General features: G+C 45.3%; 2 protein-coding genes across 2 annotated transcripts; both read left to right on the top strand.

The window, feature by feature from the left end:
• The first annotated feature begins 14,972 nt into the window (after positions 1–14,972).
• LOC137427415 (uncharacterized) lies at positions 14,973–38,920 on the top strand. The gene is made up of 4 exons (XM_078778228.1): positions 14,973–15,270; positions 29,815–29,877; positions 29,976–30,116; positions 36,147–38,920. The coding sequence occupies exons 1-4, from the start codon at positions 15,120–15,122 to the stop codon at positions 38,228–38,230; spliced, it is 2,439 nt and encodes an 812-aa protein (XP_078634354.1). The 5' UTR covers positions 14,973–15,119; the 3' UTR covers positions 38,231–38,920.
• Positions 38,921–41,190: 2,270 nt separating this feature from the next.
• Positions 41,191–66,314, top strand: LOC137427413 (uncharacterized). Its single transcript, XM_068116893.2, has 5 exons — positions 41,191–41,418; positions 56,052–56,198; positions 56,353–56,415; positions 56,507–56,647; positions 63,406–66,314. Exons 1-5 carry the CDS (start codon positions 41,268–41,270, stop codon positions 65,646–65,648), a joined length of 2,745 nt encoding a protein of 914 aa, XP_067972994.2. The 5' UTR covers positions 41,191–41,267; the 3' UTR covers positions 65,649–66,314.
• The last annotated feature ends 55,161 nt before the right edge of the window (positions 66,315–121,475 follow it).

Consider the following 121,475-nt stretch of genomic DNA (forward strand, 5'->3'; position numbering starts at 1 on the left):
GCGCGTCCACTAATGGAACGCCTCTCGCTTCCCAGATCGAGGGCCACGTGGTCAGGAGAACCTCGTCCCTTCTGGTTGCCCTGCCGTCCCACCGGGAGCGCTGGCAGGGTGTACTTCAAACTAAGCTTAAGTGTCAAGTGTTAAGTTCTTCCTTGCCCTCGCAAGGGAAAGGCTAGGGTCAAGCTCTTCCAAATTTCCAAACACTAGAAATCGGACGTCTCAAATAAATTAACTAATTTGTTAATACATCTCAGTCGCCCGCGACCTCTCTAGCGCGGGCGTCGAACCAGTTCATTTCCGGGCGACCGGGCCGAGTATCGGCTCGGCCGTGGCCGAAGCCGTTGATTCCGCCGTAGCACGCTAACGCGTAGGCTCGCGCGTCCCTGGTCCGCCGGGGCTCCGCAGGTGTCCTACCGTGCCCACGTCGCCATGCTCCCTGAATAAGAGAGTCAGACGTGGTGCCCGGGGATGGAGTTCGCTGTCTAAACATGGTAGCGCTAGGCCAGTGGGACCGCCGGGACCGAGGTGCACTCACAAGTTGTTCTGCGCGTGGGCGGCAGTATCAGACCGGGGCGCCCAAACGCTCCCCGGCTAAAGTTCATCCTGAAAGCGCCCACATTGTGCGGACAAACCAAGTCAAGGGCCACGTGGTCAGGAGAACCTCGTCCCTTCCGGTCACACTTTGCCTATCGGCCGGCCTCGAAGACCGAAATTGTGACGGTGTCACCCGAATCGAGGGCCACGTGGTCAGGAGAACCTCGTCCCTTCTGGTTGCCCTGCCATCCCGCCGTGGGCGCTGGCAGGGTGTACTTCAAACTAAGCTTAAGGGTCAAGTGTTAAGTTCCTCCTTGCCCTCGCAACGGAAAGGCTAGGGTCAAGCTCTTCCAAATTTCCAAACACTAGAAATCGGACGTCTCAAATTAATTAATTATTTGTTAATACATCTCAGTCGCCCGCGACCTCTCTAGCGCGGGTGTCTAACCAGTTCATTTCCGGGCGACTGGGCCGAGTATCGGCCCGGCCGTGGCCGAAGCCGTTGATTCCGCCGTAGCACGCTAACGCGTAGGCTCGCGCATCCCCGGTCCGCCGGGGCTCCGCGGGTGTCCTACCGTGCCCGGCACTGCTGATCTCTCAAACTTCCGGGAGTAGGTGCCGGTGCCCGGGGACGGAGTTCGCTGTCTAAACATGGTAGCGCTAGGCCAGTGGGACCGCCGGGACCCACGTGCACTCACAAGTTGTTCTGCGCGTGGGCGGCAGTATCAGACCGAGGTGCCCAAACGCTCCCCGGCTAAAGTTCATCCTGAAAGCGCCCACATTGTGCGGACAAACCAAGTCAAGGGCCACGTGGTCAGGAGAACCTCGTCCCTTCCGGTCACGCTTTGCCTATCGGCCGGCCTCGAAGACCGAAATTGTGACGGTGTCACCCGAAAAACTTCTATAGGGTTGGTTTTCTAAGGCTTATATCAAAATATTAACTTATATCAAATGTCTTTTAAGATGAAAGCGCGATGACGTCACCACGTCACGCGGCACGAATGCGCGCCTGTGTCGTCGGAGGTATTGACTTCTATAGGGTTGGTTTTCTAAGGCTTATATCAAAATATTAACTTATATCAAATAAGTCTTTTAAGGTGGAAACGCGATGACGTCACCGCGTCACGCGGCACGAATGATTCCATTGTGCACGCTTTCGTTTTATTTCCACATTAAAATCTGTTTTCACTTTTGCTGTAAAAATGACATCAGTGCAGCGAGTGTGGTATCTTATTTGGTGAAATTCGGTCGATTTGAAGTGGTGAAAATAAAATGTGATCGTGGAAAATCGTAGCGAGGGGCCATTTTGAATCGGTTTTCGATTATTGCACCGGATTATTGCACCCTCCCATTACCCTCTCCCATCATTCTCCCATCACCCTCCCATCACCCTCCCATCACCCTGCCCCATCACCCTGCGCCATCACCCTCCCCCATCACCCTCCCCCATCACCCTGCCATCACCCTCCCATCACCCTGCCATCACCCTCCCATCACCCTGCCATCACCCTCCCATCACCCTCCCATCACCCTCCCATCACCCTCCCATCACCCTTTATTGGACCATTTGACTTCTATAGGGTTGGTTTTCTAAGGCTTATATCAAGATATTAACTTATATCAAATAAGTCTTTTAAGGTGAAAGCGCGATGACGTCAACACGTCACGCAGCACGAATGCGTGCCTGTGTCGTTGGAGGTATTGACTTATATAGGGTTGGTTTTCTAAGGCTGTAGGCCGCACCTCATTTTGTCGAATAAAGTGGTATTCGGGTGGTTCCGGTATTTGGGACCGCAGGGACGGAAAGTGCAGGTACGGGGTGCTTGGCACTCCGCAGACGGCCCGCTCTGAAGGTTCGGATCGGGACACCGGGATTCATTCTGGTCGCCCGGTCGGCCCGGAGGTGGGGGTGCGGGGCCTGTCACGGAATGTCAAAACAAACGGCCTGCCGGGGCCGCCCAAAAGTCGGGCGTGAGGGGCGCATCCACTAATGGAACGCCTCTCGCTTCCCAGATCGAGGGCCACGTGGTCAGGAGAAACTCGTCCCTTCTGGTTGCCCTGCCGTCCCACCGGGAGCGCTGGCAGGGTGTACTTCAAACTAAGCTTAAGTGTCATGTGTTAAGTTCCTCCTTGCCCTCGCAAGGGAAAGGCTAGGGTCAAGCTCTTCCAAATTTCCAAACACTAGAAATCGGACGTCTCAAATTAATTAACTAGTTTGTTAATACATCTCAGTCGCCCGCGACCTCTCTAGCGCGGGCGTCGAACCAGTTCATTTCCGGGCGACCGGGCCGAGTATCGGCTCGGCCGTGGCCGAAGCCGTTGATTCCGCTGTAGCACGCTAACGCGTAGGCTCACGCGTCCCTGGTCCGCCGGGGCTCCGCGGGTGTCCTACCGTGCCCACGTCGCCATGCTCCCTGAATAAGAGAGTCAGACGTGGTGCCCGGGGACGGAGTTCGCTGTCTAAACATGGTAGCGCTAGGCCAGTGGGACCGCCGGGACCCACGTGCACTCAGAAGTTGTTATGTGCGTGGGCGGCAGTATCACATCGGGGCGCCCAAACGCTCCCCGGCTAAAGTTCATCCTGGAAGCGCCCGCATTGTGCGGACAAACCAAGTCAAGGGCCACGTGGTCAGGAGAACCTCGTCCCTTCCGGTCACACTGTGCCTATCGGCCGGCCTCGAAGACCGAAATTGTGACGGTGTCACCCGAATGATGGGAGGGTGATGGGAGGGTGATGGGGGAGGGTGATGGGAGGGCGATGGGAGGGTGCAATAATCCGGTGCAATAATCGAAAACCGATTCAAAATGGCCCCTTGCTACGATTTTCCACGATCACATTTTATTTTCACCACTTCAAATCGACCGAATTTCACCAAATAAGATACCACACTCGCTGCACTGATGTCATTTTTACGGCAAAAGTGAAAACAGATTTTAATTTGGAAATAAAACGAAAGCGTGCACAATGGAATCATTCGTGCCGCGTGACGCGGTGACGTCATCGCGTTTCCACCTTAAAAGACTTATTTGATATAAGTTAATATTTTGATATAAGCCTTAGAAAACCAACCCTATAGAAGTCAATACCTCCGACGACACAGGCGCGCATTCGTGCCGCGTGACGTGGTGACGTCATCACGCTTTCACCTTAAAAGATTTATTTGATATAAGTAAATATTTTGATATAAGCCTTAGAAAACCAACCCTATAGAAGTCAATACCTCCGACGACACAGGCATGCATTCGTGCCGCGTGACGTGGTGACGTCATCGCGCTTTCACCTTAAAAGATTTATTTGATATAAGTTAATATTTTGATATGAGCCTTGGAAAACCAACCCTATAGAAGTCAATACCTCCAACGACACAGGCGCGCATTCGTGCCGCGTGATGTGGTGATGTCATCGCGCTTTCACCTTAAAAGATTTATTTGATATAAATTAATATTTTGATATAAGCCTTAGAAAACCAACCCTATATAAGTCAATACCTCCAATGACACAGGCGCGCATTCGTGCCGCGTGACGTAGTGACGTCATCGCGCTTTCACCTTAAAAGATTTATTTGATATAAATTAATATTTTGATATAAGCCTTAGAAAACCAACCCTATATAAGTCAATACCTCCAACGACACAGGCGCGCATTCGTGCCGCGTGACGTGGTGACGTCATCGCGCTTTCACCTTAAAAGATTTATTTGATATAAATTGATATTTTGATATAAGCCTTAGAAAACCAACCCTATACAAGTCAATACCTCCAGCGACATTTTTTCGGGTGACACCGTCACAATTTCGGTCTTTGAGGCCGGCCGATAGGCACAGTGTGACTGGAAGGGACGAGGTTCTCCTGACCACGTGGCCCTCGACTTGGTTTGTCCCCACAATGTGGGCGCTTCCAGGATGAACTTTAGCCGGGGAGCGTTTGGGCGCCCCGGTCTGATACTGCCGCCCACGCGCAGAACAACTTGTGAGTGCACGTGGGTCCCGGCGGTCCCACTGGCCTAGCGCTACCATGTTTAGACAGCGAACTCCGTCCCCGGGCACCACGTCTGACTCTCTTATTCAGTGAGCCATGGCGACGTGGGCACGGTAGGACACCCGCGGAGCCCCGGCGGACCAGGGACGCACGAGCCTACGTGTTAGCGTGCTACGGCGGAATCAACGGCTTCGGCCATGGCCAGGCCGATACTCGGCCCGGTCGCACCGGAAATGAACTGGTTCGACGCCCGCGCTAGAGAGGTCGCGGGCGACTGAGATGTATTAACCAATTGATTAATTAATTTGAGACGTCCGATTTCTAGTGTTTGGAAATTTGGAAGAGCTTGACCCTAGCCTTTCCCTTGCGAAGGCAAGGAGGAACTTAACACTTGACACTTAAGCCTAGTTTGAAGTACACCCTGCCAGCGCCCACGGCGGGACGGCAAGGCAACCAGAAGGGACGAGGTTCTCCTGACCAAGTGACCCTCGATCTGGGAAGCGAGAGGCGTTCCATTAGTGGACGCGCCCCTCACGCCCGACTTTTGGGCGGCCCCGGCAGGCCGTTTGTTTTGATGTTCCGTGACAGCGCACCCCCACCTCCGGGCCGACCGGGCGACCGGAATGAATCCCGGTGTCCCGATCCGAACCTTCAGAGCGGGCCGGCTGGGGAGTGATTGGCACCCCGTACCTGCACTTTCTGTCCCTGCGGTCCCAAATACCAGAACCACCCGAATACCACTTTATTCGACAAAATGAGGTGCGGCCTACAGCCTTAGAAAACCAACCCTATATAAGTCAATACCTTCAACGACATAGGCGCGCATTCGTGCCGTGTGACGTGGTGACGTCATCGCGCTTTCACCTTAAAAGACTTATTTGATATAAGTTAATATCTTGATATAAGCCTTAGAAAACCAACCCTATAGAAGTCAAATGGTCCAATAAAGGGTGATGGGAGGGTGATGGGAGGGTGATGGCAGGGTGGTGGGAGGGTGATGGGAGGGTGATGGGAGGGTGATGGGAGGGTGATGGCAGGGTGATGGGAGGGTGATGGCAGGGTGATGGGGGAGGGTGATGGGGCAGGGTGATGGAGCAGGGTGATGGGAGGGTGATGGGAGGGTGATGGGAGGGTGATGGGAGGGTGATGGGGGAGGGTGATGGGAGGGTGATGGGAGGGTGCAATAATCCGGTGCAATAATCGAAAACCGATTCAAAATGGCCCCTCGCTACGATTTTCCACGATCACATTTTATTTTCACCACTTCAAATCGACCGAATTTCACCAAATAAGATACCACACTCGATGCACTGATGTCATTTTTACGGCAAAAGTGAAAACAGATTTTAATTTGGAAATAAAACGAAAGCGTGCACAATGGAACCATTCGTGCCGCGTGACGCGGTGACGTCATTGCGCTTCCACCTTAAAAGACTTATTTGATATAAGTTAATATTTTGATATAAGCCTTAGAAAACCAACCCTATAGAAGTCAATACCTCCAACGACACAGGTGCGCATTCGTGCCGCGTGACGTGGTGACGTCATCGCGCTTTCATCTTAAAAGACATTTCATATTCGTTAATATTTTGATATAAGCCTTAGAAAACCAACCCTATAGAAGTCAGTACCTCCAACGACACAGGCGCGCATTCGTGCCGCGTGACGTGGTGACGTCATCACACTTTCACCTCAAAAGACCCATTTGATATAAGTTAATATTTTGATATAAGCCTTAGAAAACCAACCCTATAGAAGTCAATACCTCCAACGATACAGGTTCGCATTCGTGCCGCGTGACGTGGTGACGTCATCGCGCTTTCACCTCAAAAGATTTATTTGATATAAGTTAATATTTTGAATAACTCGGTCAATACCAGTCCGAATTTCGCCAAATAAAGGTTCCCGTTATCCACAGATACCCCTGTATCCTCCTAGAGGCGAATTCAGGATGAATTTCGCAAAAAAGAAAGTCCTTCGGCAACGAAAATTTAGCATGGGGTTTTCCTATGTAAATTTACCCTGAAGTAATTTTACCGAAAATCCTGGAAATTTCGCGGGGCCAGTTTCTGTCGAGTGTTAAGACGTACTAGCGACTGCGAAATCCGGAATCAGAATTAAAATCCGAGCCTCCGTTAGCTCTAAGGGCCCCCCAAAACAAATCGCATATATTCCTAATGAAAAAACTTCGAAGCTCCTAAATCCCGAATCTCAGACCATCCGATGTCAATCCATATATCCACACCTCGCTACGAACGTTATGCATCTAACGATAAGCATAAGAACCATCAAAAAATATTTTTAAACCACTTTATTGGACAAAATGAGGTGCGGCCTAGCTGTGTAGCGGTTACCGCTGGACGCACACAATCGCCTTGCACCGGCCAGAACACGGCCAGACGCGCCTCTCCCGGGCATGCCCGGACTCACTGTTCCCGGGCACGCCCGAACCTCCCGGGCACGCCCGGTCTCGTCTTTCCCGGGCATGCCCACTCTCGCCTTTCCAGGGCTCGCGCAGAGCGTCCGGGCATGCCCGCTATCGCCTTTTCAGGGCTCGCCCAGAGCGTCCGGGCATGCCCGCTATCGCCTTTCCAGGGCTCACCCAGAGCGTCCGGGCATGCCCGCTATCGCCTTTCCAGGGCTCGTCCAGAGCGCCCGGGCACGCCCAGCCTCGACTTGCCAGGCCGCAGCCAAACACGCCCGGGCAGGTTCAGACTCGCCTTTCCAAGGCTCGCCCTTGACACCTGGGCATGCCCGGTATAGCTTTTGCCGGGCAAACTTCCCGACATAAATGTGTATATATATTGCTGCCCGATAAACGGGCTTGTCAGAATACCTGAGGTGTTTTGTTTCAATAAAGCAACTCGGACGAATTCCGTCTTTGGTCGCGTCAATTCTTTCGACTCGCGTTGGAGCGCAGTTCCTTCATTGGTGACCTACCGACATGGATACGGCAGTGACGCTTAAACTGCCTACATTCTGGGAGGCTCACGCGGCTGTTTGGTTCACTCAGGCGGACTCTCAGTTCGCCCTGCGAGGCATCACCGCGGACGACACCCGCTTCCACCATGTTGTGGCGGCGCTCGGTTCCGCCACCGCGGCCCGCGCCTTGAGCCTCGTCGAGCACCCGCCGGCTGCTGACAAATACGACGTGCTGAAGACACTCCTCGTCGACGCTTTCGCCCTCTCACCGGCAGCACGCGCACGGCGCCTGCTCGCTCTGCCCGAGCTCCGTGACATGCGCCCGTCCGAGCGCATGGACTATATGCTCTCGTTGCTCGGTGAGCACTCTCCGGATTTTCTGTTCCGTGAGCTGTTCCTTCACCAGCTGCCTCACCCGGTACGCCTCGCCCTGGCTGGCACATTGATCACGGATTCCCGCGCCCTCGCCAGGGAAGCCGATAAGATCTCCTCGGCGGGCCAGCACATCGGCGCGGTTACCTGGAGCCCGCCGCCGTCCGAGGCGACGCCCACGACACCCGAGCACCCTGCGCGGTTGGAGGCCGAACTGCCGGTGCAACTGGCGGCCGCCACGCCGCACCGCCCACTTCCGACACGACGGCCGGGGCCTCCACCTGACCGGGCGTGGTGTTATTACCACGCCAGGTTCGGACACAAGGCTCGGACGTGCCGGCCCCCGTGCACTTTCGGCAGGTCGGGAAACGGCCGGGCCGGCGTTCATTCCCAGCCATGAGCACCGGCCACTCGGGCAACTTGCTGTTTATTCGGGACAAAGCGTCTGGGCGGCGTTTCCTGTGTGACACCGGCGCCCAACTGAGCGTCATACCCGCCTCCGAGCAGGACAGGCGGGACGCCGTTTGCGGCCCCTCTTTGGTCGCTGCTAATGGCTCGGCCATACGCACTTTCGGCCCATGCGTCGTCACCCTCTGCTTCGGCAGCCAGCGTTTTCAATGGACTTTTGTGACCGCCTGCGTCCCCATTGCTTTGCTGGGCGCCGACTTCCTCTGCGCGCATGGGCTGCTGGTCGACGTCAAACGTCGTCGCCTTGTCAACGCCGAGACCTTCAGCTCCCTGGCGTGCACGATGAGCAGCTCCGCGCCGACCGAACTGGCGTGCGCCATCCCGGCAGCGAACGAGCTTGCTCGCCTGCTCGCGGAATTCCCGGCCCTCACGCGGCCGACGTTTTCGGCCGTTGCGGTGCGGCACGGGATCGAGCACCACATACCCACTACGGGCCCGCCGGTCTACGCCAAGGCCCGCCGCCTCGACCCGGCCAAGCTCGCCGTGGCGAAGGCCGAGTTCGACGCATTGGAGCACCTCGGCATCGTGCGGCGCTCCGATAGCGCGTGGGCCTCGCCACTGCACATCGTGCCAAAGCCGGGGGGTGGATGGCGCCCGTGTGGCGACTACCGCCGTCTCAACGACGCTACCACCCCCGACAGGTACCCGATCCCGCATATTCAGGACTTTTCCGCCCGTTTGGCGGGACGGGTCATCTTTTCGAAAATTGACCTGATACGGGGCTACCACCAGGTACCTGTCCGGGCGGTCGACGTCCCGAAGATGGCCGTCATCACGCCGTTCGGCCTGTTCGAATTTTTGCGGATGCCATTTGGCCTCAGGAATGCGGCCCAGGCGTTCCAGCGCTTGATGGACGGCGTGCTGCGCGACCTGCCGTTTCTTTTCGTCTATCTGGACGATATCCTCGTCGCCAGCACGTCCCGCGCCGAGCACCTCCTCCACCTCCGAACACTGTTCGGTCGCCTCAGCGAGCACGGCTTAATTGTCAACCCGGTCAAATGCCACTTCGGCGCGACGACCGTTGATTTTTGGGCCACCGCATCACCAAGACCGGGGCCGTGCCGCTGCCGACCAAGGTCGAGGCCATCACCACGTTCCCGCGTCCCCGTTCCATCAAGGCCCTCCAAGAGTTCCTCGGCATGGTGAATTTTTATCACCGATTCGTGCCCCGCGCTGCTCAGCTCATGCGGCCCCTTTACGAGGCCCTCCGGGGCAAGCCGGCCAAGCATGACATTGTTTGGTCCGCGGCCATGGACGCGGCCTTCGCCAGCGCCAAACGGGTCCTCGCCGACGCAACGCTGCTGGCTCACCCGGTGCTCAACGCGCCCATCGCCCTCACTACGGACGCCTCCAACTACGCGGTGGGCGCCGTCCATGAGCAATGGGTGGACGGGGTTTGGCAGCCACTCGCTTTTTTCAGCCGGCAACTCCGGCCGAACGAGTTAAACGACAGCACGTTCGACCACGAGCTGCTCTGGCTATTCCTGGCCGTTCGCCATTTCCGACACCTCCTGGAGGGCCGCCCGTTCACGGCTTTCGTCGACCACAAGCCGTTGGTCTACGCAATGGCTAAGGTCACGGAGCCGTGGTCGGCCCGCCAGCAGCGCCACTTCTCCGCCGTGTCGGAGTTCACCACGGACATCCGGCACGTCGCCGGCAAAGACAACGCCGTGGCCGACTGTCTTTCTCGGGCCAGCGCGAACGCGGTCCACCTCGGCGTGGACTTCGCGCTCATGGCGGCTGACCAGACCACCGACGCCTCGGTGCAGGCACTCCGTGCGGCGGACACGGGCCTCCGCCTGGCCGACATTCCCTTCGCGGGCACCGTCCTGCTCTGCGACGTCTCCCAGGGCCAGCCTCGCCCCATCGTGCCCGTTTCCTGGCAGCGCCACATCTTCGCCTCCATCCACGGCCTTTCTCACCCGGGCCGGAAAGCTTCTCAGAAGCTGGTGTCGGCGCGTTTCGTCTGGCACGGCCTTCGACGAAACATCCGCGACTGGGCCAATGCCTGCACGGCCTGCCAGCGGGTCAAGGTCCACCGCCACACCCAGGCCCCGCTGGCACCTTTCGCCGTGCCTGAACGGCGTTTCGACCACGTCCACGTGGACCTGGTGGGTCCCCTGCCCCCCTCGCGGGGGTTCACCCACCTGCTCACCATGGTGGACAGGACCACCAGGTGGCCGGAGGCCGTGCCCCTCGCCTCCACCACCACCGCCGACGTGGCGCAGGCGTTCATCGCCACCTGGGTCGCGCGCTTTGGCGCACCAGCAGACATCTCGTCCGACCGCGGCCCACAGTTCACGTCTGAGCTTTGGGGCACGGTCGCCCGTTCGTTGGGGGTCACGCTGCACCGCACCACGGCCTACCACCCCCAAGCCAATGGGTTGTGCGAGCGGTTTCACCGCTCCATGAAGGCCGCACTCATGGCCGGCCTTCAGGACGACGGTTGGGCCGAACGGCTGCCGTGGGTCCTTTTGGGCCTTCGCACGACCCCCAAGGAAGACCTCCAGGCGTCCGCCGCCGAGCTCGTCTATGGCCAGCCGCTCCGCGTCCCGGGCGAATTCGTGCCCGACGCTACCAGTGCCTGGTCCGCCGCTCGCCAGCGCTCGGACCTCCAGGAGGCCGCCCGACGATTTGCCCCTGTGCCGACGTCCCGCCACGGTGGCCCCCAGTCCTACGTCCCCCCGGCGCTTCGCACAGCGGAGTACGTCTTTGTGCGTCATGACGCGCACCGGGGGCCACTCCGGCCGCCGTACGACGGGCCCTTCCGGGTCCTGCGACGGGGCGACAAGTCTTTCATCGTCGACTTCGGCGGCCGGCCGGACCGGATTTCTGTGGACCGCCTCAAACCGGCGCACATGGACGTCGACCGACCACCACGTTTGGCCCTCCCTCCGCGGCGAGGCAGCCCCCCGTCCACAGTTCCCCCCGCTCGACCACCCACCACCACGTCGGACCCCTCCCCACGACCCTCCAGGGGTCTCTTCGGCCAGGTCATCCGGACCCCCCTTAAATTGACCCTGCCGGTGCAGGTCGATTCTGGAGGGGAGTGTGTAGCGGTTACCGCTGGATGCACACAATCGCCTTGCACCGGCCAGAACACGGCCAGACGCGCCTCTCCCGGGCATGCCTGGACTCACTGTTCCCGGGCACGCCCGAACCTCCCGGGCACGCCCGGTCTCGTCTTTCCCGGGCTCGCCCAGAGCGTCCGGGCATGCCCGCTATCGCCTTTTCAGGGCTCGCCCAGAGCGTCCGGGCTTGCCCGCTATCGCCTTTCCAGGGCTCGCCCAGAGCGTCCGGGCATGCCCGCTATCGCCTTTCCAGGGCTCGTCCAGAGCGCCCGGGCACGCCCAGCCTCGACTTGCCAGGCCGCAGCCAAACACGCCCGGGCAGGTCCAGACTCGCCTTTCCAAGGCTCGCCCTTGACACCCGGGCATGCCCGGTATAGCTTTTGCCGGGCAAACTTCCCGACATAAATGTGTATATATATTGCTGCCCGATAAACGGGCTTGTCAGAATACCTGAGCTGTTTTGTTTCAATAAAGCAACTCGGATGAATTCCGTCTTTGGTCGCGTCAATTCTTTCGACTCGCGTTGGAGCGCAGTTCCTTCAGATAGATAGATAGATAGATAGATAGATAGATAGATAGATGAAAGGGCCGGTCCATGGGGCTAATCAGCACTCAGACCGTAACTGTGCTGCTCTGACGAATCCAGGCAGCAGAGAAGAATAGGGGAGGATTTGGGCCCCGACTTGTGTTGCGGAGAGGGTGTACAACCACCAAGAGGCATTTGATGGTTGCTGAGATAACCTGTGAAATAAGGTGGTGTAATAGCCGCTGCATCAACGGCAGTAAACTTCTGGAATTTTTTCCGACCTTTAAAATCCTGGAAAAGCCACGTTTCCAAGCTGGCCTCCAAATCTAGTCGCCGACTGGGCATCCTCTGTCGTGCAAAATCTTTCCTTGGCATACCCAAGCTTCTCACCACATACAAAGCTTTCATCCAAAGCTTGATGGAGTACTGCTCTCCCCTCTGGGCTGGTGCTCCTGCCTCACATCTAGCTCGGCTTCACGCTGTAGAAAATGTTAAGAATTTTAGAATAAATTTTTCGCTTTCAATTGAATTTAATATTTTAATTTTAATCAATTTTACATTTTTGGCTTAGGCATTATGTTTTCGGGTTGTCCGTCCTTCCGTCCCTACGGGCTAAACCTCGTTTTTCTCAGCAACCATATGTCCGATTGAGATGAAACTTTCAGGGTAGGAGTGACACCCATGCAGAACGTTTTTATGATAATTGTGACGTCATAGGTCACGTGGTAGGGCAGCCATCTTGCATTTAAAGCAAATAATGAAAAAAAAATTCTCAGAAACCGCTGAATGGAAAAATGTGAAACTTGGCACATTGTCAAGTTCTCCCAATGGGGAACAAAAGCATGATAATGACGACATCATCGGTGAAGTGGTATACCAGCCAAAAATGTTTTAATTGAATTCCTTATCCTACAAATCCGAATTTGCATGCACATGATCTATGACCCATTTGTATTGAAATATTAAATTTATGACATCATAGCTCACATGGTTTGGCAGCCATATTGGATTGAAGGAAAATATTAAATAATTATATCGCTGAAACCGCTCACCCTAACGATGCGAAATTTTACAAATATCATCTAACAGCACTGTTGCATATAGTTTGAAAATGATGATGTCATAGGTCACGTGGTTTGGCAGCCATCTTGGATAGAAAAACGAACCTTTTCCGATCAATATGAAACTTCACAAACGTGATCCCCTACCCATACATATGCAGAGTGATGGCTCCATTGACAGACTATGTGGAGGCATATTGGCGACACAGTCACATTGTTCCAGTTTTTTGGGGCTTTTAGCATCAATGATATCTCCCACGATGAAGCTGACTCTGAGGGCCTTTCACTCTTTCACTGCAGGCAGGGTGGCTGTCTTTCTGTCTTCTACCGACTCCTCTTGCACCTCCTGCCCTGTCTGTGCTCTGCCCACAAATATTCCTGCAGGACGCACAAGATCTGTCAGCAACCCTCTTCTGGTGAAACTGCCAAAATCAATCAAGAGGCAGGGACAATGTGTAAATGCAGTGGTAGTGTCCATCTTGTTTATCCCGTGTACCCCACCCCAGCCCTCTCCCTTCCACAGATCTCCCAATGTCCCTGTTCTCTACTCTTGTTGTAATTCCCTCTCTCTCTCCCCCTCTTGTCTCCTGCTCCCTTGATTATATGTTCCATGTGTTAGCTCTTACATGAGCCTTGACTTGGTAAACAAAAAAGAGGTTCATCAGTGAGTGGGAGTGTTTTCGACAATAATATTTGAAAATTTTGAAAGAAAATGTTTTTTGGGGGATTAAAAAGAATGCCTCCCGTGTTCTCCATTCAATGTACAATGTGCGCTGAGTGGATTCATCAAAAATGTAGTGGTCTGAGAAGGTCATTAACCAGTGTGGCAGCTACATTCAAGTGTAAGGTGTGCACAGAGGGAGCTGCAGATGGTGGAAATGTTGAGTTGGATCTTGGAGACGGCGTGAAGCAGGGAGGTGTGAACACATTTTGCTACCTCGGAGACATGCTGAATGGATAAGGTGGATCAGACTCGGCAACGGTTGCTGGAGTGAGATGTGCATGGAAGAAGTTTCGGGATCTGAGTGGCGTGCTGATGAGGAGGAGAGTGTCGTTGAAGCTGAAGGGAAAGGTGTATGCTGCATGTGTGAGAAGTGTTATGATTTATGGGAGCGAGACATGGGTAATGAACGTAGAGCAGCAACGAAGGCTTGAAAGGGTGGAAATGCGAATGGTTCAATGGATGTGCGGAGTGTCGTTGAGAGAGAGGAAGACAAATGATTAATTGCGAAAGATGATGGGAATAGAGCCTGTGATTGATGCTGTGAAGAGAAACAGGTTGAGATGGTTTGGTCATGTGTTGAGGAAGGATGAAAGTGACTGGTTGAGAAGAGTGATGGAAATGAATGTAGAAGGAAGTAGAGGATGGGGAAGACCGAGAAAGACTTGGCTAAAGATGGTGGAAGAAGAAATGCGGGCAAGGGGCTTAACAAGGGTAGATGCAGAAAATAGGGCAAAATGGAGAAGATTGTCATGGGGACCGCAAGGCTAACCCCCGCTCTTGCAGGGAAAATGGCCTTATAATGCCTGTTGTTGTTGTTGCTCCATATACTGCCAAAGTCTTTGTAACGATGTGAAGGGGAATATTAAATGATCTCCAATTTTTTAGCCTCCACAAAAAATATATATCTTCAAAATTCCAATGGGATGAGAATATAGCAACTCAACACTGGTTACTCGTGCTAGTACGTAATAAATAAATGTCTTTTGGTTCAGGAACCTTGACATTTTACACAACATAGAACACATTGATCTTTCATTGATCATTGTAGAACATGCGGAAATCTCTTATTGTCCAATTTTAGCGTTCAAGATTAAAATACGAGTTGTGATTTCTCGATCAGGAATTATTGTTCGTTTTTAAAACAAAACCCGAAAATTTGTAACGAAATCCTCGATCTGTGGCGAATCTGCAGATTGTAATTAAACAACACCCGAAAATTTGTAATGAATCGCGAATCTGCGGGTTGAAATTGATGAATTAACTATTTTCAGGGATCGTTTGAGTGAACTCACGTCTCACTGTCTTCACTCACACGTTGTTGTCTGCACTGTACTGTACTGTACAGTACTGTGCTAGTCTGTAGCACACCACACCACACCACACCACACTACACCACACTACACCACACTACACCACACTACACCACACTACACCACACTGTACAATTCACTTCTCTGTTCGCCATGAATGGAGATCTCTCAGGTGAGGATAACAGGTTGAACCCTCCGGGATCCTCGAGTTTCTCCGATGGAAGGAACTTGGTCGGTCCTGAAGATTCTCACTCGGACTGCAGGTTCAGGATCGCTCGACCTGAGGAGAACAAGTCCGGACACGGTACGTGATGTTTGCTGTTTAAATACATTTACATGGGGAATCACACCATGTACGGGGAGGGTTCACACGTACAAGATCGTGTCGATGTCCTGATCGGGTTCACTCTTACAAGATCGTGTCGATGTCCTGCTCGAGTTCCCTCGTACAAGATCGTGTCGATGTCCTGCTCGAGTTCCCTCGTACAAGATCGTGTCGATGTCCTGCTCGAGTTCCCTCGTACAAGATCGTGTCGATGTCCTGCTCGAGTTCCCTCGTACAAGATCGTGTCGATGTCCTGCTCGAGTTCCCTCGTACAAGATCGTGTCGATGTCCTGATCGGGTTCACTCGTACAAGATTGTGTCGATGTCCTGCTCGAGTTCCCTCGTACAAGATCGTGTCGATGTCCTGGTCGAGTTCCCTCGTACAAGATCGTGTCGATGTCCTGCTCGAGTTCCCTCGTACAAGATCGTGTCGATGTCCTGGTCGAGTTCCCTCGTACATGATATTGTCGATGTCCTGCTCGAGTTCCCTCGTACAAGATCGTGTCGATGTCCTGACCAGTAGAATCGATTCCGCTCGTTGTTATCGGAGCTCGAACGGAGATTTCGATTCCTGGGAGCAGATTCGTTAATCGACGATTTTGAGGAGAAGTTCGATCGTTTCCTCTTCTTCCCTCGGATTCTATTCAAAATAAAACTACTCCCTCCTTTATCTTTGTTATCATCACCCCTACACCTTCGGATCTGCAGGTGTAGGTGAAAGTTGTAAAGGTGAAGACGGTGGGAGTTTCAGATGGGATGTATATCGTGTGGTGAGTGGATGTATGTGTGGAAGTGAGTGGTTTGAAGGTTAAATGGTCCTTCGGTTCTACTTGTGTTATAAAGAAATCGATCCTGGTACATTTATTTGTAAACTACAACAGCACCAGGTGGAGAGCACACCTCCACCAAGGTTAAAGTTGACATTTTGTATCCACCGATAGGTCAGATCTGGAGCCAGGCCTGAACTAAAATCGAATCGGCTTGTTCTTGTCACCGACCTAACTCATCCACCAAGTGTTACCATAATCCATCCACAACTTTTTTGAAACGCCATGTTGTATATTGTTTGCGGCCCGATCTCTTCAAAAATTAAAAACAATTCTCCCATGCGGATCCAGATCTTCACCAAAATTGAATCGGTTTGTCTGTGTCACAAACCCAACCTGTCCACCAAATTTTGTCTGAATCTGTCCGCAACATTGAGATATCCTGTTAACAGACAAACAAACAAAAACAAAGATGTTTTGCACAGCACAATATTTGCAAAAATGCAAACAAACATTAGTTGCCATGGAAACAGAATCTGATCGGCTTGTTCTTGTCACCTAACCAACTCATCCCCAAGTTTTGTCATAAATCGTCCACAACTTTTTTTCAATATCATTTTTATATATCGCTTTTCGTCCGATCTCTCAATGGTGAAGAATCACTTTAAAATTAAATAAATCTCATATCTGAATCCATATTCAGATCCTCACAAAAATGGAATCGATTCTTCCTGGTCTCACACACCCAACCGGTGCACCAATTTCGTCAAAATCCATCCTCACCTTTTCGAGATATCCTGCTATGTATCGTTTTTGGCCCTATCTCCCAATGGTGAAGAATCACTTTAAAAATTATACTAGCCGGACCCGAATCTTCACCAAAATCTAATCATTTGGTCCTTATCACATACACTACCTCTCCACCAAATTTCGTCCGAATCTGTCCACCATTTTCCTGAGACGTCCTGCCCACAGATAGACAGACAGACTAACAAACAGCCAGACAGAGGGTCCAGCTTGGATTTGAATCTTAAGCCCATTCCAACCTGTCATCCTGATATTTCCCAGGCAGGGCGACTCAATAATGTGTGAGCCATCCCTCGGACAGACGTTAAACACAATAATTCTGCCGGAATTGGTCGGTGGTCGTTAAAGATCCCAAGGTTTTCCTGGCAGGCGAGCTATCGCCGGCACCCTTGGTCTTAAGCTGAAAGGGGCACTGCATGGGCGGCACAGCTGCACCTTGTCGTCTGAACCTCCACGCATCTAATTAACAGTCAACATTCTATACCCCACTGATCTTTGTCCGAGTTGATTTGCATCTCTGCCTCATGTGACCGTTTATTAACTTGTTAAAACACACCTGTCTCGCACATTCGCTCCAAAGTGTTCGTTTCACCAATCACAAGTGCTGTTCAACCACTCTTCACAAGACAGACGTGACATGTCTGCACATCATCATGACACATCATCATTATCATCATCATCATGACACAGATGTCATTTTATGTATGTGCTCGTGCATATAAAAATATAACGTGTATATAACGTGCGTGCGCTAACGTGTATATAAAAATCAGCAACGCTTCATGCACCTTGGACACAATTCCATTTAAGAGCTTACTAAATGGGACAGATCTCCGTGTACAGCTTCCCCATGGCCTTATATTCACAATTCGAGGCGTGTGTGTGTGTGTGTGTGTGTGTGTGTGTGTGTGTGTGTGTGTGTGTGTGTGTGTGTGTGTGTGTGTGTGTGTGTGTGTGTGTGTGTGTGTGTGTGTGTGTGTGTGTGTGTGTGTGTGTATGCATATATATATGCATTTGCGCATTCATGTTACATCGCACAATTCCAAATGGTCCATCAAGACGCACCATATACTCAGAGCACCTTTGAGCACCAACATACACTCAGAGCACATACGGTCACCTGGATGGTGACCACACAAATCAAAAATAAGTTGAACACACGTACCGGTTACCCAAAAGTTCACAGGGTCGTCCTGATCTCATATAAGCCATACATTCATACAATGATCATATACATGTAAATAAGGTATATTATATGAAACTGAAACAAGAGGCTGACATGGGCAATTGTACATCTCACAACAACAACAGCAACATGCATTTTAAGGCATGCATTCCCCCTCCCCCTCCCACGCCTCCTGCCCCCAAGCCCTCTCCCTCCCACACTTCTCCCTGCTCTCAAATGTTGTGGTTGTGTGCTTCCCCTTCTCTCCCCATCTTGTCTTCCGCTCGCTCTTTTTGTATATTTTGTTTGTCTGGTTGATTTGTTTGTGAAATAAATGTTAGCTCTTTCACGAGCCTCGATTCAGTATAAAAAAGAAAGACAAAAAAAAAGGCCATTTTCCCTGCTAGAGCGGGGATTAGCCTTGCGGTCCCCATGACGATCTTCTCCATTTTGCCCTATTTTCTGCATCTCTCCTTGTTACCCCCTTGCCCACATTTCTTCTTCCACCATCTTTAGCCAAGTCTTTCTCGGTCTTCCCCGTCCTCTACTTCTTTCTACATTCATTTCCTTCACTCTTCTCAACCAGTCACTTTCATCCTTCCTCAACACATGACCAAACCATCTCAAACTGTTCCTCTTCACAGCATCAATCACAGGCTCTATTCCCATCATCTTTCGCAATTCATCATTTGTCTTCCTGTCTCTCAACGATACTCCGCACATCCACCGAACCATTCGCATTTCCACCCTTTCCAGCCTTCGTTGCTGCTCTGCGTTCATTACTCATGTCTAGCTCCCATAAATCCAAACACTTCTCACACATGCAGCATACACCTTTCCCTTCAGCTTCAACGACACTCCCTTCCTCATCAGCACGCCACTCAGTTCCCTAAACTTCTTCCATGCACATCTCACTCGAGCAACCGTTGCCGAGTCTGATCCACCTTCTCCATTCAGCATGTCTCTGAGGTAGCAAAATGTTTTCACACCTTCCAGCTTCACGCTGTCTCCAAGATCCAACTCAACATTGCCTCCATCTGCAGCTCCCTCTGTGCACACCTTACATTTGAATGTAGCTGCCACACTGGTTAATGACCCTCTCAGACCACTACATTTTTGATGAACCCACTCAGCGCACATTGTACATTGAATGGAGTTCACGCCGACACCCTTCCTGCACACAGCACACGGCCACTTCCCAGTTCTTTCCACCTCACCACATGCTTTACCACTTGCCATCACCTTTGTCTTTCCGATATTCACCTTCAGACCTTTTGTCTCCATACATTCCTTCCACTTGTTCATCTTTTCCTTCAGTCCATCCATACTTTCCGCAATCAACACCAGATCATCTGCATACAACAACTCCCACAGTAAACCCTCCTTTACATTCTGATCCAGCACCTCCATCACAGCTACAAATAGTAGTTGACTTGGTACCGACCCCTGATGCACTCCCACCTTCACCTCAAACTCACCACTGTTCCCGTTCTTCGTCCTTACAGCTGTGCGCGCTCTTTTGTGCATTGCCATCACTACTCTGATCACCCATTCCTCCACTCCTAACTTCCTCAATGCCCATGTCAATACTTTGCATGGAACCCTATCGAATGCTTTCTCCAGATAAACAAACCCAAGAAACAACGTCTTCCTCTTCTCCATGTACTTCTCCTGCAACTGCCTCACAATAAAGAACACGTCTGTCGTTCCTCTTCCTGGCATAAATCCAAACTGCATTTCGTCGATCTTCACCTTCTTCCTTATCCTCCTCTCCAACACCCTTTCCAATACCTTCATTCCATGCTCCAATAACTTTATCGCTCGGTACGAGCCACACTCCAGAGGGTCATCTTTCTTTCCCCTTGTATCGAGGGACAAGGGTACGCAGTTCCCAATCCACTGGAATGCGGCCTTCTTTCACCACCAGATTACAGATCTCTGTCATTCTCTTAACACACCAACTTCCTGCTGCCTTCAACATATCTCCCACAACTCCCGTCGGCCCTCCCGCTTTTCTACTCTTCATTGCTTTTATCGCTTCCTCAACTTCCTTCTCAGTTATCTTCTCTGCCGGTCCTAAAACTCAGTTACTCCCTATGTTGCCATCCCATTCATTCTCTGTATTCAACAGCATTTCCATATATCTTTTCCATCTTCCTTTAATTCCATCTGGGTCCACAACGATTTGTCCCACTTCATCCTTCAAGCAACTCACCCCCATCACATCACACCTCTCTTTCGCTATCTGCCTTGCAATCCTGAATACCGCTCTCTGACCCTCTCCCGAATCCAAGTGTTCTCTGAACATTTTCCTACATGCCTCCTGGGCCTTTGCTACCTCTTTCTTTGCAGCCTTCTTGGCTGCCTTATAACTTTCATGCTCTGCCTTTTCTGCTCCCGTACCCTTCGCCTTCTGCCACTCCTTGAACTTCTTCCTCTTCTCGTCAATCCTCTTTCCAACTTCATCATCCCACCACCATGTTTCCGAGTGCCTCGGTGGTCCTTTTGTCCATCCACATACCTCACCAACGGCTCCCAACAGACTATCTTTCATTGACATCCAACCACTTTCAAGCTCAACCACATCATCCTCTGCCCTACTCAGCCTCTCTTTTAAAGCCTCCCTTACTGTCACCTCTTTCAACCTCCACACCTTCATTCTCGGTTGGTACTTCACCCGCCGAGCTCTCCTCGCACCTTTCACCCTTATGTCGCAGACAGCCAAGTGGTGCTGTGAAACAGCCTCCTCCCCCGGGAACACCTTTGTGTCCCGGAGGTGCCCCCTATGTCGCCTACGCACCATCAGGTAGTCAACGGTTGTCGTCAACCCACCTGACGTGTATGTAACAAGCTTATTATCCTCTTTCTGGAACTGAGTGTTACAAATCAACAAATCAGCTCCATCAGCAAACTCCAAAATCCTTTCACCTTCTCCATTTCTCACACCATATCAGTAACCCCCATGAACTCCCTCGAAACCGTCCATACTCCTTCCCACATGGCCATTTGGGTCTCCTCCTACCACAACAACTTCCTCATCTTTCACGTTTTCCATCAACTTCTCTATCGCACACCAGAACTTGTCCTTCTCTTCATCGCTCCGACCAACCTGCGGAGCATATCCCGAGATGACGTTCACAAAGAGCTTTCCAATCATCATTTTCACCATCATCAACCTATCACTCTCTCTCGTCACACTCACCACACTGTCCACAAACTCCTCATAAAACAGGACACCAACACCATTCACGCCCTCCGGGCACCCTTGCCACACAAATTTGTATTTCTGTCCCTGCCTACCCTTCACCATTCTCACACCACTTCCCTTCCATCTCGTCTCTTGCACACAACATATGTCCACTCTTCTTCTGACCAATACTTCCACCACTTCTCCTGATCTCCCTGTCATTGTCCCTACATTCCATGTCCCAAACCTCGGAAACCGATCTCCACTTCGGGCTGTACCCTGCCCATATGTAGTTGTAATTGTCATGGTTCTCCTTTTGAGGCAATGTTTTTATGGCCGGATGCCCTTCCTGACGCCAATCCTCTTAGTCACCTCTTACGACACGCAGGAATACGGTGTACCTATTCTAAACCAGGGTACACTCCGGGAACATGTATGTACATCTCACAGGAAGACTAAATCTATCAAGCACAAATGTTTACTCGTCGTCACCTGTAAACATCAGCTGGATCGAAGAATCAACTTCTGTGGCTGGAAATATGTACATGTATACCCTTTTTTGTGTGACATGACACAATATCTATTCATTCAAATATATCTTCCATACATTCACTGGTCGTTCGTTGTCACACTGCACATCATACACAACTCCGCACTCATTTACACCACCACCTTCACACATGAGTACACACGAAGGACCACAAAATACAAGGAAAACCACTGTCGAACATCATGTACCCAAAACTTTATTTCCAATTCAAGAACAACAAATTTCAATATTTTTCAAGCTTTTGCTGAGTAATTTAGACCTGAAGTAATTGATGAATCAATAATTCAATGTCCAAACTTTTGTCAGAAGAAGGATTGGCAAATTTTAATTCCCGAGGAGGATCTCACTTTTGTTTACAAGAATTTACACAGTAAGAAACAATAAACCCTTTCCAAAACAAGAAGAACACACTGCAAATCAAGAAGAGCACACTGCAAGATACACAACAAAATCCTAAGTCAAAATCCTAAAGTGAAAAGCTAAAGCTCTGCAGTCCAGAGTATCCTTTTTATACTTGTGAAGAAGAGAGAAATTGGGCTGGGGGCTGAGGGGGACAGGGAGGAGATAAATGTGATTGGTTGCATGAAGAAAAGGGGGAGGAGAGCGGTGGGGATTGGTATGGGTAGGAGGGATTGGGCTGCTGAAATGCTGGGCTGAGTGGGGAGAGATTAGGACTGCATATCAAATCTATCTATAATTCCAGTAATCTCTGTGTGTATGTGTGTGTGTCTGTGTGTGTGTGTGTGTGTGTTTGTCTGTGACCGCTGTTTCTCGACAACTACCGGTCCGATATACTTGAAACTTGCCAGGTATATTGCTGGGGACCCGAGGATGTGCCTTTTCAAGGTTTGAAATTAATCGGACAAGTGGTTCCCAAGGTATGGTCACCGTACTTGCAAGCCGTTCGCTTTGGCTTTGCGAATGGACCAAACCATTTCATGTAAATAGAGGGGGGGGGGGTTCTGTGGTCGTTACTGCCACGTGCAAGCCGTTCGCTTTGGCTTTGCGAATGGACCAAACCATTTCATGTAAATAGAGGGGGGGGGTTCTGTGGTCGTTACTGCCACGTGGTTTCAAAGTTTTTTTTTGTTGTTGTTGTTTGCACGCATGTTTTTTTTGCACGCACGTACGGGCAAGCACGTACGAGCAAGCACGTACGTGCGGGCACGCCCTAGTATTCTTAATGAGGCACATCTGTTTTTTTCCATTGTCCACATCAGACTGTGTGGAGCCAGAGTTCTCATGTTCGATACTACAAGGATATAGGAAAGGTCACTATGTGAATGTAAACTATAAGACTTTATATACTTTACTTATTAAACTTCAAAATATAATCTTAGAAATACCTGAATGAGTTTTGCAAGCACATATCCGTAATTCATTCATCTTCTAACATTATTGTTTCACAGGATTTGAGCATCACAACTTAGATCTTTTCAATCCACTGAGATTCAGATTATAATTTCAAACCTGCATGTTATTTAACTATCCTGACAATTCAGTAGATATCTATAATTTTAATTATTGCCTTTGGAAAAAGATTACTGGGAACCCGACCCAGTTTTAACTCAAAATGCCAGAGATAGCTCCCCTACTGAAGCAAACTTGCATGCAACTGCATCAATTACAGGTATTTATTTCCAAATTGTTGCCTATTTCGTTTTTGATAAACAAGACTGCATTGGCAATTCCATACGCAATTTTTAAGACTTAAAAACTCAGTCATAAGACCAATTTGTATGCGGAGCAAGTGGGAAGGAAGAAAAGATACACATGGAACCCATCCCCCACAGGTCACGTAAGCAAAACCATTCGTTTGAGGTGGGGGCGGGGGGGGTTGGGGGGGGGGGGAACACATTCTTCCACCTTGATTGTAATAGTATTGTTATGTCGGTGGGTAGGGCATACATAGATTTAGGTAGATCTGTATAGGTATCATGCTCCGGTTGTCGTGGGTAGCTAGAACCATCTCAATGTAAATAAGTAGAGGACCTGTCTAGCCCGTATGTAGGATTAAGTGTATCTTCGTCCCCACCACGAGGGGGCGGGGCATGTTAAGTAGTTGTAGGGAATATGCTAATTCCATTGTGTGTCGTTCCCTCTGTGAGCATCCCGGTGTCCCTTATGGCAATACATCCCATAGACATTAGCTAGGCCCAATAGCGCACCACATTAATTAATTCCCCCGCTGCCATAAGGACTGACCGGAAAGACAAGCAGGAAGCGGCCGCGTACAACGGCGCCATGGGAAGCAGACATCGTGCAAGGCAGGCAATAGCCACGCCCAGAAGGACTCGATTGACGGGGAGGGGCGAGCAACAACCAGAGCACCGATTGGAGAGTAGGGAGGGATGTGGGATTGGTCAGGGGAGGGGTAGAAAGCTTCCCCATGATTGGGGGTAAGGAAGGTGAAGGAGCGACGCAATGATTGGCCACCGACCGATGACACCATGGCCAATCAGTGCAGAAGGCGCAAAACCACTACCGAGAAGCAGGTCTCTGATTGGAGGAGAAGCGCCGGTGACGTGAAAAGGTGCATAAGGCTACAAGTAAACGACACACTGGTTGGCAGAGGAGGAGAGCTGACGTCAGAAGAACGCCAGTAAAACCTCTCACTCGCCGGCATTTTGAGCTCTTCCCTTGGCCCTTCTCGCTTTGGTTTCTTCCCTGCCCGGACCTCCCTTCTGCTTTTGCCTTTCGTTCCCGGTTGGACCATTCCTTTGCGAACCGCGAATTGCCTGCGTTACGGTGGACGTTGGAGAGATGTTGGAGCGCTGACGATCCTCTTGCCCGGCGTTCGCGCACGGGACCTTGCTGGCGTTCACGTGCAAGCCGGGCTTTCCGCTGGAGCGGGCGCGACCGGGGCGAGCGAGTGGCTCGGTGGCCTAGCAGTGTGCGAAGGGGGCCTTATCAAGGCCTAGTGGACAAGGGCGCGCCGAGGCCTGCTTCGCCCCAACATCGGAGCTGGACGGAGCCTGACCGACATCACACATCCAGACAGATAAGACGCATCCACAAACAAGGTTTTATTTGATTCATTCTTTCTGTGTCTTGTATTTCAAGTGAGGTCTGGGGACATCCCGATTTAGGATATTTATCTTCTGTCGCGTTCTTTGTTATCGGAGTCCGGCAATAAAGCCGCGCATTTTTGGACAGCAACTCCACTTTTGGTTTGAGTTATTAATTTGCAGGTGAAGACCGTGCGGGGCCGTCAGGTAAGCCACGGCATTATCCCCCAAACCCGCCTCCCCGTGTATGAAACGCCTCGTTAAGCTCGATTCCATCCGTGAACGCTCTGTCTTGACTGAGAGCCGTCCACACGACAGTATTTTGCATCTCACTGTGATGTTAACAACCGTTTAAGATACAAACAATGTTCCGTTACATATCCCACACTGAGTTAATTTCACTACGAACAGCTACAATGAAACCAAGTTTGTTTAGCCAAGACAAACAAACATTGCAAATGCAGAGCATTGTAAAGATGGAAATTAGTTTTTACCAAACACATTGGAAATTGTAAACCAGTTCTTTGAATGCTAATTTACTTTTCTCCTGGATCAGTCAACGTGGCGCCTTCACCTTGAAAACCTCCTCTTTAAAACAATATCTTTCTACAACCTATTTATTGAACTCAGTATAAAAAACATTTTAAAATATATTTGAGTATATTTTAAAGGCATTAACGTAACAAGATTTCCTAAATCATTACTCCACACTACAGGATAAATTCATCATTTGGGAAGACCTGGTTCAATTTCCCTGACAATTCTGAATATAATTTATATACAAGCACTCTCTATCGTCTAAAGTCTAAACTATCACTAAAGACAAGGTTTTAGACTATAAGGACAATGGACATATTTGTGTTTAAAAAATGTATAAACTTATATGTATCACGGTAAATAGTTTAAATTTCTCGCTGTTATAATGGTGACATAAAAAACCCAATTTTACCCAATGCCAGAGATAACTTGCCTACCGAAGACAACTTTTAACTACTTGATGGAAGTCATACAAATACTTGCACATGAGATGAGTAGGTTTTAAACACACAATTTTGACTGGAATAAATTTGTAGCCAGAGTTGTGGCTCAAGAAAATCACTCGGTTCACAAATAAATAATTTTACACTTCCACACTTACTTCAAATTTTCTAACCGTGTTCTCTGGAACTTTCCCTCAACGGGCCTGCGGACGTCTGTCCGACGGTTATTCTGACTTACTGATGTACATACTGTACATGGAAACCTCCCCAGCTGTTTTCAAGATGTACTCTGCTGCAGTACCTGCAAATAGGTGAGCGTTCTTACCCGGTCGTCCATTATGATTCCCGATCCTTAAACCTTATTTCCCTCTTAGTGAAGTCACCACAGGGTATTATTCCCTGGATTGGTCACTGAATCCTCTTTCCCTCAAGGTCCCACCTTGTAATACCTAAGATCCCATCTTAGTTCCTCAAAATTTGTCCTGCTCCACATAAAAACGGCTCGATTCCGGTTCAGATCCGCGCAAAGCCATGAAAAGGGCCCGAGTTTGCCTGGAGATGACAGCACGTTTCTCCTGAGAGATAAAACATCTCTCACCTTTTCGGTTACCCTTGAGACAACGGCTGCCACCTCCAGACGTCATCGGTTCCTTCATTCACGGCTTGGTCGGATCCGAGTCACAGCACCAAATATCTTGGCTCGATGTCTGCCTGTCCAATAAGAACTTGGGACAAACGCCTTAAGAATATGAGCCATTTTATTACGGAGCCTTTACACATGCGGGAAAACAGGAGGGCACGAATCTGGCCGGTTCCTTTCTCAAAATATAATCATCAGCGCATCCTGTTCATATACACAGGGGATAGCGCAAAAAAAGATAAGACATCTCTGCTGGGAGCTTGCCCAGAGGGTTTAGTCACATGCCCATAGCATCACACCAATTCCCTCAAGGCTCATCCTAATCAGTTGCGGAGGCCATTACTCTAAAAGGGGAGGGAGAGACGAACATTCCTGTGTTCAATTCACAATAGGGAGAGTGATAAAATGCAAGTTGGCTTTCCAGAGGAGATACAATAACACATTTGAGAGAACATAGACCGACAGGCTGTTCTAAAAGGCTGCAAGGCCCAATTAAAATGCAAGTAAAATGAAATTACTTCGACACCGCGTGGGACTTGCCTCTTTGCCACGTGGGACTTGTCTCTTTGCCACGTGGGACTTGCCTCTTTGCCGTGTGGGACTTGCCTCTTTGCCGTGTGGGACTTGCCTCTTTGCCGTGTGGGACTTGCCTCTTTGCCGTGTGGGACTTGCCTCTTTGCTGTGTGGGACTTGTCTCTTTGCCACGTGGGACTTGCCTCTTTGCCGTGTGGGACTTGCCTCTATGCCGTGTGGGACTTGCCTCTTTGCTGTGTGGGACTTGCCTCTTTGCCGCGTGGGACTTGCCTCTTTGCCGCGTGGGACTTGCGTCTTTGCCGCGTGGGACTTGCCTCTTTGCCACGTGGGACTTGCCTCTTTGCTGCGTGGGACTTGCCTCTTTGCCACGTTGGACTTGTTTCTTTCCAATGTGGGACTTGTCTCTTTGCCAGGTGTGACTTGCCTCTTTGCTGTGTGGGACTTGTCTGTTTGCCGTGTGGGACTTGCCTCTTTGCCACATCGGACTTGCCTCTTTGCCACGTGGGACTTGTCTCTTTGCCACGTGGGACTTGTCTGTTTGCCACGTGGGACTTGTCTGTTTGCCAGCTGTGACTTTGTTCTTTGCCACGTGGAACTTGCCTCTTTGCCGTGTGGGACTTGCCTCTTTGCTGTGTGGGACTTGCCTCTTTGCTGTGTGGGACTTGCCTCTTTGCCGCATGGGACTTGCGTCTTTGCCGCGTGGGACTTGCCTCTTTGCCACGTGGGACTTGCCTCTTTGCCGCGTGGGACTTGTCTCTTTGCCACGTTGGACTTGCCTCTTTGCTGCGTGGGACTTGTCTCTTTGCCACGTTGGACTTGCCTCTTTGCTGTGTGGGACTTGTCTGTTTGCCACGTGGGACTTGCCTCTTTGCCACGTGGGACTTGCCTCTTTGCCACATGGGACTTGCCTCTTTGCCACATGGGACTTGCCTCTTTGCCACATGGGACTTGCCTCTTTGCCACGTGGGACTTGTCTGCTTGCCAGCTGTGACCCTGGTTCTTTGCCACGTGGGACTTGCCTCTTTGCCGCGTGGGACTTGCCTCTCTGCCGTGTGGGACTTGCCTCTTTGCTGTGTGGGACTTGCCTCTTTGCTGTGTGGGACTTGCCTCTTTGCTGTGTGGGACTTGTCTCTTTGCCACGTGGGACTTGTCTCTTTGCCATGTGTGACTTGCCTCTTTGCTGTGTGGGACCTGACTTTTTGCCGCATGGGACCTGTCTCCTTGCCATGTAGGATTTGCCTCTTTGCTGTGTGGGACTTGCCTCTTTGCCACGTGGGACTTGTCTCTTTGTCACGTGGGACTTGTCTCTTTGCCATGTGGGACTTGTCTCTTTGCCACGTGGGACTTGTCTCTTTGCCACGTGGGACTTGCCTCTTTGCCACGTGGGACTTGCCTCTTTGCCACGTGGGACTTGCCTCTTTGCCGCGTGGGACTTGCCTCTTTGCTGCGTGGGACTTATATATTTGCCACGTGGGACTTGCCTCTATGCTGCATGGGACTTGCGTTTTTGCCGCGTGGGACTTGCCTCTTTGCCATGTGGGACTTGCCTCTTTGCTGCGTGGGAATTGCCTCTCTGCCACGTTGGACTTGTTTCTTTCCCATGTGGGACTTGTCTCTTTGCCAGGTGTGACTTGCCTCTTTGCTGTGTGGGACTTGTCTGTTTGCCGCGTGGGACTTGCCTCTTTGCCACATGGGACTTGCCTCTTTGCCACGTGGGACTTGTCTCTTTGCCGCGTGGGACTTGTCTGTTTGCCACGTGGGACTTGTCTGTTTGCCACATGGAACTTGCCTCTTTGCCGTGTGCGACTTGCCTCTTTGCCGTGTGTGACTTGCCTATTTGCCGCGTGGGACTTGCCTCTTTGCCGCGTGGGACTTGCCTCTTTGCCGCGTGGGACTTGCGTCTTTGCCGCGTGGGACTTGCCTCTTTGCCACGTGGGACTTGCCTCTTTGCTGCGTGGGACTTGCCTCTATGCCACGTTGGACTTGTTTCTTTCCCATGTGGGACTTGTCTCTTTGCCAGGTGTGACTTGCCTCTTTGCTGTGTGGGACTTGTCTGTTTGCCACGTGGGACTTGTCTCTTTGCCACGTGGGACTTGTCTGTTTGCCAGCTGTGACTTGTTTCTTTGCCACGTGGAACTTGCCTCTTTGCCACGTGGGACTTGTCTCTTTGCCACGTGGGACTTGTCTGTTTGCCAGCTGTGACTTGTTTCTTTGCCACGTGGAACTTGCCTCTTTGCCGTGTGGGACTTGCCTCTTTGCCGTGTGGGACTTGCCTCTTTGCTGTGTGGGACTTGCCTCTTTGCCACGTGGGACTTGCGTCTTTGCCGCGTGGGACTTGTCTCTTTGGCAGGTGTGACTTGCCTCTTTGCTGTGTGGGACCTGTCTGTTTGCCGCATGTGACTTGCCTCTTTTCCACGTGGGACCTGCCTGTTTGCTGTGTGTGACTTGCCTCTTTGCCGCGTGGAACTTGCGTCTTTGCCGCGTGGGACTTGCCCATTTGCCATGTGGGACTTGTCCATTTGCCATGTGGGACTTGCCCCTTTGCCACGTGGGACTTGCCCCTTTGCCACCTAATAATTGTCTCTTTGCCAGGTGGGATTCTTTCTATTCTACATGGGACTTTTTCTATTTAATAGAGTGTTTGCAATAAATAAATCAGACAATACAGTGCATATTTTATGTTTGTTTTTTTCTGTGTGTTGCCACGTGCTGATTTTTTTTTTTCTGTGTCGGATTTAGTTTTCCTGTTTCATCCACCGATTCCCTGAATTTTGTCCATTTCACCAAAAAGCAAAACACATGCTATTCAGAACTCTATTGGGATTTTTTGTTTAATTAGAAGTACTGTTTAAAGTCGAGTTTGAATGGGATGTTTTTATTTTCAGATTTTATTGTGGAAGTAAAGGTGGAGTCCGAGTTCATTGACGATTACCCCTCACTTGTCAAAGGTGTGGAGAACAACACCAATAACAAAAATAATTATCTTCAGTGATGGTTCCAACACATGCCTTCTTGGGAAAGCAATAAATTGTCAAATGTTTTGCAGATGAAGTGCCTGTGGGGAAGATGGAAACTTTCCAAAGTTCTTTCGAGACTTCCCAAGATGCTTTGAGCAATGAACATGTAAAGGAGGAACCACGTGAATCTCTTCCCATGGAGTCCAGCAAAGCTGTTCAGCTGCTTGAGGGTAAGCCAAACATCATAATGAACACATCACATGGTTTTTACTTATTTGTTTGTTCTTTATCAATGATGAAACCTTTTTGTTCCAAACTCTGGAATAACAGATCCATTAAATTGTGGTCAACCAAGTGAGCTTGTTTATATTGACTGGAAATGGTTATTATTTGCTTTTAAAATACCCAAACATTTTAATGCAATTTGTATTTCTGGCCTTTGCTCAGGATTGATCGGACAAATTACGCCAAGTTTGAAGAGTCTCTGCTTTATGAATGTACACCTTTGAAATAGCATTGGAAATAACAAATCAAGTGAGATGACTGGAACTTGAAAGGTTTGAACGACAAGTTTGTGACGATCTAAACATGTGAAACGAGAGGCGTGTTGCCACGTGGGACTTGTAGCATCACTCCGTGTCAATTGCTAAAAAATAATTCAAAATCCTCTGATCGAGGTCCACAATGTTGCACTCACCTGCACCGTGTTTGGATAACTTAATGTGAAAGTGCGTTCTCCAAATCAGTTCCATAACTATCTTAAAACATCTACTATCTGATGGTTCCTTCACCACAATGTGTTCAACCTGGAACATTTCCCAGAACAAACCTGGAACAAGAAACCTGGAACATATTTTGAATCATTGGTAGCCTCTCCCAGCTAAGCTTGAGTTGTACACCACAACATTCAGGTTCAATCTCATCTCACCATTTCTGTCTCTCCTATTGGACACTAGCTTGTGCTCTGACCACATTCTAGATTCCATTCCCGATTGCTGTTTTGATTTTTCTCTTGAAACCTTTCTTAACGTTTTACGTACCAGCTGACATATGAAAATACCTCAGCCCATTCCCCGAAAAACAGTGATTACATCTCTCACAGATAACCTGCATAAGATCAAAAAATACTCCCACACCTGAAGCATGAGTTTTAACCCAGGTAGTCCTAAATACTCACAGTACCTCTGAAAGGATAAATCAACCAACTCTCATATTTACTTATTCGACTAACCTTGTGCTATTTCTAAAGAAGTTTATTTTTGACAACTTTGTTGGTATATATATTTTTTTGTCTACAAGATTGAGGCTCGTGAAAGAGCAAACATTAATCACACAAAAAGTCAAACCGACACATAAAACACAAAATAAGGGGAGCGGTAGACAAGATGGGGAGAGAGGGGGAAGGACGCAAACACAATGTTTGAGAGCAGGGACATCGAGAGAAATTTGGGAGGGGGAGGGCTTGGTGGGAGGTGGGAGAGGTATAAAACATATGGACACTGCAAGGACTTCCAGGAAAGAAGTTGGAATTTCAAAAAAAGTGTATCTGGGATGAATTAGCGGGGGTAGAAAAGATCAAGGTTTTGGATGGGGGAAGATAAGAGATGGTGGTGAACAGCTGTTTTAAAGACCTGGAGGGAGGAGTGGGATTGAAGGGAGTGGGTGAGTTTGTTCCAGAGGTGGGAGAAAAGGGGAATGAAAGAGTGAAGGTGAGCAGAGAGCCTAGATTTTGGCAGTTTAACCATAAGAGGGTTGCTGGCAGATCTTGTGCGACCTGGAGGAATATTAGGGGGACAGACCACAGAGAGAGCTGGGGGAGCAAGGCCGGAGAGGAGTCGGTAGAAGACAGAAAGACCACCAACATGCCTGCAGTGAGTGAGTGAAAGCCCCTCGGAGATAGGTTCATCGCAGGAGATTCCAATGATTCTGAAATCTTTGGTTTCAACAGCGTGAAGCCGAGCTAGGTGTGAGGCAGGAGCACCGGCCTAGAGGGGGGAACAGTATTCCATTGAGCTGTGGATGAAAGCCTTGTATGTATGAAATTGTCAGAGGCAGCTCAGGTGTGCCAAGGAAGGACTTCGCACGACGGAGGATGCCCAGTCGGTGACTGGCTTTGGAAGCCAGCTTGGAAATGTGGTTTTCCCAAGAAAGATCATGGCAGATAGTGAGACCCAAAAGCTTGAGTGACAGAACTTCTTGGAGAGGATTGTTGAGAAAGTATATGGGAGGGTTTTCCAGTCGGTCTTTTCGGAGAGACATCGTAAGAGTGTGAGATTTGTCAGGATTGAAAGACATGTTCCACTTGCTTGACCAGTCTGTGATTTTGTCCAGGTCTGCAGAGAGTGAGGAGGCTGCAGACTGCCGATCTGAGGGATGAGGAATGGAGCGGCAGATAGTGGAGTCATCAGCAAAGAGATAGAGAGGATTTTCCCGTGTGTCGGAGAGATCATTGCTGACGACCAGAAATAGCACAGGGCCCAGAACACTACCTTGAGGAACTCCAGCCAGAACAGGAAGGGGAGATGAGAGAAATCCATTCAGGGCCACACGTTGCCTACGACCAGAGAGGATTTTGAGTTTTGAGCAAGCCATGAGTGGAGATTTCCATGGATACCATAGGAGGAGAGTTTGGTGAGCAGAGCAGGGTGCCAGACCGTATCGAAGGCACGTGATATGTCAAGGGAGACAGCTCTGATTTCCTGTTTGGCATTGAGGACCTCCATCCATGGTTGAGACAGCAGAAGCAACATGTCCAGAGTAGAATGACCTGGTCTGAATCCAAATTGATGATCGGAGATCAACCCATTGGAGAAGAGGAAAGATTTGATATCCGAAGCAATGATGGATTCCATGACTTTGCTGATAATTGGGAGCAGGCTGATTGGTCTGTCGTTGCAAGGATTTGTTTTTGCACATTTTTTGTGCAAAGCCGTAATGTTTGCTGATTACCAAGATGCTGGCAGATTACCTTGAGCAAAAGAGAGAGTGAAAAGAACAGAGAGAGGGTGAGATAGAGCAGCAGAGCAGGATTTTAGGACCCATGGGCTGATGCCATCTGGTCCAGTTGCAGAATCAGAGTCGAGGTTTGACAAAAACTTCTCCACCTTGTCAGCAGAGAAGGACACAGAGTCCAGGAGCAGTTCGGTTCGACTGGGAAAGGTGGGGACAGAGAGAGATGGGTTTGGGCCACAAGATTTTGAGGCAAACACAGAGTTAAGGCATTCGGCTTTGTCACGTGCGGTGTCAACTGTGTAGCCATTTGAGGTAAGGGAGGGGATGGAGGGGGAACAAACACCAGAAACAGATTTGACCAGACTCCACCAGGATTTGGAGGAAGGAGACAGGTTTGAGAGTTTAATCTTGAGTGTGGAGAGATAGTGCTTCCTGGCACTCCTGAGGGTAGACACACACTTGTTCAGAGCTTGGTGGAAGGAACTGAGATTGCTTGCAGTTGGATTTGCCTTCCAAGAGGCAAAGGCAAGTTGTTTCAGGGCAACTGCCTCACCACGAGATTCAGTGTACCACTGTACCATGGATGGGAGGAAGGGCAAGACATCTGAAGATGAGATGGGATAAATCTGTGCATGAGAGAGAGCAGTTTGCTTTGTAAGAATTCCCAGGAAGAATTGATGTCAGAGGCAGTGGAGATGGGAGACCAGTCCAGATGATTGATGGCTGCTTGCAGACCGTGCCAGTCAGCCTGAGTGAAATGCCAGGCTCGTCGGCGCTGAGGAGGCTCTCTGTGAATTGCCAGAGAGATGTCCACTTTGACAAGCACATGATCAGAAGAACCGATTGGAGCAAAATAAGAGCAGCAGACATTTGCAGGGAAGTTTGTCATAACCAAGTCTAGAAGAGATGATACTCCATTGACTGAGATCCGGGTCGGGAAATTGACAGATTGTGTCAGTCCCAATGAGTCGCAGAAGTCCTTTGCTGAGGTGCCATGGCTGGTGAGAGAGGAACCCACACCCAGCCAGCTGGCATGATGACAGTTGAAGTCGCCACATATGAGGAAGAGAGAGTTTGGATGAGTTGATAGAAGTTGGTCCATGTTGTCTGACAGCGAAATGTAAATGGAGTCATCACTGTTTTGAGGACGGTACAGAACACATATAAACAAAAGGTGGGAGCGGAGAGGAAGCCGTAGCCAGAGGTACTCTTGGGGGTGGGGTGGAGAGAGGGCAGTGCAAGGAGAATGAGGAAGAGAGTTTTTGATAAAGATAGCCACCCCACCACCAGGACGAGGCTCACGTCTATCATACCGGAGGAGGGAGTAACCAGGAAGAGATATTAAGGAATCGGAGACATCTTGAAGGAGCAAAGTTTCTGTTGAGCAGATCAAGTCTGGATTGTCAGAAGCAACCTGAATGGAGAGATCAATCAGGTTTGAGCGAAGGCCCCGGATGTTTGAGGTCCATACCGTTAATGAGGAGAGAGGGGGAGCATCGGGTGCAGGACAGGGGAGGCGAGGGGTAGGGTCAGATGAAGGATGAGAGGGGGAGGTAGGGAGAGCAGTTGATGGTGTGTCAGAGATTACAGAAGAGTTACAAGAAAGGGAAGGATGAGGAGGACGAAAGGTTTGATGGTGATGGGATGAGGCACAGTGAGGGGTTGTTTGAGGGGGGGGGATGGGGGGGGGGGAGGAAAGTTTTAGGTTGGGGGAGGTGGAGGCATGAGATAGAAGGGAGACTAAGTGGGGAGGAGGCAGCTTTGAGGAGGAGATGGGAGGGGGGAGAATTTGGGAGGGATGGTTTGGGGGGAGATTTGAAGGGAGGGGCTGGGGGGGGAGTTTTGAATGGGAGGGGCAAGGGGGGAGTTTAGGAGGGGAGGGGAAAGGGGGGAGTTTAGGAGGGGAGGGGCAAGGGGGAAATTTGGAGGGGAGGGGAGGGGCATGGGGGAGTTTAGAAAGTGGATGATTAATGAAAGACGAACATTTATAACAAATTGGGTTTTTTGTGATTTTCAAGTTAGCGTTCCGTTTAAGAACGATAGAGGAGGGGTGGAATGAATGTGAATTTAGAGCATGTAGTGATTTAGAATTATAAGAGATTTAATATTTTTTTGAAATGGAATGAGTTGGAGAGGAAATTGAAATAACCTTTTAAATAGGAAGAAAAACAGCGTGTTGTAATATTCTACTGAATAAAACACTCCAGGGGAAAGTTTAAACATATTTAAAAAGAACCATGAAGAACAGTCTTCTATTCAGAAAAATACCAACGGGGAGAGGGAGCGTAGAGGGACAACCACGAATCACGTGAACGGGGGAAAAGGTGGAAGGCAAGGAGATAATGGGGGCGGGGCGAGACAGCGCACATGGATAGAAGCACATGATGGGGCACTTCACACGTGGAGAATCGGAAATAAATGTTGGGGTTTTTTGGGGGGGTTTTGGATGGGGTGGGGGGGTTAAAACGTTAGACAAAGAGTAGATGTTCGGGGAAGTTTGGGGGAGAAGGGAAAAATCTAAGAACCGAGCAAAAACAGCGAAGGAAGAAACAAACTTCGACGGGGGGCCGGGGAAGCCTGAGGCAAGGCCGCACATGCGCGGCAAACAGAAACGATTAATTTATGAAAGATTAACACCGAGAAACTTCCAAGGGTCACACTATAGGTTCACACACCGAAAGACAAATACAGTTTCGACAAAACACAATTGTGAACAATGACTTAACTTTGAAAACGTGGAGAACGTGTCCAGCTTCGAAAATCTGTCAAATCTGTATCGGAAAATCTGAATCACTATTCCCGATGGTGTCTCCATGAAAGGGCTAATTTTCCATGTGAGCTTTCAAAGGCAAGTGCAAGTGCAAGTCGTATATAAAGTCTACATCATGCTTGTCTTCCCTTAATTCTTCTGACTGTCACAAAAAACCTTTTCAGAGCACTGTGAATTATTATTCTCCCTTGAGAGTTGGTACCCTTAAGTTGTTTCACCCCTCTTTTCTGGAAATTGGAGAAGCTAGAGCTTTGACAATCATTCCTTGTTGGCGGACGGGCAGAACGATGCATACTGAATTCAACAGAATGTTCATTGAAGTTTGATAACTGCCGTGAAAAGCGAGGAGCTGACGTTTCGAGTGTTAACCCTTCGTTGGATGGAGCCACACTTTTGATTGAATACATTTTACAGAACAACGTCTGATAATGTAGTTTGTGTTTCCTCAAATGTAATTTGTGTGAAATATTTGTCAATTTTCCGATACTTTTCAAAGATGGTTTTGAATATTTATACTTTTTGTGATTTACCTTCACAGAGAAACAAATGAAACTGGCTTCTTGTTCCAACTGTTCCAAGTTGTTCAACCCAGAAGTTTTCAATCCACACATGACTCGGACCATTTGTGATGAAACTGACAAGTTTGGCATCGTGTCTTCCAATCGCAGTTGTAAAAGTTGTGCAGAGACATTGAACAATATCCAAGGAAGTGGGAGATCATACAAGTGTTCTGTATGTGACGAATCATTTACTCTTTTGTCATCTTTAAATCGTCATCAAAAAATACACACAGGTCAGAATCTCCTGAATAATGATCCTTCACCAAAAAAGGAGGTGGAGATTTTGAGTTCAGGGAGACCTTCATCCCATATCTTAAAGGTAGAAAGTGGAGAAAATGACCACTGTGAGAAATTCCGCAAGTGCTCTGTTTGCAGTAAGGATTTTCCAAATTCTTCGTCATTGAAAAGACATGAAAGAATCCACACAGGTGAGAAGCCGTACAAGTGTTCTGTGTGTGGCAAGGTTTTTCGTCAATCCTCTAAGTTATATGAACATAAAAAAATACACAGTGAACGAAGACTGCACAAGTGCTCTGTTTGCAGTAAAGATTTTAAGGCTTTCTCATCAATGAAAACACATAAAAGTATTCACTCAGGTGAGAAGCCTTACAAGTGTTCTGTGTGCAGCAAAGATTTTCGAATTTACGCGTCAATGAAAATGCATGAAAGAATTCACACAGGTGAGAAGCCATACAAGTGTTTTGTTTGTGGCAAGGTTTTTGGTCAATCCGCACATTTATATGAACATAAAAAAATACACAGTGGAAGAAGACCGCACAAGTGCTCTGTTTGCAACAAGGATTTTATAACTTCCTCATCAATGAAAAGACATGAAGGAATACACACAGGTGAGAAGCCTTACAAGTGTTCTGTGTGTAGCAAGGATTTTCGAATTTACGCATCATTTAAAATACATCAAAGAATTCACACAGGTGAGAAGCCGTTCAAGTGTTTTGTTTGTGGCAAGGTTTTCGGTCAAAACTCACATTTATATGAACATAAAAAAATACACAGTGTAAGTAGACCACACAGGTGCTCTGTTTGCAACAAGGATTTTCTAAATTCCCCATCAATGAAAATACATGAAAGAATTCACACAGGTGAGAAGCCGTACAAGTGTTCTGTGTGTGGCAAAGCGTTTACTTGTTCATCATATTTATATAAACATAAAAAATTACACACGGGAGAGAGGCCCCACAAGTGTTCTGTGTGCAACAAGGATTTTACAACTTCCTCGGCAATGAAAATACATGAAAGAATTCACACAGGTGAGAAGCCGTACAAGTGTTCTGTGTGCAGCAAGTCCTTCTGTCAATCCTCTCAGTTATTTCACCATAAAAAAGTACACAGTGGAAGAAGACCGTACAAGTGCTCCGTCTGCAGTAAGGAATTTCGAACCTCCTCTTCAATGAAAAGACATGAAAAACTTCACACGGGTGAGAAGCCATACAAGTGTTCTGTGTGCAACAAATCATACATTGCATCATCATATTTAAAAGAACACCAAAAGATACACAGTGGTGAGAAGCCGTACAAGTGTTCTGTTTGTAGCAAGGAATTTATTTATTCAAAGTATTTGTATCAGCATCAAAGAATACACACAGGTGAAAAACCCTACAAATGTTCAGTTTGTAAAAAGGACTTCAGGGATTCATCATATTTATATCGGCATCAAAAAATACACACAGGGGAGAAGCCTTTCAAATGTTCTGTGTGTCCGAAGGCCTTTACTTTCTCGGAAGTTTTGAAGAATCATCAAAGAATACACACAGGAGAAAAACCATTCAAGTGTTTGGTTTGCAACAAGGATTTTGGTCATTCTTCACATTTATATGAACATAAAAAAGTACACAGTGGAAGAAGACCGTTCAAGTGCTCCGTTTGCAGTAAGGATTTTCAAAATTCCTCAGCAATGAAAACCCATCATAGAATTCACACAGGTGAGAAGCCGTACAAGTGTTCTGTGTGTGGCAACGCGTATGCTTGTTCATCAAATTTATATAAACATCAAAAGGTACACCCTGGAGAGGTGAGAGGGGCCTCACAAATAAATGTTCTGTAAGTTATGCACAAGAGATTTAGCAAATTCCTCATCAGACATGGAGAAATTCACACAGTTGAGAAGGAAAGGGCGTAATGTTACAAATGCAAACAAACTTGGGAACGGCTATTCCAAAAACATTGTCATTAAAATATCACTTTGGTGGAGCAAAATTAAACTCTTATGAAAACATAAGAGGTTGCAGCAAGGACAAGTCGAAGATGGAATAAGAAGTGAATGGTACCCAACAAATGGAGAACTTCCTTCAAAGCCACAACGGATGAATATGACACAAACTTGGGATGAAAATCCCACAGTACGAACTTTGGAAGAGTAGGAGCACTCAACAGACCAATGGAACTGCACAGCAGATTGAGAGACGAGAGACTAGTGCAGCACGACAAGAGAAACTGAGATACTGTTCTTCTTGAGAAGCAGAATATAATGACAAACAATTCACAATAACTGAACGTGAAGTTGTGCAACAGGATGGGAACTCAGACCATGGCTCAATACCAGAAGCCCAACAGCAAGACCAGAACATAACAGAATGATATGATGCAGATCCACCGTTGGGGAGAGAGAGTACAAGTACAACCTGTGAATGCAGATGAGAAGACTTGTTTGTGTTTATTTATTTTTTATTTGTTTTGGTCTATTTTCTCAAGGCTTGTGGATAAGTTTGCAATAAACGAAGAGAAAATAACCATGAAATCTGATTTAATTGTAAAACAACTTCGTACCACGATCATTTCCATTAGTGTTGAAAAGTCAATTTTAGAAAGTTCCTTTGACCAGTTTCACTTAACAGGTTTGGCATCACAGAAGGCTAATTTCCTGGATCCACGGTATCTCTCGTAACATCTGTGGCCAATCCAAACTTTTTGGACAGTCCTATCCACACAATGCAACGACTGTGATGATCCAATCTTTCTTCTCCAATGAGTATCTGTGTTCGTAAAATTTCACCATCGAGTAAAAAGACTTTTACATATCGTAAAAGTGTTGCAAGGAGTGAGCTAGATGGATATTTTAGGCATGGTAAATCACGTTACAAAAAAATACATGTGAAAAAGCTAGTTCTCTTTATTACGCATGTCTCCTCAAACAGAAAGTAGCATTAAAACTAAACGTACATTGTCAAACAGCCAGATATATTATTTCACACCTTAAAAGTGTTAAAATAATTGGTGGTTGAATTCAGTGAAATTATATACAAATCCAGTTCACATTTCAAGTCAATCGGATGAAAATTGAGGATTTTAGAAATTCAACCTAAGTTAACCTGTGGCCTATGTTGACCTTTTGGCCGATGTTGACCTCAAGAATAACTGGTGGTTGAATTCAGTCGCCTGACATGCAAATCCTCTTGAAATTTCAAGTCAATCGAAAGGAAATTAACAATCTTGGAAATTTGACAAAGTTGTTGACCTATGTTGACATTTTTGCCTGAAAATCAACAGGCTTCTTGCTTATGACCAATTCTACCATTTTGTGATGTACCCTGAAGATCGGTTTAAAATTGTGACCTATAGGCGATTGTCAAACGGACAATAACGCACACGACCAATCAACTTACCTGAAAAATCTTCGATTTTCGCAAGTAACAAACAAACGGGTGAAAACATAACCCCGTCCACCTTCGGAGGTGGAGGTAAAAACTGTCGTGCATGATATAAAATTAATGGCACAAAATTTTCTACCGGGCATAATTTTATTAAATCATCCATGTGACTTTGTACAACTGTGGAAGGTAATTTTGTGAATGTCTTCAAATTGTTTGCAAAGTGAATAGAAATCCCTTTTTTTATACAAAATCAGGTTCTGTTGAACTGTTCTCTGTTCAGAGTAAATGAAGCATGCAGCTGAGGAGTGGACAAGCCTCCCCCCACGGACACCACTTAACAACAGCCTGTGACCCATAGTCCTCCTGTCAAGTTTGGTTTATATTGGATCAGGAGCGACCAAATGTATCGTGGTGAAAAATCGACACACAGACAAACGGCGCCATTTTGGTGAAAAAGGAATCTCCAAACTCGCAACCAGGACCAAACACCTGTCTTGCTGAGGTGAAAAATCATCTTTATTCACACCAATATAAATGATGCCGCACGAGGCAAAACCATGGCCGATCCACTCCAAACCCCTGCACGGTAACCCCGTTTTAGGCCCAACACACGGGGGTAACACACATAGTGGCGCAGACCCTCTCCATTGGCGAGGATAAGGAATGTCTTCTGGTTCAGGATCCTCAACATTTTATACAAAATTAGCAGAAGTACCCGGCATTGCCGGGCGGGGGAGAGGAGGGGAACGGGGGGGGGGGGGGGGGGGGGAACGAGCCCCTTAGCAAAGCGAGCGATTTTTTTTTTCACGCGTCATAGCGTTTAATAGCGTCATAGCGATTTTTTTTTCATAGCGTCATAGCGTCATCACGTGATCGCTCTGAGCGAATCAGCGCCCACCTGCTCTGCTTCCGTTGATTCCGTGCGCTGAAATGCGCTGAGGTAAATATGAATAAAAAATATGGATCGTCAAATATTTTGAGTTCGGCCATGTTCGTCCCAGGCTCAATGGCCATGTCTATGCCAAATATCAAGCACGTAAGCCTCTCCGTTTAGGAGTCTATCGGTAACATTACACACACACACACACACACACACACACACCAAAAAAAACTGTTATATAATATATAGATAGAACAAATTGATATTTCAATGGAGAATACACGGAAATCTCTTATTGTCCCATTTTAGAGTTCAAGGTTCAAATACGAGCCGTGGTTCCTCGATTGGGGTTCGATCAGGAATTCTTGTTCGTTTTTAAACAAAACCCGAATATTTGCAACGAAATCCGCGAATCTGTGGCGAATCTGTGGGTTGGAATTAAACAAAACCCGAATGTTTATGACGAAATCCTCGATCGACGGCGAATCTGCGGATTGGAATTTGTGAATTAACTATTTTCAGGGATTGCTTGAGTGAACGGACTTCGCTCACACGTTGTCGTGTGTACTGTACGGGACTGCACCACACTGTACTCCACTTCACTGTTCGCCATGAATGGAGATCTCTCAGGTGAGGATAACAGGTTGAACCCTCCGGGATCCTCGAGTTTCTCCGATGGAAGGAACTTGGTCGGTCCTGAAGATTCTCACTCGGACTGCAGGTTCAGGATCGCTCGACCTGAGGAGAACGAGTCCGGACACGGTACGTGATGTTTACTGTTTAAATACATTTACATGGGGAATCACACCATGGACGGGGTGAACAATATAAATGATGCCGCACGAGGCAAAACCATGGCCGATCCACTCCAAACCCCTGCACGGTAACCCCGTTTTAGCCCCAACACACGGGGGTAACACATAGTGGCGCAAGGAGTGAGCATCGAACATTGTCTAATTGTCTAACGCTTCCCTCGTACAAGATCGTGTCGATGTCCTGATCGGGCTCCTTCGTACAACATCGTGTATATGTCCTGATCGGGTTCACTCGTACAAGATCGTGTCGATCTCCTGATCGGGTTCACTCGTACAAGATCGTGTCGATCTCCTGATCGGGTTCACTCGTACAAGATCGTGTCGATGTCCTGATCGGGTTCCCTCGTACAAGATCGTGTCGATGTCCTGATCGGATTCCCTCGTACAAGATCGTGTCGATGTCCTGATCGGGTTCCCTCGTACAAGATCGTGTCGATGTCCTGATCGGGTTCCCTCGTACAAGATCGTGTCGATGTCCTGATCGGGTTCACTCGTACAAGATCGTGTCGATGTCCTGATCGGGTTCCCTCGTACAATATCGTGTCGATGTCCTGATCGGGTTCCCTCGTACAAGATCGTGTCGATGTCCTGATCGGGTTCACTCGTACAAGATCGTGTCGATGTCCTGATCGGGTTCACTCGTACAAGATCGTGTCGATGTCCTGATCGGGTTCACTCGTACAATATCGTGTCGATGTCCTGATCGGGTTCACTCGTACAAGATCGTATCGATGTCCTGATCGGATTCCCTCGTACAAGATCGTGTCGATGTCCTGATCAGGTTCACTCGTACAAGATCGTGTCGATGTCTTGATCGGGTTCACTCGTACAAGATCGTGTCGATGTCCTGATCGGGTTCACTCGTACAAGATCGTGTCGATGTCCTGATCGGGTTCACTCGTACAAGATCGTGTCGATGTCCTGATCGGATTCCCTCGTACAAGATCGTGTCGATGTCCTGATCAGGTTCCCTCGTACAAGATCGTGTCGATCTCCTGATCGGGTTCCCTCGTGCAAGATCGTGTCGATCTCCTGATCGGGTTCACTCGTACAAGATCGTGTCGATCTCCTGATCGGGTTCACTCGTACAAGATCGTGTCGATGTCCTGATCGGGTTCCCTCGTACAAGATCGTGTCGATGTCCTGATCGGGTTTCCTCGTACAAGATCGTGTCGATGTCCTGATCGGGTTCACTCGTACAAGATCGTGTCGATGTCCTGATCGGGTTCCCTCGTACAATATCGTGTCGATGTCCTGATCGGGTTCCCTCGTACAAGATCGTGTCGATGTCCTGATCGGGTTCACTCGTACAAGATCGTGTCGATGTCCTGATCGGGTTCACTCGTACAAGATCGTGTCGATGTCCTGATCGAGTTCACTCGTACAAGATCGTGTCGATGTCCTGATCGGGTTCACTCGTACAAGATCGTATCGATGTCCTAATCGGATTCCCTCGTACAAGATCGTGTCGATGTCCTGATCAGGTTCACTCGTACAAGATCGTGTCGATGTCTTGATCGGGTTCACTCGTACAAGATCGTGTCGATGTCCTGATCGGGTTCACTCGTACAAGATCGTGTCGATGTCCTGATCGGATTCCCTCGTACAAGATCGTGTCGATGTCCTGATCAGGTTCCCTCGTACAAGATCGTGTCGATCTCCTGATCGGGTTCCCTCGTGCAAGATCGTGTCGATCTCCTGATCGGGTTCACTCGTACAAGATCCTGTCGATCTCCTGATCGGGTTCACTCGTACAAGATCGTGTCGATGTCCTGATCGGGTTCCCTCGTACAAGATCGTGTCGATGTCCTGATCGGGTTCCCTCGTGCAAGATCGTGTCGATGTCCTGATCAGGTTCACTCGTACAAGATCGTGTCGATGTCTTGATCGGGTTCACTCGTACAAGATCGTGTCGATGTCCTGATCGGGTTCACTCGTACAAGATCGTGTCGATGTCCTGATCGGGTTCACTCGTACAAGATCGTTTCGATGTCCTGATCAGATTCCCTCGTACAAGATCGTGTCGATGTCCTGATCAGGTTCACTCGTACAAGATCGTGTCGATGTCTTGATCGGGTTCACTCGTACAAGATCGTGTCGATGTCCTGATCGGGTTCACTCGTACAAGATCGTGTCGATGTCCTGATCGGGTTCACTCGTACAAGATCGTGTCGATGTCCTGATCGGATTCCCTCGTACAAGATCGTGTCGATCTCCTGATCGGGTTCACTCGTACAAGATCGTGTCGATCTCCTGATCGGGTTCACTCGTACAAGATCGTGTCGATGTCCTGATCGGGTTCCCTCGTACAAGATCGTGTCGATGTCCTGATCGGGTTTCCTCGTACAAGATCGTGTCGATGTCCTGATCGGGTTCACTCGTACAAGATCGTGTCGATGTCCTGATCGGGTTCCCTCGTACAATATCGTGTCGATGTCCTGATCGGGTTCCCTCGTACAAGATCGTGTCGATGTCCTGATCGGGTTCACTCGTACAAGATCGTGTCGATGTCCTGATCGGGTTCACTCGTACAAGATCGTGTCGATGTCCTGATCGAGTTCACTCGTACAAGATCGTGTCGATGTCCTGATCGGGTTCACTCGTACAAGATCGTATCGATGTCCTAATCGGATTCCCTCGTACAAGATCGTGTCGATGTCCTGATCAGGTTCACTCGTACAAGATCGTGTCGATGTCTTGATCGGGTTCACTCGTACAAGATCGTGTCGATGTCCTGATCGGGTTCACTCGTACAAGATCGTGTCGATGTCCTGATCGGGTTCACTCGTACAAGATCGTGTCGATGTCCTGATCGGATTCCCTCGTACAAGATCGTGTCGATGTCCTGATCAGGTTCCCTCGTACAAGATCGTGTCGATCTCCTGATCGGGTTCCCTCGTGCAAGATCGTGTCGATCTCCTGATCGGGTTCACTCGTACAAGATCCTGTCGATCTCCTGATCGGGTTCACTCGTACAAGATCGTGTCGATGTCCTGATCGGGTTCCCTCGTACAAGATCGTGTCGATGTCCTGATCGGGTTCCCTCGTGCAAGATCGTGTCGATCTCCTGATCGGGTTCACTCGTACAAGATCGTATCGATGTCCTGATCGGGTTCCCTCGTGCAAGATCGTGTCGAAGTCCTGATCGTGTTCCCTCGTACAAGATCGTGTCGATGTCCTGATCGGGTTCCCTCGTGCAAGATCGTGTCGATCTCCTGATCGGGTTCACTCGTACAAGATCGTATCGATGTCCTGATCGGGTTCCCTCGTGCAAGATCGTGTCGAAGTCCTGATCGGGTTCCCTCGTAGAAGATCGTGTCGAAGTCCTGATCGGGTTCCCTCGTGCAAGATCGTGTCGAAGTCCTGATCGGGTTCCCTCGTGCAAGATCGTGTCGAAGTCCTGATCGGGTTCCCTCGTACAAGATCGTGTCGAAGTTCTGATCGGGTTCCCTCGTGCAAGATCGTGTCGAAGTCCTGATCGGGTTCCCTCGTACAAGATCGTGTCGAAGTCCTGATCGGGTTCCCTCGTGCAAGATCGTGTCGAAGTCCTGATCGGGTTCCCTCGTACAAGATCGTGTCGAAGTTCTGATCGGGTTCCCTCGTACAACATCGTGTCGATGTCCTGACCCGGTGAATCGATTCCGCTCGTTGTTATCGAAGCTCGAACGGAGATTTTGATTCCTGAGAGCAGATTCGTTAATGGACGAGGTGTGAGAGAAGTTCAATCGTTTCCTCCTCTTCCCTCGGATTCCACAAAACTACTCTCTCCTTTACCTTTGTTATAATCACCTGTACACCTTCGGAACTCTTCATCAGTTTTGGTGCTGAGTTTATTTATTTCGTGTTATTTGTTATGTTAGAAACACAAAATGGCAGAAGGGTGATGATGGGAGATGTTCTTCGATGCAGTTGAGGAAGGTGAAAGTCGTGAAGGTGAAAGTTGTAAAGGTGTTGTGAAGGTGAAAAGGAAGGTGAAAGGCGAAGAAGGGGGGGAGTTTCAGTCCGTTTGTTACTTGGCAAAAAATTCTTTTTTGACAAGTATGTTGATCACTCCGGTTTGTTTGTTTGTGTGTGTGTTTGTGTTTGTTTGTCTGTCCACTCAATTATACTTACCTGCAGGTCACAATTTTAAACCGATCTTCACGAAACTTCACCAAATGGTAGAGTTCGTGGTCTGAGAAAATCATATATATTTTTGAGGTCTAAAGGTCAAAAGGTCAACATAGGCCAAAGGTCAACCAGTTTTTTCCCAATTTCTAAAATCCTCAATTTTCATCCGATTCACTTGAACTTTGAAGGGGATTTACATATCAGCCAACAGAATTCAACCGCCAACTATTTTTGACATCAACATGGGCCAAAAGGTCAACACAGGCCAAAGGTCAACCAGTTTTTTTCGAATTTCTAAAATCCTCAATTTTCATCCGATTAACTTAAACTTTGAAGATGATTTGCTTATCAGGTCACTGAATTCTACCACAAATTATTTTTGAGGTCAAAAGGATGCTCTACTGAGTGCCATTCTATTTTGTTCTGTTTTGCCAAGTGTCGCTCTATGAGTGATTTTTTTATTTATTACTTGCCGGAAAAAATTCCGGCAAGTATGTTGCTTGGTTGGTTGGTTGGTTTGTCTGTCTGTCTGACTGTCTGTCTGTCTGTCTGTTTGTGTGCAGTACTACGTCTACATCATTGCACATGGCATCACCATACTTTACACACATATTTGCCTTGGCCTGGAATAGATTGTGCCCAATTTTTAACTCCCTTGGCCCAAGGTCAAGCTCAAGGTCACCCAAAACGTAAAATCAAGGGGGTCGAGTTTTCATTTAAAATATATTTCAAACCACTATAACTCTAAAAGTACAAGAGATATGCATACACTTACTGTTTTTTTTTTTTGTTTTTTTGTATACTGAATCGAGGCTCGTGAAAGAGCTAACATTTTTTTCACAAACAAATGAATGAATGATTGTTTTAAGGCCATTTTCCCCGCTAGAGCAGGGGTTAGCCTTGCGGGCCCCATGACAATCATGGTTCCCTGTTTGAGGCAATGTTTTTATGGCCGGATGCCCTTCCTGACGCCAACCCTTAGTCGCCTCTTACGATGCGCAGGGATATGGTGTACCTATTCTAAACCGGGGTACACACCGGGATCATTCATCCCAGCAAGCTGGTACTCAATACTCAAGCTGGTATTTCACAAACAAATCAACCAGACAAACAAAATACATAAAAAGAGGGAGCAGAAGACAAGATGGGGAGAGAAGGGGAAGCACACAAACATAACATTTGAGAGCAGGGAGATGTGTGGGAGGGAGAGGGCTTGGGGGGAGGAGGCGTGGAAAGGGGGGTGGGAGAAATATAAAACACAAGGACACCAAGGACTTTCAGGACAGAGGTTGGTATTTCAAAAAAGTGGATTTGGGGTGAAATTAGCGGGGGTAGAAAAGATCAAAGTTTTGGATGGGGGAAGATAAGAGATGGTGGTGAACAGCTGTTTTAAAGACCTGGAGGGTGGAGTGGGATTGAAGAGAGTGAGGGAGTTTGTTCCAGAGGCGGGAGAAAAGAGGAATGAAGGCGTGAAGGTGAGCAGAGAGTCTTGATTTTGGCAGTTTAACCATAAGAGGGTTGCAGGCAGATCTTGTGCGACCTGTAGGAATATTTGGGGGACAGAGCCCAGAGAGAGCTGGGGGGGGGGGGCAAGGCCAGAGAGGAGTCGGTAGAAGACGGAAAGACCACCAACCTGCCTGCGGTGAGTGAGTGAGAGGCCCTTGGAGTTAGCTTCATCCCGGGAGATTCCAATGATTCTGAACGCTTTGGTTTCAACAGCGTGAAGACGAGCTAGGTGTGAGGCAGGAGCACCAGCCCAGAGGGGAGAGAAGTATTCCATTGAGCTGTGGATGAAAGCCTTGTATGTGGCGAGGAGCTCAGGTGTGCCAAGGAAGGACTTCGCACGAGGAATAAATTGGTTCACGTGAGCATAATCGAGGAATAAATTGGTTTAGAAAAAAATAATGATGTCATCGGGCACGTGGTTTTGCCGCCATATTTGTTTTAACACAAAAGCCTTAAAACCACTGAAAATACATCTTGGCAAGGGTTTGCAATCTCTGATTGCTCTTTCTTTTTTCATTTGTGAGCAGCCTACAATATCCTGAAATAAACAGACCTGGATTTATGCAGAATATGTAGGTCTTCACATATAAAGTAAGCCTTCAGATGGTTATACCTTCGTTTGTGTATGAAAGTCAAGTGAAACTGGTTGGATGTCAATGAAAGATAGACTGTTGGGAGCCGTTGGTGAGGTATGTGGATGGACAAAAGGACCACCAAGGCACTCGGAAACATGGTGGTGGTATGATGAAGTTGGAAAGAAGATTGACGAGAAGAAGAAGAAGTTCAAGGCGTGGCAGAAGGCGAAGGGAAAGGGAGCAGAAAAAGCAGAGCATGAAAGTTATAAGGCAGCCAAGAAGGCTGCAAAGAAAGAGGCAGCAAAGGCGCAGGAGGCATGGAGGAAAATATTCGGAGAACGCTTGGATCCGGAAGAGGGTCAGAGAGCGGTATTCAGGATTGCAAAGCAGATAGCGAAAGAGAGGTGTGATGTGATGGCGGTGAGTTGCTTGAAGGATGAAGTGGGAAAAATCGTTGTGGACCCAGATGGAATTAAAGGAAGATGGAAGAGATATATGGAAACACTGTTGAATGCAGAGAATGAATGGGATGGCAATGTCGAGAGTAACCCAGTTTTAGGATCGGCAGAGAAGATAACCGAGAAGGAATTTGAGGAAGCGATAAAAGCAATGAAGAGTAGAAAAGCGGGAGGGCCGACGGGAGTTGTGGGAGATATGTTGAAGGCAGCGGGAAATTGGGGTGTGAAGATAATGACAGAGATCTGCAATCTGGTGGTGAAAGAAGGCCGCATTCCAGTGGATTGGGAACGGAGTACCCTCGTCCCTCTATACAAGGGGAAAGGTGACCCTCTGGACTGTGGCTTGTATCGAGCGATAAAGTTATTGGAGCATGGAATGAAGGTATTGGAAAGGGTGTTGGAGAGGAGGGATAAGGAAGAAAGTGAAGATTGACGAAATGCAGTTTGGATTTATGCCAGGAAGAGGAACGACAGACGTGCTCTTTATTGTGAGACATGGCGAAGTACATGGAGAAGAGGAAGAAGTTGTTTCTTGGGTTTGTTGCTCTGGAGAAAGCATTCGAGAGGGTTCCACGTGAAGTAGTGACATGGGCATTGAGGAAGTTAGGAGTGGAGGAATGGTTGATCAGAGTAGTGATGGAAATGTACAAAAGAGCACGCACAGCTGTAAGGATGAAGGACGGGAACAGTGGTGAGTTTGAGGTGAAGGTGGGAGTGCATCAGGGGTCGGTACTAAGTCCACTACTATTTGTAGCTTTGATGGAGGTGTTGGATCGAAACGTAAAGGAAGGTTTACCATGGGAGTTGTATGCAGATGATCTGGTGTTGATTGCGTAAAGTATGGATGGACTGAAGGAGAAGATGAACAAGTGGAAGGAATGTATGGAGACAAAAGGTCTGAAGGCGAATATCGGAAAAACGACGGTGATGGCAAGTGGTAATGCATGTGGTGAGGTGGAAAGAACTGGGAAGTGGCCGTGTGCTGTGTGCAGGAAGGGTGTCGGAGTGAATTCCATTCAATGTATAATGTGCGCTGAGTGGGTTCATCAAAAATGTAGTGGTTTGAGAGGGTCATTAACCAGTGTGGCAGCCACATTCAAGTGTAAGGTGTGCACAGAGGGAGCTGCAGATGGCGGAAAGGTTGAGTTGGATCTTGGAGACAGCGTGAAGCTGGAAGGTGTGAAAACATTTTGTTACCTCGGTGACATGCTGAATGGAGAAGGTGGATCAAACTCGGCAACGGTTGCTGGAGTGAGATTTTTTTATTTTTTTTTATTTTTTTTTGTATACTGAATCGAGGCTCGTGAAAGAGCTAACATTTACTTCACAAACAAATCAACCAGACAAACAAAATATATAAAAAGAGGGAGCGGAAAAACAAGATGGGGAGAGAAGGGGAAGCACACAAACACAACATTTGAGAGCAGGGAGATGTGTGGAAGGGAGAGGGCTTGGGGGGCGGAGGCGTGGGAAGGGGGGGGGGGGGTGGGGAGGGAGAAGTATAAAACACAAGGACACCAAGGACTTCCAGGACAGAAGTTGGTATTTAAAAAAAAGTGGAATTGGGGTGAAATTAGTGGGGGTAGAAAAGATCAAGGTTTTGGATGGGGGAAGATAAGAGATGGTGGTGAACAGCTGTTTTAAAGACCTGGAGGGTGGTGTGGGATTGAAGAGAGTGAGGGAGTTTGTTCCAGAGGCGGGAGAAAAGAGGAATGAAGGAGTGAAGGTGAGCAGAGAGTCTTGATTTTGGCAGTTTGACCATTAGAGGGTTGCAGGCAGATCTTGTGCGACCTGTAGGAATATTTACGGGACAGAGCCCAGAGAGAGCTGGGGGGGGGGGCAAGGCCAGAGAGGAGTCGGTAGAAGACGGAAAGACCACCAACCTGCCTGCGGTGAGTGAGTGAGAGGCCCTTGGAGTTAGCTTCATCGCGGGAGATTCCAATGATTCTGAATGCTTTGGTTTCTACAGCGTGAAGATGAGCTAGGTGTGAGGCAGGTGCACCAGCCCAGAGGGGAAAGCAGTATTCCATTGAGCTGCGGATGAAAGCCTTGTATGTGGTGAGGAGCTCAGGTGTGCCAAGGAAGGACTTCGCACGATGGAGGATGCCCAGTCGGCGACTGGCTTTGGAGGCCAGATTTGAAATGTGGTTTTCCCAGGAAAGATCATGGCAGATAGTGAGACCCAAAAGCTTGAGTGACAGAACTTCTTGGAGAGGATTATTCAGAAAGTGGATGGGAGGGTTGTCCAGTCGGTCTTTTCGGAGAGACATCGTAAGAGTGTGAGATTTGTCAGGATTGAAAGACATGTTCCACTTGTTTGCCCAGTCTGTGATTTTGTCCAGGTCTGCAGAGAGTGAGGAGGCTGCAGACTGCCGATCTGAGGGATGAAGAATGGAGCGACAGAGAGTAGAGTCATCAGCAAAGAGATACAGAGGATTTTCAAGAGAGTCAGAGAGATCATTGATGAAGACCAGAAAAAGTACAGGGCCCAGAACACTGCCTTGTGGAACTCCAGCCTGAACAGGAAGAGGAGATGAGAGAAACTCATTCAGGGCCACACGTTGATTACGACTAGAGAGGAAGTCCGCCATCCATGCGTGGAGATTTCCATGGATACCAAAAGAGGAGAGTTTGGTGAGCAGAGCGGGGTGCCAGACCGTATCGAAGGCACATGATATGTCAAGGGAGACTGCTCCAATTTCCTGTTTGGCATTGAGGACCTCCATCCATTGTTGAGAAAGCAGAAGCAGCATGTCCAGAGTAGAGTGTCCAGGTCTGAAACCAAATTGATGATCAGAGATCAAGCCATTGGAGAAGAGGAAAGATTTCATATCTGAAGCAATAATGGATTCCATGACTTTGCTGATAATTGGGAGAAGGCTGATTGGTCTGTAGTTGCTGGGATCTGTTTTTGCACCTTTTTTGTGCAAAGCGGTGATGTTGGCAGATTTCCAAGCAGATGGAATATGACCTTGAGCAAAAGAGAGGGTGAAGAGAACAGAGAGAGGGAGTGAAAGAGCAGAAGAACAGGATTTTAGGACCCGTGGGCTGATACCGTCAAGTCCAGTTGCAGAATCCGAGTCGAGGGTTGACAGAAACTTTTCCACCTTGTCAGGAGGAAAGGACACAGAGTCCAGGAGCAGCTGGGTATGACTGGGTATGGTGGGTACAGAGAGGGATGGGTTTGGGACACAAGATAGAGAGGCAAACACAGAGTTGAGGCATTCAGCTTTTTCACGCGCGGAGTCAGCCGTGTGGCCATTTGAGGTGAGGGAGGGGATGGAGGGGGAACAAACACCAGAAACAGATTTGACCAGACGCCACCCAGATTTCGAAGAGGGAGACAGATAAGAGAGTTCGGTCCTGAGAACGGAGAGATATTGTTTCCTGGCTCTCCTGAGGGTGGACACACACTTGTTTCGGGCTTTGTGAAAGGAAATGAGATTTCCTTCCGTTGGATTTGCTTTCCAGGTGACGAAAGCAAGTTGTTTCTGGGCAATAGCCTCACCACAAGATTCCGTGTACCATGGACGGGAGGAAGGGTATGACAACAGAAGACGAGATGGGATAAATCTGTGCATGAGAGAGAGCAGTTTGCTTTGGAAGAATTCCCAGGAAGAATTTATGTCAGAGGCAGTAGAGATGGGAGACTAGTCCAGATGATTGATGGCTGCTTGAAGACCGTGCCAGTTGGCCTGAGTGAAATGCCAGACTCGTCGACGCTGAGGAGGCTCTCTGAGAATGGTCAGAGAGATGTCCACTTTAACAAGCACATGATCAGAAGAGCAGAAGAAGAGCAGCAGACATTTTCAGGGAAGTTAGTCATAACCAAGTCCAGAAGAGAAGATGCTCCGTTGACTGAAATCCGGGTCGGGAAATTGACAGATTGTGTCAGTCCCAGTGCGTCACAGAAGTCCTTTGCTGAAGAGCCATGGCTGGTGAGAGAGGTACCCACACCCAGGCAACTGGCATGGTGACAGTTGAAATCACCACATATGAGGAAGAGAGAGTTGGGATGGGTAGATAGAAGTTGGTCCATATTCTCAGACAGCGAGATGTAGATGGAGTCATCACTGTTTGGTGGACGGTACAACACACATTTGAACAAAAGGTGGGAGCGAAGGGGAAGCCGTAGCCAAAGGTATTCCTGGGGGTGAGGTGGAGAGAGGGCAGTGCAGGGCGAGTGAGGAAGAGTTTTTTTTATAAAGATAGCAACCCCACCTCCAGGACGAGGCTCAGGTCTATCATACCGGAGGAGGGAGTAACCTGGGAGAGATACCAAGGAATCAGAGACATCATGAAGGAGGAAAGTTTCTGTTAAGCAGATCACGTCTGGTTTGTCAGAAGCAAACCTGTATGGAGAGATCAGACAAGTTTGAGCGAAGGCCCCGGATGTTTGAGGTCCATACTGTTAAGGAAGAGGAAGGGGGAGCATCGGATACAGAACAGGGGGGGGGGGGGGGAGCGGTAGGGTAAGATGTGGAAGAGGAGGAAGAGGTAGGGAGAGCTGTTGAAGGTGTGTCGGAGATTACAGAATAGCTTGGAGAAAGGGAAGAATGGGGCAGACAAAAGGTTTGATGGTGATTGGGAGAGGCGCAGTGAGGTGTTATTTGACGAGGGGGAAGAGCGAGGCAGAAGGTTGAGGGAGATGAAGGTGAAAGTTGGAAGGGGGAAGAAGCGGGGAGGACGCTTTGAGGGGGAGGGGTGAGAGGGGAGTCTAGGAGGGGAGGAGCGAGGGAGAGTCTGGGAGGGGAGGGGAGGGGTGTGGGGGGAGATTTGAAAGGAATGGGTGATTGGGAAGATTTGGAGGGGAGGGGCAAGGGGGAAGATTTGAAAGAGATGGGTGATGGGGATGATTTGGAGGGGAGGGGCAAGGGGGTAGATTTAGAGGGGAGGGGTGATGGGAAATGGGATTTTGGGGTGATGGGATTTTAAAAAGTGTTCGATTAATGGGAAACGAACATTTATTGCAAAATGAGTTTCTTGAGACATGCGAGTCAAAAATACGTTTGAGGACGCTGAAGGATGGGTGGAGTGCTGGAGAGTTTAGGGAATGAATGAAAGATGCACTATAAGAGATGGAATTTTTTTTTGGAATGAATAGATTTGGTGAGCAAGTCGAAAGCATCCTTTTATAGAAGAAGAAGAAAAAGGTGTTATAGAATATGACAGAATACAGGTCTTTAGGGGTCAGATGAGAAATTTTTTAATAACGTGATCACGTGATCACAAACAACGTGGTCGAAGAACGAACGAACAAATAAGAACGAATAAACAAATAAGAACAGAAGGAAATGTTTTTTTTTTTTTTTTTTTTTTGAGATTTTAAAACAAGGAAGTATGGGATGAAAAGACCGTGAAAAACAGAGACCGGAAAGTAATTGCAGCGCGATCGGAGAACCGCTGAGACAAAAACAAAGCCTCAAGCCAAGGTCGGACACGGTAGCCTAGTACTACACTTAGACCACAGAATACGCGATACGAAAGACCGACGATTCTGTACACAGGTATGAAAAACCAACGCCAAGAATACTATTAAAGACACCCCAATAGGTACATACACCGAGAGAAAGATACAGTTTCGACAAAAGCACAATTGTGAAAAGTTACTTAACTTCGAAAGCGAGCACGCATGGACAGCTTTGAAGAGAGGTGAGGGCATGGAAGAAGAAGAAGATGTGCATGGAAGAAGTTTCGGGAACTGAGTGGCGTGCTGACGAGGAGGGGAGTGTCGTTGAAGCTGAAGGGAAAGGTGTGTGCTGCATGTGTGACAAGTGTTATGATTTATGGGAGCGAGACATGGGTAATGAACGTGGAGCAGCATTGAAGGCTGGAAAGTGTGGAAATGCGAATGGTTCGGTGGATGTGTGGAGTATCGTTGAGAGAGAGGAAGACAAATGATGAATTGCGAAAGATTATGGGAATAGAGTCTGTGATGGATGCTGTGAAGAGAAACAATTTGAGATGGTTTAGTCATGTGTTGAGGAAGGATGAAAGTGACTGGTTGAGAAGAGTGATGGAAATGAATGCAGAAGGAAGTAGAGGACGGGTAAAAGACCGAGAAAGACTTGGCTAAAGATGGTCGAAGAAGAAATGTGGGCTAGGGGGTTAACAAGGGGAGATGCAGTAAATAGGGCAAAATGGAGAAGATTGTCATGGGGACCGCAAGGCTAACCCCTGCTCTTGCAGGGAAAATGGCCTTAAAATGCCTGTTGTGTTGTGTGTTGTTGTGTATGAAAGTCGTGGATGGAATTGGACATTCTGATGGGAGTGCTTGTGTGACTGGGAGCGTTGAACCACCAAAACTTCGAAACGTTTCGAAACAGTATGACTTAATGAAGCTTCATTTGCTGCAACCACGTGACTTGGACACTTTGATACACCTCACTAGTTTCAGAAGGGATGTATATCGTGCGGTGAGTGGATGTGAGTGGTTTGAAGGTTAAATGGTCCTTCAGTTCTACTTGTGTTGGAAGGAAATCGACCCGAGTACATTTTATTTGTAAACTACAACAGCACGAGGTGGAGAGCATACCTCCACCAAGGTCAAAGTTGACATTTTGTGTCCACCGATAGGTCAGATCTGCATCCAGACCTGAACTAAAATCGAATCAGCTTGTTCTTGTCACCGACCTGACTCATCCACCAAGTGTTACCATAATCCATCCACAACTTTATGTATCCACCGATAGGTCAGATCTGCATCCAGACCTGAACTAAAATCGAATCAGCTTGTTCTTGTCACCGACCGAACTCATCCACCAAGTGTTATCATAATCCATCCACAACTTTTTGAAACATCATGTTGTATATAGTTTGTGGCCCGATCTCTTGAAAAATTTTAAAATCCCATGCGGATCCAGATCTTCACCAACATCGAATCAGTTTGTCTGTGTGACAAACGCAACCTGTCCACCAAATTTTGCCCGAATCCGTCCACAACATTGAGATATCCTGTTAACAGACAGACAAACAAGATGTTTTGCACAGCACCATATTTTCAAAATGCAAATAAACATGAGTTGCCCTGGAAACAGCAATTTGGTCATTTGGAAAATTTTGCCTATCAAGTCTTTACATGATAAATTGTCTTCACAAATTTGGATGATAAATTTTCAAATTGATGCCTAATCGGTGTTTTACATGTTTTGGATGGCAATTACCCTGACTTTTGACGAATATTGACAAGATCTCATCCATAAATACAACACATGCGTACAAATAAGATGTGCAAGTTTCATTCTGATATCTTGAAAGATTCCTGAGGTTTGTCAAAAATAAAATCACAAAACATCCCATTTGATGAAATGGGGGAGAAATTATTGTCATGGACACCATTTCTTCTTTTCCACATGGGACTTGTCTCTTTGCCATGTGGGACTTGTCTTTTTGCCAGAGGGGACTTTTTCTTTCCATGTGGGACTCGTATCTTTGCCACGTGGGACTTGTCTCTTTTCCGCGTGGGACTTGTCTCTTTGCCGCGTGGGACTTGTCTCTTTTCCGCGTGGGACTTGTCTCTTTTCCGCGTGGGACTTGTCTCTTTTCCGCGTGGGACTTGTCTCTTTGCCGCATGGGACTTGTCTCTTTGCCGCGTGGGACTTGTCTCTTTGCCGCGTGGGACTTGTCTCTTTGCCGCGTGGGACTTGTGTCTTTTCCGCATGGGACTTGTGTCTTTGCCGCGTGGGACTTGTGTCTTTGCCGCGTGGGACTTGTGTCTTTGCCGCGTGGGACTTGTGTCTTTGCCGCGTGGGACTTGTGTCTTTGCCGCGTGGGACTTGTGTCTTTGCCGCGTGGGATTCGTTCTATTTCACATGGGACTTTTTCTATTTAATGTCGTGGTAATAATCAATATGTTAGACAATATAGTGCACATATTATTTTTGCCTTTTTCTGTGAGTGCCACATGCTGATTTTTATTTTTTCTGTGTCAGATTTACTTTTCCGTTTCCAGTCACTGATCGAACTAACAGGGTTGGCGGCAGGAAGGGCATCCGGCTGTAAAACATTGCTTCAAAAAGGGGACCACGGTGCCCAAAAAAGGCCAACCCCTGCGCTGCAGGGAAAAATGGCCTCTAAAGGTTGTTAAGTCACTGATTTCCTCTGTCTGTTCCACTGAATTCTGTCCATTTCCTTAAAAACTAAACACTTGCTGTCCAGAACTGCATTGGGAGTTTTCGTGAATTTGGAAGTACCATTTGAAGTCGAGTTTGAATGGGGTGTTTTTATTTTCAGATTTTATTGTGGAAGTAAAGGTGGAGTCCGAGTTCATTGACGATTACCCCTCGCTTGTCAAAGGTGTGGAGAACAACAATAACAACAAAAATAATCCTCTTCAGCGGCGGTTCTGGGATCCTGGGAAAGCAATAAATTGTCAAATGTTTTGCAGATGAAGCTCATCAGGAGAAGATGGAAACTTTCCAAAGTTATTTTGAGACTTCCCAAGATGCTTTGAGCAATGAACATGTAAAGGAGGAACCACATGATTCTCTTCCCATGGAGTCCAGCAAAGCTGTTCAGCTGCTTGAGGGTAAGGCAAACGTCATAATGAACACATCACATGGTTTTTACTTGTTTGTTTGTTATTTTTAAAGATGAAACCTTTTTGTTGCAAACTCTGGAATAACAGATCCATTAAATTGTGGTCAACCAAGTGAGCTTGTTTATATTCACTGGATATGGATATTAGTTGCTTATAAAATACCCAGATTTATACAGGAATATTAGTTGCTTATAAAATACCCAGATTTATACAGGAATATTAGTTGTGTAAAATACCCAGAATTATTTTTGCAATTTGTATTTCTGGCCTTTGCTCAGGATTGATCGAACAAATAAAGCCAAGTTGGAAAAGTCTCTGCTTTGTTAATATACACCGCAGGGATAGCATTGGAAACAACAAATCAAGTGCGATGAATGCACCGTGTTTGGATGACTTGCTGTGGAAGTACGTTCTCCAAATCAGTTCCATAACAATCTCAAAATATCTACTTTCTGATGTTTCCTTCTCCACAATGTGTTAAACCTGGAACATTTCCCGGAACAATAAACCTGGAACATATTTTGAATCATTGGTAGCCTCCCCCAGCTAAGCTTGAGTTGTGCATCACACCATTCAGGTTCAATCTCATCTCACCATTTCTGTCTCTCCTATTGGACACCAGTTTGCGCTATGACCGCATTCTAGAATCCATTCCTGATTGCTGTTTTGATTTTCTCTGGAAACCTTTCTTAACATTTCACGTACCATCTGACGTATGAAAATACTTCAGCCCATTTCCCAAAAAACAGTGATTCCAGCTCTCACAGATAACCCACAGAAGATGAAAAAATACTCCCAAACCTGAAACATGAGTTTTAACCGAGGTAGTCCTAAACACTTGCAGTTCCTCTCTGAAAGGATAAACCAACCAACTCTCATATTTACTTCTTGGATTAAGCTTGTGCTATTTTGAGAGAAATGTAGTTTTTGACAACTTTGTTGGTATCACTCTTCCTGATGATGTCTCCATGAAAGGGCTTGTTGACTATAAATTCTACAACAGGCTTGTCTTCCCTTAATTCTTCTCGCTGTCATAAAAGAAGACCGAAAGTCTAACATCGACGTAGCCGGGCTCGTTTGATACTTTAGTTGAAGAGGATAGCATGACCTGGGTGGGAATACCAGTTGGCAAACAATGAAAGTATAAAAAAATATTTGCATTGAGATGCTGGTTTATTCTATGTTTCCAGTGAACAAGGAACCAACCATACACCGCTTCAATCGAGAAACTTTGCAATAACGACAAAGGGATTGCAGTGTTGCAATAATATTTGCTATACTAGCAACGGTACCTGCCCTATGGGCGGGGCTTCAATTGGGAAGCCCAAATGAAAAGGAAAAATATCAGAAATTGAAGGCTTTTTTATTTTAAACGATTCATATGAACATCCGTTGAATTATATCACATGCAAATCATCAAAATCTAAACAGTACATGGCGCCCATTTTGAAAAAAGATTGAATTCTGCAAAACGGAAGCGGCCGCTTACACGTCTTTCTCAGTCGCACATTTATGTGTGAAGAGTGCGCACCAAATCTGTAACATGGAAGCGGCCGCTACACCTGTTTCTCAGTCGCTTTGCACACGCTGCCATGTTACTTCGGAGCCGCACGTTTATATAGGAAGAGTTCGTCAGGAGTCGATCGCCTCTCTCCTGGTACGTAGAATAAACAGTATTTGTAGAATTTCAACAAGTCACATAACTGTTCATATTGGTAAATATTCCATCGTGTTTGGGAAAATTGGAAAAATTGGAAAAACAATATAGCCTATTTTACTCTCAGGGGTCCCAGGAATACCCACCAAAAATATCGTTGTGATCGGTTGAGCCGTTTTTGCGGTACCTTCGAATGGACGGACAGACATTTGGTGAATTATAGTAAGATGATGAATATTAACGTTCTTATTATTATAACAAAAACAATATTGCTGTATAATAATAATAATAATAATAATAATATTATAATAACCGGTTTATTCAAAAAAGACTTCCAGCCATAGGTTGAATTAGTCAATTTACAAATACTGCATTTTGATGACAATAATAAGTTACAATAATAATATCAAGATGCAAGTTATAGAATGCATAAACTAATATAAAGTTATTTCAACACAAAAATGTGAGAAGGAAAATATGAAGGGCAATTCAAAGTATTGCAATTTAAAATATCAAAATAATGAAGTAGATCAAAACAATAAATTGTGGTAGAGTAGACCCAGAGTGGTGCACAATAAAGGCACCATGAAGTGTGGCGAGAAACCATAAATAAATAAAGCTGTACCAAACCTCCCCATTAGGTTTAATCAGACCGAAGAAGCCATGGAGGCTGCGACATTGACCCTCTCCCCAACCTCCATCCCACAACTCTGGCGATATCCACAGAGTTTGCATAGAAAAACACGGAGAATCCCATGCACACGCAGCAGAGAACACCAAGGTCCACATGCAGACCAAGCAGTGGGCAGAGGGGCGCAGGAACGAGCATGGTGGTGGGCCCGATGGCGAGCAGATCAACTCATGAGCAGAGGGAGGGCAGCCATGGCAGGAAGGGAGTGCCCATCTGTGATGCTAAGGCAGATCCAAAACTTTGCCGACAAAACCAAGGAGAGGAGGAGTGGGATTGAAGAGAGTGTGGAAGTATTAACGCTATTTTTATTATCACAAAAACAATACGACTGTTTTAGTTTATTCTGTGTTTCGAGTCAACAATGAACAAACCATACACTGCTTCAATCTCAAAACATTGCAATAATTACAAACAGATTGCAGTGTTATGATTATATTTACTGTATTATTAGTATTGTTATGAATTTTGGGGTAGAGTGATATGTAGATCAGGTAGATCTGTGTCGGTATCATGCTCCGACTGTCGTGAAGAAGAGGATCCATCTCAATGTACATAAGTAGAGGACCTGTCTAGCCCGGATGTCGGATTAAGTTTGTATGTTTGTGGTGATACGAGGATGGCCTTGTGTTAACTAGAGTAGGGATTATATGAATTCCCCCGTTTGTGAGACCTTGTGATTTATCCTTCGTCCCTTCATCCTTCATCCTTCATCCTTCGTCCTTATGGCACTACACCATCGACACTAGGAAAAGCCCAATAGCACCACACGCACTAATTAAATCCTCCTCCCCCCCCCCCCCCCCCAAACAAAATTCACCGGAAGAAGAGTAGTGCAGGTAGGAAGCGCCCATGCATTGCGCCAGCATGGCGATAAAACATTGCTCAGGCAGGCTGAGGCCATGCCCACCTCGCAACGGATTGGTCGAGGGAGTTTGATGAGGAGATCACACCAATGAAAGGCCAGAGGAAGGAAGGACTTGTGATTGGCCAGGGGCGGAGCAAGAAGCGACCAGCTGATTGGTGGAAGGAAGCAACGGACTGATTGGCCACCGACCGATGGCATGAGGAAGAGAGCGTGAAGTGCTCGGCCAATGGTGAGGGACTGACGTGGGAAGAACATTCCAGAGGTTGAGAGGCGATGGACTGATTGGAAGGAAGGACCGATGACATAACACCACGGGCGATAAAATAACTGGCTGGCCGGCATTTTGCCTTTCTCGTTTTGGATCCCTTCGTGGTCGGACCTTGTTCCCTGCTGCCCTCGTAATTCCTAAACCTCGACCTCTTGCCCCTCTCATTCACCTCTGCCCTCGACTCTTGCTGACGGTGTTCCTTTGACGAACGAAGAGCGGGGTCTCATCGAAGCGGCTGGGAGACAAGCTGCACGTCTGCCGCTCGAGACGGACGGTGGGGCCTGGATGGCATGCGCGCGTGCCAAAGACGTGTGGTCGTTACCGCAAACAGCCTGGGACGGCGCCAATCCCCAAGGAGAACACCATCCACCTCCGCTGGTTGAGCTAAGCCCACACACACACACAACGTTTCTTTTCATTTAAATTATCCCTTCATCTGTGTGCAAGTCTGGTGTGTGGGATCCCAAACTAGGTTCTAGATTCATCGTCATGTTTTCTTTGTTCTCGGGTTCCGTCAAATAAACCTGTTTTTATTTGTATGTAAAATCCGGTTCGTTTGAGTTACTTTTGCAGGGTTGAAGACTGCTCGGAGATCACGTCAGGTAAAAGCTTCCAGCTTCTTCTTCTTCTCTCTTCCTCTCACGCGTAGATAATAAATCCGCTATTGAACAACGCCTAGAAGTAACGCTCGATCGCTATCCATGATTCCCGGTCTTCACCGAGGGGGATCACACGACAGTATTAATGCTGTTATTACTATTATGAAAACAATACCACTGCATTAAGAAACCTGGGCTAATTTGTCCGAAGCAGCCTGAAGCTGAGCCATGAAGCCTAAGGCCTATAAGTACTTTGTCATTGGAAGACCCGTAACGCCTATGCTTTTGATATTTGATGGTCATTTTAACAATCGGTTTGGTTGTGTTTCACACTGAATGAAAAACGTTAAGGTAGAGCATAGCGATTGTGATATATGACAGGTTCAACAATATTGTTGCGGATCTCGCCGCCGACCTTCTCCCCTTACCAAGGGGGGATTAGTCCCCTTGTCTTTGACTGGCTGACGGGACCCGGGACCAATGACGTCCTTCCCGGACAGCGCGAAATAGGGTATTAGGACTAGAATCACTATTACCTAATTACTCGCGCTGCCCTGAAACGAGGAAATAAGCCCCGCACGAATCACGCGTGTTGAGACGCCGAGCGGTGCGTACACGCGATCCGTGCCGTTTATATGGTGAGCCCGGTTCTAGCTATCTTATTCGTGCCACGCTTACCCAATGGAGAAATCACACAGGCAATCAAATTGGGAAGAAAGGAATAATAAGATTTATTTACACTATTTACAATGGTTCAGAAAAAGGGGACACAGTGCAGCCTTAAAACAGTCTTAACTTACTACCCAGGACAAACGGGCCCGTCTCACACACAGACACACTCACACGGGGCTTGCAGCCGCAGGATGATCGTCCGCGTCCAAGGATGGCTCTCGTGCAGCTCCCTCCGGTCTCCGGCTCGTCCCGTGCAGATGGTAAGTCGAGGGGCAGGAGCTCTCCGCGTGTCGTTTGGCGCACAAGGGTTAATACGGGGCGATTTGGTAGGGAGCGGACTCTGGTGGTTAGCGGTGATTACTGGCGGCTATTACCGCGTTTACTCGTGTGGCTGAGGTAGGCGCTATTCGCCACCGGCGCGTCTAGCTGCAGCCGGGTACTCAACGCCTCTTCTTCCTCTCCTCTGGCGCGTACGTTATACTTGAGATATAGTGCAATGCCTCCAAAGCGAGCGATGCGAATCAAGTTCTTCACAGTCCTCTTAATCAACAAGTCCTCTCACGTGCACTCTCCCCTTGTGAGTCAGTCTTTCACAACGAGTCCTGCTGGTAAGTCGAGTCCTCTCAAGCAAATCAGTCCTGTGCAGTCCTTCTGGTGAGTCCTTTTCTCTGTGAGACCCCATAAGTCCTCCAAATTCTGCTGGTAAGTCCTCTCAAGGGCTTTGTGCAATCACTTATATAGGCACACCCCGCGAACCTTCTATAACTCACCAGACGCGCCTCTCCACGCCCCTCACGCCATGCCATTAGAGCCCTGGTTGGCTGGTGGCTCTTACCGTCATCGCCTCTGACGCTCCGCCTTGACACCGCCCCACCCCGACCCCGCGCTCCTCCTTCTTAGGTCTACCTCGTGTTACTCGACTAGTGAGGGAGCAAAGGGCAGCAAAATGCTGCGGGCAGCCAAAGCGTAACAAATGCTGCGGGCGGCCAAAGCGTAACAAATGCTGCGGGCGGCCAAAGCGTAACAAATGCTGCGGGCAGCAAAAGCATAACAAATGCTGCGGGCAGCCAAATGGGGCGCGGGATCAATTATGCCCATAGAGGTGGAATTGGAGGGTGGACGCAAAAATGAGTAGGACCTAATCTCATGTCTTTACACAACGCAGGTATCAGTAGGGGAAATGGCCTATACTTACACATACTATGACATAACTAATACTACAAGGTGGCCTACGTGTTGCTCGTGGACTAACTATGGGGGACAACCCTTTAACCTTTAATGACCAATATGTGCCAATCTCAAAACCGTAGCATTATGTTTGGCCTGAACAAAATTGGAAACAAAATGGTGGTGTGCAGAATCGGCCACCTTACTGCCACAATGATATCGGACGCAATCACATCACCCTGTCATGTGACCAGATCCTCAGCTCTGATTTGTATACGTTTGAGTGGACATACATACATACATACATACATACATACATACATACATACATACATACATACATACCGATGGACAAACACTGTTCTAGACGGCTTTGCTCTATGGGCTATGCCGTAAAAAATCGTTTTCAGAGCACTGTGAATTCTTATTCTCCCTCGAGAGTTGGTACCCTTAAGTTGTTTCATCCCACTTCTCTGGAAATTGGAGAAGCTAGAGCTTTGACAATCATTCCTTGTCTGCGGACAAGTAGAACGAAGCAATCTGAATTCCACAGATTTTTTATTGAAGTTTGGTAACTGTCATGAAAAGCAACGAGCTGATGTTTGGGGTGTTAACCCTTTGTTGGATGGAGCCACACTTTTGATTGAATACCAGAATAATCCAAGGGGAGCCTGGATTTGTGTTTTCTTTTTCTTTTTTTCCAGAATAACGTCTGATAATGTAGTTTGTGTTTCCTCAAATGTAATTTGTGTGAAATATTTGTCAATTATCCCATACTTTTCAAAGATGATTTGAATTTTTATCCTTTTTGTGATTTGTCTTTACAGAGAAACAAATGAAACTGGTTTCTTGTTCCAAGTTGTTCAACCCAGAAGTTTTCAATCCATGCATGATGAGGACTATTTGTGATGAAACTGACAAGATTGGCATAGTGTCTTACAGCCGCTGTTGCAAAAGTTGTACAGAGACATTCAACAATATCCAAGGAAATGAGAGATCATACAAGTGTTCTGTGTGCGACGAATCATTTACTCTTTCGTCATCTTTAAATCTCCATCAAAAAATACACACAGGTCAGAATCCCCTGAATAATGATCCTTCACCGAAAAAGGATGTGGAGATTTTGAGTTCTGGGAGAACCTCCTCCCATATCCTAAAGCCAGAAAGTGGAGAAAATGACCAAAGTGAGAAATTCCACAAGTGCTCTGTTTGCAGTAAGGATTTTCCAAATTCTTCGTCATTGAAAATACATGAAAGAATACACACAGGTGAGAAGCCGTACAAGTGTTCTGTGTGCAACAAGGATTTTAGAACTTCCTCATCATTGAAAATACATGAGACTATTCACACAGGTGAGAAGCTGTACAAGTGTTCTGTGTGCAACAAGGATTTTAGAACTGCCTCATCAATGAAAATACATGAGACTATTCACACAGGTGAGAAGCTGTACAAGTGTTCTGTGTGCAACAAGGATTTTAGAACTGCCTCATCAATGAAAATACATGAAAGAATTCACACAGGTGAGAAGCCGTACAAATGTTTTGTTTGTGGTAAGGTTTTCATTCAATCCGCAAATTTATATGAACATAAACAAATACACAGTGGAAGAAGACCGCACAGGTGCTCTGTTTGCAACAAGGATTTTATAACGGCCTCAAAAATGAAAAGACATGAAGGAATACACACAGGTGAGAAGCCTTACAAGTGTTCTGTGTGCAGCAAGGATTTTCGAATTTGCTCATCATTGAAGATACATGAAAGAATTCACACAGGCGAGAAGCCGTACAAGTGTTCTGTTTGTGGCAAGGCTTTTGGTCGAAACTCACATTTTTATGAACATAAAAAAAGACATAGTGGAAGAAGACCGCACAGGTGCTCTGTTTGCAGCAAGGATTTTCTAACTTCTTCATCACTGAAAAAACATGAAAGTATTCACACGGGTGAGAAGCCAAACAAGTGTCCTGTCTGTGGCAAGGAGTTTTCTTGTTCATCATATTTACATGAACATAAGAAAATACACACGGGAGATAGGCCTCACAAGTGTTCTGTGTGCAACAAGGATTTTCTCACTTTCTCATCAATGAAAAGTCATGAAAGAATTCACACGGGTGAGAAGCCATACAAATGTCCTGTCTGTGGCAAGGAGTTTTCTTTTTCATCATATTTACATGAACATAAAAAAATACACACGGGAGAGAGGCCTCACAAGTGTTCTGTGTGCAACAAGGATTTTATATCTTCCTCGTCAATGAAAAAACATGAAAGAATTCACACAGGTGCAAAGCCATACAAGTGTTCTGTGTGCAGCAAGGATTTTCGATTTTACTCATCATTGAAACCCCATGAAAGAAGTCACACAGGTGAGAAGCCGTACAAGTGTCCCGTGTGCAGCAAGGATTTTCGATTTTACGCATCGATGAAAAGCCATGAAATAATTCACACAGGTGAGAAGCCGTACAAGTGTTCTGTTTGCAGTAAGGATTTTCAAACTTCCTCATCAATGAAAACACATGAAAAACTTCACACGGGTGAGAAGCCGTACAAGTGTTCTCTTTGCAGCAAGGAATTTATTGATTCAAAGTATTTGGATCGGCATCAAAAAATACACACAGGTGAAAAACCCTACAAATGTTCAGTTTGTAAAAAGGACTTTAGTGATTCATCATATTTACATCGGCATCAAAAAATACACACAGGAGAGAAGCCTTTCAAATGTTCTGTGTGTCCTAAGGCCTTTACTTTCTCGCAAGTTTTGAAGAATCATCAAAGAACACACACAGGAGAAAAACCATTCAAGTGTTTGGTTTGCAACAAGGATTTTGGTCATTCTTCACATTTATATGAACATAAAAAAGTACACAGTGGAAGAAGACCGTTCAAGTGCTCCGTTTGCAGCAAGGATTTTCAAAATTCCTCAGCAATGAAAACCCATCATAGAATTCACACAGGTGAGAAGCCATACAAGTGTTCTGTGTGTGGCAACGCATATGCTTGTTCATCAAATTTATATAAACATCAAAAAGTACACCCTGGAGAGGTGAGAGGGGCCTCACAAATAAATGTTCTGTAAGTTATGCACAAGAGATTTAGCAAATTCCTCATCAAACATGGAGAAATTCACACAAGTGAGAAGGAAATTGCATAATGTTACAAATGCAAACACTTGGGAGTGGCTATTCCAAAAACATTGCCATTACAATATCACTTTGGTGGAGCAAAATTAAACTCTTATGAAAACATAAGCGGTTGCAGCAAGGCCAAGTCGAAGATGGAACAAGAAGTGAATTGTGACCAACAAATGGAGAACTGCCTCCAATTCCACAATGGATGATTATGACATATACTTGGGATGAAAATCCCACAGTACAAACTTTGAAAGAGTAGGAGCACTCAACAGACCGATGGAACTGCACAGTAGATGGAGAGACGAGTGCAGCACCACAAGATAAACTGTGATACTGTTCTTCTCAAGAAGCAGAAGATAATGACAATCAATTCACAATAACTGAAAGAGAAGTTGTGCAACAAGATGGGAACTCGGACTGCAGCTCAATACCAGAAGCCAAACAGCAAGACCGGAACATAACAGAATGATATGATGCAGACCCACCATTGGGGGAGAGAGAGTACAAGTCCCACCTGCGAATGCAGACGAGAAGACTTGTTTGTGGTTTTTTTGCTTTTGTTTTTGTTTATGATGTCACGGCTTGTGGTTAAGTTTGCAATAAATGAAGAGAAAATAACCATGAAGTCTGATTTCATTTAAAAAATTACTTTATACCAGGATCATTTCCATTACAGAGAAGAAAAGTCAATTTTAGAAAGTTCCTTTGACCAGTTTCACTTAACAGGTTTGACATCATAGAAGGTTCATTCACTGGTTCCACGGTATCTCTCGTGACATCTGTGGCCAATCCAAACTTTTTGTACAGCCCCATCCTCACAATGCAATGACTGTGATAATCCAATTTTTCTTCTCCCATGAGCATCTGTGTTAGTCCATTTCACCATGTAGTAAAAAGACATACATGTTGCAAGGAGTGAGCTCGATGGACATTTTCATCATGGTAACTCAAGTTACAACAAGAAAGAGCAATCGGAGATTGCAAACCCTCGCCGGGATGTATTTTTAGTGGTCTTTAAGGCTTTTGTGTTAAAACAAATATGGCGGCCGAACCTCTGACCGATGACCTCATCAATATTTTTTTTCTAAACAAATTCATGCATACATGACGTTCAAGAAATTTCATCTTGATAGCATGAAGTTTTGTACTTGTCGATTTATGACATCATAATGGAGGCACATATGACACCATCATTAACATATTTTATTCCCCATGGAGACTTATTTACAATGAGCCATGTCTCAAGTTTTTTCTATTCAGCGCTTTCGGAGATATAGAGGTGTAAAGTTTTTTGGTTTTTCCAAGATGGCGGCCGAACCACGTGATATATGACGTCATAATTATCATTAAAAATTTTGCAGGTGGAGTTGCACCAATGGTGAAATTTTCCTGTCAATCGGACCAATGGTTGCAGAGAAAATCATATTTATTCTGTGCGGACAAACAGACAAACGGAATCAAATGCAATACCCTCTCCTCTGGCGAGGGTAATAAAGGACATGTGAAAAAGCTAGTTCTCTTTATTCCACATGTTTCCTCGAACAGACAGTAGCATGAAGATCAAACATACATTGTCAAACAGATATATTATTTCCCACCTTAAAAGTGTTGAAATATATCATTGGTCGTTGAATTCAGTGAAATGACATGCAAATCCTGTTCAAATTTAAAGTCAATCGGATGAAAATTGAGGATTTTTGAAATTTGACCTAGGTTGCTGACCTTTGGGCTATGTTGGCCTTAAAAATCATTGGTTCAATTGAGTGATCTGACATGCAAATCATGTTGAAATTTCAAGTCAATTGAATGAAAATTGAGTATTTTAGAAATTTGACCTTAGTTGCTGACCTTTGGCCAATGTTGACCTTTTGCCTATGTCTGCCTCAATTAATTGCTGGTTGAATTTTCTGACATGATATGCAAATCCTGTTCAAATTTCAAGTCAATCAAATGAAAATTTACAATTTTGGAAATTCGACAAAGTGTTGTTGACCTTTGACCGATATTGACCTCTTTACCTCAAAATCAATAGACTTCTTGCTTTTGACCAACTCTACCATTTCGTGAAGTTTTGTGAAGATCGGTTTAAAATTGTGACCTGTCGGCTATTCACATACAGATAAGCAGACAAACAAACAATTACTCACATGATCAATCAATATGCTTGAAAAATCTTCACTTTTCTCAAGTAACAAACAAACAGGTGAAAACATAACTCGATGCACCTTCAGAGGTGGAGGTAAAAACTGTCGTGCATGATATAAAATTAATGGTATAAAATTTTCTATCGGGCATAATTTTATTAAATCGTCCATGTGACTTTGTACTAACAAGAATAACCTTTTGAAAATGCACATTTAGGAAGCGAATAGGTTTCGACTTTTCAAAATATTATATATACTAGCGTGACTCGGCGCGCTCCGTGCACTTCACCACACGTCGTTTCAGAGGGGTAGGCATCTTTGACCATTTTGGTGTCTTTTGGGTCTTTTGGATCCTCTGGGCCTTTCAGGGTATTTTGGGTCTTTGAGGTGTTTTGGGTCTTCAGAGGCTTTTGTGTCTTGAGGGTATTTTGTTTCTCTGGGTCTTTAAGAGTCTTTGGGGTGTTTTGTTTCTTTGGGGTATTTAAGGGTCTTTGGGGTCTTCAGGGTGTTTTGGGTCTTCAGGATGTTTTGGGTCTTTTGGGGTATTTTGGGTCTTTGGGGGTATTTTGGGTCTTTTTGGTCTTCGGGGTCTTTTGAGTCTTAGGGGTCTTTTGGGTCTTCATGGTGTTTTGGGTCTTCGGGGTATTTTGGGTATTCGGTGTCTTTTGGGTCTTCAGTGTCTTAAGGGGCTTTTGGGTCTTAAGGGTCTTTTTGGTTCTTCTTGGTCTTTGAGGGTCTTTTTGGGTGTTTTGGGTCTTTTGGGTTTTTGGGTATTCAGGATGTTTTTGAGCCTCAGGGCCTTGAAGGGTGTTTGGGGTCTTCAGGGGTCTTGGTGGTCTGAAGGGTCTTGGGGGAATTAAAGGGTCGTCAAAGGTCTGAGGGGTCTCAGCAGTCTTAACGCAATTATGAGGGTTAATTAAGAGGGTGTTAATTTTATTTGAAGAAGACGTTTTCGTCGCATATAAACATAATGACAAACATAACGACGTACATAACCATATACGTTTGCTCTATTCTAGTAATATATATATATATATATATATATATATATATATATATATATATATATATATATATATATATATATATATATATATATATATACACACACATATATATACAGAGTGGTCCAGAAACCTCGGGCACATTTTGAAGGACGATACGTGCAACAAGCAACTGACTTTATTATTGTTCTTTGGTGAAAAACAAAACATGATTACTCGTTAAGCAGTCTAATATACATGAAACAGATCAGTTCAAACGTTCAAACTGCTTTCCTTCATTGTCCATGCACAGCTGTAGCCGTGACGAAACACTCTGACACACAGTTCTGCATATTTCAGTCGTTAAGGCAGCAGTCTCATTACGGATGAATTGTTTCAAGTCTCAAAGGGTTGTGGGATTCCTCGCATACACTTTCTGTTTGAGGAAACCCCAAAGGAAGAAATCACAGGGTGTTATATCACAAGACCACGGCAGCCATTCCATTTGTCTAACGTTCAAATCAAGGGGGTGGCGTACACTGGCAGCATAAAGAGCAGGCGCACCATCATGCATGAACCACATTTGACCATCATTGAGTGGAAATACATGCTGCTCCAACATTAGAAGGTAATTCATAGCATTCACATTTTCTTCAAAAAATGTTGGTCCAACAGAAAAATGCCTGGCCAGATGGACACAACAGCTTGATACTGGACGTTGTGCTCAACAGTAAATCGTGGGTTGTCGACTGCTCGTATCACGCTGTTATGACGATTCACAAAAACAGAAAAAGTAAACTTGGATTAATCTGACCACAACATCCTGTTCTGCAAATCATTGTCCATATCCATTAACCCAAGCAATGTCTCACATGCCTCAACGCGCCTGTCAAAAAATCCTCAGATAGTTGGTGAATTAATCTGGGTATGTATGGTGTCGCAATGAGGTCTTTTAGTATTCTTCAAATCGATGATCGGCTTATGTTGGTGACGTTTGATAAATGACGAGTTTAAAATGGTGTGTTACTGTCGAGTTGTTGCTGGATGACCGCTCTGCTTTCCTCAGTTCAAACAGGACGAGGCCTTCCTGGTGACAGTTTTGGAAGAATGCTGCCGGTTTCATCAAACTGCTTGTTTATTCTGCCAATGGCTCTTCTGTCAATTGCATTGGCGCCACATTCTTTGACAAGTTGTCTGTGAACTTCAGCCGAATTTCCAGATACAGAATACAAGCGTACAGCACGTATTTTCGGTCCCACAATATCCTCCGTCATATTAGGGCGTCTCATTAACAATGAACTGAACTAATGCAAAGACAAACGCAGCAGAGTGAGCGAACCTCACCCCGATCCATATCACGTGATGCATCTCACTCTGTTGCGTATCACGTGATGCCTGTGCGTGATGAAGCGGTCACATCAATTTATGAGTAATCATGTTTTGTTTTGCACCAAAGAACGATAATAAAGTCAGTTGCTTGTTGCACGTATCGTCCTTCAAAATGTGCCCAGGATTTCTGGACCACCCTGTATAGTGTAAATGTTGCTGGCAGGAGTACCCGGCGGGGGATGGGCAGGGGGGGGGGGCTATCTTAGATAAAGCTGTCTTCCCACGGATATGCACCCCAACACACATCCCCCTTGGGGGAGAAAACCCCTTTGGTGAGGGGGGCGGGGGGGGGGGGGAGGAGGGAATGAATATGTCATAACCTTCATTGTATGACCCTTAGTGCTCCTGTCAAGTTTGGTTGAGATTGGATAAGGAACGACCAAATATATTGTGGTCAACAGACGCGAATCGAATCCCCTCTCCATTGGTGGGGATAATAAACGTCATCTTGTTCAGGATCCTTGACATTTTATACAAAATAGAACACATTGATCTTTGAATGAATAACAGATGGAAATCTCTTGTTGTCCCATTTTCGAGTTCATGGTTCAAATGCGAGCCGTGGTTCCTTGATCTGTGCCGAATCTGCGGATTGGAATTAAACAAAACCCGAATATTTGTACCGAAATCCTCGTTCTTCGGCGAATCTGCATATTGGAATTTGTGAATTAACTTTTCAGGGATTGCTTGAGTGAACGGAGTTCGCTCACACGTTGTTGTGTGCACTGTACTGTACTCTTCACTTCACTGTTCGCCATGAATGGAGATCTCTCCGGTGAGGATAACAGGTTGAACCCTCCGGGATCCTCGAGTTTCTCCGATGGAAGGAACTTGGTCGGTCCTGAAGATTCTCACTCGGACTGCAGGTTCAGGATCGCTCGACCTGAGGAGAACAAGTCCGGACACGGTACGTGATGTTTCCTGTTTAAATACATTTACACGGGGAATCACACCATGTACGGGGAGGGTTCCCTCGCACAAGATCGTGTCGATGTCCTGATCGGGTTCCCTCGTACAAGATTGTGTCGATGTCCTGACCCGGTGAATCGATTCCGCTCGTTGTTATCGAAGCTCGAACGGAGATTTTGATTCCCGAGAGCAGATTCGTTAATGGACGAGGTGTGAGAGAAGTTCAATCGTTTCCTCCTCTTCCCTCGGATTCCACAAAACTACTCTCTCCTTTACCTTTGTTATAATCACCTGAACACCTTCGGAACTCTTTATCAGTTTTGGTGCTGAGTTTATTTATTTCGTGTTGTTTGTTACGTCAGAAACACAAAATGGCAGAAGGTTGAGGACGGGAGATGTTTTTCGATGCAGGTGAGGAAGGTGAAAGTTGTAAAGGTGAAGGTGAAAGGAAGGTGAAAGGTGACGAAGGTGGGAGTTTCAGATAGTGATGGGAGAAACGAGGCTTTTTGAACCAATTGTTTCAGATGGGATGTGTATTGTGCGTTGAGTGGATGTTCGTGGTTTGAAGGTTAAATTGTCCATCAGTTCTTCTTGTGTGAGAAGGAAATCGATCTTGATTTGTAAAATATCAGATCTTGATTTTGGCAGATCTGGATCCAGACCTGAACCAAACCCGAACCAAACCCGAATCAGCGTGTTCCTGTCACCGACATAACTCATCCACCGTGTTTTTTTTTGTTTGTTTTTTTTGTATGCAAGATCGAGGCTCGTGTAAGAGATAACATTAATGACAAAAAAAACCAAACGGATACATAAGATGAAATAAAGGGAGCGGGAGACAAGATGGGGAGAGAGGGGGAAGCACACAAGTACATTTGAGAGCAGGGACATCGGGAGGAGATCTGTGGGAGGCAGAGGGCTTGTAGACCAGGGAACTTAGTGATATACCCACCACTAATTGCAATATAAACCTTTCAAGTGTTTTTCAACTGCAAATATACTACAGAATAACATACTAAAAGTCTCGGGAAAGCGAAGTACAGGCTCATGCTTATTTTTCAAGTTGGCCGCCAAAATTCCCGCCAAAACTGAATTTTTTTAAATTGGCCCTATATACGCAAGTAAAAGTGCTAAAAATGTATATGAAACACCTAGACATATGTTGTTGGTGACAAGAAATCCATTTCTGACATTTTAAAACTGGTCACATATTTCAAATTCAAAATGGCTGTCAAAATTCCCTCCAAAACTGACAAATTTTAAAATTGGCCATATATACGCAAGTAGTAGTGCTAAAAATATATGTGAAACACCTACGTATATGTTGTTGGTAACAAGAAACCCATTTCTGACAAATGTTTTCAAACTGGTCACATATTTAAAATTCAAAACGTCCATGAAACTAATATATTTAGAGATCAAATCAAATATAAGCAATTACTTGTACTTCATATAATGAATCATTGGTTCAAAGGTAATGAAAGTGAATGAAATACATTGGATACACTGGCTTAGTTGTTGTCTTTAATAGTAAAGTGTTCTTTTCTTTTCTTTCACAGAGTAACTAGCTCATCATGGACAAGTGCGTTTTCTGTGAAGAACCTTTATCCAATGGAGAGGCAAATTCCACATTACGCCCAAAAGGATGTCAAGGCATTGCTAAAGCTAATGAGTTGCGGAACAGAAATATAAGTACCGTGCCTGGCCAACTTGTGCATGTCAAATGTAGGAAGAACTGTTGTTGCCCAAACAGCATAACCAGTGACAACAAAAAGCGAAGTCTTGACTCGGCAGCTCCAAGTAGTTCACAATGTGCACGTCGATCCACAAATATGGCATTCAATTACAAAGATAACTGCATATTTTGTGGTGTTTCCGATGCACAGAAATATAACAAACCAACACATAAACTTTTCGCTGTCAGAACGATAGATTTCCAGAAAACGATATTGCAGGTATGCAATGAACGCAATGATTCATGGTCAGACACTGTTAGAGGTAGAATTGAGTACGCACAGGATCTACATGCTGCAGATACAGTATATTGTTGCGAATATGGAATTTGGCCTCCATATCCGCTTGTAAATATTCCCCTATTTTCTCCAATACTCCCCAACTTTCCCCGATCCCCCATTCCCTAGTCCCATTGCATGTAAATAACAATCAGTAGAGCCGACCTACCCCTTATTCCCCCATTAAATGTCGTGCCCAGGTCCACCGCACCACACGTAGACAACTTTCGGACATCTTCCTAGTTATTCTTATTCTATGTCAGTTAAGGCCTCGTCTCCATTAATTATGACTCTTCGTTGCACCAGAATGTGATTATATGGCATCAGTAGTGAGTTTAGGACCTTTCCCATACCTCCTTCCATCTTCTTCCCCAACAATTACAACAACAACAGAGGAGATGGCGGCGGAGCGGGGGAGGATGCGTCCTCACACCGGCTCGATTAGCGCCATAGACCATGCGCTCCACGGGGTTACCACGAAGGGGCTCCTTGTCAGCTCCTCGTCAAGGGCGGAGCCTGGTAAACCCCCCGCACGCACCCAATGAGAAGCAACGTGCCGATTCCACGAGGCGGAGCTAACGAGCCGAGGGCGTGTCACTCCCCGCCGGATATACGCGGCCCCGCGCCGGATGTGACGTCAGATGCGCACCCAGCTTGGAGAAGGAAAGCCACCTGCGAGCGCTGAGTCAGATGCGCCCCCAGCTTGAGCAGACAAGACGCCATCCGAGCGCTGCGACCTCCCCGCATCTCTGGACCGGACCGAGTCGATTCTGACCTTTGAGCCCAGGTGCACCTGGAGCCATCGCTACCCGCCTGTCCTTTCCATCAATCCCCGTGTGAGTCAGCTTTGTCCCGTTTATCTGTCGTCTGTTGGGAATAATATAAGATTGTGTCTAAGTGCTTGTCTTTCTATGCTGTCCCTCTTGTAGTTGTAATCTAACCTTCCGCCTTAATATAACCTCCTCCGGAGGTCTTGAGAACTGAACCCCTGGTGTCGTATTGTGTTATTGTAATCCAGCCGGGTGTCTTCTTTTTCTTATTGAGCCAGCATCGCGCGACTTCGTCAACGTCGAGTATAGTCGGGTAATTTGTGCGGACACGACGGCCATTCCGCTCGGCCCACTTTAACATCAAAGTCGTGTCTGTAACAATTGGTGTCGAGGAGTGAGATTCGGACCCGGGACTAAATTAGTTAGGCCCAAATTTTGGGAGGGAAAATCGAGCCGGAGCGCGTACGGCGCTCGACCAAATCGATCCGGAGCGCGGTCCCGCGGTTACTGCGCTCGACGAAATTATAACAGCAAAATTTGGATTGGTGTTACGAAACTCGAATTTTGAAAGTCGCGCTATGGCGGATCAAGACGGCTGGGGTCCGGTAGGGGAGAGTGAAGCAGGGTCGGTCCAGGACCAAATTGAGGGACATGAGGGACAGGAGGAGAGCGAAGCAGCGAGGGTAGCAGACGCACAAAATAGCGTCGTTGTGCCCGACATAGCGGGAGCGCAAAATGGCGCCTCGCTGGTCACCGCGCCCGCGACCGTGGCAGCGCCCCTGGTGGATTTGAACCTTTTTTTTATACAAATGAAGGCCCTTATGGACAAGAATAATGAAGAAATGAAAAACAGTATGGGGGCAATGAGGGACGAAATGGGGGTAATGAGGGACGAAGCGAGGGGTACCGGTGAGGGGTTAGACAACGGGATAAAAGAAGTGAAAAATGGGTTAATGGGGGTAGAAAATAGAATGGCTGCCCAGGAGAATCAGATAGAGGGAGTGAAAAATGGGTTAGAGGGGTTAGAAAACAGTATGGAAGGCAAATTGAGGGACATGAGGGACCAAGCGGAAAGGGAAGTTAAACAAATGGAGCAGCAGATAGAGGGGGTCAGAATGGGGGTAGAAACCAAACTGGATGCTCACAGGGAGGAAATGGAGCAGATGAGGGTGGCATCTGGGCAGGAGATGCAAGTGATGGGAGAGGAGATCAGAAGAGGAGTGAGTGAGGAGGTCGGAGGAGTGCGCGAGGAGGTGAGGCACTGTAAGGAGCGCATGGAGAAAGAGGTGAGAAAGGGGACTGTAAAATTGCAAGGTGGTATAGAGGAGTTGACGCTGGGAGTAGAACAACTGACAGTGGGACAAAAGGAGTTGGGGGACCAGGTAAAGAAGAACACAGCGGTAATAGAGGGTTTAAAATCGACACAGAAGGAGATGAAAAAGGACGTAGGGGTAATTAAAAAAGAGTGTCAGACGGTACATGAGGACCTGACGAGGAAAATGGACAAGGTGGTAGAGGTAATGGAGGTTAAAGAGCGGGAGGTGCGGGAGCACATAGAAAAAAATAAAGTGGAGTTAGAGGAAGAACTTAAAGGGGCGCACGAAGAGATGAAGGAGATGAAGCAAAAATTAGAAGAAGTGGAAGAAGGGGTGAGCGAAATTAAAAAGCGACGGAGAGAGGATAAGAAAGAGATAAAAGAGGAGGTAAAAGAATTGGTCCAGAGTCTGTGTTCGGATCGTGATGATGTGCTCATTAACCGGATGAGGGATTCGCAGGTGATGGAGGAGAAGCGAAGAGAAAGAGGACCCGGTGTAAGTGGTGACCAATATGGTCGTGCGTATGATGCGCCAGGTGATTTAATAAGCTTGGGGGTCGAGATAGACCCGGATGTTCGTGAGAGGCCAAGAGTGAGGTGTATGGCTGGTCCGGAGGATATGGAACGAGAGGTGCGAGGTGTGGGTGAGCAAGGTTGTGGTGGTGGTGGTATGGAATGGGTAGCGGGTTGCGGAGGTGTGACCCATGCATCGACACCAACAGGGGTAGTTGTTGGAGGGACCGGGGAGGCACGAGAGCCCCTTGGGGGTAGTGTACTGTGGGGGCCCGGCCGGTTCGGCCCCGCGCTGACCCCGCAAGGGGCGACGCACGGGGTCCGGCAGGCGGGCAACGACTCACATACGAGGTGGTCCCACAAGGTCCCACTCGCGCCGTATGACGGCAAGAGTGATCTACGCGCGTACCTGGCGCAGTTCGACTGTGTGTGTAAGGGCAACGGTTGGGGTGAGGACGAAGGTGGAGTACACCTGGTGGCCGCATTGCGCGGCGCGGCGGCGGAGGTGCTGACGGCATTACCAGCGGGTGCTCTCACCCTGCCAGCCCTCCGCGACGCCCTAATTAATCGATTCGGCATAGAACAGCAGAGCGAGCTTGTTAAAGCTCAGCTCGCGCTGCGAAAACGCAAGCCCCAGGAAGCCATCGGGGAACTTGCCCACGACATTCGCCGCGCAGTGGGGATCGCACATGCTAGCATGGCAGCGGATTCCCGGGAAAGCCTGGCGCTGGACCATTTTATCCAGGCCCTCCCGGATATTGAGCTCCGGCAACAGCTCGCCATGTGGCGCCCGCAGACTCTGAGCCAGGCGGCTGACGCTGCGGCCCGTTGGGAAGCAGCGAGGCCCCTGGCCCGAGGGGGCGAGCGTCTCGCAATGGCGGTCCGCCAGGTGGGACCCCCGATGGAGGGCGGACCCCTTAGGGGACCCGCCCCCGACGTGGGTCCTGACCTGGCGGGCATGGTCCGGAGGCTGGTGGACCAGCGCCTGGCGGGACCTGGACCATGGCAGGCGGCCACGGAGGTGGCCCGCGGTGGACCACGAGCGGGTAATCCAATTCGGACCTACAGGGGGGGGAATTTGGAATTCCGGAGGCAAGCACCTTATCAGGTGAGGTGCTATACCTGCAACCGCCTGGGTCACCTGGCGCGGCACTGTCGAAACGCGCGCCGGGATGATCCCCGGCAGTTGAGGTCCTCAACTCCGCCCAGGGGGGAGCGGGTTAGCCGACCCCAGACACCCCCCCGCCAGACCCCGGGAAACTAGAAGGTGTCGGGCACGTAGGGCGGTGTTCGGCAGCAGAGGATGGAGGAGAGCCCTCATTGACGCGACAGGTCATTTATTGTGGCCAAATTGGAACCGGTAGCCTGACAATTAGATGCAAAATTGCCGGCGTGGGGGTAGACGCCGTAGTGGACACAGGAGCTAGCGCCACGATCATCAGCCCTGTGGTCCTTGATTCGAGCGCAGGTGGCTGGGATAAGATCCAGCGCCTGCAAAATTATAGTTTGCAGCTTGCTACCGGGGTAACGGCCCCGATCATAGGGCGTGGTTCTGTGACCCTCAAGTTAGGGTCGGTAAGGAGGGAGATAGATGTTTGGGTGGCGGAGGTGTGCGACCCATGTTTAATAGGGTTGGACCTGTTGACTGCCAGCGGTTGTAAAATCGACTTGTGCCGGGGGATCCTGCAGGTGGGAGTAGAAGAGCTGCCGTTAGGGGGAGTGAGCACGGCCGAGAGAGCGGAGCTGGAGGCTTCCGAGGCCGTGACCATCCCCCCAAGGGCCGAGGCGATAGTGCCGGCCCGGTGGGCAGCTCGCCCAACATGGCAGGAGTCCTGCGGCCTGGTCGAACCGGTGGCAGCGCAGTCCATACCGGGTTTAATCGTGGGCCGCACCCTTGTAAAAACGGACGGACCGGTAGTGGCCGTCCGAGTAGTAAATGTGAGTACAGAACCACGCACTATAGTAAGGGGCACGAGGGTAGCTGGCTGCACCCCAGTTGAGGAAGTCGCGACAGTGAGGGGCGAGAACGTCCAGCCGAGCCGACCCCAGGGGGAGCCTTCAATAACAAGTAGGAATTGGCCCGATCCCATTTGCGAGATGGTAAATCGTAGTAGCGTAGAGTTGGGAGGTACCCAGAGGGAGGCCTTACACAAACTGGTTGGGTCCCATTTGGACCTCTTCTCCCTGTCCACCGAGGATATTGGACGTACGGGCCTGGTGAAACATCAGATCCACACCGGTGAGGCCCGGCCTATTCGTCAGGCCGCCCGACGGCTCCCTTGGAGCAAGAGGGCGGAAGCTGACGAGCAGGTTGCAAAAATGCTCGACGCAGGTGTGATCGAGCCCTCGGGAAGTCCTTGGATGTCACCTGTTGTGCTGGTCAAAAAGAAGGATGGGACCACGCGGTTCTGCGTGGACTATCGCCAGCTAAACAACGTGACACTCAAGGACTCATATCCCCTGCCAAGGATTGATGACACCCTCGATGCCGTTGCGGGCTCAAATTGGTTCACAACTTTGGACCTCAAGAGTGGGTATTGGCAGGTGGAGATGGATAGGGCAGGGAAGGAGAAAACGGCATTTTCCACAGGTAAGGGACTGTATCAGTTTACTGTGATGCCGTTTGGTTTGTGTAACGCCCCCGCCACCTTTGAGAGATTGATGGAGCATGTACTAGGCGGCATGCCATGGCAATCATGCCTGGTGTACCTGGATGACGTCCTGGTACATGCCCAAACGTTCCCCCAGGCACTAGCTAATTTGGACCAGGTGTTCGGGTGCCTCAGACAGGCAGGGTTGAAGCTGAACCCGAGTAAGTGCACTTTGTTTGCAAGAGAGGTGGCCTATCTAGGTCACGTGATTGGCCGCGAGGGGGTAAAAACAGACCCAGACAAAATTAAAGCGGTAGAGGAGTGGCCCGCACCACGTACCATCAAAGAGGTGCGGGGATTTTTGGGACTCTGCTCCTACTACCGGCGCTTTGTGGCGAAATTTGCGGAGTTGGCCCGTCCCCTCCACCGGCTTACGGAGAAGGGGACGCGATTTAATTGGACACGGGAGTGCCACGAGGCCTTCCAAAAATTGAAGGGGTGTCTAACATCCGCACCCCTTCTAGCTTACCCCACTAGTGACGGGACATTTACCCTGGACACGGATGCGAGCCAGGAAGGATTGGGCGCAGTTTTGTCTCAGACACAGGAGGGCGTGGAGAGAGTGATTGGTTATTATAGTCGGGCCTTAAGTAGGCCCGAGAGAAATTATTGCGTCACTCGCAAAGAGTTATTGGCTATGCTGGCTGCCATGAACCATTTCCACCCGTACTTGTATGGGCGGAAATTTTTGGTTAGAACTGACCATTCCTCCTTGCAATGGCTCCTTCGGTTCAAGGAACCGGAGGGCCAAATTGCAAGGTGGTTGGAAAAGTTGCAGCAGTACGATTTTGATGTGGCCCATAGGGCCGGGAAGGCCCATGGTAATGCGGACGCACTCTCTCGGCGTCCTTGTCTGGGAGAAAACTGCAAATTTTGTGCGAGACACGAGGAGAGGGAACAATTGGGCGATTCGGACCCGACCCTCGTTGTCCGGGCAACCCGGGTGAGAGGGCCAATTTTGCCACTAACCGCGGACGAGGAATTTGGAGAGTTGGCTTGGAGCACGGCCCAGCAGGAGGATCCTGTTCTGGGGCCGGTGTTCCAATGGGTCAAATTGGGGCAAAGACCAAAGGGGGAAGAGGTCACCCCCCTCGGGGCGCAGACAAAGGCATATTGGGCTCAGTGGCAGACCCTGGAATTGAAAGGCAACATCTTGTATCGCAAGTGGGTGGAGGTTCCCTCTGATAGAACTTCCTGGCTGGTGATAGTCCCTGACAAATTCAAGAACGTCATATTGCAACAGGTGCATGGTACCCGCTCCGGCGGCCATTTGGGCAGGACAAAGACAATATCTCGGGTCCGCCGGAGGTTCTATTGGGTGAATATGGGGCGCGACATACAGGACTGGTGTCGGAGATGCGACGCCTGTTCTGCCAAAAAGGGACCAGCACGGAGGATGAGGGCCCCCCTTCAATTACATCAGGTGGGGGCCCCCCTTGAGCGGGTGGCTATGGATATTCTAGGACCGCTGCCCCGCACCCGCCAAGGTAATAAGTACATCCTCGTTGTAATGGACTATTTCACCAAGTGGCCGGAGGCCTACGCCCTCCCCAACCAAGAAGCAGGGGTGGTAGCGCAGGCCTTCGTGGAAGGATTTGTGTGCCGGCATGGGATTCCACAGGAGTTGCACACCGACCAGGGACGAAATTTTGAGAGCAAATTGCTAAAATATGTGTGCAGTCTCCTGTCAATTCGAAAAACCAGGACAACGCCTTTAAGACCTCAATCTGACGGGATGGTGGAAAGATTCAACCGAACTCTAATCCAACAACTGGCACTGTTCACCACCACCCGTCAGGATGACTGGGACGAACATCTCCCTTGTCTGCTCATGGCCTACCGAACCAGCCAGCACGGGGCCACCGCATGCAGTCCAGCGTTGCTTATGTATGGGCGGGAGTTACGGGCTCCCGCCGACTTGCTATGCGGTCCCGTGCCAGACACAGTGGTTAACCCGCCGAGGGAGGGGTACGCACGTCACCTAGAGGAAGGCATGGAGCTAGTCCATGCCTTCGCTCGCCGCCAACTCCATCTGGCGGGGGAAAAGATGAAGCGCAGGTACGACGACCGGAGCCAGGGGAGTCAATACGCTCCGGGGATGAAGATTTGGTTCTTTAATCCCCGGAGGCGGAAGGGAAGGTGCCCAAAACTCACCTCCCCCTGGCAAGGCCCAGGAGTCGTCCTGTCGCAAATCTGTGACGTGGTCATTAAGATCAAAATGGGGCCACGAGCCCTCCCTCGGATCGTCCACGCCGACCGGATAAGACCTTACACCGGCGAGCAGGCGCCCCCGTGGATTGCCTCGGCTTTAGATGCCGAGGCGGGACCCAGTACCTCTGAATAAGGGGGGCTTATTAGTGCCAGAGGACTGGGGGATTGAGGAGTGATGTGCCCGGTGGGTAAGAGTGGCATCCCTGCCACCCTGCCCAGTGGGGGCAAAGGAGCTATAGCTTATGGGGTGTATGGCAGTGAAAACTAGCCCGGGGGGGTTAGGATATTGTGTGTAGGGATCTAGCGAAGATGACAGTAGGTAACGTTAAGATTAGTTAGTGACTGATACCTGTAGTGGGGACGCAGGTAGATTAGTATGGATGATAATGACGAGGGAGCGCAATAGTTTAAAGGGACGACTGGGAAGCGCAAGTTTCAGAGGGGAGTAGTTAGCTGAGATGATGCCGTGTGTGTGAGGATTGAACAGGTGAGAATTGAACAGGTGTGATTGCACAGGTGTGCAACTGGACAGGTGTGATTGCACAGGTGTGCAACTGGACAGGTGTGTGGAGCAGTGTATGAGTAGTGAGTGTTGTGGATCAGCGCGAATGCGCTTGGGGAGAGAAGGGTGCAGGTGGCACCAGGTGTGAGAGCACAGGTGTGCAAGTACAGGTGTGTGGAGAGAGTTGGAGTAAGTGGTACGGAGTGGTGTGCATGGTGCGAAGGTGTGGATGGGGGAAGAGTGGACCCCTTTCACGAATACCCGGGGCGGGTAGTGTAAGTGTTAGGTAGAGGGTATAGGTAAGTTGTGGTTGGATATTGGCATTTGTGGTGCGGTTGCAGAATGGTGTTGTGAATGGGTGCATTAGTGTTGTGGAAATGGCTGGGCGTGGAGCCTGTTAGTGTGTGTAGTTGGTTGGGCACTCCACCACTGTGAGGATGTCGGCCAGGTGAGGCCGCAGGTGGGCTCTGGGAGCCGGTAGTTGTGAGTGGGTGCCTGAGGATCCCGGGTGTGGATCGGGCAGCCCCGTGCCAGAGAGGGCACCGAGTGGGGAGAGTGCCAGAGGGCCTTCCCCAGGTAGTTAGGTTAGGGTAAGGAGCAGGTAAGCTCGGAGGCAACTGCAGTGGTGGAGGTGTGCAGGTGGGTAGACCCACTGGGAGAGGTACACGTCGCAGCCCAGAAATTGTACGAGGGCACCGGGAGATGAATCGGGGGAGTGAGACCCCAAATTGAAGAGCACCACAGTTTGGCCAATGGGAATTGGTTTTTAGAACCCATAGTGTAAGAGGGCCAATGGTTTGGCCGGAGAAAGACCCCGGGTAGTGTAAAGTTGTTAAAGTCATTTAGGAAATAGTTAGGATTGATGAACCTGTCGCACCATACGCAGCCACTTACCTGTGGTGATGATGATGACTCCACACCTGTGTTTCCTTTGTTTTGTGCAGAAGTAAGGATTGCTGTGAGGATTTGTGAGACGCATCACGACGTGGATGAGACATTGGAGTGATTCCATCTCTCCCTCCCTAGGAGGGACTGATGATGAATTGGTGATGGCAAATTATGATGTTGAGTTGGAGATGGCAAATTTTGATGAGAGTTGAAAATGGCAAATTTGATTGGTTAGGAGGGAGAGAAGACGAATTTGGTTTATGGGAGGAACGGGGAAGACAGTAGGGATGTTTGTTGATTTGTAAAGTAGATGTTTATGGGTAGTGTTGTGTTTTGTGGATACAGTAAGGGGTAAGGGAGGGGCCATGTAGGTTACCTGGTGGGGGGGGGGGGGGCGTACGATAGGAACGTACCTGTCTCACCTGGTTCCCATGTGCCCCCAGTGTGCATCACCTTACATTGCGTGCACTTTTGCGCCCTTACCACCTTACTCACTTGTCTTTTCTTTTGTCTCCCACCTCTGAGGATCTGGCTTTGGGGTAGAGAGAGAGGAGAGAGAGGTGCTGGCTGCGCAGTTGTGGGCCTGCACTTTCGCTGTTTGCTGCCGGGATCGATACACCATATGGACCGCAATGTTTGTGGCCACCCACAATGGACCGCAGTTCGTTGCGGCCAAGCACCACCCGGGGATGGACCTATGGGTCAACGTGGCACCTATGCCATACAGGTGAACCACTTTTAGTTAACACCAAGTGCACCACAAGAAGAGCAAGAGACACCTGCAGGGTTAGGGGTTGTCGAATTTATTTTTATTCCAATGAACAATGGTGACTGCACCGATTGGTGGTGGGGTGGTGCTTTTGATGCTCGGGAAGGGTGCTCTGCACGTTATTAAAGGCCGTCGGCCACAGAGCACTCGTGGGTTGGTGTATCGATGTTGGCAAGCGCGCTCTCTCTATGCATAACATCTGCATGTGTTCCTCCAAAAACAGGTCCTGGATCGTAGTGTAGATATCAGCGTAATCTTGTAAATAATGCTCCCTACCGGCTGTATGTTTAGTTTGAGAATTCTTTCCGGATTCGGTTATCCTGTGGGTGTGTTTCTGTGAGGAGAAGGGTGCAACGTCGCAGGGGGACATATTTACTCATTTGTGAATATCTGTAAAACTGTCGCACTCAGGGTAGAGTTAATAGTAGAGGGAACTACATTGCGTGCCACACTAAAGTAGGTAAAAATTTATCGGGTCGGGACGCCCCGAGGGTAGAGAAGGGTGCAATGTTGCGAATATGGAATTTGGCCTCCATATCCGCTTGTAAATATTCCCCTATTTTCTCCAATACTCCCCAACTTTCCCCGATCCCCCATTCCCTAGTCCCATTGCATGTAAATAACAATCAGTAGAGCCGACCTTCCCCTTATTCCCCCATTAAATGTCGTGCCCAGGTCCACCGCACCACACGTAGACAACTTTCGGACATCTTCCTAGTTATTCTTATTCTATGTCAGTTAAGGCCTCGTCTCCATTAATTATGACTTCGTTGCACCAGAATGTGATTATATGGCATCAGTAGTGAGTTTAGGACCTTTCCCATACCTCCTTCCATCTTCTTCCCCAACAATTACAACAACAACAGAGGAGATGGCGGCGGAGCGGGGGAGGATGCGTCCTCACACCGGCTCGATTAGCGCCATAGACCATGCGCTCCACGGGGTTACCACGAAGGGGCTCCTTGTCAGCTCCTCGTCAAGGGCGGAGCCTGGTAAACCCCCCGCACGCACCCAATGAGAAGCAACGTGCCGATTCCACGAGGCGGAGCTAACGAGCCGAGGGCGTGTCACTCCCCGCCGGATATACGCGGCCCCGCGCCGGATGTGACGTCAGATGCGCACCCAGCTTGGAGAAGGAAAGCCACCTGCGAGCGCTGAGTCAGATGCGCCCCCAGCTTGAGCAGACAAGACGCCATCCGAGCGCTGCGACCTCCCCGCATCTCTGGACCGGACCGAGTCGATTCTGACCTTTGAGCCCAGGTGCACCTGGAGCCATCGCTACCCGCCTGTCCTTTCCATCAATCCCCGTGTGAGTCAGCTTTGTCCCGTTTATCTGTCGTCTGTTGGGAATAATATAAGATTGTGTCTAAGTGCTTGTCTTTCTATGCTGTCCCTCTTGTAGTTGTAATCTAACCTTCCGCCTTAATATAACCTCCTCCGGAGGTCTTGAGAACTGAACCCCTGGTGTCGTATTGTGTTATTGTAATCCAGCCGGGTGTCTTCTTTTTCTTATTGAGCCAGCATCGCGCGACTTCGTCAACGTCGAGTATAGTCGGGTAATTTGTGCGGACACGACGGCCATTCCGCTCGGCCCACTTTAACATCAAAGTCGTGTCTGTAACAATATCATAACCTCTGCAGCACAAACTTCAGAACAGGAAGGGAGATACCAAATGAGTTTGTTGCAGAAGAAAGGATCCCTTCCAAACGCCCGAAGCAGGGCAGACCCCAAGATTTAGAACGAGCAACTGCTTTCCTCAAAGTTGCTGAGTACCTTGAGGATAATGATGATGAACAAGTAACAATACGAGATCTAATGCACAAAATGGATGAATATCTGGATGGCACTGACAAAGAATCCTATGGATTTACTTACATGAAAGATCAACTTGTACAGCACTTCGGCGACAACATAGTGATCACCGAGATCAATGGAAAAGTAAATGTGGTTACATTCCGCCACAAAGCATCTGCTCTACTCCATGATTTCTACAGTCAACCCAAGAAAAGTAACAGCACTGCAGAGAAAATGAGTCTAATTGAAACTGCTACCAAACTGATTAAGAGTGATGTTAAATCACTGGAACAGACAAATGAGTTCTACCCAGATGCAAGCACAATGGCATCTACTGATGAGGCAATGTTGTTCTTACCCGAATCATTGAAACCTATGCTTCAGATATTGGCAGTTGGGAAGGACACCGATAGGAAAGTAGCATCGTTGGGCCAAGCCATTATGCAGTGCATTCGACCAAGAGTTCTGATTGCTCCCTTACAGATAGGTTTAGGCGTACAAATGCACCACCACTTTGGGTCTAAATTTCTCATCGACTCTCTCCATGCACATGGATTCTGTAGCTCATATAAGGAAGTTCAGAAATTTGAGCGCAGTGCAGCAGTTACCCAAGGAACAGACATGTGCCACACATGACGGTATAATGACAGCTGGAGAAAACGCCCTAGTTTGTTTGTATAATGGCAAACCTGGCGATAGACTGGACGCCCTTCGTCTGCAACGCTTCCACCAGAAGGTTTCATCCAGTACAACTTGTGTAAAACCTCGCAACTTGCCTCCCACATCGTCAGCAGCTCAGTACCATAGCCAGCATGTGTATCACCAAGTCCAGCAATGGAGTGGGGTAGATATGCATGCCGAGGATTGGGGATGGAGGATCAGCGATGGGAAAATGTTTCCTGTTCAAACGAACTTGAAGCCTGCACCTGAGTATCTCCTGCAAGCGATCAACTGTTCCTGCAAGATAGACTGTGGAGGAAGATGCAGTTGCGTAAAGTATGGACTACAATGTTCTCCAGCGTGTATAGAATGTAAAGGACTTCATTGCTCCAATGTGACTCTGCCTGATCAAGAAAGTGATTCTGATGATATGTAATGGTATCCAGCAGAGGTTTAGTATTCAGTGCACTAGATATTTTAACATGTTTCTAGAAAATGAAAGTACAAAACTAGTGTCGAGTATAATAACACTGCTCCTGCGCCGCTGTGCCCAGCATTTTGCTTAATTGTTGGTTTGATGCACCCCACTGGATGTGCCAATTTCATAAAATCTTTGTGAAACTTCACAGAGTGCAGTGCTGAATTCTGCAAGAGCTGCTAATGTCACGACCTAAATTAATATCCAATAGCAAACTGACAGTTTGGCGGCCATTTTGAATTTGAAGTGAACAGTTTGTATATGTCAGAAATGGGTTGATTATATTCAATAACATATACCAACGTATTTCACATCTGTTTTAGCTGTATTACTTGCTGATAAGAAGGTAATATTCTAAAATTAGCAGTTTTGGTGGTTATTTTGGCAGTCAATTTGGCGGCCATTTTGAATTTGAAATATGTAACCAGTTTAAAAATGTCAGAAATGGGTTTCTTGTTACCAACAACATATACAGTGGGGAGAACAAGTATTTGATACACTGCCGATTTTGCAGGTTTTCCCACTTACAAAGCACGTAAAGGTCTGTAATTTTTATCATAGGTACACTTCAACTGTGGAAGACGGAATCTAAAACAAAAATCCTGAAAATCACATTGTATGATTTTTAAGTAATTAATTTGCATTTTATTGCATGAAATAAGTATTTGATCACCTACCAACCAGTAAGAATTCCGGCTCTCACAGACCTGTTAGTTTTTTCTTTAAGAAGCCCTCCCATTCTCCACTCATTTATACCTGTATTAACTGCACCTGTTTGAACTCGTTATCTGCATAAAAGACGTCTCCAGACCGTCTCCGACCACAAAGACCGCAAAGACCGACCGCAAAGCCGTCTCCAGACCTGTCCACACTCAATCAATCAGACTCCAACCTCTCCACAATGGGCAAGACCAGAGAGCTGTCTAAGGACATCAGGGACAAATTTGTAGACTTGCACAAGGCTGGGATGGGCTACAGGACAATAGGCAAGCAGCTTGGTGAGAAGGCAACAACTGTTGGCGCAATTATTAGAAAATGGAAGAAGTTCAAGATGACAGTCAATCTCCCTCGGTCTGGGGCTCCATGCAAGATCTCACCTCGTGGAGCCTCAATGATCATGAGAAAGGTGAGGGATCAGCCCAGAACTACACGGCAGGACCTGGTCAATGACCTGAAGAGAGCTGGGACCACAGTATCAAAGAAAACCATAAGTAACACACTACGCCGTCATGGATTAAAATCCTGCAGCGCACGCAAGGTCCCTCTGCTCAAGCCAGCGCATGTCCAGGCCCGTCTGAAGTTTGCCAATGACCATCTGGATGATCCAGAGGAGGAATGGGAGAAGGTCATGTGGTCTGATGAGACCAAAATAGAGCTTTTTGGTTTAAACTCCACTCGCCGTGTTTGGAGGACGAAGAAGGATGAGTACAACCCCAAGAACACCATCCCAACCGTGAAGCATGGAGGTGGAAACATCATTCTTTGGGGATGCTTTTCTGCAAAGGGGACAGGACGACTGCACCGTATTGAGGGGAGGATGGATGGGGCCATGTATCGCGAGATCTTGGCCAACAATCTCCTTCCCTCAATAAGAGCATTGAAGATGGGGCGTGGCCGGGTCTTCCAGCATGACAACGACCCGAAACACACAGCCAGGGCAACTAAGGAGTGGCTCCGTACGAAGCATCTCAAGGTCCTGGAGTGGCCTAGCCAGTCTCCAGACCTGAACCCAATAGAAAATCTTTGGAGGGAGCTGAAAGTCTGTGTTGCGCAGCGACAGCCCCGAAACCTGAAGGATCTGGTGAAGATCTGTATGGAGGAGTGGGCCAAAATCCCTGCTGCAGTGTGTGCAAACCTGGTTAAGAACTACAGGAAACGTCTGATCTCTGTAATTGCAAACAAAGGTTTCTGTACCAAATATTAAGTTCTGTTTTTCTGATGTATCAAATACTTATTTCATGCAATAAAATGCAAATTAATTACTTTAAAATCATACAATGTGATTTTCAGGATTTTTGTTTTAGATTCCGTCTTCCACAGTTGAAGTGTACCTATGATAAAAATTACAGACCTTGACGTGCTTTGTAAGTGGGAAAACCTGCAAAATCGGCAGTGTATCAAATACTTGTTCTCCCCACTGTATGTAGGTGTTTCACATATATTTTTAGCACTATTACTTGGGTATACATGGCCAATTTCAAAAATTTGTCAGTTTTGGCGGGAATTTTGGCAGCCATTTTGAATTTGAAATATGTGACCAGTTTAAAAATGTCAGAAATGGGTTTCTTGTCACCAACAACATATGTCTAGGTGTTTCATATACATTTTTAGCACTTTTACTTGCGTATATAGGGCCAATTAAAAAAAAATCGGTTTTGGCGGGAATGTTTTTTTTTTTTTTTTTTTTTTTTTTTGTGTATACAAGGTCGAGGCTCGTGAAAGAGCGAACATTAATCACACAGAAAGACAAACCGACACATAAAACATATAACATAGGGAGCGGTAGACAAGATGGGGAGAGAGGGGGAAGGACACAAACACAACATTTGAGAGCAGGGACCGAGAGACATGGAGACATCGAGAGATCTGAGAGAGGGCGAGGGCTTTGGGGGGGGGGGGGCGTGGGAAGGGGGCGGTGGGAGAGGTATAAAACATATGGACACTGCCAGGACTTCCAGGAAAGAAGTTGGAATTTCAAACAAGGTGGATCTGGGGTGAATTAGCGGGGGTTGGCAGCCAACTAGAAAAATAAGCATGAGCCTGTACTTCAATTTCCCGAGACTTTTATTATGTTATTCTATAGTATATTTGGAGTTGAAAAACACTTGAATGGTTTCTATTGCAATTAGTGGTGGGTTTGGCCATATAACTTTACAGATTCCCTGGTCTATTGGGGGGAGGAGGCATGGGAAGGGGGGTGGGGGTGGGAGAGGTAAAAAAAAACACGTGGACACTGCTAGCAATTCCACAAAAGAAATTGGTATTTCACAAAAGTGGATTTGTGCTGAATTAGCGGGGGCAGAAAAGATTAAGGTTTTTGATGGGTGAAGATATGAGATGGTGGTGAACAGCTGTTTTAAAGACCTGGAGGGAGGAGTGGAATGGAAGGGAGTGGGGGAGTTTGTTCCAGAGGCAGGAGAAAAGAGGAATGAAAGAGTGAAGGTGAGCAGGGAGTGTTGATTTTGGCAGTTTGACCAGAAGAGGGTTGCAGGCAGATCTTGTGCGACCTGCAGGAGTATTTGGGGGACAGAGCACAGACAGGGCTGGGGGGGCAAGGCCAGAGAGGAGTCAATAGAAGACAGAAAGACCACCAACCTGCCTGCGGCGAGAGAGTGAAAGGCCCTCAGGGTTAGCTTCATCGCGGGAGATTCCAATGATTCTGAAAGCTTTGGTTTCAACGGCGTGAAGCCGAGCTAGGTGTGGGGCAGGAGCACCAGCCAGGAGGGGAGGGCAGTTTTCCATTGAGCTGCGGATGAAAGCCTTGTTTGTGGTGAGGAGCTCAGGTGTGCCGAGGAAGGACTTCACACGACGGAGAATGCCAAGTCGGCGACTGTCTTTGGAGGCCAGCTTGGAATGTGTTTTTTCCAGGAAACATCATGGCAGATTGTGAGACCCAAGACATTGAGTGACAGAACTTCTTGGAGAGGATTGTTGAGAAAGTAGTTGGGAGAATTGTCCAGACAGTCTTTTCGAAGAGACAAAGTGAGAGTGTGAGATTTGTCAGGATTGAAAGACATGTTCCACTTGTTTGACCAGTCTGTGATTTTGTCCAGGTCTGCAGAGAGTGAGGAGGCTGCAGACTGCCGATCTGAGGGATGAGGAATGGAGCGGCAGAGAGTGGAGTCATCAGCAAAGAGATAGAGAGGATTATACAGAGAGTCGGAGAGATCATTGATGAAGACCAGAAAAAGCACAAGGCCCAGAACACTGCCTTTGGGAACTCCAGCCTGAACAGGAAGGGGAGATCAGGGAAACCCATTCAGCACCACACATTGACTACGACCAGAGAGGAAGTCCGCAAGCCATGCATAGAGATTTCCATGGATATAATAGGAGGAGAGTTTGGTGAGCAGAGCGGGGTGCCAGACTGTATCGAAGGCACATGATATATCAAGGGAGACGGCTCTAATTTCCTGTTTGATGTTGAGGACCTCCATCCATTGCTGAGACAGCAGAAGCAGCATGTCCAGAGCGGAGTGACCTGGTCTGAATCCAAATTGATGATCAGAGATCAAGCCATTGGAGAAGAGGAAAGATTTGATATCTGTAGCAATGATGGATTCCATGACTTTGCTGATAATTGGGAGAAGGCTGATCGGTCTGTAGTTGCAAGGATCTGTTTTTGCACCTTTTTTGTGTTAAGCGGTAATGTTGGCTGATTTCCAAACTGATGTCAGATGACCTTGAGCAAAAGAGAGGGTGAAGAGAACAGAGAGAGGGTGTGAAAGAGCGGCAGAGCAGGATTTTAGGACCCGTGGGCTGATGCCGTCTGGTCCAGTTGCAGAATCAGAGTCGCGGTTTGACAAAAACTTCTCCCCCTTGTCAGGAGAGAAGGACCCAGAGTCCAGCATCAGCTGGGTACGACTGGGTAAGGTGGGTACAGAGAGAGATGGGTTTGGAACACAGGATTTTGAGGCAAACACACAGTTGAGGCATTCAGCTTTTTCACTTGCTGAGTCAGCTGTGTAGCCATTTGAGGTAAGGGAGAAGATGGAGGAGGAACAAACACCAGAAATAGATTTGAAAAGACGCCACCAGGATTTGGAAGAGGGAGACAGGTTAGTAGTGTAATAATGTTGGTTCTGGGACACCCCAAATCCCCATTCACTTACATGTTAATTTTTCCATTCCCTCATTGCCCCTAAACACCTCTATTTCTCTCACCCTGTTCTTTACGAACCTTCTAACCTTTTGACATGTTATCCTTATTCATTAGACCACTTAAACAATGGTCCTTCTGTGTGAACCTGTGATCCTTCTGACCTTATGGACCTTTTAACCTTTTACTCTTAATATCATCTGGTGAAGCATCTTTGACCCACTCAAACAACGACCCTACAAATATTTGTTTATGTGTGGGAAATAATTTAATTCTCCTACAACTCTCCTCACCGTCTAATACATTAACAAAAAATATGTTTGAGTTTGGTTCTTTATCAAGATATTTTAACTGAGCTAAAATAAAATGATAAACCTCCCTCAATGTTCTTGTCTGAGCGCCTCCAGTGCCGCACACTTTTTGGTAAGCTCCGCCCACTTTTGCTAAGCCCCGCCCATTTCTGCTAAGCCCCACCCACTTTAAGTCCCACCCACTTTATAAACTCTTCAGCATTGTATCATTTCCAGGTAATACATTACATCATTTTCAGGGAATTTCCATCACATCATTTCCAGTTAAGACATGCCCAGGTTTGCCCAGGGAATTTCCACAGGAAATGACACACACCCAGCCCTTCTTATAAAAGGCACCGACCACACAGGCTTTTTCAAACGCTTTCTGCTTCACTTGAGAATGGACTACTATGCCGAAATGGAATGGGATAACTTTGCTATTCCTTGGAGTCCTACTACCTGTGTAGAACTCAACCTTCAGATTGATGAACTGGACTCGAACCTCTTATCAATGGAGGTAAGTTTGTTTGTTTGTTTATTTATTTATTTAATTAATTATTTATTTAATTAATTTGTTTTGTTTTTTTTGTTTTTTTTAGATGAGACTTGTGTAAGAGTTAACAAAGTTTATTTTAATATTCATAGAGCTTGATTTATACAAATAAAAATATTGTATTAAATTAATACATTGTTATTTTCTTTCACAGGAAATTGTATCTGAGATACGAAATGAAAATTCTGCTTTTAACACAACTTGGGATGAAGTTATTTTTTTGTTTGAAGACTTTTTGAACAACCAAGACCCCCAGAACGAGTTCTACCTTGATGATCCAGCCAAAGAGTTATACCTTGTAGATCCACAAAATCCTGAAAAAGAGTTTTACCATGATGATACTTGTTGTGAGTTATCAAAACAAAACCCACTGAACAAGTTCTACCTTGATGAGTCAGAATACAAGTCATACATTGGAGACCCACAAATTTGTGAAAATTGGGAAACGGGAATTCTCCCTGATGGTCCGCAGTTATACTATGTGAGACACATCATAGAAACCCGAAAAAATTGGGAAACGGGAATTTTCCCTGATGGTCCGCAGTTATACTATGTGAGACACATCATAGAAACCCTAAAAAATTGGGCAAGGAGAGTTCTCCCTGATGGTCCACAGTTATACTATGTGAGACACATCATAGAAACCCGAAAAAATTGGGCAAGGAGAGTTCTCCCTGATGGTCCGCAGTTATACTATGTGAGACACATCATAGAAACCCTAAAAAATTGGGAAACGGGAATTCTCCCTGATGGTCCGCAGTTATACTATGTGAGACACATCATAGAAACCCTAAAAAATTGGGCAAGGAGAGTTCTCCCTGATGGTCCGCAGTTATACTATGTGAGACACATCATAGAAACCCTAAAAAATTGGGAAAGGGAAGTTTTCCCTGATGGTCCGCAGTTATACTATGTGAGACTTATCACGGAAACCCCCAATATTTCTGAAAATTGTGGTTCTACCTTGGAGACTTGGAAAGATGGTTATATTTTTGGAGACTCGGAATGGGGGTTTTGTTTTGATGACTCGGAATGTGATACCTATCTTGGAGGCTCAACAGGAATGTGGTTATACCTTGGGAACTTGGAAAGTTGGTTTTATTTTGGAGACTCTACCTGTGGGGTCCATCTTGGAGACTCTTTGCATTCTAAAGCAATGAACAATGTTCTTTGTTTAATGACGCTTGATTTAAGCAATATCAAGAAAGTTCGAGGAAGAAAATGCTGGAAAATTCTTTCTTCCCATTTCTACTTCTTCAAATTTGAAAGCCTTGAAAGACAGAATTGGAAGAAGCGGAGGAAAAAAAATGAAATACGTATTTAAAAAAGAAGAAAAAAAAGATTATGTTAGGGTTAGGGTGGGATTTTGAATGTGAGGGTTAGGGATGGGGTTGGGTTAGGGATGGGGTTGGGTTAGGGTGGGATTTTGAATGTGAGGGTTAGGGTTGGGCTTGGGTTAGGGATGGGGTTGGGTTAGGGATGGGATTTTGAATGTGAGGGTTAGGGATGGGTTGGGTTAGGGATGGGGTTGGGGATGGGGTTGGGTTAGGGATGGGGTTGTGTTGGGGATGGGGTTGGGTTAGGGATGGGGTTGGGTTAGGGATGGGGTTGGGTTAGGGATGGGGCTGGGTTAGGGATGGGGTTGGGTTAGGGATGGGTTTGGGTTAGAGATGGGTTTGGGTTAGGGAAGGGGTTGGGTTAGGGATGGGGTTGGGTTAGGGATGGGGTTGGGTTAGGGTTTGTATATTATTATGACTCACTCACACATATACACACACACACAAAAGTTAAGCCCCAACTGAAAAGTTGTGGGATTCTGTGTTTGGGGTTCACAGATTTAAAAACGTATCCCCATTATACACACACAAAAGTTAAGCCCCAACTAAAAAGTTGTGGGATTCTGTGTTTGGGGTTCACAGATTTAAAAACGTATCCCCATTACATTTTATTTATTTATTTATTATTTTCAAGGGTATTATCTGCTTACTTGTGTTTTTTGTAATTCTTGCGAGTAAAATGAACCCAAGATTTATTCTCCATTTAAATCATATAATTTGTAGGTCCAAGGGACTGTATCCATTACATCAATGATTTTAAATAATTCACGAGTCCATTTTTGTGTATAATCTTTCTCAAAATGACTTTTCCATTTGTATATTCTTACAATATCACCAACTTTAAACTTGGGCTTTCTCAAATTAATCTCCTTTTCATATTCTAATTTTGTAAATGTTTCCGATGGTTTTGATTTTGTTGATGAATGAACTGTATTATTGTAATTATCTACAATATCTTGAATTAAATACACCCATTTTTGAGAACCGAGTTGTGTGAATTTTTTATATAGTCTCTCTTTCAAAGTGCGATTAAAACGCTCAATAACAACTGCTTTTCCTTCATTAAAGGTGCTGTATAATTTAATACCCTCCCCTTTAAGAAATTTCATAAATATTTTGTTATAGAACTCTGTTCCCTCATCGGTCCATAACTTTTTTGGTTTCCTTTTATCCCTATCAAATATTAGCTTAAAGGCTAACATTAAAGTATTACCTCTCTTGTTTTTCAACGGAACAACCCAGGCAAATCTACTCCTCAAATCAATAACGGTTAAAGCATACCTGTATCCCCTGTCATTATTCAATTCAATTAAATCAGCGGACCATATGTGGTCGGTGTATTTAGAATAAACTTTCCTTCTTTTAAACTTTGTGATTATAGGTTTGTGTAATTCATTAACCAAAAGCTCCTCAGTCTTGATAACATCATTGGAGTCTAATAGTTTTTTGAGGGTGAATAACCAAGACCAAGTTTCAATTTGACACATCATTTTTTTAACAATAAACCTATCAACTTTCTCTCTCAATGTAGGATTTTATATCAAAGACAAATTATATAACATTTCTCTGTCTGCTTCATGTTTTTCATCCAATGTAGCGGTTTTCCCATAAGCAATATCATGCTTCATACACACTTTATCAACCCTATTTTTAGGTTTAGACCAAGATTTAGGATTGTCAGCCTCATCTAATCTTTTATCTAGGTTTGTTCCAGGACCACAGAACGAATATCCAGGTAGATGTAATTCCCCTGGAATTCCAGTTGTTGTAAATTTACTTCCTGAGAGAAACCTTTGTATGTCTCCTCCTCTTTTAGGAGAGATGAATTGGCACTTTTTAGAGCCACACACTTGACATATGCCTTTTTGATAAACTCTATTATTTTTAGCTTTAACATAAGAGATATTTTTAGATTTAGTTTTCTTTTTACATTTGAGACAATAACTCATATTTATTTATCAGAAAAATTCCGACAGAGGATCAAAACCTTTTTGGTTTTTAACATATACATTTCTATCTTAATTTTTAAAACATAAAGAAACCTAAGGAATGCCTTCACTCTCTACTCCATTTATTTACAAATAAAACTAACTAAAGTCAATAACACCAACATCATCAACCACATAATCTTTTCCTTCTTCTTCTTCTTCACCACTTTCTCGTTTAAATCTCCTCCCTCAAAGTGAAGACATTGACGCCGTTATTCTTGAAAATAATATTTCCATTAGACTTTTCATTTCTTTATTTTCCTCCTCAGTGCGTTGAGTTTGATTTATTTGCTGTAATACCTTCAATCTTTTATTAATCTCACTGATTTCCATCTTTTTATATTTTTCCTCCCTCTCTCTTTGCTCCCTCTCCTCCTTCTCTCTTTTCTCCCTTTCCTCCCTCTCCTCCTTCTCTCTTTTCTCCCTCTCCTCCTTCTCCTTTTTTTCCCTTTCCTCCTTCTCCTTTTTCTCCCTCTCTTCCTTCTCTCTTTTCTCCCTTTCCTCCCTCTCCTTTTTCTCCCTCTCCTCCTTCTCCTTTTTCTCCCTCTCCTTTTTCTCCCTTTCCTCCTCCTTTTTCTCCCTTTCCTCCTTCTTTTTCTCCCCTTCCTCCTTCTCCTCCTTCTCTCTTTCCTCCTTCTCTTCTTTAACTCCTTCCTCATCCCTTGCTACCCTTGAGCTTGAGCCCCAAAGAATATTATACATATACTCATCTGGATTTTGAGATATTCTTGTATCTATAATTATTTTTCTCATAATTGGATACCAATAAGATTTGTTGACGATTTCTAAAAGAGTTTTATATTTCATAACTTTGAGAAGTTCATTTTTATTTAATATGTTAAACAAGTCTCTATTTGTGGGTTTAACAATATCAGTATATAGTGCAGGCCCATATGTCATAACAATATTGTTTGTGTTTTTTGTTTGTTAAAATTGATTTAGCAATGGATTCTGCTTCAGAATATTATAGAGATGTAAAAAAAATAGGGTTCCATTTTTTCTTTTACGTCTAATAGGTAGTAATTCGAAGAAATCCAAGATGGCCGCCATAAAATTTGGAAAATACACTTTTGTGCATATCTTTGTATCTAGATATCATATAAACATGAATAATATGTCCTTTTATATGTTTTCAGACCCAAGGAAGCCATTTCTGCCATTGTTTTTACAGAAAAATGCAAGGAAAATAAAAGTGGACATATACCAGCCAAAGTGGGGTCGGCCGGCATGAAATCGGTTAATTAAGTTTCCACCATCTAGTTAAGGTCTGGTTTTGACTGTGTTGACGAAATGTGAATCTGAATAGTAGTATCTATCTTTGCAGGACCGACGACAGTTCAAGAGTGTCTAGAAAATTACACCTACCTTCAAGATGAGTGACTCACCACCCAGGAAGATTGAGAAGTCAGTAGATTTCGGACTTTGTTTTGTATGCCAAATGGCCATAGGGCAAACAGACTATACAACCTTTGTAACGAAACCAAAACTCTCCTCTGTCGAGAAACTGATGGCAGGTGCTGAGGAACAGTACACGTATGGTGAAACAAAGTTTGCATCATTGAATAGACGTTTGCAATATTCCTCTGCTGAAGAATTGCTCGCAAAAGGTCTCCGCTACCATAAAGCTTGTTACAAAGATGTTACCAATAAGATGCACATTGATCGAGCAAAGGCTAGGTTTGAGAAAGGAACAACATCAGGCAGTGCCGCAGAAATCCGACTGAAAAAGAGAGGACGACCAAGTTCTAGTGATCTAGGGGAAAGCACGTCAACATCCAGAAGGTGTTCCCGAGAACAGACATTTGACGCGCTCAGATGTGTCATATGCCAGGAAGACAGAGGAAGTGAACTACACAATGTGTCAACAAAGAACATGGGACTCCAGATCAGAAACATTGGCCAAGAAACAAGTAATGACAATCTGAAAGTGAGACTGAACAGTGTCATAAGTTCGCCTGACCCATTGCAAGCAATGGCTGAGGACATGAAATATCATTTACCATGTGTAGTTAAGGCCAAACGTGCTATAGTTAAGACGGAAAAACAAACAGAAACAACCAATGTTAACTTTGGTCAGGTGTTATCAGACCTTGAACTCATTGAAATTGTTGAAACTGCGTTGAATGATACTACTGAAAATGCTGTGCTGAATATGAATGAAATTCATGTAACCTATGTCAATTTACTTAAGGAGCACGACTTTCCGGTCTCAGACAACCATAGTTATAAGCCATACCTGAAACAATTGATCCTAGACAACATTGCCGATGTTCATTTCAGCCGGCCCTCAAACAAAACAAAGCCAGAGCAGATTCTTTCCACAAAGCTCAAAGACCACATGATATCAAGCACAATTACAGCAGACAGCATCAAAGACGATTTTAAAGTACTTTTGCGAGCTGCGAAAATATTGAGGAAAGACATCGCATCTTCCCCAGCATGGAAATTTAATGGAACCTTTGCTGATTACAAGCCACCCCCGATGCTCAACATCTTCTGCAAGCATGCAGTCATGGGAACAAGGAAAGTAGGAAATAGCAACAGGGAGGACTCCATTGGTGTGAGTGCATCATTGTTGGCGCAGCACTTTGTCGGTGCTTATAAATCTGACCGACAGGTATCGTACGAACCAAGAAGCGAGGATGGATCATTCAAACAACGATTTGAAACTCCATTGAGTGTGGGCTTAGCTCTCGACATACACAAAAACACACGATCCAAGGCGCTTGTAGAGAAACTTGCACATCTGGACCTCGCCATCTCCTACAAAAAGGTCATGGAGATTGAGACCAGCATTGCCAACTCCGTACTGAAGCAAATGGAGTCCACCGGAGGCATCTGTCTACCACCATGGTTGGTTCAGGACACGTTCGTCTGGTTTGCCATGGACAACATCGATTTTCTAGAGTCAACTCCTTGCGGGATGAATACCCTTCATGGTACAGCAATTGCGATCTACCAGCCTGTATCACCGGAGAAATCACCCATGATACCACCAATTGAACTTGACCGGTCATCAAAAGCTCAAACGATACATGATGCAGTTGGCTGTAAAACGTTGACCTGCAAGAAGCCAGCACCCGAGAAGAGAAAGAGCGACTGCAAGCTGCTCACATCAAAACCCGAGACAGACAAGAACAAGAAAACCGATATGACCTGGATGATTGGATGCCTGAACTTCGAGGAAGAAGGAGAAGTTGACGTCAAACTCACAGCTCCGGGGACGTGGGGAGCCTTCAATTCCTTGCTATCTTCGTCCAGTGAGAAGACCAATGTTGCTCTCGTTCCTCCGTTGATAAGGTCGCCTCCTACAGACTATGATACACTGTACACGGGTCTGATGAGAGCTCACAACATCACAACTCATGTTATGGGGAGTGAGGCAATCACAGTCATGACTCTCGATTTGCAGCTATACGACCTGGCGATGAAGATGTGGGTGGAACGTGAGGACATCAGGAAGCAATTCCTCTTCCGACCTGGTGAGCTACATGTTGTGTTTTGGGCCTTAGCTGCATTAGGAAAATACGTGGAAGGGAGTGGAATTGATCAGGCATGGGTCGAGGCTGGACTTTTCTCGCCAACCACAGTGAGCCAAATACTAAATGGGAGGCACTTGTATCGAGCTCTGGAGGCACACATGGTAACACTGATCGCTTTGTACAACCTGTACTTCCAGAGATTCCTGGCAATGGAACCTGAAGAAAGGGCCTATCTGAACGAGTCATCTGTTCGTCTGGGAGAGGCATATCAGAGAGACATCAGCGGGAGCATGGAGCCAGAGAAGAATCTATGCGACATTCTCAAAAAAACATTGGCCATGATGGAGTCCAGAGATATGACCAAAAAACTGGAACAATTTGAGGTCAGCACAAACAAGATACAGCGCTTCATCCTGAACTACATGAAACAGTTTGAGACTATCCTTCTGTTCATTAGAAGTACAAGACAACGTGATCTGCTGCTGCATATGGAGAGCATCGAGTCTCTCACGAAGTACTTCTTCGCTCACGATCATCTAAACTATGCTCGGTTGCTCCCTCTCTACATTTCAACAATGCAGGAGACTGAAAAGCAGCACCCAGAACTGTGGAGGGAATTCATGAAAGGGAACTTCTGTGTGACAAAAGGATTGGCAGGCTTCACATCAATAGCCCCAGACCATGGCATTGAGCAAGAAAACCGTACACTGAAGGTGATTGGAGGAATCGTAGGGATAACTCAAAATGAGAAGGCGCTTGACAAGTTCTTCCTCATTGCACCTGAGCTGTCAAAGTCACTGCACGAGTTTGCGGAGGGATATGGTCTTGGTGAAAACCAGAGCAGAAAACAACACCACGAAATCACGGGGGGAAAGCTTTCCCGGGTGATGAGCCATGCCTCCAAGCTTTCTAGGGTGTTCCGTGAACATGGCGATCCATTTATGGAAGAGGAAGTAGACGAGGTCTACAACCTGCTCACCAAAGAAGTCATGAATGAAAAAGTGTCCAGCGACATCTTAGAGCGCGACGAGATCGGACAACAGATGTTCCAGCAATTTGCCACAGATCGTTTAGCTGAGGGAAAACTTTCTGTGTGGGACAAAATGACGAAAAGAAAACTTCGAACATTCAAGAGTTCGAATGCCACAACAGAAGTGAGATCGGGCGACAAGCTGATCAAAGTCAAAGAAGAGCGAGGATTGTTGCAGAGGTTCATCGTTATCTCACGGAGCCGACCAGAGCTCGACCTGAAAGAATGTATTGGCACCTATGAATTTGGCATCGTTCCACGTTCTTTATTTGCATCTGATGGATCCCTCTTGTTGGCATACGACAAGGCAAAAATCCTTCGTCAACTTGAGCATCTGGCTGAGCCTGAAGAGCAGGATGTACATGATCCACCAGGAGAACCTATTTCGACAGAAATCAATGAGCATCAAGACGCGGGAATTGCCGCTTTGAATGATGCAGCAGCACACGCTGGGGAAGAAACTAATGACCCATCAACTGACTATGAAATCTCAAGCCAAAATTTGCAGGAACCCTCTCAGATCAGCCAAAACCCAGACACAACCACAAGATCAGGAGTGATCAATGAAAACGAGACTACTTCTCGCCATAGAGTGATAATCATTGATGGCATGGCTCTTGTTAACGGGATCTCCAAAACAGAACAAATGATTACATGCAGTGACTTTGCTCAATCGTTCATTGAACGCCTCGAAAATATTGCCGTGCATTATGATGACGTGAGGTTGGTATTCGACCGATACATCGATAACTCACTGAAAGACAAAATGCGCCTAAAGAGGACAAAGGGGAAATCAACATACTATCACGTCAGGGATAGTACATTGATCCAGAAGATTTCACTCAAAGATTTCCTTTCCAATGTGAAGACCAAGGCAGAGCTTACAGAGTACTTGGCTGTGAAGTGTCTATCTTACAGCAAGGCTCATCCAAACAAGTTGAAGAAGTTCATGGTGACATCAGGAACTAAGACCACGGGCAACACTGAAGTTCCAGACAGTCTACTCACGCACAGCCAAGAAGAGGCCGATACACTCTTAATTCTGCATGCTCTCACAGTCGACAAAGATGCAGAAGTTATCATTGATTCGCCAGATACCGATATCTTCCTCCTACTGATTCAGAGATTTCACGATCTACCACCTGCTACGAGGTTTCTCACTGGGAAGGGAAAGTTGAGGAGGAGCATTGCAGTCCAACCTATTCATGGCATGCTAGGAGAGAAACGTGCGTCTGCAATACTTGGATTCCACGCATTCACGGGAAGTGACATGTCTGGAAGGTTCGCTGGCAGGAGCAAGGACTGGTGCTTTAAGGTCTTCATGACATGTGACAACAAGATATGGGAGGCTCTGGAGTCTTTGGGACAAACTGATCCGTCACCAGAAGTGTGTTCCCAGCTGGAACGCTTCGTCTGTCTGCTGTACAAGTCTAAAGTTCACACGAAAGTAAACGAGCTTCGCTGGTTCTTATTCTCCAACCGTGCTGCTGAGGGAGAGAGTCTTCCACCTACCACTGGTTCGCTAAAGTTACACGTTCAGCGAGCACATTATATCGCAATGATATGGAGAAAGGCAGCAGAAAGCCATCCGTCCCTTCCATCACCTGTCGATTATGGTTGGCAGTTACTTTCGGATGATGGGGTTTATGCCCCAAGTCGATGCCTCAATCCTCCAGCCCCAGAAGCAATAATGAATCTCGTGAACTGTGGGTGCAAGAAATAGTCTAGTAGGAAGACTAGGTCCCCCTGCACCCCCCGGAGATATACTTCTAATCAGTGTTTCTAGATTGGAAAAAATGTGTAGAAAATGACTAGCTATGGCCCCAAGCTGAAAACATGTCCCACATACCATTTTTATGCAAATTACTGCTGCAAATTTTATGCAAAATTATGCAAATTTTATGCAAATTTTTGATGAGGAGTAGAGTTGAGGGGTCTTTGAGGGCTTCATCGAGGTGCTCTCGGTTGCAAGACTGGGTCATTCTGAGAAGCACAGCAGGGTCAGAGATCATGATGTTCTCCTCCTCAGTGAATCTCTCCATCAACAGCCTCTCCATTGCCTCACACACTGTTTTGAGGCAAAAGAGGGACTTTGCGTAGGCCTTTCCACTGAGAACACCTTTGAGAGATCCACTTGTTACTAGTTGTGCCTCAAAGAGAATCTCTGCATATCCAGAACCACGCATCTTGTGTCCAGTGAGCATCCCGATGTAGTTCATGGATGTGTGGAAGGGTCCAATCGTTACTACATGACTAGCAAATTCATTTGGCCAGCGCCAGATGATGGGAAGGGCTTTCATGCAGACACCCAGATCAAATGTATTCAGGACCCATCTCTGACCCACCTCAGCAGTTGCTGCCTCGGAACGCTTCAGTAGCTCACGAACAACTGCGTTGTCTGTGATCGGTCTGTGCCTGGTGCCTGCATGGCATGGCAATGGCCTGCAGCCTGTGCCTGGGCTAGGGGGTTTCACCTCTGCAACTGGTTCTCCCCCACCCAGCAAATCAACAGTCGACTACTGCACGCCTATCCACCAACCGATCACAGACAACGCAGTTGTTCGTGAGCTACTGAAGCGTTCCGAGGCAGCAACTGCTGAGGTGGGTCAGAGATGGGTCCTGAATACATTTGATCTGGGTGTCTGCATGAAAGCCCTTCCCATCATCTGGCGCTGGCCAAATGAATTTGCTAGTCATGTAGTAACGATTGGACCCTTCCACACATCCATGAACTACATCGGGATGCTCACTGGACACAAGATGCGTGGTTCTGGATATGCAGAGATTCTCTTTGAGGCACAACTAGTAACAAGTGGATCTCTCAAAGGTGTTCTCAGTGGAAAGGCCTACGCAAAGTCCCTCTTTTGCCTCAAAACAGTGTGTGAGGCAATGGAGAGGCTGTTGATGGAGAGATTCACTGAGGAGGAGAACATCATGATCTCTGACCCTGCTGTGCTTCTCAGAATGACCCAGTCTTGCAACCGAGAGCACCTCGATGAAGCCCTCAAAGACCCCTCAACTCTACTCCTCATCAAAAATTTGCATAAAATTTGCATAATTTTGCATAAAATTTGCAGCAGTAATTTGCATAAAAATGGTATGTGGGACATTTTTTCAGCTTGGGGCCATAGCTAGTCATTTTCTACACATTTTTTCCAATCTAGAAACACTGATTAGAAGTATATCTCCGGGGGGTGCAGGGGGACCTAGGCTTCCTACTAGACTAAAAGGGTGTATGGGAAGATGTAGCTGTCGCAATAACAATATTCCTTGTACTGAAGTTTGTGGGTGTGTGGGTTACAGTTGTAACAACAAAGCAAACATCAATGAACCGCGTGTGATAGATATGGATGAGGATGAATGAGGCATTCGTTTATGTGATCGTTTATGTTCATTCATCGTTTATGTTTAGGTGTGTGTGTATGTGTGTGCGTGTGTGTGTGTGTGTGTGTGTGTGTGCGTGTGCATGTGTGTGTATTCAAAATAAATGTTATCAGTGAAGATTGTTTATTGAATCGATTCTAATTGGGAAATTATACGATCCGATTTCACGACGGCCGTCTCCATTTTGGCTGGTATATTGCCCACTATTTTAATTTCCTTGCATTTTTCTGTAAAAACAATGGCAGATATGGCTTCCTTGGGTCTGAAAACATATAAAAGGACATATTATTCATGTTTATATGATATCTAGATACAAAGATATGCACAAAAGTGTATTTTCCAAATTTTATGGCGGCCATCTTGGATTTCTTCGAATTACTACCTATTAGACGTAAAAGAAAAAATGGAACCCTATTTTTTTTACATCTCTATAATATTCTGAAGCAGAATCCATTGCTAAATCAATTTTAACAAACAAAAAACACGAAATTACTAATCGCCCTAGACTAATAAGGCCAGTTTTTAATGACAAAATTCCCATGTATATGCTCCAAATCATAAGGTACCGAGCACCCTTTTCTTGTAGGTATCCTTGAATACAAAAATTATAATTCTCTTGTAGTCTTCTTCCTGCCATTTATGTATCAGAAATATATGTGAGATTAATATTATGACAGGTAATACCACCCCATCTTCCCACTACCAAATTGGTTTGTATTCCTTGGCTTTCTATCCTTATCTCATGACCTTCCTTCTTTGTCATGCTAACCATCGCTATACTATCATATATTTTTCTTTTCTTAAAACCATGTATTTGTTGTTTATTAATTGTACTTCCACATAAATCCTTATCCTCACCAAGTGGATAATATTCTTCTTTACGAGACTGATTCAAATCATGTAGGTCTTCTATGTTTATTGAAAAAGACCAATTATACCCTAAATCAGGCATATCATACCCCCATTTATTCATTCGCATATTAACTATATGTCCTTCTTTATAAAATTCAATTGTAAGCAGGTAGTTAAATTCAATGAGGAAAGGTGTATGGTCAGTATAACCAGGTGTTGTGGTTGTAAATTTTACTTGTTTAACAAAACGTGCTGTTTTCTTTAAAAATATATATTGTGATAAATCACTTAATCTAATTAAGTCATTCGCATCTGTAGGGTTTGGATAATTGATTAATTTATAAGTATTCTTTATATTAATATTTTTACTTACACTATATTTTTGTCGTTCAGCCTGTGCCTTTGTATAATAATTTGATAAATCAATATCCTGAGAGGATTTTCCAAAGATAGAACCATCTTTTCCAACATAAGTCATTTATATTAGATTAAAAATGATATCATGAAAATTTTCATTATTGTTGAGTTTAAATAATACATATAAACATAATTGACCACAACATTTAGAATTAATTTCTTGAACTTGAAATGTTTGATAAACACCATTCTGTAAGAATTGTATTACTTCAACAGGTGGTGGCATACCATAACTATCAAAATAATATTTATCCTGACTATTATGAATACAAACCCAATGAGAACCATTCTGTGTGTCTAAATTCATAATAATATTCTTTGTATTCTTATTTATATGTATTAATTCATCTCTCATACAAATAACCACATTATCAATTTTTAGTGTTTTACAATACTTAGCTAGTTCTATATTTGACGTTGTATTATTTCCAAATTGTTTAAACCATTTATCCATTTATTTATGAGAAAGATACAATCCATTACCCCGTTTAGTTAGTTTAACACCCGCTTGAGCGATAGAGGAAAGCATATCTCCAACCAACAATCTAGCTTTATCAGGTAGACTTTCAAGTTTTTGAGCAAAATCTACAATTACATCACTTCCACTAATTTGTTTCTCCAACTCCTTGTTATGTCTTTCCAATTCTTTTTGAGCTTTTAGTTGTGCCTTCCTTTCGTTAGCAGTTTTTACCGCTGCTGAAATACCACCAGTCAATTCTCCCGCCGCACTTAAACCAGCAAATAAAGGAATTAGAAACGGGAAAATCCTCCTCTTGACTCGTCTATTGAATATTTCTTTAACATAGGTTTCGTCATTTTAATTTTAAGAGATCCAACATCATTTAGTGTTTTTACTTGTGTGTGTGTGTGAGTAAAACATCAATTCTTACAGCTCCTTTTCTTTGAAATGTATTAACATTAATAATACAAGGAAGGCTTTTGATTTTGAATACAAGATGTTAATTTATTAAGATTGATTTGATTAACATATACCCCAACCATTTATTTATGAGAAAAAACCTATGTGATATTAATCATAACACCATTATCTGTATTAATCTGTCATTCTGTTTCCTCCAAAAGCAAACAATATGCATTAATCTCTTCACTCTCCCCTCTTTCAATGTATAGAGAAGTATCCACTCGATTAGACTTTATAGTTTCCTTTTGAGAACTCAGGTCAATTGCGTAGATTGTATAAAGTTTTTGAAACGCAACCATATCCAAAATAGGATCATTATTACCATTACTTTCACACACCTTTTGGTAGGACTTGTAGGCTTCCGCATAATCATTTTTTTCCCAATCAATTTCCAATCTATCTCGCGGATAAAATGTGCCATCAAGAGAAACCCGAAGTTGTTTCACCTTAGCATTATCACTCAGCGCATTATTCTTATCAGTGCCTTCATCTCCATCTGGTTTCTTAAAAATGAGCCATAGGTATCGTGGCTTTCCTTGAAGAACACCTAAATTCCAAGTGTAGGTAGTGTGTTCCAGTTTAACGTGTTGACATCTTCTTTTAAGGTATGATACATTTAGTGGTTTCTTTGAGTTAAGTCTTCTATTTAACATCTCTTCCGTTTTAAGATTAGGAGTATATTCACTAATATACCAACACAAATCATTAATAACAAATTTATTATTATCACCAAAAGCATTTTGAGCCCCAAAAAGCAATCTATTTACATTATCATTCCTTTGTAGTTGAAATCTAATTTTAAGCCCATACAAAACTTTATCATAATCACAAAATCCAAATATACCTTTAAGAGGTACTGCTACGGTAAAACTATTCTCTGCTTTTGTTTCATCATTATACATTGACTTCCTTTGACTATAACCGGGGTCAGCATTTGTTCCCGTTGACATATCAGGAATAAAACCTTCAACAGCTCCCTTACCCATTCTATCACTAAACGAATATAGTGTAAATTTCATCATTTCAGATGTAGCAGAGACAAAATCAACCGCACCAACCTCTTGTGTTCCAATATACAGGCGGACACTGTCAAACATTTTCCAGAAGAAATCATTTACGAGTGTAGCATTAGTATTATTCGCAGCCTTAGTGAATTTAAATTTACACAGCAAGAAACTATCAGCTATATTCAAGTAAGTTTGTTGATTATTTATTTCAAAACTTTTTGTTCCGTTTGAATTCCAGTCTGTTCCTGTTATAGCATTTACCTTAAAATAGTCTTCCTTTTTAGTGGAGTTTGAAATGATAATCGTATCATCCAAATCATAGATACTATCAATCGCTTCCATACTTGTATTTATATAGCATTAAAATTGTTGAAACCCTGACCCAAGTATTTTAATGATTTTTTGTCGTTCTTGTGAAGATAGTTGAGTTTTACCTTTTTTAATTTCTTTGATTGATTGTAATTTATGAGACTCCTTTTGAGCATCTTTTATACTCTTTATAGCACCCGCAACTGAACCCACGGCAGAAGCAGTTGAACCAATTAGGTCTTTATGTTTAAGGATGGTTGAACCAATACCCATTAGAGTATCAATTATCCCATCTCCTTTATTTCGAAATTGATGACCTACACCTCGTTGTCTCTTAGGTTTATAGTATCCTCTCCCAAGAAACATACCTTCACCCTTATAGTATGGTGAAAGGTACATGCCCTCCCCTGTAATTATTTTATATTTTCCCAACTCGTGTTTTCTCACAATAACCATTATTTATTTATTGAAAAACTTCACGTAGGTGAATTCTGATGGATATAATTTCATCATTAAAGGATATCATACGATTATCTTGGTCGGTTATCCTAAAATTTACTCTGTATATGGTTTTTCCTGACACAGGTAAATAGACAAGATTTTTTGGTTCCATATTAAATTTATAACCAATCGGGGTTGAGTATGCACTGAATGAAAATATTGTATTTGTTCTTATTCCATTGTTATAAGCACCATCAATCAAATCACAATGAATTAATACTGAATTTATACCAGAGGATATTTGGATAACATTATCACTGTAAAACGTCCCGTTAGTTTCAATCTTTTTTGAAGAGAAACCCAATAGCTCTCTGAACGAATTTTCAATCGTGAAATCAACTTTATAATTATTTTAAAGCTTAATCGTTGATTTTGAAGTGTGTTTTTGAATATCTATTACCATATTTTTTGGTTCATCACCTTTTTCTTTCATAAGGTGAGAGACTTCTGAAGATATTTGAGAAATCTCGTAAGCTCCGGGTGAAACGGTTATAGTTTTATATCCACTTCCTGGATTATAACTAAACTTGTTGTTTTTCTCTGTGATATTAAAAAGGGTATTGTAAGTTTCCATTGACAACAAAGAAGCCTCATATGAGGTAAGGGGGTCAAGTTGTAGTGGGTAAGGGAATGAAGCTGTGTAATCGCTCGTTGTGAAATTAAAACTAAGAATTGTGCTTCTCATCTTATTTAATATCTAATAAAATATCTTTGTATTGACATTTATTAATTATTTTCATATTCATCAACTGATCTAAAATGGCTGAGGATTCATTAAAACAATTGTTGTTTCCAGCCTTCTTACTACCTAACAACAATAATAGCCTATTAACTAATTGTGATGGGTCATTTGGAAGAAAACTAACACCTGAACCAAGCTTACTTAAAGCATCAATAATATGTTTCTCCTTCTCATTCTTCTTACTTTTACCAGCAACAGAAACTCCATAATCAAGTGCATTTAGCAACTCAATATATACCCTATCTTCCTCTCTTTCCATATCAAGTGGTTCCTCAAAATATTTTGAACCGCTGAATCCGGGGTTTGTTAGAAGAAACATTAATCTTGGAGTTAATTTAACATTTGGTTGAGTAGAACTCAAGAACATCAATTCATCATTAAATATCAATACCTTTTCTTCCACAAGATGGAACACTGCTGGTTCTTCTGTTGGAATGAGACCTGCTCTGGTTTTTGAATCTGCCAAATATTCATTGTTTTGAAGAGCTTCCACTACATAATTAGGGGGTTGATTTACCTCCTCAAGTTTCTGAAATAATTCTTCATCATTATATTCTAATTTTCCAAGTTCTTGTTTTGTTATCTGACTAAAATCTTTGAGCATTTGAAGTTTTTTCGGAGTAAATTCTACCATGGGAACTGTAGGGTGTTGAGTTTTTAAAAGCGGTTTAAAAAATTTCTCTTGTTTTCTTTCAAAGGCTTCTTCACCAGTTCGTTTCTGTCTCCGTTTCTTCTTTATCTCTTCCTGTTGTTTTACAACTTTTGAAACCAACTCTTGATGTTCTTTAAACTTTCTTGCTCTTTCTTCGGTATTCATTTTCTGTATTTATTTATTGAAAAATATCATTTAATGAATTGTAAAGGTCAATGGGAAAATTTTCCTTTTCTTCATCATTATAGTAAATGTGTTGAAATAAATCCTTTTCTTTAAATATTTCATCAAATTCTTTATTGGTATTAATACGAGTTGTTATTTCTTCTTCACTAATACTTGTATCTCTGCTTTTCATACGTTTGCGTTGAGTCTCCTCATCGATATCAAAACCGAATGATAAAATCTTAACTCCATCACCACACAAATGTTTAATAATTTGTCTCATTCCTTCAGGATTAGTTTCTAAAATCCCAAGACCATTAGATTTCACTTTATTTAACTCACTCCTACAATGTGAATATTTTGTAGAACCAAGAGAGACCTCTGCAAATATTTGACCTTCGTTCCTCAATCGCATATGTTCCTCCATTGAAATGTAGTAATAATCTTTCCCTTCTACTTCTCCTGGTCGCTTTGCTCTGGTTGTAGTACTCACAAAACGAATCATAGGGTGTTTTTAAAAAAAACTTACAATCTTTTCATTTTTACTATTCAAGAGTTTAGATTTATGAAAGTTCTTTCCAGAAGCAGATTTACCCACAAGGTTAATAATAATTGTTGTCATTTATATATGTAATTATGTTTAAAATAAAAATACATCCTTTAATATCTCATCTTGTTTCACAACAATATATTTATATTTTCCAATCGTGTGTTTCATATAATTTTCAAATTCTTTTTTACTACATAACGTAGAGCAATTATCTCTCCAAAAATTATTTACATCTATTGAATTTAACTTAAATAAAATAAAAGTATTGGCATTGTTTCTTATTGAGCGTCGAGGGAGTTGAAAATATGACTGACTAAGATAAATACAATTACAAGAAGAATGTCTCCCTCTTGTATAGTAGCTGTCCATTACTGTTTGGTTTCTCTCATTAACACAATCATCAAAGATGACGAGGTTCTTTTTTGATTTATCTAAATCTTGAGGTGAAGGTATATCATCCGTATTGTCACTGAGAATACAAGTTATGGGTTTTGGTTTCGATTTTGATTTCTGTGTATCACAAAATAATTGTATTATATCTTCAATATTATAATCATTTAGTTTGTTTTGAAGTTTAAATAAACCGATAATGTCTTCCTTTTTAAAACCTGCATTAAAACCCTGTGAGAGTAGTTGATACTCGGGTTGAAAACTAGACTTTGTAAAAATTATTAAATTATCATAATCTAAAAAATTAGGACCAAGGAGCATCTTTAAAAGTAAACAGGTTTTTCCACATCCGCTTGAACCAACTATTAGACATCTCAATGAATTTGGAATGTTTTTATGGTTATTAAATTTTATCCTATTTTCCCAAACGGGTAAAAAATCATTCATTTATATATTTGGAAAACAAGTCATCTAACTTTTTGTGAGCTATTTTAGAAACTCTATATTTTATCCTGAGTTCGGGTTTAATTTCAAAATAATTCATTATTTTATTTATATAGTATCTTGTATTAACATTTCCATTAAAATTATTTTGAATAATAAATATCATTAAACCCTTATACATTTTCTCAATACAAATAGTCTCTTCCCTTGAAAGAAATGTGTATTATCATCACAATACTTAACATTCATCTCTCTTATTAATCTTGTAAAGTAATTCATTTTTGGTTCTAATTTAAAAGAGTTATATATATTTTTATATTTTTTATTATCATTAATTAAAATTAAATCACAGAAAATACATTGTTTATATGAACCCTCATTATTAAGCCCTATTCTATCACAAGCCGGACAATTCTCTAATTTATCATATGGAGAGTCTGGAAATTCTAAATATCCTTCAGAACTTATCATATTTATATGGTAAATTTTTACTTAAACTAAACGCAAGTTTATTCATTAATAAATACAATGTTTCAAAGCACAAAAGACAAATTTCAATCAATCTCTACTTCAGTGAAAGATATAGAAAAATATGTCAAAGATGTTAAATTGAACAAAGATAAATATGGAAATTTTTGGGTAAAACCAGTTATGGAAAATAACATGAGCCCCTCTATTTCATTTAAAGGAAGAGCTCTAACTATACCTGGAAAGACATCCATTAAAGTAAATCTAACAAAAGTTTCTCCTCTACTCCTGGCAATTTATTCAAAGCTTGAAAAAGTGATTGACCACGATACTTTGAAAAAGAATGATAAGACCATCAACAATACTCGTGGAGAAATTTGTATTTACTTTAATAATCCAAAGGGTGTAGATCTAAGTAAAATGAATGATGTTAATATTTCTGGTGAAATGTCATTTCATTCTATGATAGTTAGAGATTATTTAAAGATAACTTTTGATATTAAAAATGTAGAGATTGAATCCGTTAATGAAAGAAAGTATATTGGTATAGATGGAAAGGTTTTTTCTGCTAATTAAATATGAGTCATTACAGCAGTGAAGATTTTACTATTTCATTGAACTCGGACGATAGTGATGATAGTATTTCATTGAACTCGGACGATGGTGATGATAGTATTTCATTGAACACAGATGATAGTTATGATACTAATAGTTTGTGCTCAAATGATTGTTATGAGAGTAGCTTTATTGATGACTCTGAGTATGATTCTGAGTATTCATGTGATAGTTATGACTTAGATGATTCTGAGTGAAAAAGTGTTTTAGTTTAAGCACAGCGATATATATAAAACGGAGCTGTAAAGCTCAAAAGTGTTTTATTTTAAGCACAGCGATATATATAAAACGGAGCTGTAAAGCTCAAAAGTGTTTTATTTTAAGCACAGTGATATATATAAAACACCACGTTTTCTCACGCTATAAATATGGTTTATTGTGATACTTGCGAGAAGGAAGTAAAATATTATAAACAACATATTCTCACCGCAAAACATACATACAACATTCTTAACAAACTTTCCCCTCTTCCACCTAAAACAAAACATTGTGAGGTCTGTAAAACAACCATCCTCAAGAAGGGGTTTGAAGCCCATCTTAAAACTAACAAACACTTGTCAAAATTGTTTACTATTAAAAATACTGATGGTGCTTTCAAAAGACATATCAGGATTCGAATCTTTAACTTCAAACCTCCCGAACCAAAGTCTATAGTTGATGCTGTAGAAATAGTCAAACCTGCTGTTCAAACATTGATTAAAAAAACACTAAAAGAAATGAAACCACTTAAATTTTATATGGGGGTAAAATTAGAAATGACAAAGGATAAAGGAGTTATAGATACACCATACATGAGAACTGAGCCACACTTTATATCTTCATATCAAGATTTTAAAACATCAGGAGTCTATGATGAACTTATTAAACAAGAGCAAGATGTGGATAATTCAATCGTAGGAAGTGGATTCAATATAGGAAAAATTATTTACATAGACATTCATATTCTTAAATCAGATCCTCTAAAAGCTTCTTCTTACATTGATTTACCCAGTGTTATCAAAAATAGAAAAGCAGTTATCAATATCAAAAATAAAGACAATAAATGTTTTCTCTGGTCTATTTTAGCACACTTACATCCTCCACATTTTCATGATGAAAGAGTATCTCATTATAAAAAATATGAGAATACATTAAATACGAAAGATCTAAAGTTTCCGATGACTTTAAATGATATTCCTAAATTTGAAAAGATGAATAATTTATCAGTTAATGTTTATGGTCTAACAGAAACAAACAACATTCAGGTTTTAAAGCTTTCTGACAATTGTAAACAAACTCATATTAATCTTCTCTATTTTAATTCAGACGAAAATTCACATTATACATACATCAAAGATATTGCTAAATTAATAAAACCACAAGTCTGTAAGAGAACAAATAAAATATATATTTGTTTGCGTTGTCTTAACTTCTTCAATTCACAAGAAAGATTAGATAAACATTCAAATTATTGTGGCGAACATAAATCAACGGTAATCAATATGCCTAAAGAAGGCTCAAAGATCACATTCAAAGATGAAAATAAAAAGATCAAACATCCATTTGTTATATATGCTGATTTTGAAAGTATTCTAGAAAAAATAGATACTGCTTCTCCAGATCCAAAAGAATCATACACAAATAAATATCAAAAACATACTCCTTGTGGTTTTTGTTATTATATCAAATCATCCGTTTGTGATGAATATAACAAGTTAGAGGTGTATAGAGGCTCAAATACCCCAGAGGAGTTTGTGAAACGACTAGAAAAAGACTGTGTTCGATTAACCAAGATAATGAGAGAAACCAATAAACCAATGTCCTTAACAAGTAAAGAAAAAAGAGAGTTTAGACAACCAAAGGTTGACTGTCATATTTGTGAGAAGAAAATTGGTGAAGGTCTAAAGGTTAGAGACCATTGTCATCTCACTGGTAAATATAGAGGTCCGGCTCATCAAAGTTTTAATATTAATTATCAACTCCCCTCTTTCATTCCTGTCTTTCTTCATAACAACACTCATTATGATACACATCTATTTATCAAGGAACTCTCAAAGACTTCTGGAAGTATCTCAGCAATTCCAAACACGGATCAGAAATACATTTCATTCACAAAAACAATTCACACATCTCCTATTACTCATATCAGATTTCTTGATACATTTAAATTCATGGCAAGTCCATTGGCTAACTTGATTCAAAATCTAAAAGAGTTTCCATGTCTTTCAGAGTATTTTTTAGATAAAGATTTTCTAACACAAAAGGGAATTTACCCCTATGACTATATGGACTCATTTGAGAGATTCAATGAAACACAACTTCCTTCAAAAGAAAATTTCTATAACAAATTAAACAACAGTAATATATCTGATAAAGATTATGTCCACGCACAAAATGTTTGGGAAAAATATAACATCAAGAATGTTGGCGAGTATCACGATTTGTATCTCAAAACTGATGTGCTTTTATTGGCCGATGTATTTGAAGCCTTTAGATCTGTTTGTCGCACTGGATATGGATTGGATCCTGCTCACTACTACACAGCACCTGGATTGGCCTGGAGTGCGATGTTGAAAATGACAAAACAAGGTTTGGATTTGATAACCGATGTTGATATGCTTTTGATGATTGAAAAGGCAAAAAGAGGTGGAATTTCACAAGTCTGCTCGAGTAGATACGCAAAAGCAAATAACAAATATCTTCCAAATTATGATCCAACGAAAGAGAGTTCTTACTTGATGTTCTTACTATGATGCGAACAACCTGTATGGCTGGGCAATGTCTCAGGCTCTTCCTTATGGAAAACTTAGGTGGGTAAAGGAAAAAGACTACAAAAACGTTTTACAAGATGTATGTATCTCTACACAAAAACAATTGGATGAAGAAAAAGTTGGTTATTATTTTGAAGTTGATTTGAAATATCCAGAGGAACTCCATAACCTACACAAAGATCTCCCATTTGCTTGTGAGAAAGAAAGTCCAAAGAAAGAATGGTTGAGTGATTATCAACGATCGTTTGATATAGGTGAATCAACAGAAAAATTACTTACTACATTATATAACAAGAAAAATTATGTTCTACACCAAAGAAATTTGCGACAATATTTATCAAAAGGTCTAAGAGTAGAGAAGATCCATAGGGTTCTAAAGTTCAATCAAAGTCATTGGTTAAAGGGGTACATTGATTTTAATACACAAAGAAGAACAGAGTCAAAAACAGATTTTGAGAAAGACTTTTATAAATTGATGAATAATGCGGTCTTTGGTAAGACTATGGAGAATGTGAGGAAAAGACAAAATATCAGACTATCAACATCTTGGGAACAAACATCAAAATTAATTAATAGACCGAGTTTTACTCGAGCTGAGGTCTTTACTGAGAACTTTTGTGCAATCCATTTGATTAAAGAGAGTATTGAAATGGACAAACCTATTTATATTGGAACATCAATTCTTGATTTATCAAAGTCATTAATGTATGATTACTTTTATAATAACTTGAGGAAGAAATATCAAAATGATGTTAATCTACTTTATATGGATACGGATAGTTTTATTTTGAAAATTAATACCAACGATGTTTATTCAGACATGAAAAGAGACATTAATATCTATGACACGAGTAATTACAGTCCAGAGAGTGAGTTGTTCTCTTCTAAAAATAAAAAGGTGATTGGAAAGTTCAAGGATGAATTAGGAGGAAATGTTATGAGTGAATTTGTGGGATTGAGGTCAAAGGCTTATGCTTATAAATACATTGTGAATAACGTTGAAAAGACTGATAAGAAGTTAAAACAAAAGGGAATTTCATTTGTGACTCACTGGGATTGACACAATCTGTCAATTTCCCGACCCGGATCTCAGCCAATGCAGTATCTTCTCTTCTAGACTTGGTTATGACTAACTTCCCTGCTAATGTCAGCTGCTCTTCTTCTGCTCCAATCGGTCCTTCTGATCATGTGCTTGTCAAAGTGGACATCTCTCTGGCCATTGTCAGAGAGCCTCCTCAGCGTCGACGAGTCTGGCATTTCACTCAGGCCGACTGGGACGGTCTTCAAGCAGCCATCAATCGTCTGGATTGGTCTCCCATCTCCACTGCCTCTGACATCAATTCTTCCTGGGAATTCTTCCAAAGCAAACTGATCTCTCTCATGCACAGATTTATCCCATCTCGCCTTCAGTTGTCTTACCCTTCCTCCCGTCCATGGTACACTGAATCTTGTGGTGAGGCAGTTGCCCTGAAACAACTTGCCTTTGCCTCTTGGAAGGCTATTCCAACTGAAGGAAATCTCAGTTCCTTCCACCAAGCTCGGAACAAGTGTGTGTCCACCCTCAGGAGTGCCAGGAAGCACTATCTCTCCTCACTCAAGAATGAACTCTCAAACCTGTCTCCTTCCTCCAAATCCTGGTGGCGTCTGGTCAAATCCGTTTCTGGTGTTTGTTCCCCCTCCATCCGCTCCCTTACCTCAAATGGCCACACAGTTGACATCGCACGTGACAAAGCCGAATGCCTCAACTCTGTGTTTGCCTCATAATCCTTAGTTCCAACCCCATCTCTCTCTGTTCCCACCTTTCCCAGTCGAACCAAACTGCTCCTGGACTCTGTGACCTTCTCTCCTGACAAGGTGGAGGAGTTTTTGTCAAACCTCGACTCTGATTCTGCAACTGGACCAGATGGCATCAGCCCACGGGTCCTAAAATCCTGCTCTGCCACTCTATCTCACCCTCTCTCTGTTCTTTTCACCCTATCTTTTGCTCAAGGTCATCTGCCAGCATCCTGGAAATCAGCAAACATTACTGCTTTACACAAAAAAGGTGCAAAAACAGATCCTTGCAACTACAGACCAATCAGCCTGCTCCCAATTATCAGCAAAGTCATGGAATCCATCATTGCTTCGGATATGAAATCTTTCCTCTTCTCCAATGGCTTGATCTCTGATCATCAATTTGGTTTCAGACCAGGTCACTCTACTCTGGACATGCTGCTTCTGCTGTCTCAACAATGGATGGAGGTCCTCAATGCCAAACAGGAAATCAGAGCTGTCTCCCTTGACATATCACGTGCCTTCGATACGGTCTGGCACCCAGCTCTGCTCACCAAACTCTCCTCCTATGGTATCCATGGAAATCTCCATGCATGGCTTGCGGACTTCCTCTCTGGTCGTAGTCAACGTGTGGCCCTGAATGGATTTCTCACATCTCCCCTTCCCGTTCAGGCTGGAGTTCCCCAAGGCAGTGTGCTGGGCCCTGTGCTTTTTCTGGTCTTTATCAATGATCTCTCCGACTCTCTGGAAAATTCTCTGTATCTCTTTGCTGATGACTCCACTCTCTGCCGCTCCATTCCTCTTCCCTCAGATCGGCAGTCTGCAGCCTCCTCACTCTCTGAAAACCTGGACAAAATCACAGACTGGTCAAACATGTGGAACATGTCTTTCAATCCTGACAAATCTCACACTCTTACTATGTCTCTCTGAAAAGATCGACTGGACAACCCTCCCATCTACTTTCTCAACAATCCTCTCCAAGAAGTTCTGTCGCTCAAGCTTTTGGGTCTCACCATCTGCCATGATCTTTCTTGGGAAAACCACATTTCCAAGCTGGCCTCCAAAGCCAGTCGCCGACTGGGCATCCTCCGTCGTGCGAAGTCCTTCCTAGGCACACCTGAGCTCCTCACCACATACAAGGCTTTCATCCGCAGCTCAATGGAATACTGTTCTCCCCTATGGGCTGGTGCTCCTGCCTCACACCTGGCTCGGCTTCACGCTGTTGAATCCAAAGCTTTCAGAATCATTGGAATCTCCCGCGATGAAGCTATCTCTGAGGGCCTTTCACTCACTCACCGCAGGCAGGTAGGTGGTCTTTCTGTCTTCTACCGACTCCTCTCCGGCCTTGCTCCCCCAGCTCTCTCTGTGCTCTGTCCACCAAATATTCCTACAGGTCGCACAAGATCTGCCAGCCACCCTCTGATGGTTAAACTGCCGAAATCTCGGCTCTCTGCTCACCTTCACTCTTTCATTCCTCTTTTCTCCCGCCTCTGGAACAAACTCCCACACTCACTTCAATCACACTCCTCCCTCCAGGTCTTCAAAACAGCTGTTCACCACCATCTCTTATCTTCCCCCATCCAAAACCTTGATCTTTTCTACCCCCACTAATTCACCCCAGATCCACCTTGTTTGAAATTCCAACTTCTTTCCTGGAAGTCTTGGCAGTGTCCATATGTTTTATACCTCTCCCACCCCCCCCCCCTTCCCATGCCTTCCCCCCAAAGCCCTCTCCCTCCCACAGTTCTCTCGATGTCTCCATGTCTCTCGGTCCCTGCTCTCAAATGTTGTGTTTGTGTCCTACCCCCTCTCCCCATCTTGTCTACCGCTCCCGATGTTATTTGTTTTGTGTGTCTGTTTGTCTTTCTGTGTGATTAATGTTCGCTCTTTCACGAGCCTCGATCTTGTATACAAAAAAAAGAAAAAAAAAAAGGTGTAAAGAAAAATGTTATTAAAGAAACAATAAACTTTAAGGATTATTATAACTGTTTAACAACAAAGAAAGAAGAGTTTAGAAAGATTAATGGAATAAGAAGTTATAAACATCAATTATATTCAGAAGAGATAAATAAGAAAGCATTGGGGGCTTTTGATGATAAGAGGTTTATTTTATAAAATGGAATTGATAGTCTCCCTTATGGTTATATAAGTATATAAGTGATAAGATATATATAAGTGATAAGATATACATAAGTGATAAGATATATATAAGTGATAAGATATACATAAGTGATAAGATATATATAAGTGATAAGATATATATAAGTGATAAGTTAAAAAGGGGGGTTGGGGATTTTAACGGGCTACCGCCGCCTTTTTTACTATTATATAAATGATAGAACCAAGTATCAACCAGACTAAAGAGTGGAGGTGTAATCAACCTTGGTATATAAATGGAAAACATAATGAATGTGAAAAATATCAAATAGGTATAATTGAAAAGGCAACTGGTAAAAAAGTTCACAAAACAAATAAGATAATTAATTTAAATACCGGTGAGTTGGGTAAAAAAGATAAAAATATTTTTGAGTGGACGGAAAACTTTGATGGTTGTCAGGAAAATACATACATTAATTTTAAAATGGTATGTGGGAGAGGAGGCGCTCAGACAAGAACATTGAGGGAGGTTTATCATTTTATTTTAGCTCAGTTAAAATATCTTGATAAAGAACCAAACTCAAACATATTTTTTGTTAATGTATTAGATGGTGAGGAGAGTTGTAGGAGAATTAAATTATTTCCCACACATAAACAAATATTTGTAGGGTCGTTGTTTGAGTGGGTCAAAGATGATTCACCAGATGATATCAAGAGTAAAAGGTTAAAATGTCCATAAGGTCAGAAGGATCACAGGTTCACACAGAAGGACCATTGTTTAAGTGGTCTAATGAATAAGGATAACATGTCAAAAGGTTAGAAGGTTCGTAAAGAACAGGGTGAGAGGAATAGAGGTGTTTAGGGGCAATGAGGGAATGGAAAAATTAACATGTAAGTGAATGGGGATTTGGGGTGTCCCAGAACCAACATTATTACACTACTCAGGTTTGAGAGTTCAGTCTTGAGAGTAGGGAGATAATGTTTCCTGGCTCTCCTGAGGGTAGACACACACTTGTTCCGGGCTTTGTGAAAGGAAATGAGATTGCCTTTCATTGGATTTGCCTTCCAGGAGGCAAAGGCAAGTTGTTTCAGGGCGACTGCCTCACCACAAGATTCCGTGTACCATGGACAGGAGTAAGGGTATGACAACTGAAGACGGGATGGGATAAATCTGTGCATGAGAGAGCAGTTTACTTTGGAAGAATTCCCAGGATGAGTTGATGTCAGAGGCAGTCGAGATGGGAGACCAGTCCAGATGATTGATGGCTGCTTGAAGACCGTGCCAGTTGGCCTGAGTAAAATGCCAGACTAGTCGACGTTGAGGAGGCTCTATGAGAATGGACAGAGAGATGTCTACTTTAACAAGCATATGGTCAGACGAACCGAATGTAGCAGAAGAAGAGCAGCAGACATTTGCAGGGAAGTTTGTCATAACCAAGTCTGGAAGAGAAGATGCTCCATTGACTGATATCCGGGTCGGGAAATTGATAGATTGTGTCAGTCCCAATGAGTCGCAGAAGTCCTTTACTGAGGTGCCATGGCTGGTGAGAGAGGGTCCCACACTCAGCCAGCCAGCATGATGACAGTTGAAATCACCACATATGAGGAAGAGAGAGTTGGGATGAGTAGATATAAAGTTGGTCCATGTTATCAGACAGCGAGATGTAGATAGATCATCACTGTTTGTTGGACGGTGCAGAACACATATGAACAAAAGGTGGGAGCGAAGTGGAAGCCGTAGCCAGAGGTACTCCTGGGGGTGAGGTGGAGAGAGGGCAGTGCAAGGAGAGTGAGTAAGAGAGTTTTTGATAAAGATAACAACCGCATCTCCAGGACGAGGCTCAGGTCTATCATACCAGAGGAGGGAGTAACCAGGGAGAGATATTAAGGAATCGGAGACATCTTGAAGGAGGAAAGTTTCTGTCAAGCAGATTAAGTCTGGTTTGTCAGAAGCAACCTGAATGGAGAGGTCAATCGGGTTTGAGCGAAGGCCCTGGATGTTTGAGGTCCATACCATTAAGGAAGAGGAAGGGGGAGCATCGGATACAGGAGAGGACAAGGGAGGGGAGGGATAGGGTAAGATGAGGAAGAGGAGGAGGAGGTAGGGAGAGCTGTTGATCGTGTGTCAGAGATTTCAGAAGAGCTAGGAGAAAGGGAAGGATGAGGAGGACAAAAGGTTTGATGGTGATTGGGGGAGGTGCAATGAGGTGTTGCTTGAAGGGTGACAGAGCGGGGAGAAGGTTGGAGGACATGGAGGTAAGAGTTGGAAGGGTGAGGAAGCGGGGATGACGCTTTGAGGAGGAGGAGGGGCGGGAAGGGAGAATTGGAGAAAAAATGAGGGTGGGGAGATTTAAAGGGATGGGGGGTGTTTTGAAATGGAGGGGTGAGGGGGGAATTTGGGAGGGGAGGGATGTGGGGTGAGTTTGGGAGGGGAGGGGTGAGGAGGGATTTTGGAAGGGCGGGGTGAGGGGGGAGTTTAAGAGGGGAGGATCAAGGGGGGAGATTTGAAAGGGATGAGTGAGGTGGGAATTTAGGAGGGGAAGGATGAGTTTGGATTTTGGAAAGTGTTGGACGATGAATGGAAAACGAACGTTTATTGCAAAATGAGTTTCTTGTGATTTTCAAGTCAGAGATCCGTTTGAATACGTTGGAGGAGGCGTGGAATGCAGGTGAGTTTCAGCAATGTAGGAAGGAAGAACTGTAAGAGATTGAATTTTTATTTGAAATGAAGAGATTTGGTGAGCAACTCGAAAACAACCTTTTAAAGAATAAGAAAAATGTGTGTTCTAATCTACAACAGAACAAAACACTTCAGGGGAAAGTTTAAACATTTTAAAACTAAGCAGTGAAAACAAGCTGGGGAAATTCCCGAAATGAGGGCATGAAGGATTCCTAAGGGTGATGAAGGATTCCAGCACAGGTTCAGAAGCAGGAACAGAAGGATAGGAGATTGACAGAAAGGAGAGCATAGAATGAAGGAACAGGGAGGTGTATAAGGAATATTTTAGTATTGAAGGAGAGGCCTACTTTTAAAAATTTTCATTAATGTTTTTTTGAAGGTTAGGTGAAAGTGGATCAGAGGAAGAAGGATAAAGTTGAAGAAGTATGGTGAGAACTGGATTTGGAAAGGTGTCGTTTGGCTGGAGAGGATTGAGTTATGAAGGAAGGAGAGGAAAAAACAGGAAAAAAACGGGTGGGGTGAAACAAGTGGTTGAAGAATGAACGAACACGGGAAATAGAAGGACAATCCTCTTTTTTTTTTGTATTAAAACGAAACAGAGGGTAAGATGTTCTGGGAAGTATGGTGTGAAAAAAGATTGGAAAAATGGATCACAAACGAAAGTAAATGGACCACAAACGACCGCCGAGAGGAGACAACAAAGCCTCGAGGCCTGGAAAACCAGGCCTGAAAACGCGGCAGGAACCAACAGACAATTATACACAGGTATGCACGATTTACACCGAGATCTAACTGGAAACATACAGTAGGCACTCGCACCGTAAAATAAAAATACAGTTTTGACAAAAATACAAATGGTATAAATTCTTAACTTTGAGAGCGTGGAGAGCTGGCAAAAACACACGACCTCACTGGCAAAACCGGAAGCAGAAGGGATGATGATCTCAAAGTGTTATCAAAATCCATCCACAACTTTTTGAAACATCATTTTGTATATGGTTTGTGGCCCTTTCTCTTAAAAAAATTAAAATACCTATGCGGATCGAGATCTTCACCAACATCGAATCAGTTTGTCCTTTGGAAAATTTGGCCTATGAAGTGTTTACATGATAAATTGTCATAACAAATTTGGATGATAAATTTTCAAATTGATGCCAAATAGGTGTTTTACATGTTTTGGATGGCAATTACCCTGACCATTGACGAATATTGACAAGATTTAATACCAAACATGCATACAAATAAGATGTGCAAGGTTCATTCTGATATCTTGAAAAATTCCTGAGGTTTGTCAATAATAAAATCACAAAAACATTCCATTTGATTTAATGGGGGTGAAATTGTTGTCATGGACACCATTTTCTCTTTTCCACATGGGACTTGTCTCTTTGCCATGTGGGACTTGTCTCTTTTACACGTGGGACTTGTCTCTTTTCCACATGGGACTTGTCAATTTTCCACTTCGGACTTGTCAATTTTCCACTTGGGGCTTGTCAATTTTCCACGTGGGACGTGTCTCTTTTCCACGTGGGACTTGTTTATTTGCTGCATGGGACTTGCATC

Source organism: Myxine glutinosa, chromosome 5 (assembly GCF_964187855.1).
Source record: "Myxine glutinosa chromosome 5, kmMyxGlut1.1, whole genome shotgun sequence".
In the NCBI taxonomy this organism is placed as follows: domain Eukaryota; kingdom Metazoa; phylum Chordata; class Myxini; order Myxiniformes; family Myxinidae; genus Myxine; species Myxine glutinosa.

Coding starts and splice junctions, on each gene's coding strand:
- LOC137427415 (XM_078778228.1), top strand. CDS start 15,120: ATGAATGGAGATCTCTCAGGTGAGGATAACAGGTTGAACCCTCCGGGA. Junction 29,878..29,975: donor TTACCCCTCACTTGTCAAAG/GTGTGGAGAACA, acceptor AATGTTTTGCAG/ATGAAGTGCCTGTGGGGAAG. Junction 30,117..36,146: donor AGCTGTTCAGCTGCTTGAGG/GTAAGCCAAACA, acceptor TTACCTTCACAG/AGAAACAAATGAAACTGGCT.
- LOC137427413 (XM_068116893.2), top strand. CDS start 41,268: ATGAATGGAGATCTCTCAGGTGAGGATAACAGGTTGAACCCTCCGGGA. Junction 56,199..56,352: donor GGGAAAAATGGCCTCTAAAG/GTTGTTAAGTCA, acceptor TTTTATTTTCAG/ATTTTATTGTGGAAGTAAAG. Junction 56,648..63,405: donor AGCTGTTCAGCTGCTTGAGG/GTAAGGCAAACG, acceptor TTGTCTTTACAG/AGAAACAAATGAAACTGGTT.